Source organism: Orcinus orca, chromosome 19 (assembly GCF_937001465.1).
Source record: "Orcinus orca chromosome 19, mOrcOrc1.1, whole genome shotgun sequence".
Taxonomy (NCBI): domain Eukaryota; kingdom Metazoa; phylum Chordata; class Mammalia; order Artiodactyla; family Delphinidae; genus Orcinus; species Orcinus orca.
In genome coordinates, this window is record NC_064577.1 from 11,669,970 (window position 1) to 11,780,096 (window position 110,127).

The 110,127-nt window shown below is 54.0% G+C and overlaps 10 protein-coding genes and 1 long non-coding RNA gene across 30 annotated transcripts; 3 read left to right on the forward strand and 8 right to left on the reverse strand.

Annotated features, from left to right (window-relative positions):
• Positions 1–4,742: 4,742 nt before the first annotated feature.
• Positions 4,743–31,330, reverse strand: DLG4 (discs large MAGUK scaffold protein 4). Of its 6 annotated transcripts, none has more exons than XM_004266939.3 (20): positions 30,843–31,330; positions 23,306–23,371; positions 19,941–19,994; positions 19,744–19,794; positions 19,416–19,540; positions 19,148–19,317; positions 18,910–19,046; positions 18,616–18,760; positions 15,008–15,303; positions 14,794–14,896; positions 14,548–14,662; positions 13,022–13,198; positions 12,701–12,737; positions 12,580–12,607; positions 12,400–12,447; positions 12,217–12,318; positions 11,730–11,902; positions 10,734–10,843; positions 9,895–9,986; positions 4,743–9,720 (listed from the first exon to the last, which is right to left on the reverse strand). In XM_004266939.3, the coding sequence occupies exons 1-20, from the start codon at positions 30,870–30,872 to the stop codon at positions 9,614–9,616; spliced, it is 2,166 nt and encodes a 721-aa protein (XP_004266987.1). In that variant the 5' UTR covers positions 30,873–31,330; the 3' UTR covers positions 4,743–9,613. The 6 variants fall into 6 exon arrangements, with proteins under 6 accessions (XP_004266987.1, XP_012387505.1, XP_049557400.1 ...); XM_012532051.3 differs by having other exon boundaries at positions 23,207–23,371; positions 30,843–31,325; XM_049701443.1 differs by having other exon boundaries at positions 19,744–19,802; positions 19,940–19,994; positions 23,207–23,371; positions 30,843–31,325.
• Positions 31,331–34,340: 3,010 nt separating this feature from the next.
• ACADVL (acyl-CoA dehydrogenase very long chain) lies at positions 34,341–39,742 on the forward strand. 2 transcript variants are annotated; one of them, XM_004266942.4, is made up of 20 exons: positions 34,341–34,535; positions 34,611–34,686; positions 34,959–35,024; positions 35,109–35,181; positions 35,286–35,350; positions 35,456–35,590; positions 35,983–36,127; positions 36,391–36,520; positions 36,610–36,735; positions 37,074–37,272; positions 37,544–37,648; positions 38,088–38,174; positions 38,260–38,322; positions 38,414–38,515; positions 38,595–38,692; positions 38,780–38,852; positions 38,948–39,020; positions 39,107–39,179; positions 39,278–39,353; positions 39,436–39,742. In XM_004266942.4, exons 1-20 carry the CDS (start codon positions 34,474–34,476, stop codon positions 39,574–39,576), a joined length of 1,968 nt encoding a protein of 655 aa, XP_004266990.1. In that variant the 5' UTR covers positions 34,341–34,473; the 3' UTR covers positions 39,577–39,742. The 2 variants fall into 2 exon arrangements, with proteins under 2 accessions (XP_004266990.1, XP_012387507.1); XM_012532053.3 differs by having other exon boundaries at positions 34,346–34,520.
• Positions 39,743–39,816: 74 nt separating this feature from the next.
• On the reverse strand, positions 39,817–47,947 carry DVL2 (dishevelled segment polarity protein 2). 9 transcript variants are annotated; one of them, XM_033423036.1, is made up of 15 exons: positions 47,470–47,947; positions 45,232–45,301; positions 44,633–44,778; positions 44,393–44,502; positions 44,133–44,268; positions 43,936–44,026; positions 43,716–43,785; positions 43,471–43,610; positions 43,308–43,384; positions 42,499–42,566; positions 42,183–42,311; positions 41,962–42,093; positions 41,657–41,836; positions 41,000–41,218; positions 39,817–40,853 (listed from the first exon to the last, which is right to left on the reverse strand). In XM_033423036.1, the coding sequence occupies exons 1-15, from the start codon at positions 47,661–47,663 to the stop codon at positions 40,405–40,407; spliced, it is 2,211 nt and encodes a 736-aa protein (XP_033278927.1). In that variant the 5' UTR covers positions 47,664–47,947; the 3' UTR covers positions 39,817–40,404. The 9 variants fall into 9 exon arrangements, with proteins under 9 accessions (XP_033278927.1, XP_033278925.1, XP_033278926.1 ...); XM_033423034.2 differs by having other exon boundaries at positions 42,499–42,611; positions 43,716–43,771; positions 43,936–44,049; positions 47,470–47,918; XM_033423035.2 differs by having other exon boundaries at positions 42,499–42,611; positions 47,470–47,916.
• Positions 47,948–48,422: 475 nt separating this feature from the next.
• On the reverse strand, positions 48,423–52,836 carry PHF23 (PHD finger protein 23). Of its 2 annotated transcripts, none has more exons than XM_004266935.2 (5): positions 52,592–52,836; positions 50,972–51,003; positions 50,722–50,814; positions 49,339–50,176; positions 48,423–49,234 (listed from the first exon to the last, which is right to left on the reverse strand). In XM_004266935.2, exons 1-5 carry the CDS (start codon positions 52,623–52,625, stop codon positions 49,020–49,022), a joined length of 1,212 nt encoding a protein of 403 aa, XP_004266983.1. In that variant the 5' UTR covers positions 52,626–52,836; the 3' UTR covers positions 48,423–49,019. The 2 variants fall into 2 exon arrangements, with proteins under 2 accessions (XP_004266983.1, XP_033278940.1); XM_033423049.2 differs by lacking the exon at positions 52,592–52,836 and adding an exon at positions 51,566–51,597.
• An 878-nt stretch (positions 52,837–53,714) lies between these two features.
• GABARAP (GABA type A receptor-associated protein) lies at positions 53,715–55,756 on the reverse strand. Its single transcript, XM_004266934.3, has 4 exons — positions 55,537–55,756; positions 54,912–54,990; positions 54,656–54,774; positions 53,715–54,210 (listed from the first exon to the last, which is right to left on the reverse strand). Exons 1-4 carry the CDS (start codon positions 55,624–55,626, stop codon positions 54,145–54,147), a joined length of 354 nt encoding a protein of 117 aa, XP_004266982.1. The 5' UTR covers positions 55,627–55,756; the 3' UTR covers positions 53,715–54,144.
• A 1,054-nt stretch (positions 55,757–56,810) lies between these two features.
• Positions 56,811–63,360, reverse strand: CTDNEP1 (CTD nuclear envelope phosphatase 1). The gene is made up of 8 exons (XM_004266933.4): positions 62,526–63,360; positions 59,831–59,897; positions 59,618–59,736; positions 59,346–59,417; positions 58,599–58,715; positions 58,259–58,370; positions 57,755–57,839; positions 56,811–57,460 (listed from the first exon to the last, which is right to left on the reverse strand). Exons 1-8 carry the CDS (start codon positions 62,625–62,627, stop codon positions 57,400–57,402), a joined length of 735 nt encoding a protein of 244 aa, XP_004266981.1. The 5' UTR covers positions 62,628–63,360; the 3' UTR covers positions 56,811–57,399.
• A 421-nt stretch (positions 63,361–63,781) lies between these two features.
• Positions 63,782–69,105, forward strand: ELP5 (elongator acetyltransferase complex subunit 5). Of its 3 annotated transcripts, XR_007473262.1 has the most exons (9): positions 63,786–63,923; positions 64,076–64,136; positions 64,223–64,303; positions 65,875–66,095; positions 67,211–67,392; positions 67,747–67,842; positions 67,988–68,088; positions 68,193–68,265; positions 68,735–69,105. XR_007473262.1 is itself a non-coding variant. In XM_033422611.2 (8 exons), exons 1-8 carry the CDS (start codon positions 63,878–63,880, stop codon positions 68,847–68,849), a joined length of 903 nt encoding a protein of 300 aa, XP_033278502.2. In that variant the 5' UTR covers positions 63,782–63,877; the 3' UTR covers positions 68,850–69,105. The 3 variants fall into 3 exon arrangements, 2 of the variants coding, with proteins under 2 accessions (XP_033278502.2, XP_049557404.1); XM_033422611.2 differs by lacking the exon at positions 68,193–68,265 and having other exon boundaries at positions 63,782–63,923; XM_049701447.1 differs by lacking the exons at positions 67,747–67,842; positions 68,193–68,265 and having other exon boundaries at positions 63,790–63,923.
• Positions 69,106–69,363: 258 nt separating this feature from the next.
• CLDN7 (claudin 7) lies at positions 69,364–72,249 on the reverse strand. The gene is made up of 4 exons (XM_004266932.4): positions 71,091–72,249; positions 70,042–70,206; positions 69,835–69,919; positions 69,364–69,750 (listed from the first exon to the last, which is right to left on the reverse strand). The coding sequence occupies exons 1-4, from the start codon at positions 71,311–71,313 to the stop codon at positions 69,588–69,590; spliced, it is 636 nt and encodes a 211-aa protein (XP_004266980.1). The 5' UTR covers positions 71,314–72,249; the 3' UTR covers positions 69,364–69,587.
• A 4,224-nt stretch (positions 72,250–76,473) lies between these two features.
• LOC125962056 (uncharacterized) lies at positions 76,474–84,258 on the reverse strand. Of its 2 annotated transcripts, none has more exons than XR_007473374.1 (3): positions 83,959–84,258; positions 82,075–82,346; positions 76,474–79,824 (listed from the first exon to the last, which is right to left on the reverse strand). It is a non-coding gene; the product is annotated as an uncharacterized LOC125962056 (long non-coding RNA). The 2 variants fall into 2 exon arrangements; XR_007473373.1 differs by having other exon boundaries at positions 82,075–82,282; positions 83,959–84,228.
• Positions 84,259–84,327: 69 nt separating this feature from the next.
• Positions 84,328–90,054, forward strand: SLC2A4 (solute carrier family 2 member 4). Of its 2 annotated transcripts, none has more exons than XM_049701780.1 (11): positions 84,328–84,561; positions 85,844–85,960; positions 86,069–86,241; positions 86,328–86,452; positions 86,566–86,681; positions 86,772–86,934; positions 87,021–87,208; positions 87,380–87,484; positions 87,633–87,734; positions 88,224–88,427; positions 89,260–90,054. In XM_049701780.1, the coding sequence occupies exons 1-11, from the start codon at positions 84,529–84,531 to the stop codon at positions 89,530–89,532; spliced, it is 1,599 nt and encodes a 532-aa protein (XP_049557737.1). In that variant the 5' UTR covers positions 84,328–84,528; the 3' UTR covers positions 89,533–90,054. The 2 variants fall into 2 exon arrangements, with proteins under 2 accessions (XP_049557737.1, XP_004266979.1); XM_004266931.3 differs by having other exon boundaries at positions 84,330–84,561; positions 88,957–90,054.
• A 464-nt stretch (positions 90,055–90,518) lies between these two features.
• Positions 90,519–96,669, reverse strand: YBX2 (Y-box binding protein 2). The gene is made up of 9 exons (XM_004266930.3): positions 96,235–96,669; positions 95,515–95,578; positions 94,062–94,095; positions 93,112–93,201; positions 92,204–92,488; positions 91,946–92,049; positions 91,499–91,676; positions 90,998–91,082; positions 90,519–90,900 (listed from the first exon to the last, which is right to left on the reverse strand). The coding sequence occupies exons 1-8, from the start codon at positions 96,509–96,511 to the stop codon at positions 91,032–91,034; spliced, it is 1,083 nt and encodes a 360-aa protein (XP_004266978.1). The 5' UTR covers positions 96,512–96,669; the 3' UTR covers positions 90,519–90,900; positions 90,998–91,031.
• Positions 96,670–110,127: the final 13,458 nt, after the last annotated feature.

A 110,127-nucleotide genomic window follows, 5' to 3' on the forward strand; every position in this document is an offset into this window, starting at 1 on the left:
GGCGGTGCGGGAGAGGCAGGAGGACAGGCTTTTCCCACTCAGCCGGGATTGGTGCCAAAAAACCTCCAGTAATGCCTGTGTGCTTTTCCTTCATTACCTCCTCTCATTAGCCCCCCGAGCACATCCCTATTCGATTCGCAGATGAGAAAACCGAGACCCTGAAATGGTAAGACCTTACCCAGAGTCACACTGCAAGGAACAGCAGAGGGAGGGCTGGGATGTGGGCAGCCGGACTCCAGGACCTGTGTGCTGCCCCCAGAACCAGGGTCCCGTCCCGTCACCATAGCTGGGCCCCGGGGTCCCAGAAATGCTAAAAGTGGTCCCTCACAGCCCCAGGGAGAGTTCAGGGAGTGTTGTGTTCAGAGGAGTGTCTGGATTGGAATTATGCTAAATTAGAAATTGGGCAATGTTAAAGACGTTAATAAGTCTCACTTTAGGACCAAATGTGAAGTCACGGGAATCCTAGGTTACAGTTATTTCAGTGAGAAAACTAGACCTGAATTAGGAGAGTTTACATTACATGAGATATTCAGGAACACGTCCCTTGCGTAAAATAAGAAGCCCTGGCTCCATCTCCTTTATCCGTGTCTTGAAAAGCCCCACGTTGTTTGCATGCACTGGGACTGTGGCCAGTAATTTTGGTGACTGTTGGGCTGTTAATTTGGCCTTCTCTGATATTATCGCTTACGATCCGGTTTATTCAGGCAAACAAACCTACGATGTTTCGGTCAGAATAACGGTCACCCTTACAGGAGTGGTGATTGGAAGGGAGCTTCTGGGCGATGGAAATGTTCTACTTCTTGAACTGGATGCCAGTGGCAAGGCTGTGTTCAGTTTGTAAAACTGCTGAAAGCTGTACACTTAAGATCTGTGCATTCTTCTGTTTGCATCTTATACAGGAATAAGATGTTTCTGCAAGCTGGTTCTACCCTATAACCATATTCCCAATCCCATTGCTTAGGGAGCAGTACTTGGACCAGTGCCGAAAAATACGCCAAAGCCAACAAGTTTAGGGTGAGAGTCAGAGGTGATAAAACACTGTGAAGAAAGCCAGACAAACACCACGATACACCGGGTGGCTGACTTACAAGCCACCTGTACGATACCAGAGATAATCCTGAGAAACTAAAAAGTAGCTAAAAACAAAACAACACATGGCGGTAGATATATGCACCCTGAGAACTCTTTCCATTTATCCCTTTAAGAATATATACCTTGGGATTTCCCTGGCGGTCCAGTGGTTAGGACTCCGCACTTCCACAGCAGGGGTCCTGGGTTCGATCCCTGGTCAGGGAACCCACAAGCTGCGCAGCGAGGCCAAAAAACAAAAAAGAATGTATACCTTGAATTATGCAAGGTCTTCAGGGACACAGCCTCGCGTATTCATTTTCTATTGCAGAGTAACAATGCAACCCAAACCTAGTGGCTTGAAATGACACCGATTTATTAGCTCATAGCTCCGTAGGGCAGAAGTCCAAGCTGGCTTCTCTGCTCAGGGTCTGACAAAGCTGAGATTAAGGTGCTGGCAGGACTGTATTCATTTTTGGAGGCAAAGGAGAAGAATCTGCTCCCAAGCTCCTTCAGGTTGATGACAGAACCCAGTTCCTTGCAGCCGTAGGATTGAGGTCCCCATCTCCTTGCTGGCTGTCGTCTGGGGGCCACCCTCTGTTCCTCGAGGCCACCTGCCTTCCTCATCGCATGGCCCCTCCATCTGCAAAGTCAGCAACAGTGCCTGGAATCTTCCTCAAGGTGCAGATCTCTCTGACTCCCCCTGTGCTTTCAAAGGGGCTCCTGGGATTCGATTAGACCCACCTGGAGAATCTTCCTGTGCTAAGGTCAGCTGTGTACATGACATACACAACAACTTAAGAACAGGAGTCAGAAGTGATGAGACGCTATGAAGAAAGCCAGAGAAACAACATGACACACCGGGTTGACAAGCCAGCCCCCTGTACAGTGTGTATGGCCATAGGTAAGGGTCACTCCCCATAACATAACAATTGTGAGAGAGATATCTCAGCATGTCCGCAGGTGCTGGGGAGGACAGTATGGAATCTTGGGGGCCACTTTTAGAACTCTGCCTCTTCATGCAAAGCGATGCTGTCCCCTCTGAGTACACTTCACCTTGGGATATGGAGCACGTGCAGAGAGCAATTCAGAGAGGCCAGGCTCCAAACCTGGGAATCCCACCACCAGACTCCCTAGGGGAGGTCTGTGACGCTGGCCTGAAAGAACAGGAAGGATTTTTATCAGCTGTAATAAGCAAGTGACCCTGGAAAGAGTGGGAGAAATGTCCAGAGTTGTAGCTTGGGCCACCCTGAGGAGGGCCTTCAGTCTCAGGGTGAGGCATCTTGAATGTCATTCAGAAGCACAGAGGTCTCCAAACTGGGGGAGCATGTGCCCCAGGGGTATCACAAGATCATTCATTAAGAAGGTGGCAAGAGGTGGCAAGGAATGCTTCCCAGAACTTCTGCTGCCAGTGTCCTTGTCCCCACGGTGAGCCACGGCCATCCCCCCTCTGCAGGAAACCCTCCAACACTAGCAGGTCTCAAGATTCTGCCCTCCAAGAAAATCTTGCCATGATTGGATAGGACCCCCAGATAAATATTCCAACCTTCAACCTGTTCACTTTTACATCCCTGAAAATGAATCACCATTGGAACAAAAGTTAAGAGAATTAAGACAAGAAACACAAGAACGGAACCAACAGTTCTGGGCAAACCAGAATTTGACTTTTCTAAAGGCTTTGAGATGGGCCACTTCTCAGGAAATCCACATCCAGACTTCTCCAGAGCACTGAGAGCTGTGTCCCAGCCAAGGAAAAACAAAAAGACGAAGAAAGGGAGTTCTGATAGCTGTCTTCTTTTAGGAAAAAGAAGAATTTATTGACTCAAGACTAAAAGCCAAAGGCCTGGAACTGAGAGCTGAATCAGGTCAAAAAGCAACATTGAATGCAGAAGAAATGGCTGACTTTTTTTTTTTTTTTTTTGCGGTACGCGGGCCTCTCACTGCTGTGGCCTCTCCCGTTGTGGAGCACAGGCTCCGGACGCGCGGGCTCAGCAGCCATGACTCACGGGCCCAGCCGCTCCGCGGTATGTGGGATCCTCCTGGACCGGGACACGAACCCGTGTCCCCCGCACCGGCAGGCGGACTCCCAACCACTGCGCCGCCAGGGAAGCCCGAAATGGCTGACTTTTACAAGGAATTTTTAAGTAAACATTTTCGGAAGCACATGTATTGTAACAGGGACTGGTACAAGCGTAATTTTGCCATCAGCTTCTTCATGGGAAAAGTGGCCCTGGAGAGGATTTGGAACAAGCTTAGACTGAAATAAAAGAAGACCAGCAATGAGGAGCCCACCCTGACCCGCCCACCCTGAACCACCCACCGGTGTCTGAGTTTCCACGAGAAGCAGCTGCTTATAGGAGCTCATTTTACAAGGGCTCTAAAACCTGTGAGTGCAGGGCAGGCTGGGAGGACGCGGGTCCTGATGCGCTGTGGCCCATGCGGCTCCATCCTGACTGTGGATTCCAGGCTGGCTCTTGGTCACGGAAGTGATGTTAAATAAAACCCAAGCACTGTGGGGAAAAAAAAAAAAAAGAGGGTGTGGCAAGAAAACATTAGAACTTTATTTAGGGAATCCCCTGGAGGTCCAGTGGTTAGGACTCTGGGCTTTCACTGCTGAGGGCTCGGGTTCAATCCCTGGTGGGGAGCTAAAGTCCCTCGAGCTGTGTGGCGTGGCAAAAAAAAAACAAAACCAAAAAACAAAACCAAACACTTTATATATATTTTTATCCCTTTTCTTTAGATTTCTACTTGGGGATGTGTTTTGTCATGTGCATAATAGACTTGTACAGTGGTCAATGTGTGTTAGTGATCTACTGCTGTAAAATGATCGCTCCAAAACTGAGCAATTTAAAGCGAAGAACAGTTATCATCTCACTCAGTTTCTGAGGGTCAGGAATCTGGGTGCAGCTTAGCGGGTTAGATCTGGCTCAGAGTCTCTCATGAGAGTGCAGTCAGGATGTATATCCATGCTACAGTCATTTGAAGACCTGACTGAGACTGGAGGATCAGCTTCCAAGATGACTCACTCCCAAGACTGGCAAGTTAGTGCTGGCTGTTGGCAGGAGGTCTCAGCTTCTCACCACACGGGCCCCTCCACAGGGCTGCTTGAGTGTCCTTGCAACATGGCAGCTGGCTTCCCCCAGAGCTAATGATCGGAGAGCACCAGGTGGACGCTGCAATTTCTTTTATGACCTAGCCTCAGAAGTAACACTTCATCGTCTCCGCAGCATCCTAGTGGCTCCCCAGTGTGGAAAGGAACCACACGAGAGTGTGCATTCCAGGGGGTGAGAATAATCAGAGTCCATCTTGAAGGCTGGCTGCCACAAGATGTATAGAATTATTCGATGAGTGCATGTGCACTGGGGACACACAACCAAAAACACCGTACTGATGTTGGCACCTGAACAGCCAAGTTAAAGACTGACTACAGGGGCCCGTGAAGAGTTGCAGGCAGGGCAGTGGTGAGGTCAGAGCTGTAAGCTGAACAATGGCCTGGCCTCGGGGTGGGTGCTGGGTCAAAGGTGGGTCCCTGAGAGGCAGGGGGCTCTGTCAGGAGGCTGCTGAGTTGGTCTCAGTAAGAAAGTGTGAGGCTTGAGGCCAGAGAGGGAAGGTCACAGGGGCAGAACGTTGCAGAAGAATGGAGCTGACCTGGTGGCTGCTGAACACAGAGCGAAGGGGGGGATGGGGGCAAGGGCAGCAGTGCACCTGACCAGGGTCCACAAGGCTCCTGGAGACCACAGAGACTTCTGGTTACACTGAAGGCAGGGTCTTGGGTGCTGCCCCGTGATGAGACCACAGTGGAAAGAAAGCAGACCAGGACGGAGTCCCCCACTGTGGGGGAAGCAGAAGAAAGAGCCCCAGGAAGTGGGGGTGACCTTCAGGGCCAGCTCTGGGGACTCCAAGTGCCAGATTAAAGACGGTCAAGGAGAAAGGGGTCTGGGCCTCCTATCGGAGTGAGTCAGGAAGAGGGAAGTGCTTTTCTGGCAGGTGGAGGCGGGGCCTGGGCAGTTGGGGGACGGAGAAGGGGCTGGTGGGGAGAGGGACGCTGAGAAGGAAGGATGCCGACGGCCAGAGGTCCCCAAGAAGGATGTTAAGGGGGTAGAAAACTAGAGAAGCAGAAAGAACCTAAAGGCTGCTATCAGCCAGATCTGAGTTCACCTTATCTAGGAAGTGGGTTTAATGCCCATCTCAGAGTTACGTCAAGGTTAAATAAGATGATGAGTGGAAAGCCCTTAGAACAGTACCCGGCACGTACCAAGTGCTCTGTGCATGCTACCTATCTTTATTCTTATTATTATCACTAGCAGCACAGCCAAGAGTTGAGTTACCTCCAGGGCCTCTGCATAAGGGGAAAGGGGGAAGGCTGGTCAGGATAGCAGAGGAGGTCTCTCCCCAAATCCCAGAGGGTGGTGAGCAACTTCCCCGGGGCAGAACTGGGGCCCTGGGGTGTTGTCTGAGTTAAGACAGCCCCCTCCCCTTCTATGGAGGAGACCTGTGTCCTGAGCCCACACCTGCTCACACTTCTCTCTCAGAGCGCTTTTGACCTCGTGTTTGGAGTGGGCCCCAGACCCAGAGGGTTGGGATTCCACCTCGTGCCTCTCAGCACCCTGTGGGCTGCAGAGTTGTGTGCCCAGCAGACCCAGCAGAAGAGGTGACAACAAATGGGCAGAGGGGCACAGAGAAGGCTCTGTGCTGACTTTCCAAAGAGGGTGACCAGTGGTTCCCCAAATCTAGCCGAGGCTGACTTGGGCTTGGGTGGAGATGAGACAGGGGAGGTTAGGGGGCTGCAGTAGGGCTGGAGGGCTCAGCGCCAGAAGCAGCAGCAGAGAAAGAGGGGGCTCTGAGCAGGAAGCGGGGGAGCCACTGTACACAAGTTTCAGATGTGAACTGATAAACCGACCCAGGGGCTTCAACATCCCCTCCCTGGTGCTGGGCGAGAACTCGCCTGTGTGGAGGGGCCGCAGCGCCCCGTCTCCCATAGGCACGCCCCGTCTCCCATAGGCACGCCCCATCCTGGCTCTGTCCTCCCCAACCCCACTGTCTTTTGTGCTGGGACAGCCAGGATCCTGTGACCCAGGACCCTCTCTCCTCTTTCCTACTTTTAGAGGGTGAAAATTTTAGAAAATTGTAAAACTCCAAAGGTTTCCAAGTTTTATTTAACTTTCAAGTTTACCCAGTAACAGAGAACAGATCAAGAGGCCAAGAGCAATAACCATTACCAGATTCTAACATGTGCCAGGCAGTGTAACAATGGCTTTACGTGTTTTTTCCCTTTATTCCTCACAAGAATCCAACAAAGTAGTTACTATTCCCATTTAACAGCCAGGGAAACAGGGTCAGAGGCGTTAAGCCCTTTGGCCAGTTACAGTGACACCACGCCTCTCATCTTGACCTACGACCACCTCCTCCCTGGCTCTCTACTGCCCCCGACCATACCTCCTTCACCAGGACCCACGGCAGCCAGCCGCTGCCCTCTTACAGCCCTCCCGCAGGACTTCTCCTGGTATTTATAAAATCCGCCTGAAGGCCTCAGGCCTTGCTGACTCCTCTGACCCATATCCTACTTCTCTCCCTCCCCTGACCCTGCTCCACTCTGTGACCTCTTTCTGTCCACCAACATTACAAACTTCTTCCTACCTTGCATCCTGTCTCTACCTGACACACTCCCCCACCCCATGCTTCATCACAGTTCAGGTCTCAACTCAAACGTCGCTCCAAGAAGAAGCCGCCCTGACCGCCCTGTCTAGACTAGCAAGGACACACACCCAGTGGTCACTTTCTTTCCTCAATAGCACCGTCATTATCGTAAACTCCCTGCATTCCTTTACTTGCTACTCTCTGTCCCCACTGGGTAGGCCCCCCAAGTTCCCCGAGGGCAGGGACACTGTGTTCCCAGCATTTCAAACACTGTCACCAAGGAAGATCCAAATTAGTATTTGTTGGAAAAAACAGAGGGGGGTGAAGAGGAGCCAGCCTTTTGAAAAATAATAAATTTAAAAATAAATAAAAGCGGGAAAAAAAAAAAAAGAGGATCAGGCTTTGAACTCCAGTCTGTGTGGGAACCCAGCGCGCCTACCACTCAAGCACATGTGGTCTCCCTAAAGGGACAGGAAAGAGCTCTTTATAGATTTGGAAGAATACATCCCAAACTGCTAACATGCTTCCCTCTGAGGAGTATGTGGAATGAGATGGGAAGGAACTTTTTTTTAACCACGCGTATTTCTATATTTATTTGCAGTTTTGTAAGGTATGTGTATTAGTGTTGTAACCTAAAACATAACGCATGCACAACTAGGGGATTTTACCCCTTCTCAGTGAACTCTCCTTAACCCCCTAGATGCAGACGGGTTACCTGCACACGCCTTCCTCAGCTCACAGCTTTCTCCCTTCAGCCAATGGCAGAGAATGTGAGCACAGCCTCAAACCATTTGCTCCTACGCAGAATCAAGCTAAAAGAAGGGTTATTGGAAAAGGCGGTGCTTCTCCATCCAGCAAGACATCAGAATCACCTGCGACGTTTCCTGAAAGGCAGACACACACCCCCCCAGTCCCACCCCCAGGACTGGCCTCTGCTGGATTGAGTGCTGCTCAAAAACCAGCAGGGCGCTCCAGAGAGGACCCCTGCTTAAGGGCCACACCTCTGGGGATCTCCACCTCTAGCCTTGGATCTGGTCAGGCCAGGGCAGCACCCCCCAACGCTGCCCCCCAACACTGCCCCTGGGGGTTGGTCTTTTCCATCCAACTCTCACATCTGGCAGCGGTGGCTACAAAATTGCCCTTTTGCACAGTTCAGGACTTAACCACCCCACCTCAGCCTTCCTCCCTGGGGTCCCTGAATGAGAGATAGAAAGAGGTAGGTGGGATCCCCCAGCTGGTGTCAGCAATGGCTCATCTATGCTGCAGTTGAGGCTGGTGTGAGGGGAGCCTGTCAAGCATATGAACAGTGGCAGACGGGAAGCTGAGAACGAGTATCTACAGAGCAGCATCTGAGAAACTTCAGTTAGGATTTAGAGCCCAGGAAAACCTGACTCCCTAAAAGAGCCAGAAGTTTTTCTCCTTCATAACATACACAACATACATGTATATGTATATATGTATGTATGTAATGGACCATTTCCCTTTTTGCCCTGTCTACCAGGAAGCTCAGAAATCATATTTACCCTCATAGCTAATACATCTGTTTCTCCTGTTTTTACCTTTGGTATCACATTCTATTTTCCTACCCTTATTATTTGCAAAACTGCTTCAAATATTTCCTATAGAGATGGGGCAGACATAAAGAAATCCAATGAATATTCACACAGCATTTCTTATCAGCAAACCTCTCTGAAGGTCACTGCCAGAGCCCAGCTCTGTCCACGGCTCCAAACATGAATGAAGTGTCCTCTCTATTTTCTTTAGAGACCATTGTGCTGCCCGACAGGACTGAGACAGCCCAGGGGAGTGGTCAGGGCTGGGCTACATTTGCAAGTCCTCTTTCTGGGTCTGTCAGTGACCTTGGACCGAGCTCCAGCCCCGCCCCACCCCACCCCCAGGCCCATTCTTCATTAACGACCCTGAAGCCTTGATTTGCAGGTTCCAACAAGGCCCGTTTCAGGCCACTCTATCCTGTGGGGTGGGGAGTGCAGGGGGGGGGGAAGAAGGATCTGACCTTACCAGACCCATCCCTATGCTCCCACCCGGTCTCCCCCCTCACCCGGCGCCCAAATAACCAGGCCACACACCAGGTTTCAAGTATCTGTCTCTTCCTTTCACTCTCTCAAAAGAAAAAATAAATAAATTGCAGAAGGCGGCAGCATTTCCAGTCTTCCCCTGGTTCCCAGACACCCTACCCCCAACCCTGCCCCCCCCCCACATTCCCGCTCCCTAGACCCATCCCTCCCCATTCCCCCAAAAAAAAATCCCAGAAAAAAAAAAAAAAAAAGCCACAGTTAGACCTTCCACTCATGCAAACCGGCAAAGAAAAAAGGTGGGGGGCATGTAGAAAGCAGGGGGCTCACAGTGGAGTCCCCCTACTTATCCCCCCAAAAACCACCTTTGAGAAGAAAAAAAATGGAAAAAAATAAATGAGAAATCAAGGGACAGGGGGAGTTATGATGGGGGCAGGGATGACCCCAGACCCTGCCTCGGGAGAGCGCGGAGGCCTGTAGCCCTGCATCCCTGCAGCGGGGTGCTCCTTGACGGGGGCCCTGACTTCCGCAATGTGTGTGGGAGAAGATGGGGGAAGGCAGGTGGCCCCTGGTGGGTCTGTGTGTGCGTTGGGGGCAGGCAGGGGCGAGGGGTCCTAAGGAGCTAGGGCTCGGGATCAGGAGCCCAGGGCTCCCCCCCAGACCCCAGGTTCCTGGGGTTCAGGAGTCCAGTTCTGGGGTGCGGGGATACATGCAGAGGAGTGTCCCCCCTCCAATGGGCTGGATCCAGTTAGAAAGGAAATAAATAAGAAGGGGTGGGAGGGAGGCTGGAGGTGCGAAGGGCGTGGGCAATTCAGTCCAGACCAAGGGCCTGGGCGATGGAGGCGGGGCGAGTCCAGGCCAAGCCAGGGCAGGAATCAGAGTCTCTCTCGGGCTGGGACCCAGATGTAGGGGCCTGAGAGGTCCTCGATGACGCGCTTCACCTTGTGGTAGATCTCCTCAAAGCTGTCTCCCTCCACGATGGCTGGGGGTAGGGGGGGAGCAGGGAGTCAGGCCCAGAGGGGCACCTTTTTCTAATTCTCCTATCCACGTGCCGCGGGGCTGCACCCACCCAAAGGGGACACCTCTCTCTAAACCACCCACCCAGTGGGGGCCCCCTCTTTGAATCTGAACCAAAGGTGCCTTGTGTGCACCTCACCTGAGAAGCACTCTGTGAATTCCTGCTCCAGCTTGGTGGCTCTGTCGAAGGCTTTGCGGGCTTGCTCCTCTGTGATCCGCTTATTAATCTCTCTGTGGACAGTGAGAGACACACAGACCTGAGGGTGGGTCCTGCCCCACCTTTTATCTCCTCCATCCAGAGCTGTGAGGTCGCAACCAGTATTTTCTCATCTGGAGCACGAAGCAAAAAATACAATTCCTGGGCTTCCCTGGTGGCGCAGTGGTTGAGAGTCTGCCTGCCGATGCAGGCGACACGGGTTCCTGCCCCGGTCCGGGAAGATCCCAAATGACGCGGAGCAGCTAGGCCCGTGAGCCATGGCCGCTGAGCCTGCGCGTCCGCAACGGGAGAGGCCACAACAGTGAGAGGCCCGCGTACCGCAAAAAACAAACAAACAAACAAAAAAACAATTCCCAATAACCTCTGGGGCCACAGACGGGCCCCCTCCCCATGACCCACCCCAGCCGGGTGTGGCCACTCCAGGGACCTCTCCAGAGCCTCAGCCTTCCAGCCGGCAGCCCCAGTGAAGGGATTAAGACCCTAACTCCCGACAGCCCCGAAGCCCTGGCTCGGCCTAGAAGGTGTGTACCCCCAGGGGTTGCTGGGAGTTGTAGTCCTGCCTAGCCCGGGGCAGGAGAAAAGGAAAGAGGCCTGGGAGTCCCGGTATCCTCTGGGTTCCAGCTCTAGGTGCAGATTTCCCTCAAGGGCTGCCGGAGCTGCTGTCTAGGGTTCTGAGGGAACAGTTCAACACAGAGGCCTTCTGAGGCCCAGAGCCACAGGTGTGGGCGAGCAGAGGGGAAGCCCCCCGGGACCATACTCACAGCACATTCTCCAGGGAGCGGGGGCGGATGAAGATGGCGATAGGGTGCAGGTGGGCCGCCTGCAGCCGCCGCACGGCATTGGCCGAGACATCGAGGATGCAGTGCTTCCCCTGGGGGCGGGCAGGGGGGGCGGAGGCGGACCAGCAGGTGGCGGAAAGGACACAGGTGCCAGGACAGGACACAGTTCATGGGAAGGTAGGGAACGGGGGATTGACCGAAAGGGAAATGACATGGATGTCGAAAGACACGCGGACAGAGAGAGTTGAGGCAGGAAAGGTATGGATAGACAGAATGAAAGAGAGAAAAAGGCGAGGGGCAGACGGAGGGCAAGGGAGGGGTCAGCACAGGAGGGAGGGAGTGGGGGGAAGGAGGGAGGTGTGAGGAACCAAAAGATGGGGCAGAGCAAGGCGGGGAGGGGGGGGTCGCGAGAAGCAAAGAAAAAGGAGAAAGGAAGTAGGATAGAGGGAGGAGGGAGGGGAGGAAGTAGGATAGAGAGAGGAGGGAGGGGAGGACGGACAGAGGACAGACAGATGGAAGGAATAAGGAGAGACAGATGGGAGGGAGGAGAGGCAGATGGAGAAAGGAGCCATGGAGGGAGAGGGCAGGGTGGGGGCAGCAGGGAGAAGGTGGGGGCAGAGGAGTGGGAGGGGAGAGGGGAGAGGGCCAAAGGGGAGCCGGCAGAAGGGAGGGACCGAGTGGGGGGAGGCCGAGCCACCAAGGGCAAGGCCGCAGGAAGAGAGGTGAAATGGGGCAAGGAGGAGGGCAGGGGAGGAGAGGGGACAGATGGCAGAGCAGAGTTTGGGGTCAGGGACCAAGGGAGGGAGGGAGGCAGGGAGAGCGGGGCACCAGAGAGCAGGCGGGCAGAGTTGCCCAAGAGGAGCAGGAGGTGGAGAAGCGGAGTGGAGACCCAGCAGGGAAGAGACAGAGAGAGAGCGCGTTAGAGAGCTAAAGGAAGGCCACGGGGGGCGGGCAGGAGGACGGCGCCGCGGCTCCTACCTGCTCGGCCACCTCGCGCACGGACTGGACGCTGGTTCCATACAGGTGGCTGTTGTACTGGCCGGCCTCAATGAACTTGTGCGCCTGGATGTCCTTCTCCATTTTCTCCCGGGATGACACGAAGTGGTAATCCCGGCCATCTATCTCATACTCCCGCTTGGGCCGTGTCGTATCTGCCAGGAAGTCACCCCACCACCCAAAGATCTAACCACCATCCCTCTAGCTTAAACCCTGCCTACAGCGACCCCCCCACCCCCGCAGAGTGCCCAGCCAGTCCTTCAGGGAAGGGGGCAGCTGGGGAGACTTCCTCAGCAACCCCGGGTCCTGCAAGTCCCCGGCCTGGAAAGGTCACCATGGAACATGAGGGTGGCTGAGAAGCACCCTTCTCTGAGAACCCGTATGTCCGGCTGCATCCCAATGCCCGGAAGCGGCTCTGCCTGTGTGACCGCTTGGGCCCCCCTACCCATTCCAAGGCCCCGGCACTCACGGGGAACACAGGATCCAAACTTGTCGGGGAACTCGGAGAGGAGATCATCATTGGCACGGTCCTTGGTGGGCCCGAGGATGATGATGGGGCGAGCGTAGTGCACTGAGGAGAGAGTGCGGGGTCAGGTGGGGAGCAGAGCAGGGAGCAGGGGTGGCTGGGCCAGGTCGCACAGCCAGACCTCACCTTCCATCTGTGTCACCGTCTCGTAGCTCAGGACCGAGTCTTCTCGACCTAGTGGGAGGCAGGGCGTCGGCAAGGGGGCTCTGATGCAGGGGACCTGGGGCCCTGTGCTGCCGTCCTGAGGACTCAAGCGAGGCTCAGGGCCCCTCTCACCTCAGGTCTTCCCAAACTGACCCTACGTACCCTGTGATCCAGAGCTGGAGCCCCAATCCTAGGAAGAAAGAGCAGGCCATGCGATTGGTCAAGAGTCCAGGCCCACGAGCCCCCCACTCTTCCACCCAAGCTCACAGCCTCCTCTACCTACCTTGGCCTTTAACCTTGACCACTCCCGTCGCTCAACCCTGTGGGATACATGGAGGGATGGTGGGGGGGCGTGTAGGGAAATGCCCATGAGGAGCCTGATGGCCTCACCCCGGGCCAGCTGAGAACCCCATCTCTCAGCAGCCCCTGGGCCCCGTGCTCCTAAATGAGGCGTTTGCCAGAAGTGCTCATGTGAGTCATGGTGCTGCTGGGAAGGCCCAGCAGACGGATTCCCAAGGAGTCAGTAGGCAGACCCATGTCCTCCCTACTGGCTGCCCAGCCTGGGGACCTTGGGAGCGTCAGTGCCTGGGGCAGAAAGGCTCACCGCCGTTTGCTGGGGATAAAGCCGATGTCATCAGTCTCGCTGTCAGAGTGGACCCGCCGCGCCTGCCACCACTCCTCGTCACTGGCGTCGATGACATGCAGCACATCCCCAAAGCGGAAGCTCAGAGCCTGGCTCAGGAAGCCACAGTCCTTGGTCTTGTCGTAGTCAAACAGGGCCCTGGAGGGCAGGCGGCCTTTGGTCAGAGCCTGGTGAGGACTCCGTCCCCCAGGACCCAACCTGGAGGTTCTGCCCCGGGGTCTAGAGACAAGCACAGGTGCCGTGGATTCTGAGAAACCCTAGAACTGTGTGGGGACCAAAAGCTCTACCGAAACTCATGATCACCATAACTATGAACTGTCATTCAGTCCACACTGTGTCAGGGATCAGACAGGCTACGGATTCAGTGCAATTTCTAGAGTAAGATCTAGAACGGCACCCTCCCAAGAAAGCAGTTGCAGTATGCACACACGTCACAGTCACAGGGGCAACGTGGACCCGAACTCATAAGGGAAAGAAAAAAAGATGACTCTCTGCAAACTTTGGTTACCCTCAGCAGTATGAAACTCCTGTAAGTCATAACCCCTGAGGTCAGGACAAGGGAAGGAATGACCGCAGAGATAGCAGAGATGTTGAGCAGATCACTGGGGCTAGAAAGATGGGAAGGGACCCCAGGATTGCCCGGCATCACCTGGGAGTCAGAACTGACCAGCCCTGGGAGCCAGCTGAAGCCTGCAGGGAGGAAAGGGCCAGACGAGGCTCCGGTTTGAGCCGGGCATCTGGGCGGATGGAGGTGCCATTCAGGGAGAGAGAACACTGACTGGGTGGGACAGACAGCACGAGCGCACGGGAGAAAGAGGTGAGCTCACAGTTTGGGACATGTTGCGTGTGAATGCCTGTGGGACATCCCCATGGACGTGTCCAGAAAGCAGATGGCCAGAACTGCAGGTCTAGACCTCGAGGAAGAGGTCAGGCCAGAGCTGACAGCTCTGAGCGACATCTGCAGAGCGAGTGGCAGGTGAGGCCATGGGAGTGGACGGGCCCCCAAAGGGAGAGAAGGGAAAAAGCATCAGACACAGCGCCTAGGCCTGCGGAGAACGAGAAAGAGGAGCCAATGGGAGAAGGAGCCCCAAGAAGGTAGCAAAACGCCACCGGAGAGATGGGGACAGACTGGAGAGAGCGGTGGTCCACCTCCCCTAGACTGCGTTGTCCCACGGGGCTGGGCAGGCTGCAGCAATATATTCCAAAAGCCGAGAGGCCCCCTGCTCTGCCAGGTGTTACCCTTTGAGTTACCAGATTGTGGGACAGCTGGGGGTACCAGGGCAGGTGCCAGGGTGACCGGGGCTAGTGGCAGTAGGGATCACAGGGACTACTTCACAATGCTAACCTGTGCGGGAATGCCAGCTGAGCGTCGCCAGCTGAGTGTCGGCCGGCAGGGGTGGGGGGGGGGCAGCAGGGTTGAGGGGGAAAGCTGGCTGGGGGACGAGGGGCACAGGAGGACTTGGAGCCCAGCCCGGGAAGCGTCCGACCTGATGTAGAAACCCCTTTTGGGATTGCTTCGCAGGGAGGCAGTCCCTGAGCCCAGGCTGCTGTTCATGAGCTGTTCCCGAAGGTCGTGGATCTTGGCCTCGAACCGGCTGTACTCTGAGGAAGGACAAGAAGGTTCCTGAGCTCGGGCCCCATCCTACCGCCACCCTCCCTCGGCCCCTGCTAAAGCCAGGAGCCGAGGAGACAGAGAGCTGAGCCCACGAGAAGGCGCGCTGCAGGCCCGATACCTTCCGGTTTATACTGAGCGATGATCGTGACTGTCTGACCCGCGTTCTTCAGGGCAATGGCAGCCTGCTCATGGCTGGCGTTGCGGAGGTCAACACCATTGACCTAGAGAGAGCAGGAGAGGCTGAGTCACTGGAGATGCAGGCCAGGCTCCAGCCCACAGGGCTCTGCCCTCAGGGGAGGGGGTGGTCCGGGCAAGGGCTGGCCTTCCCTCACCGAGAGGATCTGGTCCCCCTTCCGCAGCTCCCCACTGAGGTCCGCAGGGCCCCCGGCCAGGATGAAGGAGATGAAGATGCCTTCACCGTCCTCGCCACCCACGATGTTGAAGCCCAGGCCCGTGGATCCCCGGTGGATCACGATCCGCCTCGGTTCTCGGGGGATGTCTTCCTCCCCGAGCAGGTCCTTGGCCACTGGGGAGTAGCGCCGAGGGGAGGTGGGGGTCATGGCTGTGGGGTAGTCAGTGCCCAGGTAGCTGCTATGACTGATCTCGTTGTCCAGGTGCTGGGAATAGGCTGGGGGAAGACGTGGGCGAAAGGATGAGATGGAAGTACATGGAAGAAGACAGCGCCCACCACCCCACCTCCTCCCTAGGGAATCAGCAGAGCCAGACTCAGGGAAAGGGGAAGTTACTGTGCCAGAGAAACAAGGCTGGGGTGGTAAAGGGGGCGTCAGGTCACAGCAATGTCAGGGGCAGGAATTCACAGGTGACGTAGAGGTTGGTGCTCCTAGGGGACAGTGGATCTTAAGGGTACGTGACCTCGGTATGGCAGGGATCACGGAGCCAAGGAGAATATTAATACCAGGCTTTGGGGTTTTTCGTTTGGTTGTAACATCTCTCAAATCCCTTCATCTATGAAATTCCTCTCCCTTCCCCCCCCCCCCTTGGCCATTCATTTGTTGAAAAAACTAGGGCATTGTCTAGCAGAATTTCCCACATTCTACTAGGGAAATTCTAACAGGTAAATCACTGCTTGCATCCCTGTCCCTGGGGTGTTAACCTGCGCCTCTGCCCTGTATTTCCTGTACACTGGTCATCCGCAAAGAGACTCAAGTTCACTTTTTGGCAAGAATATTTCATAGGTGGTGCTGCGTGCTTTCTGCATTATGACAGGATGCAATAATGTCCGGTTGCCTTTTCTTAGGTAAGACAAATCGGTAGGTTCAGGGATTGTCAACCTGATCCATACATTGTAAAGCCCCCCATCAGGCTTTCACCTAAGAGTTTTAGCAGCCACTGATGATCGCTGCCTGGTCCTCAGAGTTCACTGGGGACAGCAAAATAGCGCTGATAGTCTATGTTTGTTGTTTTTTTGTTGAGGGAGGAACATTTATGAGTTAGAATTCGTCTGTAAAAGAGAACGTTCCTGGGCTTCCCTGGTGGCGCAGTGGTTAAGAATCCGCCTGCCAATGCAGGGGACACAGGTTCGAGCCCTGGTCTGGGAACATCCCACATGCCACGGAGCAACTAAGCCCGTGCGCCACAACTACTGAACCTGCGCTCTAAAGCCCGCGAGCCACAACTACGCAGCCTGCATGCCACAACTACTGAAGCCCGTGTGCCTAGAGCCTGTGCTCTGCAACAAAGAGAAGCCACCACAACGAGAAGCCCGCGCACCGCAAATAGTAGCCCCCGCTCGTTGCAACTAGAGAAAGCCCGCGCGCAGCAACGAAGACCCAATGCAGCCCAAAAATAAATAAATAAATAGATTCAAAAAAAAAAAAAAAAGAACGTTCCCATATCAACCATTTGGTTACTCTGAGGTGCAGTTTGTACAGGAAGGGAGAATAAATGCTTGACTCTTTCCCTTTGTTTGCCAGTTTTCAGAATGGATGAGTTCCCTAGCATCCTCTAAAGGTACGCAATTGTTTTGAAGTATCATTATAATCCTGTAGATTTTAACATATCTAATGAGTTTTGGTTGAATGGCCAGTTTCAACTTCTGTGTCTCTGACACGACCCTTTCGTATCTTCCTTGCTTTCTAGTATGAAAGATGTTACATGCTCATCTTGCACATTTCTTGCTTAAGATTTGGAATTGGAAAAAAAAAAAAAAAAAAAGATTTGGAATTGGCCCTTTCTCCAAGGAGCCAAGGTTCCTTTTGGTAGGTTGTGGTGTTTAGAAACAAGACCATGTGATTTTAATATGGTCTCACAGTATGATTTCAGATTTGGACGGAGCAGTCACATCTCGTTATTCTTTTCCAAAAATTTCTTAGCTATTCTCCCAAATGTATTTTTCCAGTTGGGGGTAGGGGGGACATTAAAATTCTGATGAGGACGCATAAAATGTAGAGATTAACTTGGAGAAGATTGAGATATTTAGCATATTATGTTTTTTGCGTCAGGAAGCACGATGTGACTCTCCAATTTTTCAGTCTTCTTTTATGTCCTTCAGTAAAGTTTCATCATTTTTTTCATGTAAATCTTACACACTTCTTGTCAAGCTTATTTTTCTACGAATTTTATAGAGCTTTTCTCCTATGGCAAAAGGGATCTTTTTACCCATTACATTTTATGGCCACTTTCTTAACCCTACATATTATTTCTAAGTTCTTAAGTTAATTCACTTAGATTTTAATCTAGATGGACAAAAGTATAATTTACAAATAAGGATAAGTTTGTTTCTCCCCTTTCAAATGTAAGTAACATCTATTCATTCTTTTTCTCTTGCTACACTGCCTGAAGGCTCTAAAGCAGTGATTCTCAGCAGGGGAATTTCGCCTCCCAGGGGACATTTGGCAGTGTCTCAGGACATTCTTGGTTGTTCTCACTGGTGGGGAGGGGTACCATTTCATCTGATAGACAGAGGCCAGGGCTGCTGTTAAACATCCTACAGGGCACAGAACAACCCCCTACAACAAAGAATGTCAACAGTCCCAACACTGAGAAACTCCGCTCTAAAGCAATGTGGAATAACAGTAGCAGAAGAGGCATCCTTGCCTAGTTCCTAACTTAACGTACACACTGCTAGGATTTTATCATTAGAATGTGTTCATTGTTAGTTTTTGATAGCTATTCTTCAATCACGTTAAGGAAAATTCTTCTGTTCCTAGTATACTAAGTTTCCCTCCAAAAATAGGATGATGGATTTCATCAAATGCCTTTTCCACATCTATTTGAAATGAACTTACTCTTTTTCTCCCTTAACTTTTTAATACAATAAATCATACTGAGAGGTTTCATAATATGAACCACCTTTAATTCCCTGAAACAAACCCTATTTTGTGACAATGTTATTCCCTTAATACGCTCTGCTGTGTTTGTTGTGCAACTATGTCATTAGATACTTTTACATCTCTGTTCAGAAGCAAAATTGGCCTATACTTTCCTTCTTCTTCCTCCTTTTTTTTTTTTTTTTTGCCACACCACACGGCTTGCAGGATCTTAGTTCTGCCACCAGGGATTGAAGCCAGGCCATGGCAGTGAAAGCCCAGAATCCTAACCATTAGGTCACCAGGGAACTCCCTACTTTCCTTCTTTTATATAATCTTTGTGACCATTTTCAAATGCCCTCATAAAATGAAATGTGAGACATTTTATCTTTTCTTATATTCAAAAAGAGCATAAGAATTATCTACTCCATGAAGATTTGATAAAATTAGCCATAAAACCACCTGGGCCTTGTGCCCTCTGCGGGAGGAACTATTGACTATCTTTTCTAGTTCTTTGATGGTGACCGATTTTCCATCTATTCTCCAACCACAGGAAGTGACAGAGGTTGTGGCCAGTTCAGGGGAAATATCTGAAGAGGAATGGTCACCAGGGATGTCATGGGGTGACTGAGATGGGGCATGGGCAGCTCTGGGTTTTGGAGGGCTCTCACAGGTTGTGATGTCTGGGGGAGCATAGCTGTCACTCAGGTAGGCATTGCTGGGCTTGGCCACCTTTAGGTAGACAACATCATATGTGTTCTTCAGGGCTGCCACGGCATCCTCATGCATGACGTCCTCCAGCCCCACACTGTTGACCTAGGGTCAAGGGAAGCAGAGCTCAGACAGAACCAGAAACATCCTCAAGACGGATGCACTGAGGGTGAGCCGATGAGGAAGCCTGGGCCTGCTCAGGACCAGGAGGCAAGACCTAAGTGTGGGCTAGAAAAGTGATGGGGGGTCCTCACCGCCAGGATCTTGTCTCCAATCTGCAACCTCCCATCCTTGTGGGCAGCACCCCCTTCGATAATCTTGGTTACATAGATGCTATTATCTCCGGGGATGTGCTGGTTCCCTACACCTCCAGCAATGCTGAAGCCAAGACCTAGATGGAGGGGAAGGCAGAGGTGGGTGCCCAGGTACCTGGGGAGCAGGCCTTGGGGCAGCGGACAGTGGGATGGGGGTGGAGACATAACAGGTTACTACCTTTAGGCCCCTTGATGAGCTTGATCTCCATGAGCTTCTCAGCCGGGGGCTTCCGGCGCATGACGTAGAGGCGGACGATGGAGCCTGCCTCTTTGAGGGCCTCCACCGCGGCTGAGTGGGTCACCTCCCGCACGTCCACTTCATTTACAAACAAGATGCTATCGTTGACCCTGAGGGCAGCAAAGTGGGCCTGAGCCAGGAGCTTCCTGCTGCCCTGGCCCTCCCTTTCCAGGGAATCAGCATCCTAACCCCTGTCTCTTCTCCCCACCTGAGACGGCCATCCTGGGCAGCAGCCCCACCAGGAATGATCTTGGTGATGAAAATGGATGGGTCGTCACCGATGTGTGGGTTATCAGTGCCACCTGCGATGCTGAAGCCCAGACCTGAGTTACCCTGGGCAGAAGGAGGGGAAGAGGGTCAGCTCCCCTCACCACCCGCTCTAGACAGGGCAAGGGGGTAGGAGAGTGGGTCGGGGAGTTGTGACCAGAGCAGGAAGGGACAGGGTTAAGAGGCTGGCCACAGAGAACAAACGGGCACAGAGAGAAGCACAGACAGGGAGCGAGGGGGGAGGACCTTGGAGGGAGGAGCCTGCTCACCCTTTCCAGTGTGATCTCCTCGTATTCCATTTCCCCCTCTGTCCCGTTCACCTGCAACTCCAGCACGGGCCAGAAACACAAGAGCAGTGAGACAGACTTCCTACCTGAGAACCTGGCCCTACCCTGGCTGCTGGGACCCAGGCCCTCCCTGTCTCCCTCCTCTCTTCTGTAATGGCCACAAAATCTAAACAACTCACATATCCCGGGGCTTCTAGGGTATCTGTGTTGACAATCACAGGGGGAGAATTGGCCTGTGAGGGGAAAAAGGAGACGAAAAGCTGCCTGAACCTTGGCTCAAGAGGGAGCCGGTAACCAAGAGTCCCACCGGCCTGGCTACCTTCTCAGTCTCTTAACCCAGCCCACTCTGCTACCCTTGACTCCCTGAAGGACCCAGCCTCAGTCCGTGTTACATACACACACACACACACATACACATGCTGGACCCAATTCTGCCCAGCCCAGGCCCCCTGCATGTGGAAGGAGGTGTCTGAGAAGGAGGAAGGGAGAGACAGCCAGATAGGGGAGCAGCAGATGGTAAAGGGTTGGCTGGAGGGGCGCCTTGGGGGGGGGAAGCGTCTCACCGGATGTAACACCACAGAGTGTTACATGCCTTATGCGCTACACACAGACACCACAGGACTTATGTCCACTGGGTCCTGCTCTCCCTTCCTGCCCCCATCCCTGTCCCTATCCGCCCACATACACCCAGATACCTTCATAACCCTCCCTCAGATTTGCCCCTCATTTTCACACACATTTGCCCTAAACCCTGGGCCCCAGGAATCCAGGGTTCCCCCAGATGCAGGCCCCACCCTCCCTCTCGCCCACCCACCATTAAATCTACTCCTTCCTCTAGGGACCCTGTTGCCTAGCAACGGTATCTAAGCCCAGCCAAGGCCTGGGGAGACCCACCTCCTGGAGGCCCCGTCGCCAGGACAACAGGAGGGGGAGATGGGGCGTGGCCTAAGGACAACCAGATTCCCAAAGGCAGAAGGGATCCTCTAGCCCCGCCTTTCCTGACCTGGGCCCCGCCCCCTCCCCCCCACCGCCGCGTTAGCCCGGCAGAAATAAGTCCAGGCTGAGGAGGATTGAGGGCGCAGCGCACCCTGAATAACTTCCTTTCCTCCCTCCCGTACGCCCCTCACCCTATGCAGTGCAAAGAACATCAGGAAAGGGGAGTGGTGAAAGACATCCGGGTCCTATCCTCTCATCTATTCTCCGCCCGCCCACCACTTCATCCGGGAAAGGGTTAAAGTGGGGTGTGCCCAGGTCCCTGACGTCAGTCGCCTCGACGCAGCAGGGTCTCTAGATTACAGGGCGGAGCCCGCTTTAGGCCGGTCCTAGGGGCTTCCCCAATTGCCTGGGCAACCGAAGCCACGTTTCCATGGCAATGGGGGAAGGCGGCCAAAAGCCTCCTTCCGGGGTCCCCAACCTATCTCCTCCTTAAACAAGTATTTATTTGGAGCCTACCAAGCGCGCGGCACTCATCACGGATTCCCCAGACTCCTCGCTCTCTCCTTCCAAAGGGGTCCCTCCTCTCTCCTACTGCTATTTGTCCATACTACACATTTTCAAGCTCTATAGTTGATTTCATATCCATAAATCTATTAACACCATCCTCCGACCCTTCAAATCTCAGCAGATGCTAACTGTCCAACCAATAGCCACTGACTGCCCAACTCTCATCCGCACGTCCATCCTCTATCCCACAGCCTATCCTCAATCGCCATCCCCATCCTTATCCTAGAATTTCCTTTCCCAGGCCCCATCTTGTATCCGCAACTACCTTCATCTGTGTCCCTCTCTCTACCCCACCCGATAACCTCCATCTACATCTCTGCCCCACCCTTCAATTCGCATCTTCCATTCTCCATCCGCTTCCCTGTCCACTTCCCTGTCCGCATCCTCCCATCCGGGCCCATCCCTTATCAGTCTCCTGCTCTTATCCTCCACCTTAATTTCTGATCCCCCAGAGAGATCAGCACCACCCTCCCTTAGTTCATCCTCAAACCCTCAAGATTCTATGACCAAATCACAATCCTTCATTCTCAATCCATTCCCCCTCTCCTCTGAAAATTGAGGCTTCTCCTGTCCCCCAGCTCAGGCCTTGTCGTGGGACCTCCCTCCCACACTCATGGCCTCCAGCACTCTCTCCTTCCACTTCCCTCTGCTTCCTGGGCTCAGATTCCAAATCTCCCTAGTTCTGTACTAACTACCACCTTCTCTCCTCTTCTCCTTCCCCAGGGACTTAATGGCCCCATCTTGGGGGAAAAAAAGCATCTCTAGTCTTCTTCACTCCTTGCAGCCCCCAGAGTTTCACAGGAATCCTCTGCACCATCTCCTCATCTCCAGAGCCTTCCTTTCCTTCCTCTCAATCAGCTCGACCTGCTGCCCTGATTTCACAGTCTCATCCTTGTCTGTCTCCTGGCCCAGGACCTCTTACCCTTCTGTTGCCTCTCCACTTTGCTACCTGCCTGAGGACAGTCTTTTTCTCCCTCTCCAATTCCTCTCCTACCACATCCTTCTCACCCCAGAACCTACTGCTGCCCCCTCTCTGCCTCCTCATCTCTAGGCTCAGAAACCTCCTCACCATCTTCTTGGTGAAATGTCAACAACCCCCCCTTCCAGGGCATCCCACAAGATCCTAGAATCTCACCCCTGACCCCACAGTGTTCCCGTGAATCTCCCTGCTAGCCTGGTACACTCCATCCTCCCCAGCCTGTGCCCCCGGAAGAGGAGATTGAGGGGGAAGAAGTTGGGAGCCAGCTGCCGAGGCAGAAGGCTGATCAGGCCGCAGAGGGCCTGAGCTGGGGATCAGGGAGAGGGAGAGAGTGCGTGGGAGGAAGAGAGAGACAGCATCTAGAACCAGCCCGCCAGCCAACAGGGAGGGAAAGGCAGCGAGGGGGGTGGCGCACAGGAGGGGTGCAAAGGCCGGGGCAGGGGATGGAGGCAGAAAGGCCCGGGCGACTAGTCTCAGGCCAGACAGATGGAAAGGGCTGGAGAGCCAGGCCCAGAGGCCGGAAGTGGGGGGGAGGAGGCAGCGAAGGGACAAGAGCAAATGAGGGCAGCGCTCTGGCCGCAGAAAATGGAAATGGAGATGGAGGGTGTGAAGGAATGAAGAGGGCTGGGGCGCGAGAGCATCCTGGGGGATGCACACATCTCAACACACGTGCGCACAGACACGCAGACACACACACACACACGCACACGCACACACACACACTCCTGGCTGTAAGCCCTACACCCACTCCCAATTGCCTGGCCTCTCTTTCTCCTCTTTGGTAATCAGGTGTTTCCAACGCCCCAAATGCCCCCTCCCTCCCCCGGCCCCAGGAGCCCAAGCCCAGCTCCCCAGCCCCGGCCTCCCCCCACCTACGGCTCACGCCCTACCGGGCCTTGGGGGATGTTGTAGCTCCGAGCCTCCGAGGGCCGCACTGGGGAGGGGGCCGCCTGAGTCTCCTACCTTGAGGGGGGAGAAGTGGGCGTGGCCCACGACCCCTTGGACGGCCTCGAGGTGGGACAAGTTCCTCTCCGCCACGTGCACCAGCTCGGGGGCGTTTACCTGGTTGGGGAGGTGGGCCGGGCTGTGCTCCAGAGGGGGCGTGTCTTCATCTTGGTAGCGGTATTTCTGGGGACGGGGACGGAGGCGTCACAGGGGCCGGCCCAGCGCCTCGGGCTCCAGGCTGCCCGCCCCGGCGCGCCTCCTCTTCTCCCCCCCCCCGCCCCCCCTGCCCCCCCCCGCCAGTGCAGTGCGGAAGGCCCTGGGGCCTGGCCAGCTCCTCCCCCTCCCTGTCCTCCAGCCCATTGGCTCCCCTCTCTCCACCTCCCCACATCCCCCTCTCCCGCCAGGGCCTCGGCACCTCTCCTCTCTTCCCAAAGCCCTGCCCCATCCCCCAACTCCTTCAACTCCCAGCCTAGGACCCCCGCCTTCTTCTACCCAGTACACTCCCTCCTCTGGCTTCCGTTTCCTCAACCCTCTCCCAGAGCTCCAGCCCCTCTGACACGTGCACCCCCGTTCTCTACATCCATCCCCAGCGTCCTTGCCTTTCCTCATCAGCTTCCCCCCATTTCCTCTTTACCTCAATCCCACTGCCTCCTTCCAGTTGCTTCTCCCACTCTGTACCCCACCCCACCCTCCTTGCCTCAGTCTCCCCACTGCAGCCTCTACCCCTGGAGTGAGTGGCTCTCCAGCACCTTGCAGGCCCCAGGCAGAGACCACAGTCAAGCCCTTCGACTAGCCGGTACTTGGCGTCAGCCCCCCTGGCAGGACACAGCTAAACCCGGCCAGCTGGCCTCGCTGGTTCCCAGGTCATCGGCAAAGGGGCCCCAGGAGCCTACCCCGCCTCTACAAACGCCTACAGCCCAGGCAGCTAATCGGATATACTAGAAGGAGAAGGGGGAGAAAGGGGGAGGAACAGAGACAGTAGGGCTCAGAAGGGGGGCAGGAATGGGTGTCAGCTTCCAGGTTTGCTGACTGCGGGAGGGGGTAGAGCCTCAGAATGAATTCCTGGTCTCCCTCCGGCCTCTTGGAGTGAGAGACCCAACCTGACCCCTGACTCCCTTCCTAACTAACCACGTGCCATCTCAAGGGCCTCCCATACTACCTTAATAGGGACATCAGTAAATGAGATTAACTGGGGACCAGAGAGAGGAAAAGGGCAGCTGGAGATAGTGAAGGGCAGTGCCCCTGCCTGGGTCCTCCCACATCTGCCTCTGCTCTCATAGAAGCAAATCCTCCCCAAAACCAGAATCCATGGCGGAGGGGGAGCTGCCATATGCAGGGCTCCCTCAGAGACTGGAGAAGACAGAATACACTCCCCAGTACACGTGGGTGAAAAGAGAAGGCAAGATTTCCCTCTCAAAAAAAGTATCTGAGAAACTGAGAGGACCCCAACATTTGGAGACCAACAGTTACAAGGTCAAACTGGAGGAAACTTATCAAGGTCAATGCCTGATGCTACAGTATGACTGAAAATTCTGAGGATGAGGAACCAAGGCTGAGGATGTAATCCAACTTTGGCTGTGGTTAAGGATGAAGTAAGAGAATAGGAAGAAGAAGATGGTACATGGAGATTCTCAAACCCAGGACACACCTTGATACATTTGAAGAGCCTTAAAGAAGGAAAACATGGGGCTCATCAAGGTACACTCTGTTTTCTGGCCTTGGAGAGAGACTTGACTTGGAGACAGTCTCGGAGAGAGAATCCCAAGCTCCCTCCAGGTTTCCATATCATGAACACCAAAAGTGGAGAAGGGAAGCTAGGGGAAGTATAAGCTAAATAATCCTCCTCAAAGCTGGGCCCTCCTGGATAACAGAATTCGATGAAATGAAAGAGGTTGTCATTCCACACCCTGAAAAGGTGGTCTTCAGCCTGGACAGTGCGAGATCTGAGGGACAGAGCCCCAGAACTGGAGGGGCCAGGGAGAAAGGGAGGAGGCAGCTGTGCCTCCGCTTCACAAGGCCCCCAATTCCCTGCATGATACATGAGGCAGGGCCAAGGGTTGCAGCTTCAAGTTTTGGAGTCAGGGGAAGGGTTTGAGCCCAATGCCCCTCCATCTTTATTTACCCCACCTCACACAGAAAATTCCCGAATCTCGATGAAGAACTATCAGGGTGCTGGAAGTTTGCAAAGGGACATTTCATTGTTTATTCTAGATAGGAGATGAAAGTAAATTTGTAGCACAGTGAGACTGCAGACACCTCTCCCTGCCTCATCCCCATGGGGAGCAGGGGTGTCTAGGACTGAGGAAAAGGCTCCTCCTGATTGGGAGACAAGGTGAGGGAGATGGGGAACAAGGAAAGGGTACCAAAGTTCCCAGAGTGTGGCTGGAGGAGGTTAGGGCCTGTGCTCAGTCCCTGGACATTTTCTAAGAAAATGTAGTAAGGAAAAACCTCTGGAGAGGTGGGGCTGGGAGAGAGTCATTCGGAAACTGCAAACTGGTAGGTGGGGGTCGGGGTCAGCACCTCTCATCCCAGATGACAGGACAACTAAAGCAGGACAGGCAAGAAAGGAGGATCCCCTCTTTTACCCTACAGGGACTCAGGGCCGCCGCGGGGCGACAGCTCCAGTGCTATTGGGATCAAGTCTGAACCCCCAATATATTAAGGCATAGGACAAATCAAAAGGCTGGGGGTGCTGTTGTTCTTTCCCCCTTGGCTCCCTCCTCACCGGAGCCCCAGTTACAAGAATGACCTGGAACCCAGCCTTGTACCCCCAGAATAGAGGGGTGTGAGTGAAAGTGGATGATCATAGGAGGGGCGACCCACTGTGCCTGTCCGCGAGACACTGCAACCCAGAGACCCCGCCAAGCAGAAGGAAGAGCGACAGCACTTGAAGCTTGCACCCTGAGATTTGGGGGGTCCGGGAAGAGGGGAGCGGGGCCGGAGCCCGTACCGCGGCACGTACCACGCAGAGACACATGGAGGCGAATCTGTTCCGAGCCGACATGGAGAAGGGGAGGGGGACTGAGGGGAAGGGGTGGGTGGGAGAGCAAGGGTCCCAGGGTTGGGGGAGGGGGAGGGGCAGAGGGGCGGGGGCTGCGGCGGCCGCGGCAACTGGAGGCTGCAGCCTGGGGGGTGGGGGGTGAAACGGCGCCTGCGCAGTGCGGGAGAGCGTCACGATGGGAGAGAAGGGGTGAGGGGAGACCCTCTTAGCCATCAACTTCCCTGGTTCCAGCTGTTTCTCTGTGCACTTCACTTTCCACAGTATATTCCTATTCCTTTACAAATAGACTCACTCCTAAAATTTACCAATTTATCGCTCTGGTTCTCTGGGACCCCTCATTCTATCTAATCTCCCACCCCTAAAATCACCAGGTCCTAACTATTACAAAACCTCACTGGACTCTCAGGGTGCAGGGAAGGAAGCAGCTCTTCTCCCTTATTTCAGAAGGACCCCCAAGGGATCTAAACTGCCTCCCACAGTCCCCTCCCCCCAACCTCCCCAAAGATTGTTAATGTAGACAACATCCCCACAGATGCCAAGACACCTCCTATTCTAACCAGCGGGAAAGCCCCACATGACAGCCAGACAACGCTTTCCAAGAGTTGAAGGACCACAGATCCTGTTGTGCCCTCAAATTAATCTACCCTTTAAATCATCCCTATTAAAATTATATCTATTCCCCCAATCCACTGACAGAGACCTTGAAATTAGTGCAACTATTACCCTTGCTCTAATGTAAACACCCAAATAAGCAGTCCTCAAATTTGTTTGGGGTCCCCTGTCCAAATCCTTGAACCTAATGAGATACTCATGAGTTTCTAATATACCGTTCCCCAATACCACCAAATCCCATTTCAGGGAATACGTAATGTAATTTAAAGCTGACCTTCTAAATTCAATCGAAACCTCTTCAATTTATTACCAAACCTTTAAATTAAGAGATGTTTCCCTATTCCTTTTCTTTCCCCCTTAAATGCATACATTACTCCCTTTTCTGGCTGCCCTCCCCTACATCTCAACATTCCCCCCACCATGATTCTGAATTTAACTTTGTTGGAAGATTACTCCCAAATATATCTATCTCCCCCACACCCAAGTCTCAAAAAATTTTTACCAAAATAAGATCTGGCCTGCAACTTGCAGTGACCCACAAATCTCCCATAACACCCCAAAATGACTGCCTCAGATGTCTTGCATTTGTCCCAAACTGAACCTGAAAGCATCTCTTCCAAATATTCTCCCATTGAACGCCCACCTTTCCAACTCTTAAAGCCCAGTGAGCAGTCCCCTAAAATCTGCTTCTCTTGGCTTTTCTAAAATGCCTACATATGGTAGAGAGGACGGACTTCCCTAGAACCTGACCCATGCCCCCTCTCTCCCCGTTGGTTGGAATCTGTTAGATGCGCCCCCGAGATGACCCCCAAGGTCCTAGTTTCATATCTGGATAGAATGCTTGGATCCAGGAGCCAGTGCGGAAAGGGCTGAACTCGAAATTCCTTCTAGAAAAGAAAATGCACAGGCCCTAGTTCTCCACCAGTGGGCGCTGTGGCCCATTAAGACCCTCCCCCATCCCCCATTTCCTTTTTCCCTCCATTTTCCGTTTCCCCGTTGCCTGGCAACGCAGCAATCCAGGACTTTGCTGTCGCCTAGCAACCGTCTCCCTGGAACATAGAGCTGAGGTAGGAGGTTTTGCTCTGATGGAATCCGAACAGGCCTCCATCTTAGGAAAACTGAGACGTCAGATCGCCCAACCCCCGGATTCTCCTTTCCAAAGACCCCCGCGCCCCGCAGTTTCTTAGACAACAAGCCCCTCAAACCCTGTCTCCTTTCGGCACATGGGACCACGTCACGCCCCTGCCGGGTCAGCCCCGCCCTCATTTCGGGCCGGTTACCCAGCCTAAGGCCCCGCCCCTTTCGTTGCCCGCCACCCTTGGTAGAGTAAGCCAGACCCCGCCCACCTGCCTCCAGGAGACCGCGCCTCCGTCCACTTCCCGCCCATTCGCTCCCCCGGCCTCGCCCACACTGCCCCTCCGCCACGCCCCAGTCGGCCAATGAATGAGGCCGTTGGCCACACTGCCCCGCCCCCGGCATCTTAGCTTTGCCCAATAAGGACCACCCGGAGGGTTTAACCGCTTCGCCTCCGGGACTCTGGCCAAATACCCCTGGTCTTTCCCCACTTTCCCCCCTCCCCCACTTGTTCTGCTCCGCCCCCCGCCCCCCTCGCCCGGCCCTCAAGTCCGCCACGCAACTTCAGTCGTCGCCGGTTACCATGGCAACGGCGGCAGCAGCGCGGGGAGAAGGGGGAGGGACGGGGGCGGAGTGGGAGAAAGAGATGCTCAGAGACAAGAGATACACGCAGAGAGCTAGGCACAGAGTAAGACTAAGTGACAGCTATAAAGGCACAGTTAGCACAAAGCACAGGACCTGGCACATTGTAGGTATTCAATAAATGATCCTTAAATTACTGCGGCAGAAGTCTAAATATAGGCAATGAAAGATGGAGGACTCAGACGGAGCCGGGAAGCTCAACGACCGCAAAGCATGAGCACCGTCTACCCCACCCAGCATTTTGGGGGGGGAAAAGTGCCATGTGCCCCCTGCTGGCTCCTCCTAAGCTAACCCTCCGCTGCCCTGGATAGAGATGAACCACAACTCCCAACAGCCCCACGGGCAGCAACTCGCCAACACCGACAGATCTTGCGCCTCAAGGCCTTATGGGACTTCGAGTCCCCGCCATCCCGAGACTGACAAGTTTTCCGGCCAAGGAACGTGGCAAGCCTGGGTCTCCACACCTCTGTAAAACCACAAAATGCATGATCCTCTCTGCGCAAGACTCCTTCCTTCGGGGATGCTCAACCCTGGGCTCCATCGAAGAAGCAGGATTCTTGAAGGGAAATGAATAAACCCATCCTCCCAGAATAGCTGCCACTGCAGGCAAACCCCTCACCCTTGCTCGTGTATGTGTGTTCACATGTTGGAAGCAGAGCCCACACATTCCAACTGGCTTTCTGTGTACACCTGCACATAAGGGACCATAGCCAGGGAGCCTAAGGCTAAGAGGCAGGCTAAGGGCAGGAGACAGGAGGAACTGAGAATCAGACAGACATTAAAGGAGAGCAGGCCAGAGAAACTGAGGCACAAAAATCCACTGAAACTACAGGGATGGGAGGAAGAGGCAGTATGGGAGAAAGCCCAAAGCCCACAAAATGGGGGATAAGCAAGTAGCCCTGGAGAGGCGGTGGGGGCTTGGACTTAAAGGTCCCCAGCCCCCAGTCTCCTCCATCCATGCTCACACATGCATGACGCATGTGTAGATGCATGTGTATATACATATATGAGTTTGTGGCAAAGAACATGTGTGTCCTCAGCTCCCTCCCCTGAGAATCTGCAGTTCCCACTAAATATAACCCCCTCCCCAGCCTGTGACTCACCCAGACCCCGCCTCCCGGCCCCCACTTCCTGTCCCACCCCCCAACCCCCAGCTGCCTGCCACCCGCCCAAGCCTCCCTCCACACACCAGGCATCCAGCTTTCCAGTCCCAGAGTCTTACAGCCAAGACCTAGGTATTCTGCATCCCACCAGAAGCTTGCTAGTGCTCCCCATCCAAGATCTCCTGCACTTGCCAGGCTCCAACCACAGGGACACCCTTGTACAGATCTTCACTGCTGCCAGCCCGGCCTTTCTCCTACACCTTCTCACCCCAGTAACCTTAGATCCAGGTGTCTTCCCCCACCTTGATCCCAAGTGTCAGGGGTAACAGGAACATTCCCCTCCATCTGCTCTTCTCCCTCCTTCTCAACCAGGGGTAGATTCAGTGTGGGAGGAAACGGGGATGTTGGGCACCTTCCTGGGCCACCCCCAAATTTTGCACCACGCACCTGGTGCCCCTCCTCAAATCCCCTCTCCCCAAACCTCTCATCCTCGTCCTCAGGAGCTGGCAACCTCAGCTGCTGCAACCTTCTACCTCCCAAGGGAATACCCCAAATCCTAACCTCACCTGGTCCATTCCCTCAGGTGATCCTATGTCAGGCCCCAGCTCTCTGACAACTCCCAAGTATCCCCATTCCACATGATCGAACCCTAAATTGACAGTTCCCTCAAATTGAGAGCGCCCCCAAATGTATCAGCCATGAGACGCTTCTTTTATAGCCTGAAGGCCCACCCCTTCCCTGCCAGCTGACACCCCCAGACCAGTCAGGTACTCACAACCAGTAACCTTCTACCCTCAAGCCAGGAGCCCTGTGAAATTGGGCAAGGCACCTGGAAGCCAGCTTGTCCTCCAAGAGGGAAGAGGTCCCCCCCGCCATGCAGTCCACCTTCTAACATACAGCAAGCAGGACTCCCATGTGAGCCAGGCTTCTCCTTAAATAAGTCTCCCTCAAACATCATTGGTGAACCTCAAAATCCACCAGATCCCGCAAGTCACAGAATACCCCCAATTTTCCATTTCCCTCAAAGGGCTCACTCCAGGGGGCACCTGTGGCCAAACCCAGCATTTTCTCAGATGTGAACCCCCAAACTAAATTATGACCCCCGCAGATACATCTTCTGATGCTCTCACCCCAGGGCCCCCAGCCGCGGATTAGGCCTGACTAACCCCTCCCCACGAACTCATACCCTCCCCCCAGTTTATAGGTCCCCCCTCATGCTTACCTTGGTTGTCACTATACAGAGACAGTCCATGTTGGGGGGCCTGGCCGCGGCGGCGGGTAAGGGGCTCTGACTTCATCGGAGTTTCGTTCCTCCCCTCCGTGGGTTCTCACCCCTCCCCCCTCCGCACCCCACTTTTGCAGGGGGGGCCAGGATGGGGGGAGGGGTGAGAGGGGAAAGAGGGGGTTGGAGAAGGGAAGGGTAGGGGAGCGTGGGAGGGAGGGGAAGGGGGCCCTAAAAAAGGGTCCCCAATGGAGGGGAGGGGGCTTAGGGAGCACACCCCGATTCTCAGGAGGGGCGGGGGCACCGGGGGCTGGCAGCCCCGGAGTTCGGGGGCTGGGGCATGAGCTGAGGTGGGGGAGGGGAACTGGATTTCGGGGAGCCCCGGGGTAGGGGGGGGTCTTGCCTAACGGCCAGGGGCTAGGGGCCGTGGCGGGGGAGTGGGGTGGGGGGGGTCGGAGGCGGCAGCGGCCGAGGGAGCCGTGGAGCCGAGGAGGGAAGGGGAGAGAGGAGGAGAGAGGAAGCAGGGGGAGGGAGGGAGGGAGGGAGCGAGGAGCGAGAAGGGGGGGGGGTGCCTTGGCAGAGTTAACTGCTTCCGCGCTGGCAGGAACCCGGATAATGGGAAAGGAGAAGGAAGCAGGAGCCCAGAGGCCCTGAGGCAAACATGGAGTCTCGGCCAGCCACCAGCGATGACAGCAGAGGCAGTGAGGAGGGAGTTCATTTCTCAGACGAGGAGGCACACACAGATGGGCTGGGAGCACCCGGGGTTGTTGAGATACTGGAGAAAGGCCATGGTAGGGGGTAGGGAGTGAGGGAGGGGCTGGCAGGAGGGAATCCCTGGGGGCCTGATTCTCCCTCAGGATTCACAGGAGGAAGCCTGAAAAGTGACTGCGTCCTAGACTCTTTAGTGCGTGAAACTGGGGCAGGTAAAGAAGAGTGGGAAGCAAGAGGGCGAAGGGGCTACAGGGCGGGAAAGAGTGCATTCTCCTTGCCCCTGACTCAGGATGTTGTCCCCAGGGCCCCCAAGTCTCAGGTTCATATTCGCAGTACTTTGGTCCCCCTCCAGCCCTGCCTGCTCCCTCGGGAAGTCAGGCCCCCACCCTCACCCCTTTACCTGACTCTCTGAGATGGAAGCCTCGTAATAGTCCAGGATGTCTGTCACAGGAACAGAGCTGAGTTAGCTCTCCCCCCACCCCCCACCCCATCCCCCCGCCTCCCTGGCTGCCCCTGCCATCACCTCTCCTCCACCTGCCTGGTAAGGACAGAGGAACTCCTCTAGCCAAGGCTGGTGGACTGGATGCTGACGGATGACCCCTGCCCGGGGCTCCTGCTTGTACCAAATGATCTCCAGGCTCCGAACCAGCCCCCAAGTTCAGTAATTGCCCTCACAGGCACAGGCCAGCCCTTTCCACAACCGCCCCCCAGAAAACTGGGGCGACTCACCCAGCAAGGCCTGGAAGAGGTCACTGTGCAGCACCGTGAGGAGAGGGGGTGCCCATCGCAATAGTGGGGGGGCCAGGAGCCAGAGGGCTGACCTGGGAGCTGGTGGAATGCAAGTGAGGGGGGATTGGGACAAGGACGAGATTGAGGGACCAACACACTCACCTCCTCTTCCCCAGCCTTTGCCCTCTCACCCCAGACTCTCTGGAAAGGTCCAGGGAGAAGGACCCCTGGGTCCCAGCCCCCCACCAGTCCCCAGGCCTCTCCTTCACAAGGACTCCTGTTTTTCACCTCTTGGTCCTGGTCCCTCAGACATCTCTCTCTTCTCTCACTTTAATCTCTCTAATCCACCGGATCAGAGCTGAGCTGTCTTCTCCCCACCCAGCCTGAGCTGTCAGGTAAAGTTGGCAGGCTTGAGCCGCCCACCATTCCATTCTTCCCAGGTCCCCAGGCACCACCGCCACCACCACCTTCCCCCTCACACGCTGGCCCCTCTCCCCAAAGCCAGGCATGACCGCAACATTTTCCTGAGGCCCGGGGAAGAGGGCCACCCCAAGGGGCTCTGCTCTCACAGCTCAAAAGGAGGGGAAGCTGTCACTCTCTCCTCCTGGGGCCTGTCCCCAGTGAGAATGGCAAAAAGAGGGGCTGGGACTTCTTGACCCAGAGTAGACGTGTGTGTGTGTGTGTGTGTGTGTGTGTGTGTGTGTGAAGGGGACGGGACATGAGAATTCCTACAGTTCCTCTCAGGACTGGGAAGAATCCATCTGCCCAGAGGTCCAGAGGTCTGCCCTGAGCACATGGTCTCAGGAAGGAACAAGAGAGGGTGCAGAGAGATGTTCAGGAAGGTTTCAGAGACCCTAAGGGGGAGGCAGCAAACCTCGGGGTCCTTCCTACTGTGAAAATTTTGGTGTTTCCAGAGTTAGTGACAACTCTGTCGTCTCAGGATAATATGCCTGAGCCATTCACACTCACTTTGAGTCACCCACCCCACTATTTTTTTTAATTGAATTAAATTTATTTATTTTTTTATACAACAGGTTCTTACTAGTTATCTATTTTATACACATCAGTGTATACATGTCAATCCCAATCTCCCAATTCATCCCGCCACCAACACCCCCGTCCCCCACCCCTTTCCCCCCTTGGTGTCCATATGTTTGTTCTCTACATTTGTGTCTCTATTTCTGCGTTGCAAACGGTTCATCTGTACCATTTTTCTAGATTCCACATATATGTGTTAATTTACGATATTTGTTTTTCTCTTTCTGACTTACTTCACTCTGTAAAACAGTCTCTAGATCCATCCATGTCTCTACAAGTGACCCAATTTTGTTCCTTTTTATGGCTGAGTAATATTCCATTGTATATATGTACCATATCTTCTTTATCCATTTGTCTGTTGATGGGCATTTAGGTTGTTTCCATGACCTGGCTATTGTAAATAGTGCTGCAATGAACGTGGGGGTGCATGTGTCTTTTTCAATTATGGTTTTCTCAGGGTATATGCCCAGTAGTGGGATTGCTGGGTCATAGGGTAGTTCTATTTTTAGATTTTTAAGGAAACTTCATACTGTTCTCCATAGTGGCTGTATCAATTTACATTCCCACCAATAGTGCAAGAGGGTTCCCTTTTCTCCACACCCTCTCCAGCATTTGTTGTTTGTAGATTTTCTGATGATGCCCATTCTAACCGCACCCCACTATTTCCCTCTGTTTTGTGTTGGTGGAGACGGATTTCACGAGGAACCCCAAAGAGTCCTCTTTCCATGCCTCTGCCTCTGGCATCTATCTTACGTTTATGTCTTCCCACCTCTCCCTTCTAATTCCACCTGGGAAGTCCTCCCTTCAGTCTACCCTCCATCCCTCTGGCTGCAGCCGCCTAAGTTCCTCAGTCTTCCGTCTCAGCCTATCTTATCACCCCTTCTGAGGGCTACACTCCAGTTCGGACAGGCGAGATGAAGGAGTTTGGGGGAGACAAGGGACGTTTGGAAATGACCCTAGGTCAACCAGAATGCAGGGGTTCGGTGGCGCTCCGGAACTACAGCCCCCAGCATGCCCCAGCGGCCGGAAACCCCGCCCACCGCCTCCCGGTGCATTGTGGAGGATGAGGCAAGGCTGGAGGACCAGACTTTGGCTAACCCGGCGAGAGCGCTAAGTCAACGCTCAGGGTAGCAGCGGTCGGAGCGGTTCGGTGATGCAGGCGGCGAGGATGGCGCCGAGCATGGGGCGGCAGCTGCTGAGGTTGGGGAGCGGGAGGTGTGTGTATGACAGGGGGTAAGGGGGCAGTGGGCTCGGACACCGGGCCAGGACTGAACCCCCTACTCCCCACAGCTCGCGGTCCAGTGCGCTCCTTGGGCAGCCCCGGCCCGGCCTCGCCTGGCGACCCTATGCCAGTGGGGCCGCCCAGGTAAGTGACGGCCACCTTCGAGGGTATGAGAGCGGGAAGCCGCCTCGGCTCCCACCTCCCCGCCGCCGGCAGGGGTCTCCCTCTTGGTCCCAGTCACCTGCCGATCGCCCTGGCGCCGAAAGTAGGGGAAAGGGCAGACCAGGGTGCCCTGAAGATGAAACTAGGGGAAAGGTGGCGGATGCGCCCTCCCCTGGCACCCAGCTCTTCCCCTTTGCTTTCCTTGGTACTTTGGAATCCCCTTCCCCGGCCTCACTAACCATCCCTTTCCCCAGGCGGCTGTGGAGAAGTCCGATTCTCTCTCTTCTGAGGCTTCGACCAGGGAAAACCGGGCCAAGCCGGTATGTGGCTCGAGCCCGGGAGGAGCTAAGCCAGGGACAGACCCACCCCACACTGCTCCCTGAAACTCCCTTCTCCCTGTGCAGGAATCTAAGTCCTTTGCTGTGGGGATGTTCAAAGGCCAGCTCACCACTGATCAGGTGTTCCCGTACCCCTCTGGTAAGGAAACGGATAGGCGGAGCTGGATAGGGATGGGGCGTCTTCCCCTGACCGCCTCGCCTGGCCTGACTTGCCCGTCCCTCTTGCCACTCCAACCCCTGCAGTGCTCAACGAGGACCAGACACAGTTTCTTAAAGAGCTGGTGGGGCCTGTGTCCCGATTCTTTGAGGTGAGCAATGCCAGCCTGAGGAATAGAGCTTGGTCCCTGTTGGGGTGGGAAAGAGGATAAGGAGCTTAACAGGAGCCTGGATATGAGATCCTGTGCCTTCCCCAGGAGGTGAACGATCCTGCCAAGAATGACATGCTGGAGCAAGTGGAAGAGACCACTATGCAGGGTCTCAAGGAGCTGGGGGCCTTTGGTCTGCAAGTGCCCAGTGAACTGGGTGGTGTGGGTCTCTGCAACACCCAGGTGAGGGAGCTCCCTCGGTCACCTCCAGTGTCCCAGTCTACACCTCACCCCTGGAGCTAAGGTCTCTACCAAGAGCTGCCCTGGGGGCCTGTGGGATGTTGACTGTTACCACCAAACTACTTGCAGTTCCCAAGGGCCATGGACCTCACCCAGGGTCCCAAGTCCTAATGAATCGCTAAGGTGGGGACTGCCTGAGGGTAGTGTAGGGAACCAACCTCCCACCGAGACCTGGAACAGACCTGCCAGTGTCCTTCTGCCGTGGCCCCACTTGCTCTGCCCACTCTCTCTGCAGGGATGCCCAGGTCGGGCTCTGCCCTGCTGCCCACGCTTTCCTGCTAAGGGCAGGTCCCCACGTAGCCAGTTACAGCCCCAGATGCCTGTTTCCCCTCCAGTATGCCCGCTTGGTGGAGATCGTGGGCATGCATGACCTCGGCCTGGCCATCGTCCTGGGGGCCCATCAGAGCATCGGTTTCAAAGGCATCCTGCTCTTCGGCACAAAGGCCCAGAAAGAAAAATACCTCCCCAAACTGGCATCTGGTGAGGCAGCCCTAGGAGACCCAGAGATCGGGAGTGTGCTGGGCCTGGCACAAATTAGGCTGCGTGGTACTTAGATCACCACACAGCTGGGTGTGTTGGCTGGGGGAGATTCTGGGTAGACATCACAGTGTGCCGGTGGGGAAATACGAAGACACTGAATATCGCCAGAAGCGTTAAGGGGGAATACCTGTGTGGGCGGGTGGGCACTAAAGGGCCTTTCCTGCCCATCAGAACCCAGTGTAAAGGAGCTTTCTCTCCAACAGGGGAGACTATTGCTGCTTTCTGTCTAACTGAGCCCTCAAGTGGATCAGATGCAGCCTCTATCCGAACCTCAGCTGTGCCTAGCCCCTGTGGAAGATACTATACCCTCAGTGGAAGCAAGATTTGGATCAGGCACTCTTCTCCCACTTTTCCCTCCTCTCCACCTCTGCCCACGTCCAGGCCCCGCTGCTCCCTCCTGACTGCCTCTCACTTTTCCACAGTAATGGAGGCCTAGCGGATATCTTCACGGTCTTTGCCAAGACACCAGTTAAAGACACAGCCACGGGGGCCATGAAGGAGAAGATCACAGCTTTTGTGGTGGAGAGGAGCTTTGGAGGTGTCACCAAGTGAGTGGGCTGGGGAGAAAGAGGTAGAGCCAGGGAGAGGGCAGTACTGAGTTCCAGGGCAGATGGCTGTCACAGGTCACTCTGGGGATGGGTGCAAAAGCCAGAGCATTTGGACGGCATGGCATGTTCCTTTTAGGCCTAGTATGCATGCAACTGACCTAAAGTTTGGCTTCAGCAACCACTGAGCCCATCACACGACAGCGGGATAGAGCCAGGCCTCCTCAGCCCTCTGGGCATGCCAGGGACTGCTGCCTGCGCCTCCTACAGGCTGGCTCATAATGAATGAATGGCTCACCCACACACACCCAGTGGCAACTTCTCCACCCTGTCTGTCACAGCGGGCCCCCTGAGAAGAAGATGGGCATCAAGGCCTCAAACACGGCAGAGGTGCACTTTGACGGAGTACAGGTGCCGTCAGAGAACGTACTGGGTGAGGTGGGGGGCGGCTTCAAGGTCGCCATGCACATTCTCAACAACGGAAGGTTTGGCATGGCCGCGGCCATGGCAGGCACCATGAAGGGCATCATTGCTAAGGCGGTGAGTACCCTGCCTGAGTCCCTAGCTAGCCTGAATCTAAGCCTAAGTCACACTGTCTCCCTTTCCATGTGTCCCTGGTCTCTTGCAAGCCCTCCCTCCACCAGAGGCCCCTCCTCTGCCAACAGCTCCAGACTTGATAGCTTAGGTCTCCACCCAGCCTGGACTGAACTCTTGGCTGTGGCCAAAGCCCACCCATCCCAGTGCAGCCCAGCCCCTCTCCCGGAAAGAGGAGACTAGAGAACCACAGTGGGACACACGTGCCCTCTTCCAGGTGGATCATGCTGCTAATCGTACCCAGTTTGGGGAAAAAATTCACAACTTTGGGATGATCCAGGAGAAGCTGGCCCGGATGGCTATGCTGCAATATGTGACTGAGGTGAGGGCCACCCCCCTCCCCAGAGCCCTGAGGCCTTCTTCCCGGTTGGGTCAGACTACAACCCCCAGCAGCACCTGGGGCAGTGGGTCTCCAGCTTTACACCAATGCCCTAGGGGATGCGGGGAGGCATAGTCAGCTCAGCTTCCGCAGGATGGAGAGAGCCATGCTGTTCTGCCGAGGTGCTTCCAGAGGTCCCTGAAATTTGGTCTACCCCACCCCACCCTTACTCCTTCTTCACCCCTTTCAAGAAGTCAAATGCCTGCAAGCCCCTGACGAACTGACCAGGGAACCAAATATTTGGACATGCCTGACACACGGCATTGGAAGGTGAAGGCGAGGGCCACAGGGCGCCAGGGCAGACCCAGTCTTGTAGATGTGGGTGATCAGGTCGAGTCTGATGCAGCCCTTTTCCATTTCCCTTCCCGTGTCCCAACCTCAGTCCATGGCGTACATGGTGAGCGCCAACATGGACCAGGGATCCACAGACTTCCAGATAGAGGCTGCCATCAGCAAGATCTTTGGCTCGGTGAGGTCCCAGGCGTGGGGGGAGGGAGAGCCCGGTTTGGGAGCTTGGCTCCAAACCCAATTTTGGGTGTTTTCTTTGTCCCTAGGAGGCAGCCTGGAAGGTGACAGATGAGTGCATCCAAATCATGGGGGGCATGGGCTTCATGAAGGTACAGAACACTTCTCTGCCCAGGCCAGCGGGCCAGGAGGAGGAGGCGGCACGTCCAGCATGGGTGTATGATCTGTCTTCCCCTGTGGCAGGAGCCTGGGGTAGAGCGTGTGCTCCGAGATCTTCGCATCTTCCGGATCTTTGAAGGGACGAATGACATTCTCCGGCTGTTCGTGGCTCTGCAGGGCTGTATGGTAAGAGGGAGGAGAAATGGGGGGAGGAGCTGGGCAGGACAGCGGAGTCCTGACTATTGGACCCTCCCTCCCCCCACAGGACAAAGGAAAGGAACTCTCGGGGCTTGGCAATGCTCTAAAGAATCCTTTTGGGAATGTTGGCCTCCTGCTGGGAGAGGCAAGCAAACAGCTGAGGCGGTAAGCTTAGGGGCCAGGGCAGGGCGGGGTGGGGCGGGGTAGGGCAGGGTATGGCAACTAACCAGTCACCCTTCCCCTTTCTCTAAGGCGGGCAGGGCTGGGCAGTGGCCTGAGTCTCAGCGGCACCATCCACCAGGAACTGAGTCGGAGCAGTGAGCTGGTGAGTAAGTGGTCAAGGTGGGGGGACAGTCTGCGTCGAAGACTGACAGGGCTGGGCCCCACTCTGAGCCCCGGGCACCTTCCCCATCTCTTTAGGCAGTGCAGGCTCTGGAGCAGTTTGCTGCAGTGGTGGAGACCAAGCTGATAAAACACAAGAAGGAGATTGTCAGTGAGTGAGCTCTACCCCATTCCCGCCCCCCACTTTCCTTTCCCTCCGACTAACCACCCCCCAACCGCATCCCATCTACCTGACAGACGAACAGTTTCTGCTGCAGCGTCTGGCAGACAGTGCCATTGACCTCTATGCCATGGTGGTGGTTCTGTCCAGGTGAGGAGGCAGTGGGGGAGGCCTGAGCTGCAATGGGGGCACTGGGGGTCCTGGGCCAGGCTCACAGCCCAGATTGGTTTCCTCCTACTTCCCCCCAGGGCCTCAAGGGCCCTGAGTGAGGGCCACCCCACAGCCCAGCATGAGAAAATGCTCTGTGACAGCTGGTGTACTGAGGTGAGATCCAGGGCTACCAAGTATGGGGGGCGGCAGGGGGGCCCTCGAGGCACAGGCCTGACCCCTCCTTCCCCCTCCCCAGGCTGCAGCCCGGATCCGGGAGAACATGGCTGCTCTGCAGTCTGACCCCCAGCAGCAGGAACTCTTCCGTAACTTCAAAAGCATCTCCAAGGCCTTGGTGGAGCGGGGGGGCGTGGTCACCAGCAACCCCCTTGGCTTCTGAATACTCCCAGCTAGGGCCTGGCCCAGAATATGCCTTCTCCCAAGCCCAAGCCCAGGCCCCTTCTGTGCTGATCCTGGTTCTGCCTTGAAGGGGGCCTCGGCCCAGGACGGTGCCTACTCTCAGAGGGAGTGCTTACCGCCTCACAAATAAAGTCTCTAACAAGTCATGCTCTGCTGCCGTACCGCTGTCCTTTCCCTTGCTGCCTGCCTCCCTCCCAAAGAAAGGAGCCAGAGGCATGGGGAGTTTGCCCCTATTGCTTTATTTGGTGTTTTATACAAGTGACTAAAATAAATAGAGTAACAAAAGCAGCTACACAACCCCCAAATACCCCAGCTTTCTTTGACTGCTGTCTAGGGGAACCAACCCCCTTCCACTTCCCAGGGTACCACCGACTGACCACCCTCCCACCCTGTGCAGGACAGAGCTGACTGGGCAAATGGAGTAGGAGATCACATTTTGGGGTTAGAAGAAGGGGCCCAGGAGACAGGGATTCTTCATACAAAAGAGAAAACGTCTAGTAAAAAAATAGTCCCAAAAATGTAAAAAAAGTCTATTTTAACCCCCCCAAAAAGGCTTATAAAAAACAATAAAGCTAAAAATAACCAAAGGTCCCTTGTTGACCCCTGAGGGAAGGGGGAGGAACCAGGCACTGCTGGAAAGAGTCACAGTGGCAACAACCTCACAGCAGGCAGCAGCCCACAGGACAGGCTGAGTCCAGGCACCAGAGGAGTAATGAGCACGTGACTGACGAGACACCCAATCACAGGACAGGAGCACCAAGCACTGACAGGCCAAGGTTGGAGATCCAACATGGCCCCACCACGCGCTCTACATAACATCCACAAAGAACTCACTGGGGTTGCCCATGGCCATGTGGAAGCTTTGGCGGCTGGCCGTCAGCTCTGGGGGCACGGAGCCCAGGTCTCTGACTGGAGGGGCCCCTGGAGGCTGCACTGCTGGAGGGACAGGGGGCGGGGGAGGGGGCATCATGACCACCATCATGGGGTTATACGGGAGTGCCATGCCAGGAGGCGGGCCATAGGGATGGAGCCCTGGGTGGGCTCGGAGATTGGGAGCACCTCCTGATGAGCTCCTGGATGGGGGAGGGCCCCCATCACCAGTCCCACCAGGTTCCCCACCCCGCCGAAGGCTGCCGCCCCGGCTGGAAGGCTCAGACTCACTGCCGCTGCCAGACTTGGACTCAGGGGCCCGCTCCTCAGGCCTCCCTGTGCGCCCCACCCCCCCATCGCTTCGTGTCGACCCACTGCTCCGGCTCCCTGTGGGGGGAGAGGGGATGGGAGCAACTGAGCCCCAGCCCAGGGTCCCTTGGCCTCCCCAGTCCCCGCTCCAGCCTCTGCTCCCTGGCTTCACCTTGGTGCCCACGTCCAGGCCCCAGCTGTATGGGGATCTGGCGGTGACTTACCCTCACTGTGCTGGCTGCTGGCACTGCCTCCGCCGTAGGTGTAGGACGAGAGCTCATGGTAGGGTGGGGGCTGGGGACTGTATGGATGCGGGGCTGGGTACTGGTAGGAGAAGGTGGGCAGCAGGGGCCAGGGCGTGGCCCCGGGCAAGGGAGCCAAGGTGTCCTGGTCCGAAGCGCCACTGGAGCCATCGTTGTCATTCAGAGACAGGTTGATTAGGTCTGGAAGGCAAGAGAAAGACCCAGAATCACTGCTTTAAGAAGCCAGCACCCCAAGACATCGAATGAAGAGGAACTGGGAACCGTTTCCCCACAACCATCCATGATGGGGGTTAAAACGAAGGCCTCGGACAGGAAATGTCCCACCGGCCACAGCCATCAGGGCAGGAACTCGGCCAGGGCCACCACTAGTCCCACGTGCTTCTATGTGACTCAGGAAAAGCCGCCCTCCCCACCAGCAGACACAACCCTGCACGTGACGCACAGCTCGTCCGGCAGAACACCGGGGGACGTCAGCCCCCACGCGTGTCACCAGCCAGCGCAGGGCCCAGCGCAGGACGCACGCTGCTCAGCGTCCACGGTGGCCCTTAGGCCTGGGGTTGGAGAGGCAGGACAAGGCGGCCAGATCCGCTCTCCCTGGGCTGGGACAGGGGCACTCACAACTCTCACAGCCGCCACTGAGGTCTCCAAAGACATAATAGCACTGCTCAGAGAAGGTGATCTTGTTTACAGTGTGCCGGATGAGGCCCGCCTTGAGCAGCCCACTGGCATACTTTCGGGCCTCCCGCCGCTCAGGAAAGCCCTCCACGTGATGGTAGAGCCAGTCAACCACGTCCGAGCCTGGATCGCCCAGGGCAAAGAAAGGCCTCAGGTTCTCCTCCCCAGCTCCTGCCTCACCCCTGCCTGGACCACTCCCAGCTGTGGCCTCCTCCTCCCCACACCACCTGCCCAGAGCCCAGCCGTACCCAGAAAGGCGTTAGGGATGGTGATCTTGAGCCACATGCGGTCCCGAACTTCCAGTCCAGACTCTGGAGCTGCCATGGCCTTGGTCACAGATGCCATGTCTGTATGGATGGAGAGGCCCCGGCCCTCACAGCCTGACAAAGGAGAAACAGAGGAGCGGTGGATTCACACCACACTGGGTGGTCTTCCAGGGAGGCTGGATGAGGTGGGCCTGGGGGCTCACCATCCGGAAGAGAGGACCCAGATGTGATGGTGCTCATGGACGAAGAGCCTGGATAGGCTGGGAAGGTGCCAGTCAGCGCAGCAGAGTGTGAGACCCAGGCAGCAGGGTCAATCGGCTGGATGGGCTCATCTGGGAGAGCGAAGGCCACCAAGATGGTCACTTCCCAGTCCCAGAGAGCCAGCCCTGTCCCTCCCCGAATCAGACTCCTGTCCCAGCCCCACCTTGACCCTCACCCACCCACTCCCTGTAGCCTGGAGGCCAAGGGTATCCACACCCGCCCTGTCCTCCCAGCTACAGGTCCCTGAGCATCACTCACTTCGGGGGAGAGTGAAATAGGCCTGGGGAGAGGGATCCCAGCACTTGGCTACAGTCAGCACGATGGGGCTGTGAGGAAGAGGAGGCCAGTCAGGCTGGGGTGAGGGGAGAGGCCTGAGGAGTGGGGAAGCCTGGAATGAGAATAGGTGAGGGACAAAAAAAGGAAAAGAAAAAAGGAGCACAGACATGGCTGGGCCAGAGAAGGTAATGGTGGAAGGCTCCACAATGCGGGTGACTCACCAACACGGGTAACTCTTAAAAACACACTGCTGAGTAATTCAAGTGAGTATACGCCGCATGGTCCCATTCAGAGCAAGTCCGAAAACAGGTAAAACTAAACTGTGTTGTTCAAAAACACGTGTATGGCCGGTGAAACAACGACCAAGCAAACCATCGTGGTGATGACCAAAGCATCAGCAGAGTGGTTACCTCTGGGGGAGTGAGGAGGGAGGGAGTGGGAAGGGACACTGTGAGGGGCTCTCCCCGGGTCAGAAAGCTTCTAGGTCATGATCTAGGCGGTGGCGACGCAAACACCCACTCACTCCAGACTCACTTGTTACGCGTTCTTGCTCTACATATTTTTTTTGGGCAGCGCCGTGCGGTATGCGGGATCTTAGTTCCCTGACCAAGGACCGAACCCTCGCCCCCTGCAGTGGAAGCGCGGAGTCCCAACCACTGGACCGCCAGGGAAGTCCCATATTACGTACTTTCTGATGAGCGTTATGTTTTACCACTTTTTAAAATAATAAAACGAAAGGTGAAAAGGCAAAGAAAGAGAACCAAGGACCTGAGACCAGCTCGAAGGCTCACCCCGGCTTGTGCACGATGTCCCTCAGCACCCGCACCGCATCATCGTTGCTCATGTTCTCAAAGTTCATGTCGTTCACCTGGCAGGAGGGGCGGTGGGTCAAAGGTGGGGGAGAGGGGCTGAGGGCCCCGGCCTGGGTCAGCGGGTGGCCCCGCCCCAGCTCACCTGCAAAAGCATGTCCCCGGGCTCAATGCGCCCATCAGCCGCCACAGCCCCACCCTTCATGATGGAGCCGATGTAGATGCCTCCATCTCCCCGCTCGTTGCTCTGACCCACGATGGAGATGCCCAGGAAGTTGTACTTCTCTGTGGAGGGAGGCCAGGTGACGAGAGGAAGGCCCAGCCTCATGCCTCCCAGGGACCCTGGAGACCAGGTCCTCCCAGCCCCTAGGGCCCGGGCGCCCTCCATACCCATGTTGAGCGTGACTGTGATGATGTTGAGAGACATGGTGGAATCGGTGACGCTGCTGAAGGATGAGGCCTGTGGTGGGTAAAGGGGAAGGAGCCGGACTGCCTCCAACAAGCCGGGACAAGCCCCAGGATTCTCCCTGTCTGGGCCTTGTACCCCCGAAACCAAGGCCCGTGCCCCCAGCTCCCCCGAGGTCCAGCTGCCCCACAAGAAGCCCCTCACCCTCTCCAGGCGGGGTGGCCGCTGTTTCCTCCGCCGCCGGTGGCGCTTGAGGAGGCGGGAGGCGCTGCTCTGCTCCGTGGAGCTGCTGAACCTGCCGGGAGGTCGGGCGGGGAGCTGGCCGGGCGGTGGTCGCGGGGCCAAAGGAGAGGACGGGGTGGCGGTGGGGGGGCACCCCGGGGAGGCCTACGGAGCCCCACCTGCTCATGGTGTCCTCCTCGTCCGAGTCCCCCAGGCTGGTGCTCTCCAGCTCACTGGTCATGAGGGTGGAGGAGCTCTCGTACCCTGCCAGGTGGCGCTCCAGCCTCGAGGGGCCGCTGGGCCGGTGGCCCCCCGCTGAGGGAGAACAGGAACCTCAGGAACCAGGACTCGGGCTCCTCACCCTTGTCAGGGCTTTGGGTCGGAGCCGACCCCTCCCCAACTCCCAGTCTAGCCGGCCTCCAGGCCTGGCCCCCCTCACCGCCGCGCTCACTGCTGTCTCGCCTGCGAGGTCGCTCCCGCCTCAGAGACACCACTGACTCTGTTTCTGTCTCGGGCTCCAGATTTTCCCGGCTGCTAGACACGTTAGGGCTAGATGGGCAGAGAGGGTTTCCCACCTGCGTCAGTGGGACAAGGCTCCTAATCGTCGGCTTCCCCTCCCAAGGGGCTTGGATTCCTTCCTCACCTCCCTCCCCTGGACTCAAGAATCCCAAGGACTCACTGGAAGGATGGAGGCCTGGAGTCTCCAATGCCACTGGTCCTCTCTGGTGGCAGAGGGGGTACAGGTGGCGGTGGAGGCACCGGGTCTGTCCGAGGCTCGTGGGCTGGGGGGGCCATCTCAGGTTGGGGGTTATCTGATGACACTAACTAGAAGGATGCAAGTGATTTGAAAAGAACAACAACAAAAGAAAACGGCTCAATGAGGAATATGAGAGGCACATGAGATGAGAGTAAGAGAAAAGAGTAGAAAAGGGGACGGCGCCTGAGAGAGCCCGGAGAAAAGCACAAAAAAAGCGGCAGCAAGCATTAGAGGCTCCAGAAGGAGAAGGCTGAGGAGCTCCAGCTGGCTGGCTCTCCAAAAGGTAAGGAGGATGGGAGTTCCCTGGCAGTACAGCGGTTAGGACTCGGCGCTCTCACCGGCAGGCCCAGGTTCAATCCCTGTCGGGAAGGCCACACAGGGCATGGCCAAAAACAAACAAAGAAACAAACAGGTAAGGAGGCAAAGAGCCAGAGCTTCCGGCAACTGCGAGGGGGCGGGCACAGGCTGAGGCTTGGAGGAGTTTGGCAATGCCAGAGGGACTCTCCGGCAGGGCCCCTTACCCAGGATACCACCCTTCCGTTGAAGCAGGGAAGGCGAGCATTGTCATCTGAAATCTCTTCCTTCACCACCCTGCCGAGACACAAGGTAAAGGTCAGTGAGACTGGACTGGCTTCCCCCATTCCCACCCGCATTCGAAGTTTCTCCCAATCTTCATCCAGCTCAAGGATGTGGCTTTTCTCCAACGTTGTCCGAGTCCCCTTCTCTGACGCTGTAACACTTACACCTAAGAAATCACCAAACTCAATTCCCTTTTCTTATTTCTCCTTCTCTCCCCAGCTCACCCTCAGGGGCTCAGCGCTGTTCCAGAGATTTCCTAGAGTCTGATTCAAACCTCTCAGTCCAATTTCAAAGGCTTCCCGTAAGGTTGCCCCAGCTGCCCCAAATATCTAACCTTAGGAGCTTGCAGGCAGCCTCCCTCCAACTTTCACCGTATTCCTCACACAACTTCCCTCAAAGGCTTTGGTCCTCATCTACATCTCTACTTTTATGCTTTCCTTAATTTTCTCTAACTCACTTTCAGAGAGATGTCCAAATGTGCTGTCTTCCCTCTAGATAAAAATACCCATTAGACCAAAGAATAGTACTTCCTCACTAGACTGAGCTCCCAAGCAGAGGTGAAGCCCAGATCCCCATTCTCCTGTGCCTCACCTGGCACAAACTCTGCACTAAGCAATCTGCTCCTCCTGACAGACCCTAAAGCCCAGTCCTGGGGGTCACCTCTCCCATGGGTTCCTTCAACGGACCTTCTTTTCAATCACCAAGTGAAATCATCAGTGCCTGTTTTGTTCAACACCATGTCCCCGGCCACAGACCAAAGTACCTGACACTTCGTAAGCATTAACAAATACCTGCTGGCTAAACTAATAAACGTATAAACTATGACACACTCTGCCCTGAACAGACTCTCACACACACTCACCCCCAAATTGGGATATCTGGTCGGATTAACCCTTTAGCCTAATATGGTTCTAAGAATGTGGATATATGTCAACTCAATCCCACCTATCATCAATGTGACAACACAACCCAGTCACTACCAATCTGTCTCAGCATAACGTTGTATTCTTCACAACATAATCCAGTCTCAGCATAGTCCAGCCTTCCAAGTGATTCTATCCTGTATTATCATAACCTAGTTTAAGAATTAGACTCAATGCTAATAAGGGCGATGACCACACACCAAGAACGTACCATGCACCTGTACTAAGCATTTTACTCTGGTTAACTCCATTTCACAGATGAAATCAAGGCACGAAAGTTGAATAAACTACCCCAGATTATAGTGCTGACAAATAGAACATTGAAATCCAAGGTAACCCCCAAGACAGTACCACCTTCCCAACGTCCAACAGTATTTCTAGGTAGAGCCCAGTCTGTTCAGCTTTCCTATAACCCAGGCTATCCCAGCCTGATCCAGCCTCCCTTCAAGAGCTGAGACTGAGGACCAAGAGAGCACAGTCCCAAAGACTATAAACACAAAAGGGCCTACTCTGCATTATTTAAAGTCCCGGTCTTGCCCAGACTGTCCCAAATTACCCCAGGGTAGCCCAATCTATTCTACCACGTGCAGCTGTCTACACCAATATAGACTAGAATATCCCAATACAGCTGACTGTACCAGCTGTATTGGTACAGACCCCGTCAGCCCCGTCTGCCCTTGTATTGAGTGTCCCAATAAAAACTAGGCCCCCAGAGAAACTAAGATCAATCAATAGAACCCGCTGGAGACCAGAATGGCATCCCAACAGAACACTCTGCGTTAGTACGGACTAGACTGTCCCCAAACTATCCTGTCTGCCTTAGTATAGGACAGAACATCCCAAGCCTGCCCAGTATAGCCCAATCTACATCAGCAGAGTCCACAATATCCCTACATAGCCTGTGTGCTACAGGACTACTCACAATGTAGTTACCAGCGGAGAGATCAATCTACCTCAGCACAGACCAGAACACCCAAAAATAAACCAGTGTGCCCCACTCTATTCCAGTATAGCCTAATCTTCTATAATCTGGTTTAGTATATCCCAGTCTCTCCTCCTACAGTTCCGCACGCCTCAATCTGTCTAAGCATAACCTTGTCCGTCCTGGGATAGCCAATCTACACGAGCATAGTAAAGATGTGCTCCACTATAGCCCAGAAAATCCCAGCATGTCCCAAAGCAGACCAGTGACCCTCAAAATTACCCAACCCACAAAAGCACAGCCCCCGTCGTTCCTAGTCTAGGCCTCGCGCTCACCCGAAATCCTGATCCATAGACTTGAAAAAGTACTTAGCGCCCGCGGGCCGCTGCAAGACGCTCTTGAAATCGCCGAGGGTGATGCGCTCGGCGGGGACGGGGATCTTCACCAGGTAGGGAGTCTCTTCTTCATCCAGGTGGTAAATCACCTTCGTCTCCCCGACACCACCGCCCCCAGCGCCGCTGCCCGCCATGGTCTCGCCCGCGCGCTCCCGGGCTCCGCCGCCCACCCAGAGGGGCTGATCGCCCCCGCCGCGCCTGCGCACTCCCACGAACCGACGCGCGAGCAACGCGACCGACCCAGCGTAAGAAAGGTGCAAAAGGGAAAAAGACAAGGCTCAGCGGGGTGACGGTGTGGTGGGGGGGGCGGTGGGGACGGGCCGTGGGGCGCGACCCAAAGCCGCGGGCTCCGGCGCCGCAGCCGCCGCAGACGTCGCGAGGGCTCTCCAGCGCCCCGCCCACCTCTCCCCATGTCACGTGACTAGAACTAGCCCACCCCCGCTCTGCCCGTAACGCCCCACCACGTGACCCTCACTGGTCACGTGACTCTCAGCTCCGCCTAGCGCCCTCGTCACATTATTGCCACTTTCAGCAACGGTCTCCCAACCCTCTACGGCTCCGCCCCCAAGTGTGTCCCCACCCGCCTCCTCCAACTACCCCGGCTCGGCTGGCCTCTGCCCTCAGGGGGCACCCCGCTTTACCCCCTGAGGGAGAGAGCGTCAAGCAACTATATGATCCGCTGGAGCGTGCAAGTGGGAGGTGAGGGTGGGAATTGGGGGGGGTCCTTGACTGGGGGGTGAGGTGGGGCAAAGCCAATCGAGGTCCTAGGGTTGGTGGAAAAGGCGCAGCGCCAGGCCATTTTCAGCTTGGACTTTTAAGAGAGGTGAGTTTCAGCTCCACCTCCAGCCAGCTTTTCCAAAGCCTCCCTCCCAAGCAGGACAGTCAGTGAGGGCTATAAACACAGAAGAGCCCACTCTGCTTTATTTACAACACGAAGGCTGTCTGTACAAACAGCTGGCCAATATTATTAAAAACAAAAGAGGTGAGTGAGAACATCGTCACCTTTCTGTTTTCCTTCCTCCCTCGGCCAAGCTCTGGTTGGTACTCCACCTCTGAGCTGCCATACTCAAAAGGTGAAATCCAAAATTAAAAATACAACCGGTGTAGAATAAATGGGGAGTGAGATAAAAGAAAAAATGAGGGAGGGGAGTGCTATATTTACACTAGAGTTTTATAGACAACCGTCCCACTCCATCCCAATTCCAACCCTGGCCCAGGAAGTGAGCGGTGGCAGGTCCAAGGGACAGAGCTTAAGTGTCTAGGGACCCAGACAGCTTCCCACCCCCAACTGCAATAGGTCCGAGTTCAAGTCCACAAGATGGGAAGGAAGGGTAGGATAGGAACATCACTCATTTCCAAACCAGCCTCCCTTGGGAATTTCTGCCTTGAAGTGGGACAACATCCCAGCTCCGGGGGACAGGCTGATGACCCTGAGGCTCAGTTCCCAAGTCATGTTGCCATTCGAAGTTCCAGCCTAGAGATGGCATATGTCAGGGCTCTCCAGATTTCGGAGGCCCCGCTAACCGCCGGGCCTCTGGCCGCAGTTCCTTGCATTTCTGGCAGTAAAAGAAATCAGGGACATTGGTCTTCTTAATCTTAGCACAGGAGAGGTGGATCCACGTTCCACACAGGCTGCACTCAATCATGGGCCGGCCTGCAAAGGGCTTTCGGCAGTAACACGTGATCAGATCCCATGAGTCATCACCTGGGGAAAAGAAGGTTTGTTTGGTGTTCTGCTGGAGCTCTTAGATCCACAATACCCCCAAACCCACCAACCCAGCTACCCCTGGGCAGCCCCAAACTTCTCACCTGATTCTACCATGATGTCCTCATCCATGACCCGCATCTCGCCTTCACTGGAGCTGGCATCTCCATCTTGGCTTGTTTCAGTGCTGCCCACGTCCTTGCTTTCACTGTCAGTGGGAGGGACTCCTTCAGGGTGCACTGTGGCAGGGGGCCTAGGAGCCTCAGGAGGTGTTGGCAGCACAGGGGCTGGGGCTTCCCCTCCTACCACTGCTGCCATCTCTTCCTCCTCCTCTTCTTCCTCTTCTTCCTCCTCCTCTTCAGAGTCTGTATCGCTGGGGGGTGCCCGGGGAGGCCCAGGAGGTGGGAGTCTATCCCCCCGCTCTGCCTTTTTCAACTTCCGCTTCTTGCTCTTCTTGATTCGAGACCTCTTTTCACCATCCCCAGGGGCTGGCCGAGGCCTCCGAAGCACCCCAAAGCCTGTCCCCCCTCCTGGCCCCAACTTTCGGTTCTTTCGGTCCTTCTTTCGAGGAGGCTGGGAGAGATCCCCCTGGGAAAGGGGCACTGGGGTGAGAGCAGCAGGGGGCCGGGAGGCATGTGTCAGGGATGTGGGGGACAGTGGAGATGCCATTTTGGGCCCATCTAGATCAAAGAGAGAGTCCTTGAGTTTCATCTTCTCAAGCAGGGTGGCACTATCAGGGGCCTGCAGACGAGGGAAAGTGGACCTTGGGGGTCCTGGCTGGGTGGGACCTGCTTGAGCTGCCCTTCTCTTGGATGACTTTGCTTTCTTAACAAAGGTCTGGATGGTTCTGAGATCTGAGGGGGCTGAGTCCCAGCCATCGCTGTCTGCCGCACTCTCACCTCGCAATGGAGAGCTGGAGCCGGAGGCTGGCCAGTCATTTTCCTTAAAGGGGAGAAGAGACCAGGATCAGCAAGGGGCCCAGGGTCATCTCAGCCCCTATACACACCCAACTTAAAAGACCAAAATATCTGGCCAAAACCACTAAATCTTACTGTATTCAGAAAACTTATCCCCATCCCAATTCCCATCAGCATCTCCTCTTGAACACTTCCATGTTACCCCTGACCTCAAATTCTAACCATCTCCCCAATGCCCACTGCCTTCACAACACAGCATCCCCCAGACCAGAGCCATTTTTCTCTAGCTCTTTCTGAACAGCCTCATTTGTTACCATTTTCAGTTCCTAAAGTTTTTATCCAAAAGCACCTTCCATTTAGAGCACCCCAAAACCATTCACTGCACTCAAACCACCTATTAGTCCCACCCCCACTCCAGATACTAGTTTTCCCACCAAATTTCCATTTCCCTAGTCTTACATATAATTTCTAGGCTTTGCCTACAACGTAACACAGTCTCATAATCTCAAGAGCCCCTCCCTCTACAGCCCTAGGACACCACCCTCCAGTCAGTTGTCCTCCTGTCCCTACCTCCTTGCTAGGGGGGATGTAACCAGCATAGGCCAAAACAAAACTGCAGAATTTGTTGAAATCCTCAATTGTTCTCCGTCGTTTCTCTGGTGGCTGAAAGGAAAAAAATATGTAGCACACAGAGTTTACGAGGGACATTCCCAAAAGCATAGTCCCTGGAGTGAGAAATCTGGAAAAAGTGGGAGAGGGAGAGAGAAGGAGCAGGAGATCCTGCGGTAATACTGGGCTGCAAAAGAATGGGAAACCTCACCTGAGTCTCTGGCTTAAGGGTCGGAGGTGGATCTGTGAAAGCAATAAAAGCTGAGTCAAGGCACTAGGAAAGAGTCGGTGTAAGACCCCACCTCTCAACCTCCGAGGTCCCAAGTGAACCCCCTCCTCTCCCAGGTCCCTCAGCCAGGCGAGCAGGCCCCCAGCGGTGCTGGACCCGCCGCTGCTCCCCCTTCCGCCCCGCGAGGGGCGGAGCCTGGGCGCGGCGCCCTCTCAGGCCTCGCTATAGCGCTCCCCTTCCCCCCACCGGAGGCTTGGCGCTCCGCCCCCCCCCACCCCCAACTCACGGTTTCTCTAGACTCCGGGTTCCTCGGCTCTCTCGGCGCCCCACCCGCCATACCGCTCCCCGGACCGAGCCCGGGCTGCCGCCTGCCCCTGTCCTTCACACGCGCCCAGTGCCCGGAATTCCCACCCCGCCGCGCTCTACCGCCCCGGGCCCTCCGCGACCGCACACGCCGCCCGCCGGCCCCCAGGGTCTAGGATGACCACGCCGAACCGCTCCCCGCCCTCCGGCCCCTTCTACTCGAGCACGAGGCCCGGCGCGCCCCTCACCCCCACCAAACACACACGGGCTCACACATCCAACGCCACTTCGCGGCCGGGACAGACCTGAGAGCTCTCACCCGGACGCGGCCCCACCTGCCCCCCCTTACCGCGCTCCCCACAATTTCGCCGTCCCCCCGCCCCCATCCGGGGCTTTGGCCCCTCCCCGTCTCGAGCTCCTCGGGCTCCCCGCCGGGCCCCGGGCCCAGTTCCGAGCTCTCTCCGGCCGCCGCCCCCCCCCTGCCCCCGGACTCGCCAGCAAGTCACTAGGCTACGGACCCCTAAACTCGAGCCCCCCCCAACCAGCTACTCTCTTCCTCCCCAGCAACCCCCGCTGCTGCCGCCGCTGCCCCCCTCACCCTCCGCAACTCCCAGGCTCTAACCCTCGCCGACCGACCAACCCCCCCTCCCCCCGGCGCAACTCGCCGGCCTTAAACCCCCACCCCGCCCCACCGCCCCCAAAACTAGCCAGCTCTCGTCGCTTCCCGGCTCCCTCTCCCCACAACCACCCCCCGCATAGGTCTCTCTATCGCAGACAATACCCAGACCCTCTCTTCTCCCCACAACTATCTGCCCACCCCTCCAACAATCACCGGGCTAGCTCCGGCGGCAACTACCGGGAGCTCCGGCACCACCGCCACAAACTCCCCCACCTCGGCGAACTACCGAGCTCCTCACTCAATCCTTTTCTACATCCTTCCTCCCCAACAACTCTCCGGCCCCCAAATTCCCCCGACCTCTCAGTTCTAGGGCCCCAACCTGCCGGAGGCCCTTTCGGCCCCTAACCCCCGAAGCTGTGGGTTTCCAGCTCCCGCTCCCCCATCCCACCCCACCCGCCCTACACACACACAGCGCCTGATCTCCAACTACCCCCAGCCCAGTCTCCCACTCCTCTTTCTCCAACGTCTCTCAACTCGTCACTCTCCCACCTCCAGGGGCAGGCCCCCGACCCCTTCCCCGCCCTCCCCCGCTGGGCTCCGGGGCTCGACCTCCAAGTTTGCCAATAGATTCCTCGCCCGCCCCCCGCCGGCTAAGCGCTCTGTACCGGTCGAGAGCTCACCTTCGGGACTGGGCTCCGCCATGGCTTCCAGCATCGCCCCCTCCCCTCCTCCCGGTCCGGCGCCCCCCTCCCCTGAGCCGGGGATCCCGGTGCCGCCTCCGGTGCTCGGTGCTCCTACTGCCTCGCTCCACGGAGGTGTCTGCTTCGACTCGGTTGTGACTCGAGTCCGCTAGCCGCTGCCGCCACCTCCCTCTACCACTGCCTCCCGCACTCCCGGACCGGGCCCCCTCCCCCCGCGCCGCCGGCCGCCTGCTCCCTCCTCCTTCTCTCCTCCCTCCCTCCTCCTCTCTCCCCCCTCCCTTCGCGGGCGCTAACGCGCAATGCATCAAGGGGATTATAGTCCGTCCGGGGGCAGCAAAAAGGACACTGCATAACCCTCCGGAACTTCAGTTCCCAGCAAGCCACGGATTGGCGCAGGCGCACTAAACCGCTCTCCTCCCCCGGGGAGTGGCGGGGAGATTGGGAGCAGAGGGGAGAGGGGAAGAGTGCGCTCAGGCTCCTGGGAAATGTAGGCTGGGCGGGGCTAAGAAAGAAGGGGATGAAGGGAAAGAAGGGATTAGAACTTTCGGCCACCATACTGCCTCATTCTGCGGCTTCTTTCTACCCACGGGGGACCGCCCCACTTCCGGCCAGACAGAGACAAGGCTGCTGGGAGATGAAGTTCTCCCGGTGATAATGGCTCCCTCCTCCCCGTGTTCTCCCTCTCCTGCATTACACTCCACTGGATCCCTCACGCCGGCAAAGTCTGTCTAAGCAACATGCATCTGAGGACAGAGTCCTTTTACTAGCTCCCACACTCGAAAATCTCCTTCACCCAAAAGATTATGACAAACTTGGATGGTTTATCTAAAGCAGGTGCTTTCAAACTTCCACAGAAACCCACAGTAAAAAAATTTTTTTATAACCTCAGGACCCAATCCATACACACGTATATAAAACTGAACTTTCATGAAATGATACTCAGTATTCCATCCATCACAACAAAAGCACACTTTTTATGCACAAGGAAAAGCCCAACATAAAAACAAACCAAAATATACTACTATCCCTCCAACCTCCTCTTTCCCCACCACTGACGAGGGAGAACAAAAGGGGGAGGGGAGCAACACAAAGAAAAATCCAGTTCAGTTTGGTGGTTTTCTCTTTATTGATGTGCCTCCTACCTTCCCCCCACAATTTCAGTCCCTTCCATCTACCCCCAAAAAAGAAGGTGGTGAAAAGAAGGGATTGTTGGGGTTCTGAGCCCCTTGGGCAGTTAGAAAGGGAAAAGAAACCAAAACAATCACCAGATGTGACACAGATTGACAGTCAAGAAGTCTAAAGCAGAATGGGAAAGGTGGTAAAGGGGAAGAATGGAGAAAGAGTGGGTACTAGAGGCCATCTCCCACATTAACTCTTGTGTTTAAAGGGGCTGGAAGAGAGTCTCAAACATTAGGAAGTGCGGGTCCTGAAAAAGGGAGGTGGTGTTTCACCCTCAAGGAGGAGCAGGTCAAGGAAGGGGGGCCACCTCTCTCTTTGTAGAATGGGACCCCCCCACCTTAGGGACAGCAGCTTCACAGACCATAGACACTTTCGTCACTGTAGGCAATGTATAGAAAGAAGTCTTCTTCATGGTGTTCCTGGGGTGAAAGCAGAAAGTAACAGTGTTCAGGCAACTGGGCCTTAGTTACTTGAACCACCCACCACCGGGGCAGATTCTTCCAAAACCATTCTTTTTGACTCTCCCTCTCACTTGCTCCAGGCCCTAGATGTTGAACAGTATTATTCTAGCCAACAGTCTTGGGCAAAAAGACCTCAAACTGTTCTCTGCTGCCTTGGAACAGGGAGGGGCCTGGGGAGAGTCTGCATCACAACAGTTGCTCCAGCTCACTATTCTCTCTTCTTTCTACTCCCATGGCCCTGTCCAAATCCCCAACCCAGGACTATGTGGAAATTTTAAGAGCAAATATAAAATTGAGAGCTAAGTAAGCCAGTTTGGTCCAAGAATTGCTGACTTAAAACTTTTTCCCTCTCAAGTGCTTCCAACTCCTCTCCAAAGCCTCCACTACTTCCCAGGCACCATACCTGGTATAGCTGACCCATCGTGGCACTGGTGGGTGGAATGACATTGTTGACAAAGAAAAACAAGGCATCCTCAGCTCGGAGATGAATTCGCTTCCGGATCAAGAAGTAGAACTGACCAACTGCCAAAGATACAAGGCCTGATAAAGTCAGAGATCACAAATGCCCTCAAAAGAACACCTTCTATGTGGAGCCTCCTCCCACAGAGACTGCGCTCCCACCCCCAGGAAGCAAACCCGGTATTGGGTCAGATTCCCACCTGTAAGATCAGAAGGCACCAGATATTTCTTTTTGTCCAGGTCTCCTATCCGAGCTTTGGGAGCCTTTTCTACTATCACCTGTTAAAGAGAAGGTTAAAATTAGGAGACATTAGGTACATAGCCCGACAGCTCCACCTGTCAAGAACTCAAACAACAACATTCCTAGCACCCACACCTACCCCAGACTCATTTCTCTTTGTCTCTGAACACGCGGCGCAGCCCTGAGTAGGGATTCTGACCCCACTGACTCAAATTCACCTAAACATCCAGGATCCCTAAACAGGGCGTCATAACAAACCGTTATTTTAATCGTAAGGGGATGACCTATCTGGGCCGACTACAGCTTCAATTTCAAAAACCCCATGTGAAGCTCAGACTGTCAAACGCCCAACAGCTTCCCACATGAATCTCAAGGTCTGTCTCTCGCGTCTACATCCTCTCACCCCCAGCTCTACCGCTACCCCACTCCTTTCACCTCCGGTCCCAGGGACAGCAGTTTCGGTCTCGTTCCCAACCCCGCCACAGCCGGCAGCCTGAGGCCCGCGCTGCGGGTCCCGGACTCAAGCCCGGGCTGTGGCGTCAGCGCCAGCGCCCCGCGCCCTCGGCCCTGGCTACTGTCCTCACCGGGACCCGGTCCGGGTATTTCTTTCGGATCTTCTCGCCCTCAGAGCGGCGCTTCTCGAACGGATGCTCCTCTTTATACACGAACTTCATCCTCCCGGGAACCGGGCTGGACCGGGCTGGGCTGAGGGAACCCGGGGGGGGCCGGGATGGGGGGCGGTGGCGACGGCGGCGACGCGCGGGCGGATTCGGCGGAGCGATCCCGGGACTTGGGCCACTTCCCTATTCACCAACCCCGCCCCCGACCAGCAGGAGCCTCCCCGCCTGCTATGTTACGCCGCTAGCGCAACGGCCCTAACGCCACTAGCGTAGCACCACCTACTGACCGCCACCCCCACGCCGTCAGTGCAATAGCTTTGGAATCAACTTGGAGGCTACGCAGGCGGCGTAGGAAAGACTGTTGGCTTTTGCTATCGTCGAAAATAACTGAAAACCCATTTTCCGAGTTCCCCCCAGGAAGGTAATGATGAAAATGGCTGGAAGATGGTAACCGTAATTTGAGACTTGGCTCTCCAAAAGTTCTTTTCGGAAATAACGTACAGGAAAAAGGGCAGATAATTACAAGGAGAGCTATTCACGAAACGTGTTGGTACGTTGAAGGCGGCCGTTGACACCAAAACAAAGTAGTACCCAAGCGGAGGAAGTGGTCTCCGGAAATAGAGGGCAAAAACGAAACGTATGTTTGGAGAGACGCACGGAACGCTTAGGTTCCAGGGGTGAGTGGACCAATAGGGACTAGAGAGGAGGTCCGAAAAGTAAGGACTACGTCAGCGCGGAAGAATACTGCACTGTCTGTACCCGAGAATCATGTGATCTCGGAGAAGGGCGGGGCGTCACGTGGCGGGTGCGAGGAAGTAGAGCCGGCTTAGGCTTCGGGGAGGAAAGCGCTGGGGAGGTGGAGCCCCGGTGCTCGGCCTGCCCGCCGGTGGCGTGGAGCACCCCCCCTCCTCCCGCCCCATGCCGCTCAGGGGCAGCGTCTGCTTAGCTTGTTCACGTCAACCCCCTAGACGAAATGCTGGCTTTGCCGGCGCCCAGGTCTCTCCTTTCGTATTTCTCCGTCCTACCGCACTGAAGCTCACGTTCCCTCAGGACACACAGTTGTCCTTTCACTCCCCGACAAGGGCGCCCATCCTGTCACTAAGTCCTTTCCCTTCCCACCAGGGAAAGCTAACACCACCATTCCCCCTACCCCTCGGGTCTACAGCAGCCTCTTTTCCTTCTGCCTAGGGACCCCTCCCTTCATTTCCCAAAACCCCAGAGAAGGACCTAGGGCAGCCTTGGTTTTAAAGTTATAATGCATGGTTTAAAAGAGAGAAAAGAAAAAAAAAGAGAGAAAGCTGGTTACAGGTCTGAGGGAATCTAGGAAGAAGGGAAAATAGAAAGTAAGGGAGGGGACAAGTTTGGGGAAAATCCAGTGGCCCAAAATCCCAGTTTCCCACCCACAACCCAGCCCTTGGAGTGAAGAATTAGATCAGTTTTGTACAAGAGTTTTTAAAAAAACAAATCACAACAAAGCTGGCTTGGCTTCTCTTTGAGCCTCCCGGATTACCGAATGTCTGTCTCCCACTCTGGCCAGTCCTGTCTCTCCACCAGACACTGTTGCGGCTCTCCTAGGCCTCCGCTTATGTCCCAGTCTGGGGTTTCCAGGGAGTGCGAACACGAAGTTAAGAGTGAGGCTGCTTGAGAATCTGGCCCTTGTGTCCATCCAGACTCCATATGGAGTGCAGGGCTCCCAGGGCAGAGAGGGGTGGGAGGGGCAGACCCTGCCCAGGCAGTCCTCACCAGTGGACAGGGCACCAGACGGCATCCCGAGGGCTCACCCTCCCTTTCCCCCCCACCCCAACTCAGGTGGAGGGGGAGCAGCTGTCACCAGAGCCTATGTTGGTGAAGGTTTCGGCTCAGCACAGAACGAACATCAGCGGTGAACCTGGGACAACAATAACTTGCATTGGTAGAGTCCTTATGTTGATATCCTCACACTAGTGTAAGGCAGCCTCACGGAAGACGTGGGGTGGAAAGGATCACCGTTTTCACATGAGACAGGTTCAGTTTGCCCAAAACCCAAAGGCTAAAAGTGATGAGTTTTAAAAAGACCTTGTTCAAAAGTAATATTCTTAAGGGAAAAGAGATAAGTAAAGTAAAACAGGACAAACTTTTATTCCTTCTTGGGATCCCCCACCCGCTTCTCTCCTCAGAAATCTAAGTGTCTAGCTTCCCTTACCTGAGGGCATCCAGCATCGGAAGCAGGTTGAGAAGGGCGGTATCGCTGGGGTCACTGAACCAGGATTTGATGGGGATGGCATTGTCTAGAGTGGGTGAAAAGGCACATGAGAAGAAACAAAGGATTCAAGAGAGATAGGGTGTTTTTCCTTTTATTTGGGGGTGGGTTTCATTACTTTAAAATATATATCCCCCCCGCAAACTAAATAACCTAAGTAAAACCTCCTTGATTTATTCTTCAAAATAAAATAAAATTTTAATCACCGTATTTCATACTAGGGCGAGGCTTCTAGTCAAACTTACTGCCTTGTGTGTACCTGAAGCAATTTGGTATGAGAAATCTGATTTATGAAATGGATATGGCGGGGCGGGGAACATCTCATTTAAAAGAGAAACAACTTGCATCCTGACCTACTGTAAACCAGGGAATCCCAGCTCCATGCATTCAAAATACCTACTCAGAACCACTTCCTAGTCCTGCCAGACTCACCACCGTCCCCTGTACCTGGATGGCTCCTGTAAGCCCCTGGGGAGTTATCCAGGATCACAATGCTGGAGAGGTCACTGTGGACCACAGAGAGGTCCTTGATGTAGCTGCCCAATTCCAAAGTGCAGTGCTGGAAGGCAGGGTGAGCTGGTCATCAAAAGGAGACTCGCCCTCTGTGATTGCTCCCCCAATCCCAACAATGCCCACAGGCAGCCAGTTCTCACAAAAGGGATTATACAGTATGCCTCCCCCACACCCTCAGAAGGTTCCATTCCAGGGCAGTTGCCTTAAACTCAGGTCCCTCCCTGATGGCCTGCCTCCCAAGCCTCACTCTTAGACCTGGACGCTAGCCCCTTACCTGTCTGTAGTATCTCCTCTTGAGAATGCTTCTGCTATTATCCAGTTTATCTGCCACAGCAGAGCCGTAAATTTCCATGCTTGCTGTGAACACCACCAGCTCGTACCACTGGCTCACCTGAAAGAGATTGGAGAAGAGGAAGGTGTCAGAAGAGATGATCATTCAGACATATAGATCCCTTTTACTAAGACTCTAGCAGAGTCCTTCAGGACTTCCAACAACACTGAATGTCTCTGAGGACACAAAATTCTGAAACTGTCCTCAAACTCAAGAGTCTTAGGCACCATACACCCTTAAGATTCACAGATGCAAGAACAAAAGAGTGGGAAGGGGCTTCCCTGGTGGCGCAGTGGTTGAGAGTCCGCCTGCTGATGCAGGGGACGCAGGTTCGTGCCCCGGTCCGGGAGGATCCCACATGCCGCGGAGCGGCTAGGCCTGTGGGCCATGGCCGCTGGGCCTGCGCGTCCGGAGCCTGTGCTCCGCAACAAGAGAGGCCGCAGCAGTGAGAGGCCCGCGTACCGCAAAAAAAAAAAGAGCGGGAAGGCTGTGGAAGAATAGAATTGCATCAGCAAAACAAATGAACCCAAACTATCGAAAGCCATTCTCTGAGCATCCTACAACCTCCCCTCTCCAAAACTGCCCTTACCCATTTCTCCTGATCCCTTACTTCCTCCAAATCCTCTAAATTCCCTGAGCCCTAAAACCATTGCTTCATCACAGAGCTGCCTTCAGCTTCTGCAAACTCACCACTTCCAAGAAGAAATCCACATGGGGCCTCTTATGTACAAAAAACCGGACGGGATGTTTGTCTATTACCACCTGTAGAAGAACACAGCAGGGCTGGGAGAAGTCCTGAGCACCACAACACAGGCCTAAAGGATACCCCCCACCCTCCCACTGCCTGCTTCCCTCCTTCAGGCTGCCAGAGGACACAGCCAGGGATGAGATGCTCTGGGACTGGCAAAGAATTGAGCAGAATAACAGACGTAACCATTCCATCACTTCCCAGCCCCACACACCTTGAGAATGAAGTCAGGAGGCGTTCCAGGCCGGACTGTAGGCCTCAGGACCCCATCGTGATGGGAGTGAATAAGTGTCTCATCCAGGTCCAGCACCAGGATCTTCCTCTTCACCTGGCCTGAACCACAACAGGAAGGGGTAACACCAACCAACCTCCAGCCAAGACCTTGAACCCTACCTCAGCTAGGGTTCCTCCCAGTCAGCATACTCACTTAGCCGATTCCGGGACACAGGAGATAAGGGAAGGATGTCATATCGAACAGTTTGGTACTGAATTACCTAGGAATAGCAAGAGAGAGGTTTAGAACCCTTGACAAGGAAATCTTCCCCACTAGTAATAGGAAGCACGTGTTGAACATTTACCATACACTGGGCATAGTGTAATTTAGGGTTGTTTCTTTAATTCTCAGAACAACCCTAATAATAACAATATCATCTACATCTTAAGGACAAAGAAACCAAGGCTTGGAGAAGTTAAATACTTTGCCTAACACCCCACAGCTAGGAATTGTCTTATTTAGCAGTTTGCCCCTCCAGTTAGAATGAAAGCAAGGATTTTGTCTCAATCGTGGCTGTATTCCTAGAACACTATAGCAGGGGTGGTCACTTACATTAGAATCAATGAAATGGTGGAGGCAGGATTGTACCTGTGCAGTCTGATCCAAGAACGCGCCCTCTTAACCATGATGTTATCCTGCTACATGGAACAAAGAAATGCGTGGCCCTCCCCACCTCCACCTCAAGAATTCTCTGTGACACCTCTCATCACCTCCTGTTGGGAGCTGAGGGCCTCAGATTCCTTAGTGGACAGGGCGTAGGAGTCAGGAGGGGAGGTCCTTGGGTCACTAAGGGGAACAGAGAATGAGGGAATCCAGGGGTTGTCAGGTCAGCTAAGTTCCTCTGGCTGGGGGCCACCAGGCCTATTTTAACCAGCCACCTGTCCATTTCTGTCTCTACTAGCCAAGTCACAAGTTGTAGAGAACCTCAGCCCTCTGAACAGCCTCCTTATCCTGGTACCCAGGGCAAGGCAGAGAACACTGGAAAGCCCCACTCACCAGGCAGACCGATAGAGTATCAAGAAGGCCAGAGTGAAGTAAGGGCTGTGAGTGGGAGGTGAGGAAGGGACAAGGACATCACCATCTCGGCCTTCCAGCTTCTCCAAGCCTTCTCTAGAGGCTCCTGTTTCCAGCACTCAAATCTCTCCCATGCAAAGCTTGGCAATTCCCTCCTCTGCTCTTTTCTTCTAAGCACAGTCCGTCCCTAGGCCCCAAGCCTCACGAACCAGGCTCTCCACGTGCAAACCAAAGGGCTCTCTCCCCCTAATCCCAAGGCATGTGCCCTTCTTTTCTCTCGGGGCTGCGATGAGGGCTGCAACAGCTCGGGTGTCCTGCCCTGCTATCTCGGGTTGCACATGCGGGGCATGTAGGGAATGCTCTAAGCATCTGCCAGAAAGGGGGTGGGGGGAGAAACCAGATTGGAAAGGAAGGAAGGGAAGACAAAAGGCTGTGGGGTCAGTGCTGCCCAGAGGAGAGCAATTTTGCAAGGAACCAGTCTCTGCATGGGCTGGAGCCCATCCCTGCACCCAGAACAGAAAACTGCTATGTTAGGGGAAGAAGGGGAGATGCTCGGAGCAAGGCCAGGAAGAGAGGACAGCAGCTAACACGTAAGGAAAATCCCAGGAGCTAGTCCCCCACACATCTCCGTATCTCTGACCCGATTCTTCTTGGCTCCTAACCCTTATCTCAGGGAAACAGCCCTGCCTACAACCATGACCACCCTGAAACAATCCTCACCCTAAACCCTAAATCAGGAAGTGGAAGGAGTGGAGTAGTAAAGGAGACCCTGAATCCAAGGCCATTCCCCAAATCAGTAAGTCAACCACCACTACCACTCAGGGCTTTCTGGAAGTTCCTTGACCTAGGCAGCCCCTACCTGGTTTTATTCCTTCATGTTTTATTGAGGTATGCCAGAGTACAGACTGGAGACCCTCTGCACCCCAGCTCACTGAATCCTCCCCAGACTCCTTCAGAGGATTCTCCCCCGTGATGGTGAGAACACAGAGCACATTAAATGATGTTAGCCTAAGGAGGTTTGACCTTGGAGAAAAGCTATGGGGGAGGAAACCCAGAGATACACTCCCCACAGTATCCCTCACAATGCTGGGGTCTCCTGGAGAAACAATCTGAGAAGCGTGCCCTCAGATTCAAACCTTAAACTGACAAGCACCGTCTTCTGATAGGGACACCCAAACTTTAATGTGCTCCCTTCCACAACTAAAAATGCCAATGATAAATGCATCTTTTTTAATCTCAAAGACTTAATAAACCCAAATATTCACACTCACACTATGAAATGAGTTTTCAGGACCTTTTTGGAAGAGTTCCCTTAATTTGAACTGCAGGGGTTTCTCCTTCACACCCAGGGCTTTTCCCACGTTCCCATCCTTGTTGGTGACATACGCCCCCCACCCACCCCCACCCCTGGCACATAAGCCTGTCTCTCCCTTGTTATGAGACCAAACACACACAGAGGTTCCAAATAATAGGAGGGTCTTTCACAAGCCCACATCAACAGACCTGCTGCCATCAAACAGGTGTTCCCCGCCCCTCGGCTTCTTTAGCAACAACTCTAGCTTTCTTAAAGGGCACCCCACCCATCACCCTAGCCCCCAAGAGTTGCCAAATCCTTTTCCCATCTAGCCCCCCTCCACCATCTCGGTTCTACTACAAGGGTCTTCCTCTTCCCCGTCCCACCCCATGCCCAGCGACGGGTGCTCTAATTCTCTAGCGATAAAAGCTGCCACCGGGGCTCAGTCTCTAGGCCCAAACAGAGGCCCGAGACTTTCCAAAAACCCTCGAGCACCGCTGACAGAGGTCCCCACCACCACCAGCGCCCACCCAGGCTCACCGTGCGGATCTGCCTCCGCAAAAGGTAAATGAAGAAGCTCCAGAGCTTGGCGGCGAAGGCCACGAACGTGCGCAGCCCCAGCAGACACTGCGTCCGCATCATCCCGATGACCCCGGCACCGCCGGCCCCGGGGCCCCCGCGGCCCAGCTCCGCCAGCCCCCCGGGGGCAGCCCCCCGCCACCGGGAGGGGGAACGGGGGCCCCGAGTGGCAGGAGAGGCTGCAGAGAGGGGCACGGAGCGGGCGGCTCAGAAAGCCACCCACGACGAGGGGAAAGCCCAGCGGAACGGGGAGCTGGGGGACAGGCGTGGGCAGCCCGCGGGGGCCCACATGGGCGGGGAGTGGCACCGACGAATTCGCGGAGGTTGCGGGCCGAGACAGGTCGGGCTACGATGGGGTCCTCCGAGACCAGGAGGGAAGGGGATGGAGAATTGGGGGAGGGGGCTGTGGGGGAGGGGGCTAGGGAGAAGGGAGGGAGGGAGAAGGAAGGGGGAGGGGAAGGGGGAAGCGGAGGGTGGCCCGCTGCGCAGGCGCGCTAGGGGGCTGCCCGCGGGAAAGGGGCGGGCGGGGGCAGCGGCGGGCGCAGGGCCGCGGTGGCGGCGAACGGACCGGCTGAGCCAAGGAGTCGGGAAGGAGGGGAGGGGGAGCCGAAGGGCGCGGATGGCTGGACTGGAGCGGCCTCCCCCTCCCCGAGGTCGGGGGTGCCTCAGCCGCTAGGAAGCGGGGTTGCAGCCTCTGCAGCTGGATTTCCCACTCTGACAGGCGCCATTTTACCGCCCATAGGCCTCCCTCCTTCTTTCTTCCCCCCTCCTCTTCCCCTCTGACACTACTTCCGGTGGTGACGTGTATTCGCTTCACCGGGGCTGAAGTTCCCCCTACTCTGTCTTCGGGGGTGGGGATAAGGAAAGTGGAGCGTGCTCCGAACAAGGCCCCAGTATCGCGCATGCGCGGAGGGTGGTGCTGGGGCGGGGCCTAGGGCAAAGCAGGCCCGCCTCGAATTGCATGGGCGGGGCGGAGTGACGTCACTTGCGCCAGAGGCTCCGACAGTCGGGCGGGCTTGCGCGGCCACTTGCCCCTCCCACAGACAACTGCCCCAACGGCTCTTCCCGCCCTAGTCACGGTAAAAATGTAGAGAGGGGCGTCGTCCCTGCGTTTGTGCACCAGGGCTCAGGAGGGGTCGATCCGCGTGAGCCTTCCTGGGATAGTGAACCTAAGCACCACTCACGCCAGGTTACGCCAGGTCTTAGTGGTGGGAGAGATCGTGGATGCCCCGCCCCTTCCATGTGGAGGGGCGAGGCAATGGGTAGTGACGCCATCAGAGGGCGTCCGAAGAGGGACGCGACGCATTTTGGAGATGCTGGAGTCGCTCTTGGCTCTTGGTGGCCTGGTGCTGCTGCGGGGTGAGGGTCACAGACACAGGAGCAGGGCCCAAGGGGCGGAAGTGGAGAGGAAGGGCCGTGGGTAAGAGGCCAGGGGTGGAGGCCGTTACCGGTTCGCGAATGCGAAAACCTCAGTGTTCTCAGGCTGTTTTTCCGTCCCTCGCTCTCCCCAGACTCCGTGGAGTGGGAGGGGCGCAGCCTCTTGAAGGCGCTTATCAAGAAATCTGCACTGTGGTGAGTATCCCGCAGTGTCTCGCTGTCCTACCCGAGAAGGGAGCCTGGGCCCCACTCTTTGACACTCCCCCTCATCTCTGCCTCAGTGGGGAGCAAGTCCACATCCTGGGCTGTGAAGTGAGCGAAGAAGAGTTTCGTGAAGGTTTTGACTCCAATATCAACAGCCGGTAAGTACAAATTGGAAGAGATTTAATTGAATTTGGGACCTCTGTTGCTGAGGAACTCACCTTCCAGCAACAGGGGCAAACCCGATATGTAGTAGCAGCTACTTATTCATCGAATGGATATGCGTTTTTCAAGAGGTAGGAATTAGTAAGAGGAATGATGAAGAGTAGTATCTGGAGAATCCAAAGCAGGGACCATAGAAGATGAGAGGAACAGAGTAATAAAAGGCCGACAGTACAGGTTAGCACTAGAGGCTGGACTGGAGAACAAGAATAAACGTGTGCTGCCTTTTGAGTTATTCAGAATCTGGTGATCAACATGCATCAGCACTAACTGCAGGGTACATAGGGACTTGTCCTACAGGCAGAAGGAACAGTCTATGCAAAATTAGAGAGGTATGGAAGGCATACCTGTTCATGGGAGATGGAAGAGCTTCCTGAGGTCAGACAGAGAGAGGTACCTGGTAGTAAAAGGTCTTAACAGAGCACGAAAAGGAAAATTTGGGAGGAGAGTGATAACATCATACTTGTTAGAAAGACTCGTCCAGTGACCACAGTGTGGAGAATGGGTTAGGAGGGGGCAGCCAGGAGATAGGGATACCAGGTGGGAAGGCTGTTGCAGTAATGCAGGTTCACTCAGATGTATAAGTACCGGTTAAGAACTAGTTGTGAACCAGGAGCTGAGCTAGGCTAGAGCAGTGAATGAAGCCGACATGATTCCTGTTCCAGTGAATCTTAGAGAATAGCGGTAGGAGGCAACAGAGGCCTGGCTAAAGGCAGTGGCAGTAGGGATGGAGAGTTTAGGACAAATGTAAAAGGACTTTAGCAGGTAGAATTTCCAGGGCTTAACAGACTGATGTGGGGTAGAGGAAAGCAGCCAGATCAGGAGGTACCTGAATCCACCTATGTTGGGTGGTTAAGAAAGATTACTTCCTGGTCTGGTTAGCTAAGTGGATAATAACAGTTTACACCTGTCTGTTGAGCCCTAATTTTGTATCAGCTGTTATAGTAGAGGTGATGCTGTAAAGATGGCATTCACAAGAAAAGCAGAAGATAGAAAGGAGATGTCTGGGAACAAGTTCTACCACTGTAAAGCTTTCCCAGGATTTCTAGTCCATGCCAGTCTCTTTTCCTGAATCGCTATGTAATCTGTAGTTAGTACCTCAGGACTTGATTCTTGACCTTCTCTAAGCTGTCCTACAGGCAGGAACCATGTCTCAGGTCCTCTCTTTTCTCTTTATCCATTCAAGAATGATACACTTTAGGCATCATTTAGTACTGTGCTGTCAGGAGGTTGGTATTCCTATTTTATAAATGAAGAAACCGAGTCTTACAGAGGTGAAGTAACGTATCAGTTAGGTGACCTTGGACAGGTAGAACCAAGCTTGCAGCTCAGGGCTGCCTGATGCCAAAGTCTGTGCTCTCAATTACTGTATTCTACTTCTCAGTAAAAACTTTTCACTAATGTTTAGGATATTAGTGAAAATTGAGAAACAAGCCACAAAGATCAGAAGCTGAATTTGGAGATTAGGGGGAAGGGCAGTAGGATCATGCCTTTCCGTTTCCCTTTGCAGGCTGGTTTACCATGACCTCTTTAGAGACCCTCTCAACTGGTCAGAGACTGGGGAAACCCTTCCTGGGGGTCCCCTGGAAGCCTTGAGGGCCCTGTGCAGGAGGACAGATCCTGGCCCTGTCACTATTGCTCTCGATTCCCTCAGCTGGCTGCTGCTTCACCTTCCCTGCACCACACTCTGCCAGACTCTGCACACTCTGAGCCATCAGGACTCCTGCCATGGTGAGACTCTTCCTTCATTTCTTCCCACCATAAATTCCCCCTGCCAAGGGATGTGCCCCTTTCCACCCTAACAGGAAACATATCAGGGATCTCCAACTGGACTCTCTTCCATCTCTTTAGCCTTTATTCTAGTTCTTGGTTTCTTCATAATGCTATCTAATTACTCTCTTTTTTCTTTTCCAAGTTTTTTTTCCCCTCATTCATTCATTCAACAAACATACGCATACATACACTGTATCAGGTAGAGTTCTAGATAATGGAAAAATAAAGGCTAACTGTAGTCAGGTCCTTGCCTTCCAGGAGCTCAAAATTCCGTAAAGGTATAGACAAGTAAACCAGCAATTACTAGACAGTCTGATAAGGACCATGATGATAAAGGAACATGCACAGAGTACCTTAAGGAAGGAATGTCTTGAAGAGCAAGGGCCATTTTGTCCAGCTGGGGGCACTGGGACTAGCCCTAAAGTACAGTGGGTACTAGAATGGGCTTTAGAGTCAGATACCCAGCTCGGTATGCAGGTGCTTGGTCTCACAGTGCTTCTGTTTCCTCAGTAAAAGCCAAGGAAGGAGGGAGTTTATAGTATGAAGATGAACCACTTGGAATTGCTTTTTTTGTAGATCAGATATGATCAAATGTCAGCAATTTCATACAGTCCAACCTAAAAATGCAAGTATTTAGTGCGGTGCCTGACGCTTTGTAAATGCTGCTAAAAAGGGAGGGAAGGAAAGAGGGGATCTAAGGCACTGACTGGGATCTTGGCAAGTTCCTGACACTGCAGATGGTTCAGTGTGTAAGAGATGAGGCTGGAAAACAAGCGGAGAACAGATGCTGAAAGTGTGGATTCCATCCTGAAAGCCTTGAGGCGCTCCTGTGGAATGATGTCAGAGCAGTGCCTTGATTCGATGTGCATTGGAATAAGAAAGTGTTTCAAAGGTGAGGGCTGAAAGAGGTCAGAGCAGGGCAGTGACACTGGCCGAGGTCAGTCAGGATCCTGGCAGAGCTCTGAGGGAACGTGGCCCTCTCCTTCCTTTTTTCCTCTTCACTATTTGATCCCAGGCCTCCCCTGAATGCTCCCTACTGCCCTTCGTGCACCACCTTTCTTGTCCCTCTCCAGGTGACAGCTCCCCAGGAGAGCAGGTGCATGTGCTGGGCCTGCTGCATGAAGAGCTTCACGGCCCAGGCCCCTTGGGAGTGCTGAGCAGCCTTGCTCAGACCGAGGTGACCCTGAGCAGTGCGATGGGCCAGGCCTCAGCCCACATCCTCTATCGGAGGCCCCAACAGCGCCCGACCCACCAGGTCAGAAGCACAGGAGAACTGGAGGTTGGGGTCAGAGAGGAAGAGCAATAAAACGGCTGATGCGATGGAGCACTTCCCTAGGCTCTCGTGGTTTGAGCATTGCCCTCGTTGTATCTCCACAGCTGCCCTGTGAGGTAGATTGTTTTATTATCCCCATTCTGTAGCCTGGAAAGCTTGGATCCTGTGAGCTTAACCAATGAAAGACACTGCCTTCCAGGAGATGAAAAAGGAGAACAAGAGCTGGAAGTAGCCAGTTACATAAGTGGCTGGGAGCTGGGGCGGCAGGTCCTGGTTCTCTGGTTTGCTCAGTAAGACGAAAAAAACCTTCTTAATACTCTTCTTTCTTCTCCCCAGACTCAGTGGTTCTCCATCCTTCCTGACTTCAGCCTGGAGCTCCAAGGGGGGCCGCCCCTAGAGCCCCAGCCTTACCCAGATCCTCGTGTTCCCTCGGTATCTAAGAGAGCCAGGGCCGGAACAAGGGGATGCAGTTTGGAGTCTGGAAAAAGGAGAGAGGGGGATAAAGACTGCAGAGGTTGGGGGTGGGGTCGGGGATTTCAGTGATGGGGCAGAGTGGCAGCATCCTTTGTCTCTACAGATGGACCCCACGACTCATTTGACTTTTAACCTTCGCCTGTCCAAGAAAGAGAGAGAAGCCAAAGATAGCCTGACCCTGCCCTTCCAGTTCAGCTCAGAAAAGTAAGGTTGGGGCCTCAGTGCCCGGGTCCCTGAGCTGAGCCCAGCATCTGGGCCTAAGAGGTGGGGCAACAGCAGGTTGTTGATTAACCTCTTAGACTTTATAGGGGCTGAAGTCCACTTCCAGAGGCACGTCTGGGGAGGAGTTCTCTACCCACCCAAACCCCAGCAATGGCAAAGGTCCTTTATGTCTTTTTTCTCTCCGTTAGAGCCTTGGGTCCCAGCTCCACAGATATCCCTAGAGTAATCTGGGCCTGGGTTGAGCCAGACCAGACCCTGGGGAAGCGGCCCTGTCTCCAGGCAGTGGTGCTAAGACGATAGGAAGCTAGATGGGTATGGTAGAGGCAGGTTAATAAAGGCTTAGTAGATGCCTGTTGTCCTGTGCCCAGTGTGTGGGCAGGTGAAGCAAGACTTCGGCAGGATCCTTGCCCTCAAGCTGCTAAGAACTTAGGCTATTATGAGAGCGGTATAGGAGTATCTACCCTGTACCAGGTGGTGCTTCCGTGCTAACTAAACGAGGTCACACAAAGGGACTTAGACCAAGAAAACATGGAGGCCAAAGAGGGAGTCACTGTCAAGGAAAGAGGGTATCCAGACATGACCCATTACCCACCCTCACCAGCACCAATCTCCCTTTATGTCTTCTCAGACAGCAGGCGCTACTGTGCCCTGGGCTGGGCCAGGCTACCAGCCACATTTTCTATGAGCCAGATGCTTACGATGACCTGGACCAAGAAGACCCAGATGATGACCTAGATGTTTAACTGGCCAGGAGATGTGACTAGACTGTAATTGGAGGAAGAGGGAGACCTTGGACCCATAACCATCCTTCCATTGTTTGCATTGGCCTTAGCCTGTCTCTGCCCCATCTTTGTTCCTTGTGTCTGTGGAGGCCGTGCCCCGTGACCCATGAGCCAGGGAGCAGCTTCCAGTGAGGAGAGAAAGTGGAATGGGGGCATAAGGGAAGGTGACACCCCCCCCAAGCCTAATAAAATCTTAATTTTTAAATTAAAAACAAAAGCTCTTTGGTTGCTATTTAAGCAAGAGTTGCGAGTGGATAGGATTGGAGGCTGGGCGGGGATGAGGGAAGCCAAGAACATGAGTTGTTTAGAGTCAATAGTCAAAAGTGTCAGGGACTGCATGACTGAAATGGTAGAACTGGGACACCGTTGCACACCATTGGTGGTCAATAAATGTTTTTTTAACTGAAGTAGGTACACTTTAGGTTCTGCAAGGATCTGGGTTGGAAGAAAGCAGATGCCCCAAGGGAAAAAAGTCTACTTTCCAAAACATATTTTTATTACTGTACAAAAAGCACACCCTCCCCCTTTTTGTCTCCCTGCCACCCAACACCCCAGGGAACTGTACATGGTGTGCTGGGCTAGAGTGACCGCAGGCTTCTGCTTGGCACCCTGCCCACGGGTTGAGCTCTCTGCCCCAGGTCCTTTCAGATGTCTGGGGGCACCTCTAGGCTGCCAGGCTGGGGTAAGGGCATTCCCAGCTTACACGTACTCCTTGGCAGAGTTGGGCTTAGGGTAGGAGCGGGGTGCACGGTACCCAACTTTGCTCTCACTCCCAGGACAGGAGCAAGAGAGCAGTGCACCTCCCAGGAGGACCAGAGCGGACCCTGCCCAACCAATGAAGATGGCAGGACCAAACTCATACCTGTGGAGAGAGAATTGGGGTCAGAAACCCTGGCCTGCCTCTTCCGACCCCAGACCCCTTAGGAGGCAGGGCTCCCTTACTTACTTAACATTCATGGGGACCAACGGGTTGTAAAAGTCTGTGACAATCTGGTGGCCATACCAGGAGCAAGCTATCAAGGCAGCAAGACCTGGAGAAAGAATGAGGATTGGGATACTGTGAGCTCCCTGCAAACCAACACCGTGCCCACCCTTACCCCTCCAGGATGGGCAAGAAGAGAGTCCTTGGGCCCACCTTGGACTTGTTGCTCACCTGCCAAGATGAAAATGATGCCTCCGGCCATGGCTGTACGGGCCTTCTTCACTTTGTCGTCCCCCCCACAGTTTGTACACTTCATGCCCATCGTGGCCACAAACGTGGCCAGGAAGCCCAGCACCAGGGAGACCACCATTAGGGCTCGGGTGGCCTGCAAGGCCGCTGCAGGAAAGGGGGAAGGATGCTGTCCTTGATGGAAATGCCAGCGGCCCTCGGATGGCTCCAGCCTCTGAGTCGCCGGCTGCACCCACTCGCCGCAGGCCTGGGGCCCCCTCGACGCCCAAGTCCCGGGCCAGAGCGGGTGGATCCCGCCCCCTCCCGACTCCGCGGGCCTTCCCGCTCCGCCCCGCCCTCTCGGCTCTAGGATCCGCCCGGGGCGCCAGGGTTTCGACGAAACTGCCCCGGGGAGGGGAAAGGGTGAAAGGGTACATCGAAGAGGAACCGAGGTGGTGGCCTGAGCCCCGGAAGCGGTGGTCGGAGCCCCGACGCCGCCCTCAGATCCCGGCCCTCGTCCCAGCTCTGACCCCACTATCGAGGCCACGGTTTGTGGCTTCGGCTAATCTGCCGATAAGATTAGAAGCCGCAGGCGGCGCCCCAGGACTGACAGGGTGCACGACTCCTTGGCCCTCGGTTCGACCCCGCGGGCCCCAACCCAACTCCGAGGCCTCCAGCCCGCGCCGCCTTTTGTCAGAGAAAAGGGCGGGAGATGGCGGAGGCCGTGGCCTCCTCGGGGTGGGGGGAGGGGAAGGCCCCGCCCCGGCCCCAGGACTCGGCTTCCCGGGAGGTGCTTGGGCCGCCGGCCGCCAAGCCCGAAGACTAGGCCGGTCCGCAGGCGAAGAGGGGCGCAGCCGGCCCCGGAGGAGCGCACGTGCAGCCCCAGAATCTCGGCCCGCGGCGTCCCCAGCCCGACCGCTTCCGCTTCCTCCTCTCCGCCCGCCCTCGCCGGCAACCCAGGGCGTCGGGCCGTGTGGCCTGGGGCGGGGGCCCGCGCCCACCCCGCGACCTCGGCCCTGGACGCGTCCGCCCCGTCGGTCCCGCGGCCTTACCAGGCAGGGCGAGCACCGAGTCGTACATTTTGCAGCTCATCATGCCCGTGCTCTGCGTGACGCAGTCCATCCACAGCCCCTTGTACATGGCCTGGGCGGTGATGATGTTGTCGCCGGCATACGAGCTCACCTGCCACTGCGGGATGGCGGTGCACGCCACCAGGCCCACCCAGCCCAGTAGAGCCATGGAAAAGCCCAGCAGCTGCAGGCCCGAATTGGCCATTTCCTCCCTCAGAAAAGACGGGAGGCGCCGGGCTGGCGAGTTTTGTCCCCCAAAGAGGCAAAAAAGTTTTTGGCCGAGTGCTTGCAAATCTTGTCACCGAAGTAAACACAAATCTACCCCTCCGGCGGGGCGAGGATCTCACAGCAGAGGGAACAGGACTGGTGGCCGACAAAAGCAATCCGCGAAGACCCGGCAGTTCCCTTCGGCGCTCGGCGACCCTTCCCAAACAAAAGGTGGAGGGGCCGTGTGGGCGCGGTCCCGGGTGCTGGAAGTCCCCAGAGTATCCTGGGCTGTCGGCCCAAGGCTGCTGTGCGATGAGAGGCCGCTCAGCGGTGAGCGGGCAGGTGCGGGCGGACAGGTGCGGCGCACCTGAGTATATGTAGGTCGTCGGGGGCGCGCCCCCGCGGGCACCGGGAGCGCGAGGCGGGGAGGGACCGGAGGGGCGGCCGAGGATGACCTGACGTCACCGAAGGGACACTCACCTGAGCCGGAAGTTCTGGCCCCCACCCCTCCTGGCCCAGGTGAGGAGGAAGAAACCTGAGCACCAGGGTCACGCCCCTTCACTTGCCGGGCTTGGACCGCCGGAGGGGAGGAGGCGGAGTCTTCTCGGGAGTCCCAAGCTCCGAGTAAGCCCCTCTGGACCGGAGGTCCCTCGGGCACCAGGATGTCCCTTCCCCTCTCCCCGACAGGTGCTCTAAGAGCGCGCCGGAGCCGGAGTGGGGGGGGATGCCCCAGACCTGCCTTGGCTCCACCTTTCCCCCACGCAGGGACTCTCGGGTTCTACTCTGGGCGCTCTTTGTCCCGCCCTACTTTCGCCCCAACCCTCTGCTCTTTTTCTCTTTTCCTAGCCGATCCCACCTTCAAGGGCTCTGGCTCCAATCCTGCAGAACTCCCCACTTCAGCAGCCTTATTGGAGTCTCCACCGCCAAAGCCACCTACCTCCTAGCACCCACCCACCCCTCGCCGCTGTCGCCCTCCAACAGACACCCGGCTTCCAGGCATGGCGCCCCAACACCCCCCATCTCCTTGGCCCCTATTCCGATCCCTGCTTGACATGACTTAATGGCGGGGCCGTTGGCACCCCACCTCCCAGCGTTCACTATCCCATCCTGCCTCAAGGGTCCTTGTAGCAGAAGGAAGAAACCGCTGAGGCCAGAAGGCAGCAGAGGGTGGGAGCGAGGTAAAGCCAGGGTCAGAGTCTTGGCCACACCCATCATTCCGCTCCCTTGGAGTCTTTCCAACTTGTCCTCCACCTTTCCTTCCTCCTCCCCCAGCCCTGCACACATTTCTCTCCCTCATTCTGAGCCTGGACCTGACCCTTTATGTGCCCTCTCCCACCCTCTCACCATTCTGTCCTCCAGAACACCTGGCTCTAATGTAGCCTTTGATTCAGCCCTCAGATTGCCACCTCGCCCTCAGGTTTCTTCTCTCACTCTCCCCGAGCTATGTATGGCCCCATCCTTTCTCCACACATCTCCTCCAAGCACCCCCCGTTTATTCATTCCTCCCTCATCTGTTATCATCTCCCCTTCCTGTCTCTTCCGCTTCCTATTTTACTTCCTACTCTTTTGGTCTACCTTTGTGCCCTATCTCCAGCCCCCTTGGAGCCCAGCATCACCAAGTAGCCTTTCTTTGCATCTTCCTGAGTGCACATCGCTGCCACCGCCTTGTCCAGTTTCCTCCCAATCTTCCTCTCCAACCTCCTGACACCGCTCAGGCTCACACACCTTTCTTACTCTGTCTCTCATTTAATTTTTCTCTCTCCTTTTTTCACCTCAACTCTCTCACATTTCCCGTCTTTGCTCCTCCCTCTCAAACATTTCTCTGTAAGTCTTTCCTTCTTTTATTCAATAAAAATATTAAAGCGTCCTTCATGCTCAGCTAATTAACCTGCTTTTCTATAAAATGCAGACTTTAATGAACTCTTTTTTTTTTTTTTTTTGCGGTACGCGGGCCTCTCACTACCGTGGCCTCTCCCGTTGCGGAGCACAGGCTCCGGACACGCAGGCTCAGCGGCCATGGCTCACGGGCCCAGCCACTCCGCGGCATGTGGGATCTTCCCGGACCGAGGCACGAACCCGTGTCCCCTGCCTCGGCAGGCGGACTCTCAACCACTGCTCCACCAGGGAAGCCCTAATGAACTCTTTATTATTCATTTTAATTTTTCTACCTTTTGATTAATGGTGAGGTTCTTTTTTTTTTTTTTCAGGTGCTTTCCAGCTCAGAAATTCCATGTTTCTCATTACGTAAGTATATCCAGCTCCCCTCCAAGTTAAGAGCATCTCAGGCCAAGCCACCATCACCTCTTGCCTGGACACTGCAACTGCCTCCAAACCAATCTCCCTGCTTCCCTCCTGGTCCTTCTAAAATCTGTTCTCTGGAAGTGACTTTTTTTTCCCCAAATAAACTTAAATCTTGTCACTTCCTGTTTAAAATCCTTAAAACTTCCAATGGCACACTTTTGCTCCTATTGCTGCACTGGATTTGGCTAATAAATGCCACACTGTGGCTTACCAGACTGTGCATCAGCCACACTTCCTGAACTGTGCTATGTGCCTTCCCACAACAGTGCCTTTGCACTCTGTTCTCTATGCCTGGGTGCTCATCTCCATCTACCCCACCCAACCTCCCTCTACCTTGCTAACCGACTCATCCTTCAGCTCTCAGCTCAAATATTACTTCTCCTGGGAAGCCTGGCCTGACTACCCCATCCCAGGCTGAGTCAGATCACCTGCTGAATGCTCTCACCGCTACACGTACTTTACTTTCAAAGCTCTTATCATGGTTAGAAACTATTTACCTTGTGTGATTATTTACTCTATGTCAGTCTCCCCACTGTTAGGTTCCAAGAGGGCAGAGATGTGTCTGAATTTTATCACCAATAAATAGTTGATGAATGAATGATTAAATTGCAAATTAACAAGATTTTCATCCACTTGTTTGACAAGTAGAAATTTTCTGAGTCCCTATGTAATGTACCAGGCACCATGCTTGACACGGGGGCTACAGCTATAAACAAGAGGACACTGCAGACTTCCCTGGTGGTCCAGTGGTTAAGACTCCGCGCTTCCACTACAGGGGGCACGAGTTCAATCCCTCGTCAGGGAAGTTCTGAATGCCAGGCGGTGCAGCCAAAGAGAAGAAAAACAAAAAACAAGAGGACACTGCACTCAGGTAACTTAGATTCTAGAGGGAGGAGGCTGGCAATAAAGACATAAAAATGGTGCATGTTTTGAAGGCAATAAAATAGGGTAATGTGTTGGATGAGGTTGGGTCCACTCCAGAGTGAGGTCAGGGAGACCTTTCTAGGAAGGGACTGTTAAATAATGAGCCAGCCAGGGGAGAACCATATTATAGGTAGAGGGAACAGCAAGTGCTAAGACCCTGTGTCAATTGTCCCTTTGAGACTCGTTGTATTAACTTAAAGCAGGATCTCTCAACCTCGGCACTGTTAATACTTGGGGCCAGATAATTCTTTATTATGGGTGACTGTCCTGTGCATCATAGGATATTTAACAGCACCCTTTACTTCCACTGATTTGATGCCAGTAGAACCCTCCCCAACACCCCAGTGTGACAATCAAAAATGTCTCCAGAATAAACAACAAGGTCCTGCTGTATAGCACAGGGAACCATATTCAATAGCCTGTAATAAACCATAATGGAAAAAGAATGTGTGCTTTGCTGTACAGCAGAAATGAACACAACATTGTAAATCAACTACACTTCAATAAAGTAAAATTTTTAAAAATGTCTCCAGACATTGCCAGATGTCCCAGTGAGGGGATGAGCAAAATTGGTCCCCGTTAAGAACCACTGATTTAAAGTGTGACCCATCAGCATCACTGTGGATTTTTTGCTCTAGTAGCCTTCAAGTAAAGAGTTGGGTCCAAGGAGCAAGTGGATGGATGGTTGGAATTAATCAGGATTTGGATTTTGCTAAAAAGAGAGAGAAGGGGGAGTTCCCTGGTGGACTAGTGGTTAGGATTCTGGGCTTTCACTGGTGTAGCCTGGGTTCAATCCCTCGTCAGGGAACTGAGAATCCAAAATAAAAGAAAAAAAAAACACACACACAGAGAGAGAGAGAGAGGGGATTTTAAAGTATTTGCGTGAGAGTGATTATGTGCTAGATCATGGATATAAATTGGGTATAAAAGAGAGTAAACATAAAAAGGAGTCAGTGTCGGTGGATAGTGAAAAACTGATTGGGTCAATGATTTCAAGGTCTCCATGAAGTGAAAGGAGTAGGGATACGTGAGTAGATGACCCGGAAGGCTAGGAGGTGATCATAAGAGGTGCAAGGCTTGAATTCCAGAAACTGGAAGAGGGTGTTTTAGGAGATGACAGAGCCATGAGTAGGGGCCTGAGGGTGGGCTGAAGAGAAAGGTCACTGGAGAGGAGACTGAAGGCTGAGAGACTGTAAGTCGGTGGAGTACCCTGGTGGGCTTTGAAGTCAACAGCAATGATGATGAGAACATAGGTGTAAAGAGGAAGACGATGAGCCGGGTGCTAAAGTTGTCAGTGAATGCGGGTGAAGGATCAGGCTGGAAGACCCCAGCAACAATTAGAGGTAGTGGGCAATTTACTTCCAGAGATGAACGTCATAGGAGCAGAGGATTTCGAAGGATGAAGGAAGAATAATGGTCTAAAGTAGCATTGAGGATCAGTACTCCCAGCTCCAGACCCTGAGGTATATGAAGTAGGACCAAAAATAGGCCTTTATTAAAAGGGCTGCTGGGACTTCTCTGGCGGTCCAGTGGTTAAGATTCCGTGCTTCCACTGCAAGGGATGCAGGTTTGATCCCTGGTTGGGGAGCTAAGATCCCATGTGCCATGCAGCGTGGCAAAAAATAATTTAATTTAATTTAAAAAAAGGGCTGCCAGGGAAGTGTGTCCTCCAAGACAGCCAGGTTTCAGAAAGGAGCATTCAGAGAAGAGGCTGGCATATAAGGGTGATGACAGATGTTGAGTCCAGAAGTTACAGGGGAAGAATTTGAAAGATCAAATTTGGTTGGAATATTGGATCAGGTTAGGGGACCTACACCATATGAGGTAGGCAACCTGATGTGGAAACCCTACCAACTTGTTTATTTCTATGGGAAAATATGTTTTGAGTTCTGAAAAAAACTGATAAATAAGTGAACTCTGGAAACTTGCAATGTTATTTTAATATTATGTATTATAACTCAAAAACTCATTATTATACAGGTCACTGGTGATTATTTTACTGGTCAGACCAAGAAGTTATACACCCAAGGCAGTTAAAATATTCCAGGTTCCAATTCCACCCCATTCAGGAATTTATTCTTGGGCCTCAGTTGCCTCATCTATAAAATAGGAATGATAATATTTTGCCTGCTTGGGAAACAGGATGCTGGTCCAGATAATCTCCTATGACTCAGCCTGGAGTGCATTTTGAGATACAGATCTGGAGAAGGAGTGAAAAAGTGACCAACTCATTTTCTGAGGCTACGTTACTCTTGCCTCTGAAATCAGTTAAGGGTAATATAAGTATTATAGGCCCATTTCATTTATAAATACAGATGCAAACATCATTAATAAAATATTACTTAACCAAATGTTAAAAATGTTTTTAAAGAGTAATACATTACGGGCTTCCCTGGTAGCGCAGTGGTTGAGAGTCCGCCTGCCGATGCAGGGGATACGGGTTCGTGCCACAGTCCGGGAAGATCCCACATGCCACATAGCGGCTGGGTCCGTGGGCCATAGCCGCTGAGCCTGCGCGTCTGGAGCCTGTGCTCTGCAACGGGAGAGGCCACGACAGTGAGAGGCCCGTGTATCACAAAAAAACAAACAAAAAAACCACTCAGTTTGCATCACTGACAAAAATTATGAAGCATCTAGGAAACCAAGTATTCATAAGACCTCGGTGGAAGAAAAAATTTAATTCTACTAAAAAACAGAAGATGACTTGAATAAACAGAGAGATAGTCCATGCTCTTAAATGGGATGACTTAACATTATAAAGATATCACTTGTCCCCAGAATAACTTACAATTTGATATATTACCCATAAAAATTCATCTGGTGGTTGTTTTTTGTTTTGGGGGAGGGTTTTTGAAAGATCTTGATAAGTTTACCCTCAAATTTGTTTGGAGCAATAAGAAAAAGAACAAAAAAACACAAATGGTTAAGTTGACACTGAGAGGGAGGATTTCTCCAGTGGTCCAGTGGGTAGGACTCCACGCTCCCAAGTTCGATCCCTGCTCGGGGAACTAGATCCCACATGCACGCTGCAACTAAGAGTTCACGTGCCACAACTAAGAAGTGCACATGCCACAACTAAGGATCCCTCACTAAACATGCCACAATGAAGATCCCACGTGCTGCAACTAAGACCCAGCACAGCCTAAATAAATAAATTAATTAATTAAAAAAAAAGTTGACGCTGAGTGGTAAGAGTAACAAGAGGGATCTTGCCCTTCCAGAAATTTAAACTTGCTACAAAGCATCCAGCAACAATAACAGTATAGTATTAGTGCAAGGACAGATACACCAATGGAACAGAATACCAGAGACAGACACTTGTATATATCAGAATCGGACATGTGGTAAATGTGGCTCAATATGAGGAAAATAAATTGGATCCCTAACACCCAAAACAAGGATGAACTCTAGATGGATTCAAAAGAGCTAAATATCAAGAGTAAAACTATAAAGTTATGGAAGAAAAGGTGAATTTGTGATGCAGAGATGGAAAAGAACATATGCAAAATTTCAAAATCACAAACCCTAAAGGGAAAATTGGTCATTCTGATTACACCAAATTTAAGGATTTCTATCAAATGAAGTTCACCGAAGAAAAATTAATAGGCAGCCGATACAACAAGAGAAAATATTTGCAATGTCCAAATCTGACAAAGAACTGATATTATTTGTTTAAATGTCTTGCCCATCAACAAGAAAAATATTCCAAGAGAAAATGGGCAGAGAATACAAGGAGGGAATCTGCAGAATAAAGACGGTCAAAGTGCTAACAAGCGTTTAAAGGGATGCTCCAAGCCGTTAAGTAATCACAGAAAACTGCAGTAAGATATCACCTTTCACCTACTGAACTGACAAATATTAGAAATCGAAGCAAATTGTTATTTGATTAAAATCTCATATAGCCCATTCTGAATTTTAAAAGATTGACCATCTTAAGTGTTGGTGAGGGTGTGGAAGAACTGGAACTTTCAGACATTGCTGGTGGGAATGTGAAATGGGACAACCACTTTGGAAAACAGTTTGGCCGATTCATAAAAAATTACACACTACTGTCTGCTGCTAAGGTTTCCACTACAGATGCAAGAAAAAAGTGTCCTGGCACTTTCTGTCTGTCTGATTGTGGCAGCCCAGACTGAGTGGGGGAAATATAGGGAAAAATTGTTTGCAACTCAGAAATGACCTTGTGAGCAGTAAAAGCCTGGTTTACTCACACACACACAAAAAAAGTTACACACACACCTATCATATAATCCAGCCGTTCTACTCCTAGGTATTTTCCAAGAGAAATAAAAGCATACATGTCCTTACAAAGACTTGTATGTGAATGTTCCTGGCAGCTTTATTTGTAATGGCCCCAAACTGGAAATAACCCAGATATCCATCAACAGGAGAATGGATAATCAAACTAATTACTATTGATAATCAAATCAATGATATTTCCCAACAAAAATGAATGAACTCGTAATACACGCAACAACATACATGAATCTCAAAATAATTACAGTAAGTAAAAGAAACCCAGACAAAAAGAGTATGCTCTGTATGATTTCATTTGCATAAAATTCTAAAAAATGCAAACTGGCCCATAATGACCGAAATCAGATCAGTGGTTGCCTAGAGGCTGAAGAGACGAATTACAAAGAGGTACAAGGAAACACTGCGGGTGATGGATGTGTTCATTATTTTGATTCTGGGGAGAGTTTCATGGGTGTATACATATGTCAAAACTTATCAGATTATGGATGTTAACCTGACTTACTGTGGTAATTATTTTGCAATATATACAAATATAGAATCATTATGTTATACACCAGAAATTAATGTTACATGTCAGTTATACATCAATTAAAAAAATCTTTTGACTTACCAAATTGTACATTTTATTTCATAAAAAAAATTTTTTTCTTTTTTCTTTTTTTTGCTGTGTTGCATCTTCATTGCTGCGTGTGGGCTTTCTCTAGTTGTGGTGAGCAGGGGCTACTCTTTGTGGAGGTTCATGGGCTTCTCATTGCAGTTCGCAGGCTTCTCATTGCGGTGGCTTCTCTTGTTGTGGAACATGGGCTCCAGGCGTGCAGGCTTCAGTAGTTGTGGCTCGCAGCCTCAGTAGTTGTGGCGTACGGGCTTAGTTGCTCCGTGGCATGTGGGATCTTCCCAGACCAGGGCTCGAACCCGTGTCCCCTGCATTGGCAGGCGGATTCTTAACCACTGTGCCACCAAGGAAGTCCCCAAATTGTACATTTTAAATATGTGCAGTTTATTGTTTGTCGATTATATCTCAATAGAGCTGTTTTAAAAAAACAAAAACAATTAACTGTATTCAATTCTATTTTAAGCACGATGTGACTATTACATTATTCATCTTCATTAAAACCCTAAGATGTAGATACTATTATTATCTCACTTCTCATTTTACAGATGAGGTAAACAAGGCACAAAGAGCTTAGGTAACTTTCCCAACGGCTCGAAGTTAGTAAATATCAAAGCTGGGACTCAAACTTAGGCAGTTTGGGCTTTTAACTATGCATACCCTTAACTATCCTGCTCTGGGTGGATGCTGCCTGAGAGGGTGTGGTGGTAGTGGAACCCTCCCAAACTGCTGACGGAACTGGAGACTGTGATTGTCATTCTTACGAGCAAGCTGGTAGCTCTTAGTCAAATTAGGTGTAAGTATACCCTATGACTCAGCAATTCTGCTCGGTGGAGATAGATAGAAATAAAGACAAAGACCTAGGCAGAGGCAGAGACATATCCCCCATAAGGAGCCTTGTATGAAAATGTTCACTGCCACGTTATTTGTTGTGGTTGGGAAGTGGAGGTGACATGGGTGCTTATCAAGGGGATGACTGACATTGTGGAGTATAATGCAACAATAAATTATGCAATAAATAAATAATGCAATAGATTAATTATACAACAATAACTTTGATAATCATAGAACATGAAGGGGGTTTTTATTTTTTTGGCTGCGCCCTGCGGCTTGTGGGACCTTAGTTCCCTGACCAGGGATCGAACGCATGCCCCCTGCAATGGAAGCTCAGAGTCCTGACCACCAGACCGCCAGGGAATTCCCTGAATGGGTTTTTAAAACATAGTGCTTACTGAAAATAAGTAAGATCAGATTGAAATATGTAACCAGTTGCTATTTACATAAATTAAAAATGTGTGCACACAAAAAAAGTCATGTTTTGCAGGTGAGCATTAAATACATTGGAATGGTTGTCTTTTGAGGGAGGACAAATGAGAAATGGGTGTGGAAATAAAAGAGAATAACTTTTTAAATAAAAACAAGATAAGATAGAGATCAGTGAGGATAATGTACCAAGAACTGTGTCATTAATTCAATCCTCTGTACCTGAGACCCTCATATATTGACAAAAACAGTGACGGGACAAAGGGAGGAGATGGCATTGCTGGAGCTCAGGGGTCCAAGGTTTCCCTCCAGAAGCTGGAAGCAAAGTGGGCCTGTAGAGTAGGAGCTGGACGCAGAGAGAGGGAAGAAATATTCTGGCTTTCTCCTGCCCTCCAATCTCTTACCTACTGTGGGCTGCACCAGGCCAGAAGCAGTGAACACAGAAGCTTGAAAACAAAAGCCCACAGGGATCAACTCCCCATGACATAGGGCAGAGCTTAGGAAGGGCTACAACTGGTTCTGAGATCAAATGGGCCAAAGATTAATTTCTAGGCAAATCAACACACACAGACTCCAGTGTGAAGTACCCACTTGTGTCCTGTGTCTCTCTCCTTCCTTTTCCATCCTCTCTCAATCGACCTCTTTCTCCCACCGTCCCAGCCATTTTTCTTCCTCCCTCCCAACTGTCTCTCCTTATTCCTGTTGTCTCTTCTACTCCTCCATCACTCTCTCCATACACTTTACTCTACCTCCTGTATCTAGCTCCGATTTGCTTTCCTTGATTCCACTTTCTCTGGGGTTTAAACTCCTGGAAGCGTCAGAACACAGCATCTGAATGAGATCAGGAATGTGCCGTGCCCTGAGTGCCAGGACAGACCCCAGCCCTGCACTCCACCTGCTACACTGACTTATCATCTGCCCCCAATCTGTGCCTCCCCCCAACTCCCTTTTTTCCTCTTGGCACTCTTCTTGGCTTTTCCTCTCTCCCTGCCCTCCTCCCTTTGTGGTATTCCAGCATCCCTGGCTTTCCTTTTAACTTCCTGATTGGGCCCTCTCCGCTTCCATCAATCGCTTCTGCTCCTTTCTGCTCATAAATGGTTGGTTCTCCTCAACCAGCAGACCTTAGTTCTTCATCTACATCCCCTTGGTCAGATATGTGGAGCCATTCACCAAAGGTTTCCCCGCTTTGTGATTGCTCCCTAATCCGCATTCTTGGCCATCAGGAGCAGACCCTGATTCCATTCGTTCAACAAACATTTACTGAGTGCCCACCCCTAGGCTGGGTGCTGGGGATACAGAGGTAAACAAGATGCTCATCTGTCCTCAAGGTTAAGGTGCAGAGAAGAAACTATGACAATACACTATATTGGAGACACATGGACTTTTTTTAAAAAATAAATTTACTTATTTATTTTTGGCTGTGTTGGGTCTTCATTGCTGCACGCAGGCTTTCTCTAGTTGTGGCGAGCGGGAGCTTCTCTTGTTGCAGAGCATGGGCTCTAGGCGCGCGGGCTTCAGTAGTTGTGGCACGCGGGTCAGCAGTTGTGGCGCACAGGCTTAGTTGCTCCGCGGCATGTGGGATCTTCCGGACCAGGGCTCGAACACTTGTCCCCTGCATTGGCAGGCAGATTCTTAACCACTGTGCCACCAGGGAAGTCCTGGGGACACATGGATTTCTGGAGGAAAGCCAAGGAAGGTGTCACAGAGAGGGTGAGCTTTTTTTGGAGGATGAATAGGAGTCCTCTGGTACTGCAGACTGAAGGATTAGCATGGTAAAGGCACCAAGGAGTGAAACAGCACAGTGTGTTCTAGGTACAAGAAGTGGTTAAGGGGGCTTCCCTGGTGGCGCAGTGGTTGAGAGTTCGCCTGCCAATGCGGCGGACACGGGTTCGTGCCTCGGTCCGGGAAGATCCCACATGCCGCGGAGTGGCTGGGCCCGTGAGCCATGGCCGCTGAGCCTGCGCGTCCGGAGCCTGTGCTCCGCAACGGGAGGGGCCACAAAAGTGAGAGTCCCGCGTACCGCAAAAAAAAAAAAAAAAAAAAAAAAAAAAAGTAGTTAGGAATTGACTAAAACTCAAGGGAGAGGACAGAAAGTGAGGCAAAGATAGAAGAGGAAAGGCAGGAGGTTTTGTTCACTCTGAAAAGGGGTTTGAACTTGACAGTAGGCAACAAAGACTTCTGGGGGGAGCGTGAGTGAGAGGTTGGACTGTTTTGTGTGGTACTCTGCCCTCCCTGTTGGGGAAGAGGAGGAGCAGGGAGACCAGTCAGGGTGATGGTGGTCTGGACCAGAGTGGCAACAGTACAGGTGGAGAAAATCAGATGAATGTGAGAGTTTAGGAGGTCAAAACTCCAATGTTGATAACTAACTGGATAAAGGGGTGGGGGCGGGTGCAGGAGAGGAGAAATCAAGCATGACTTCCTCCTTCTGATAGAAGTGACAGGATGGCTAATAGGACCATTCACTGGGATGAGGAAGTTAGCAGGAGGAGCAGGTCTGGACACGCTTATCATGTGAGCTGCCCACCCACGCGGCAGCTGAACAGTTGGATCTGGAGCTCCAGAAAGAGGCCTGGGCTGGAAGTAATGGAAGCCTTAGAGAGGTAGAATGACGGGGACAGTGGGCCGGAGACCACCCTGGCCCGATCCGCTGCGGATCCGCGTTCTCCCTCCAGGTGGCACTAAAGCCCCGCGCTTCTGAGTCCCCTTTTCCCAGACGCGCGCTCTCTGTACTCCGAGTGTTCCGCTGCTCTGGGGACTCGCCACCCCTAGGTCGCGCCCTCCTCGCTGGGCAGGATTTAGCTGGGGATTCAAACCCAGAGCGACCTCTAGAAAGCGTGTCCTAGTCGTCCACGCGGCTAGCACATTTTTGGCGGCTCAGGGGCCTCAGGACTGGTGACGTGGTTGGTGTGACCACCTGTCCCTCGGGCCGCCTCCAGGAACCAACGTGGGGAACCGGTGTAGGGGCAGGGCCAGATAGACAGTGCCCAGAGCAGGGATGCATGGAAAGAGGACCACCAAGGCCAGACACCCGACCCGCTAGGAACGGAATTTCCTGTGCCCAAGGCCATCTCCGCGTGGGAAGCGTGTCGCGGATCCTTTAAGGCTCCGTCTCCCTGCCCTCCCCCGCCCGGGACCGGCCGGGACACCCGGGACCTGACATTTGGCGTCTCCCAATGTGGGAGCTAAAAATAACCACTGTGGGTTACTCCAGGCCATTGCTCCGCACCCACCCCGCGCGCCGGCTCGCGCAGTTTTGGGCCGCCCGAGTTCTCTCCCGGGCAAGTGTACCTGGCCCGTCCCTTCCTCTCGGACCCCGCCGTCCCGAGCCGCCGCTAAGGGCTTTGAAGTCGCTTCTTCAGCCCCGAACCTTGGCCGGGGGGCGGAGTCCTCACACTGAGGGGAACTTGGTCTCCAGGGGTCCCAGGACCCCCTTTTCAAAACTTCCGGGACGTAGGCCGGCGGGAACCCGCGGGGCGTGTCTCGCCCGGCTCGCTGACGGGCGTGGCCTCGCTGGCCTACCCTACAGCAGGTGCCAAACTCTCAGCCTCAGGGAGGGGCGTGGCCTTCTGGGGTGTGCGGGCTCCCGGCCAATGGGTGCTGTGAAAGGCGTGGCCCTGGGGAACCGCCGGGGCTGCTCTTCGGGTCTTTCCCCCGCCGGCCAGGCTCAGCCAGATCCCCGGGAGCTGCTCTCTGGCTCCTCGGCTTGTGGCTGTGGGTCCCGCCAGGCTCGCCCTCCGCACAAAGCTCCGCGACCCCCATCGCCCCCGCTCCCTCTGCCCGCCAAGGCTAGGGCCGCAGACCCCCAGTCGCCTCCCTCTCATCTACGGCAGCTCGTGCATCTCCAGTTCCTAAGACAAGATGCCGTCGGGCTTCCAACAGATCGGCTCCGAAGTAGGGTTTGGCATGCGGGGGCGGGACGCGGACACGGGTCCCGCTTTTCTCGGGCTGGGGTCGCGGTTGGGGTCAGCTAGGGGGCGGTCCTTGCGCAGACGCAGGGGGTGGGGGTGGGGGACTGGCTATTTATACCCGGGCTGGACAACCCGTGACGGTCGGATTCCAGTCCCTCCAAGAGGCAGAGTGCGTCTGGGGGATTATTCGGGGGCTAGGACAGCGGCTGGATTCTGCGAGTCCAGGGTTCGCCCCCTTCTCTAGTTGGCGGCGAGTTGCGCCGGGATCGTGGACACTCTGCCCTCAAGAAAGCAGGTCCAGGCGGGTCTTACCCTTCAGCAGCTGTCCGTCTGTCTCGGCTCGCCCGCAACTTTTCGAGGACCGGAGGTTCTCCGTAGGCCCACCCCCACCCCCACTCTTGTCAGTCCTCCAGGACGCTGAACTTTCCCTCGCCCCACGGTTGGTGGAGGGGTAGAGGGGAGTGTCAGCCCTTCCTCCCCCAGCTCAGGTTTCCGTTTGGAGACAGTCTGTGCCGCCAGCGATCAGCCACCACCGCTACCGCACCTCATACCACCTTCCCGCCCCCATCCCCTGGGCAAGGCTCTCCCAGGCAAAAGCCAGCATGGCCCCCTGCCCTTCGTCGCAGCTTAGAGGGGGAAGGGAGGCCGGGGCGGAGACAGAGAAGGCCATAGGCCAGGAGGAATGACCGCGATGTCCTTTTGGGAAATGGCTTTCTTGAGCCTGTTGGGGGCTTCCAGGAGCCCGCGGAGAGAACCCCCAGATGGGAGGGGAGAGGACAGAGGCTGATGACGATAATGCACTTGTCACTTTATAAAACCAGCACTGTTGGGGACACTGTTAACGTTTGATTTTGATTTTCACACTTTCACTGACAGGTAGGCAAATTAGGCAACATCACCCCTATCTCCCCAGTTCAGAGTGGGGCAGTGACTTACCCAAGGTCACACAAATCTGAACTCAGGTCTTTTAAGCCCAAGCCTGTCCCAAGGTCACAGAGGAATTGTGAGACCCAGGTCCTCAAACATTTCTCTGCCTACTGGACTCAAACATCAGTTTCTCCTCCATGCCCTGGTACTCTCGGGTTCTTCCTGCTCTTGTTTACGTTGAGATCTTCAAGCGACTCCTAATATGGCCCACTTTCCCTCGCCCAACATGTTGGATGGAACCCAGCATCTCAAGGCTCCTGCTGGGCCTGGGCCCCTTGAGGAAGGAAAGATGCCATGATTCCATGTGATATGCCTCCTCTCTGCTTCCGCCTGCCCAGGATGGGGAGCACCCCCAGCAACGAGTCACTGGGACCCTGGTCCTCGCCGTATTCTCCGCTGTGCTCGGCTCCCTGCAGTTTGGCTACAACATCGGGGTCATCAATGCCCCCCAGAAGGTGAGGGGCTACAGCCGGCAGAGTGGGGGGCCCAGACAAGGCAGGGGGTGTCAGGAGTGAGCAGAGAGGGAGGAGTCTGCAGGGAATAACTCCTGTGCTGTCCCCTAGGTGATTGAACAGAGCTACAATGAGACGTGGCTGGGGAGGCAGGGGCCTGAGGGACCTGGCTCCATCCCACCAGGCACCCTCACCATGCTCTGGGCTCTCTCCGTGGCCATCTTCTCTGTGGGCGGCATGATCTCCTCCTTCCTGATTGGAGTCATCTCTCAGTGGTTGGGAAGGTATGAGGCTGGAGGGCAAGGGAAAACAGGAAGGGAGCCAGAGTACCAATGCCCTAACTCTCACAGCCCCACTCTTTGCCTGCCAGGAAGAGGGCAATGCTGTTCAACAATGCCCTGGCAGTGCTAGGGGGCGCCCTCATGGGCCTGGCCAAGGCGGCTGCCTCCTACGAGTTGCTCATTCTTGGACGGTTCCTCATTGGCGCCTACTCAGGTACCCGCAGGCACTGTGGTCCCGCCCAGTGCCTTGCTCTCCTTCACTCTCCCTGGGCTTGGGGGTCAGAGTGGGCAGCTGCCCTCAGAAGCTCTCTCCTTCCCTCTGCCCAGGGCTGACGTCGGGGCTGGTGCCCATGTACGTGGGGGAGATCGCCCCCACTCACCTGCGGGGCGCCTTGGGGACACTCAACCAACTGGCCATCGTCACTGGCATCCTGATTGCCCAGGTGACTGGACCTGGCCTCACGGGAGGCTGGGAAGGGGGTTGGGGTGGGGCTCTGGGGACAGGCTGAACGGCTCCCACCCTTCTGCCACAGGTGCTGGGCTTGGAGTCCATACTGGGCACTGCTACCCTATGGCCACTACTCCTGGGCATCACTATGCTGCCTGCCCTCCTGCAGCTGGTCCTGCTGCCCTTCTGCCCAGAAAGCCCCCGCTACCTGTACATCATCCGGAACCTGGAGGGGCCCGCCAGAAAGAGTGAGCTCCCGCGCCGTCTTGCTGGTGCCTGTCCTCCTCCCAGGCCCCCTCCCTGCCCTCTCAGACCTGACCCTACTCACCTCCAGGTTTGAAGCGCCTGACAGGCTGGGCCGACGTGTCTGAAGAGCTGGCTGAGCTGAAGGAGGAGAAGCGGAAGCTGGAGCATGAGCGGCCACTGTCCCTGCTCCAGCTCCTGGGCAGCCACATCCACCGGCAACCCCTCGTCATTGCAATTGTGCTGCAGCTGAGCCAGCAGCTGTCGGGCATCAACGCAGTACGTATGCAGCAGCCTCCAGGAAGGGCAAGGGTCAGGGAAGAGCCTGAGAGGAGGGAAGAAGGGAGCAAGCCCCCTCCGTTAAAATTCAGGGTCAGTCCAGCTTGGAGTGGCTGCAAGGGAGGGAGGGACACATCCCTGCCATCCCCTTTTCTTCTCGCCCACCTCTAGGTTTTCTATTATTCAACCAGCATCTTCGAGACGGCGGGGGTAGGGCAACCAGCCTACGCCACCATCGGAGCCGGTGTGGTCAACACGGTCTTCACCTTGGTCTCGGTAACTACTTACCTCTGGAAGGGCCCCCACCATTGGTTTCACAACCCTGGGCTTCCTGGAGATCCAGCTCTTGGTTGGCCCCACCCACCTAACCCCTCCCACTTCCCAAGCCTTAAAGGCCCCTTGCAAGCCCTGACTCTCCCCTCAGGTGTTCTTGGTGGAACGGGCTGGGCGCCGGACCCTCCAACTCCTAGGCCTGGCAGGCATGTGTGGCTGTGCCATCTTGATGACCGTGGCTCTGCTTCTGCTGGTGAGGCCTAGGGAGAGGGAAGGGGACCCGTGGCCCAACCCAGGGGAACTGCCCCAAGGGGCTCTGTGGGCAGCCAGGGCCATGCCTCAACATACATGCCTTTGATCCTGAGGCCAGGCCGTATGCCAGGACCGTGCTACCGAGGGACCCAGGCTGTACTTCCTCCTCTGGGTGGAAGCTGTAGCACAATCCTGGCAGCCAGGGAGGAGAGCCCCTGTCAAGCCTCAGGACCAATAATTCCTAAGGACCCAGCTCTAGAACCAAGTGGGAATCCAGTCATAAGAGCTGGGAGACCACATGTTCCCTCTGCCCTGAATTGGCAAAGGGTGGCCAGCTGAATGTCAAATGCTCGAGGACCTATTCTAACCAAGGGTGGCCAGCCCCCCGTGAGCAGCTGGTAGGGGCAGATGCCAGTTTGCTGGGTTGAGGGCAAAGGAAGATCCAGAAAGACCTGACCTGAATTCTCCACCCTCCCTGCCTGGCCCCCAGGAGCGGGTTCCAGCCATGAGCTATGTCTCCATCGTGGCCATCTTTGGCTTTGTGGCCTTCTTTGAGATTGGCCCTGGCCCCATCCCCTGGTTCATCGTGGCCGAGCTCTTCAGCCAGGGACCCCGCCCAGCAGCCATGGCTGTGGCTGGTTTCTCCAACTGGACGTGCAACTTCATCATTGGCATGGGTTTCCAGTATGTTGCGGTAGGTCCCCTGCCCGGTCCCCATCTCCCACATGGTCAGCCAGAGGATGGCAACTCACACTCACAACTAGCCCAGTTGCTTTCCAGTCAGCATTTCCCCCTTTCCCCTGCCCATAGAGTGCTGGTCTGGGGGTCACTTTGGTGGACCACGTGGGTCCTGAAGACCACCTGTTCCACCAGAATCAAAGAAGGGAACTGACCTAGATTGGATAACAACAGAGGTTTCTTCAGAACAAACTAGTGGCATAACTTACTTAGACTAGGAGTAATATTACAAACTTCATATTAATACTGCAAATGGCCGGGAATCCACTCTGACTTCAGTGACTCAGGATGGTAAGAGAGGGAGAAACCAGGAGAGTTGGGGTTCAGAGAATTCTTTTCTCACTAAATTCTCCCGGTAATTTCCATTGCCCCGCAAAGGAGCCACCTGCTCTGTGCAGTATCCCTGTGAAGGCTTTCGTCCCTGGCTTGCCGGAGGCCACCCGTTCCCTCCCCTCTGTCAACACCTCTTTCTCCACTTGTCCCAGGATGCTATGGGTCCCTACGTCTTCCTTCTATTCGCGGTCCTCCTGCTTGGCTTCTTCATCTTCACCTTCTTAAAAGTGCCTGAAACCCGCGGCCGGACGTTTGACCAGATCTCAGCCGCCTTCCGCCGGACACCCTCTCTTTTAGAGCAGGAGGTGAAACCCAGCACAGAGCTTGAGTACTTAGGGCCAGATGAGAATGACTGAGGGGCCAAGCAGGGGCGGGAGAGCCAGTTCTTCAACCCGCCCAGAGACCCCCTCCTTTCCTCTGCAGCACTTTAACCCTCTCTTCCCCATTACTTCCAGGGTGGAGAAACCCCCTGCAGCCTGGTGGAATTGGGAAGCTGGAGGGAAGGGTGGTCTGAGCACCCCCCTCATTCCCCTCGTGTGACTCTTGGATTATTTGTGTTGTGGTTAGGCTGTGGCCGTGGGGTGGGCCATTCTCCCTTCTCATCCCCTCCTTCCTCTGTAGCCCACCCGCACCCCGCCCCAGCTCCAGGATACTTCCGCCCCGGCCAGAGTAGGGGGATTATAGGGAGGAGAGGCTCTAAGACTGACTTTCCGGTGGGCGTGAACTGAAGCCAAGAGCAGGACTGGAGAAGAGATATCCAGTTCCTGCCACCTTGGACTCCTCCCACTCTGGCACTTTCTCTGAATTCTTGCCACAGACTCTGGGTGAAAGGGGGGGGGTCTGTCTTGTCCCCTCCAGGGCAAAGGACGCACCCCTCCCAAGGTCTAACCTCACCTCTCTCACTGCAGGCTCAGTCCTCTTGCTCGGGCTTCTGGGGTGAGAGGGAACACACGTCCACATGTGGGGAGAGGAAGGGACAGCAGGCGCCTCTCTAGACTCAGGGTTCCGGGCCCCACCCCAGCTGCTCCCCAAGGCTGCCAGATGGGGGCCCCAGCTCTTTCCTCCTCTCCCATCCCGGGAGGGTGTTGTACCCAAAGGCTTTTGACCAACTAAGGGAAAGAGGGATTTGAAAGGCTGCCTGTGAACACTGGGCTGGGAGGAGCCTTCAGATATTTTTGTATATGTTTGGAAAAGAAGGGGCAGGGAGAAGAAACTGAAGGTCTGTTGTACTAAACGTATATATATATAGATCCGTATATAAAGTTACTGTATGAGATGAGCGTCCTGTCATGCGAAGACACTCCAGGATGGGCTGAGGCAGGGACCATAGCCACCCCAACCCCCATCTCCTCTCCATCCTGCCTCAGCTCGAGGCCGCAGAACCCTCTGGATGCTGTCACTCACTCACCCCCGCGCCCCCCGCCACCTCAAGAGTTGTAGTCACTGCTTTCCTTAACGGTAGTAAATGCTCGGTAAGGTGACGCTGCAGGTGCCAGACGCTGCTCTCGGCACTTCAGGAAACACTCATTCTGCCAGCGAGGCATTAGCCCCGTTTCACAGATGGGAAAAGTCAACTTCACAGGGATGAAGGCACTTCTGCAGAGCTGTACAGCTAGAAACGTGGGCACAGGATCTGAGCGCAGGCCCTGCCGCCGCCCCCTCTACAGTAAGTTACTAGCGAGGCTCTGAACAGAAAAGAGGCAGAGACCAAGACAACAGGAAAGCCTGTTTTTGTTTTTACTGGAGGCTCAGGTGGCACATGACGGTTCATAAAATGGCTTCAGAGGTAGGGGGTAGTGGGGAAACAAAAAATAAACTGGGAGGGGAAAGAAAAACAACCAGGAGGAGGTAAGAGCTGGCTGGTTCCTTCTCAGCCTGATTTAGGGGAGGGAGTTGGTGACTCTGAACTATAAGGATGGATCCCTTCCTTTAACTCTTGGTCAGGGAGAGAAAAAAAAGCCAAAGGCTGTTGCTTTGGCCCTCCTGAGTCTCCAGGAAAAAGGGGAAAAGCTGGTGTTTCGATGTCATGAATTGTGGGAAAGCGGGGAGGGAGGTGCTGGGTAGGATCCAGGTCAGTTGGAAAAACTGGCAGATACCTGAGAGGAAGAGAGACCGAAAAATCACGACCAGCAGCTTATCACCACCCAGCCCCATCCCCACCCTCTTGGTACCTGTCCTGGGCCTGCCACTCACCAGATGGTGGCTCTGGGTGTCCTTCGAGTTGGAATCACTCCGGTATGCCAGTTGGGGGGTCCCCACTGTTGATGGGGGCCGAGGTCTAGAGAGAACAAGGGTGGCCGACTGAGACCCTCTTGTCCTTTGGAGCCCCCAACTTCAACCTCCTCCCACCTTTTCTCTTCCCATTCCTCCCCCAGTTCACATCCACAGGCTGGTGCTGGGGCTCCCAGCAGAGCTGAGAGGGAGTCTGCAGGGGGTGACGTGGGCTCGACCGCCTCTGCTGGGGTTTCCTGGTGGGTTGGGGTGCCCGCCAGGCGTGGACCCAGCAGCACTGTCTCTTGGGTGTCAGGCTGTGTGAAACAGCGTGGGTGGGAGCAAGGCCAGGAGAAGGGGGACAAAGAGAGGGAAGGGAAAGGAAAAGAAGACAGAAGTGGGGGAAGAAGGGAGACAGGCAAGTTGGCCACAGCCTTTTCCTTTATTTTCCCCTGCCACACACGGACAGTCCAAGGTCCTCACCTCTGGGGCTGTGGGCCGCCCGGGTCCAGGGGGCTGCTGACGTCTCCGCTGGAAGTAGGGGCGGTTTCGTGAGCGCTGGGGCTCAGGCCGGGAACCGTCAGTGGGGCCTTGGCTGGGCTTGGTCTCGCCATCCCCACTTTCTGTGGTGGGCTGCTGGGGTGGCCTGGGGTGGAAAGGCCTGGGGAGAAAAGTAGGGACCCTGAAGGGATAGGAGCCCTGTGCGGACCACGTCCCTCCCTCCCAGGGCCACCCAGCAGAGGTGGACCAGGCTGCCTCTCCATCCCCACCCCACCCCAGCAGTGCCTGCTAACCCCTGGGCACCTCAGCAGTAATTGCTCAGCTACCCAGCCCTCATGACCACTGGCTTCAGGGCCATCCCCTTCCCATCCTCCTGTCCCCATACTGGCTGGCGAAGGGGAAGACAGAGCCCAGGACAGGGAGTCTTACCTTCGGTACCTGGGCCGGAATCTGGGTGGGGGTACCCGCTCATCTCCCTGCTGTTGGTCCCCCTCCAACGAGGCTCTCTCTTTGGGTTCTGCCCCATCAGTGCCCTGGGAACACACAAAGGCCCAGGTGAGCCGGGTGGCACCAGCTGTCCAGGCGTCTGCAGCTCTTCCCAGGCCACCATTCTGCTTCGTCTGGGGACTCTGGTCTCCAGCCTCACCAACTCTCGCAGCTGGTTCCCACGTTCCCAGTTCCCCTCACCTCTATGGGCGGCTGCTGGGTGGGGGGCCGAGGGCCTCGCACAAAGCGCCGTCGGTAGAAGAAGGGTGGTGGGCGCCGTCGTCTGGGCCGCTGCCCGGAGTCTTCAGCACGCTCCCCTTCGCTGCCTAGTTCTGTCCGGCCCGATGGAGCCTCTGCCACCATGGGTGGCGGGGCAGCTGGGCGGGGCCGGGGGATGAATCGGCGGAACCTACGTCGGTTGGGGGCATAGCGGCTGCCCTTCACTGGCACCCCACCGGGCCCAGTTACATTAGCAGCTTCTGCGCCCTGCGGGGGGAGGTGGGGAGGAATGGGTGAGAACCTGCTCCAAAAACCAGTGCGCAACCTTCCCAGTCTTGCCTGAATCATTGTCTTCCCATCCTTCCAGCTAAATGCCCCTTTCCAGCTTTCCTCCAGGTCCTATAACTTCTACTTCTTTCCACCCTCCCCAGAGAAAGAGTGGCAGGTGTTTGGACCCTTCTAGGAGGGACCACATCTGCAACTGGTCCTTTTGAAATAGCTGCCACTGGACCCTCTTGAGGTTTAGCCTGGAGGTGGGGTGGGGAGGGAGAAAGAGGGCTGGCAGTAGGTGTCTGTCTCCGGGAGGGCTGATTCTGAGAGGAGAATGTGGGCACGGGCCCCGCGTGGAGAACAGGCATGGGAGTATTTGGTGAACTACAAAGAAACCCAGATACTGCTGACTGGTGACAGCGACACGTTCTTTAGGACATCCCTTGGAGTGGCCAGAACGTTAAGGATGACAAGGTCTGCATGAGGACACAGTCCTGGTCCTACAGCCTGGGCTGCTCGGCCAGAGGAGGAGCTGGCCTGAGGAGGCCAGAGCCTCAGGGGACTTCCAGGCCACCCTCCCACGGCTTGGTGGGCTCTCCATCCCACCGCAGCCCTCGAACCTTCTCTCCTTCCACGACATCGAACTCCACAGTCTCCCCATCTCCAACGCTGCGCAGAAACTTCCTCGGGTTGTTTCTTTTAATAGCTGTCTGGTTAGGGAAAGGCCAGGAGAAAGGTGAGGACAGCCAGCCGGGAGTCTCTCGCGCCCCTGCTGGGTCCACCACCCAATTTCATTCTTTTCAAAATTTTATTGAATACTTGTGGGCTGGGGCTGGAGGGTGGAGCAAGGAGAAGGCAGTCAAAGTTTAGCGGGGGAAAAGCCACAAACTAGCGGCTTTCAAACAACTGTGCAGTTCACCATGGTCCCCAGAACACACTCCCTCCTCCCCCACCCCTCAAGGATTTCAAGAAGGGAGGCAAGAAACATGAACTCAAAAGCAAAACAAAAAGCTGAGAGAGTCTTAAGTTGCAAAGTGGGTAAAACGTACTGTGCTTCTTACCTCAATCCCACTGAGAGCGCTCTCCACCAAAGCAGTGGTTCTCAAACTGTGCGTGCATCACAAACACCTGGAGAGCTTGTAAAAACAGGCTGCTGGTCCCTCCCCCAAGCCTGATTGATTCGCTAGGACTGAGGTGGGCCTGAGAATTTGGATGTCAGGTGATGCTGCTGTTGCAGGGACCACACTTTGAGAACCACTGCACCCAAGTAGCGCAAGCCTGTGTCCTTTCCCTTGGACACCGCCTGTAATTCATTCTAAGGGTGTTCACAGGTCCCAGTAGGTAGTGAGCGTGCCATGCCCAGAGGGCAACAGGTACGTTTCTTACAGAGACAACCCAACACAAGTGGGGCCAATGCAGTTAATACAGGCACCTGAGGCGGGTGGATGGGGGAACTATTTCCGGGTAGGAGATGAAAGCTGGAGAAACATGATCTGTGCTGCTAAGGATAAGGGCAAAAGCCATCAAAGAGGGCGGGTTCCTCCCCTCAGAAAGTCAACCTAGCTCTTACCTGGTGAACAAAGACATCCTCCTTGGTGTCATTCCTGCAGGACAGGATGGGTTGTTAGGGGGTGACTTTGGTAAGGCGCTCACCTCCACTGAAGCCTCCCTAGCTGCCATTCCTAAGACTTGTGGCCCCATCCTCTCCACCTTCCACGGCAGCTTGGGGTGAAACAGGGCCCAGGGAGTGAGACAAGAGCCAGCGGGGGCCCCCTGAAGCTGGTATGAAGCAAATATCCCTAAAACCTCCATGAAAAACCTGGGCTTCACGAGGAAAGGGCTGTGGGGGGAGGCAAAGGCACCTTGAAGGAGCTGGGCCAGATTTCACCTGCTGAGCACTCCACCCTCTACCCCAGGGCACCTTAGAACCTGGTGGTGCTGGGTATAACTGTCCCCAGCCAACAACCCCTCTTCCCCAACCCACATCACGGGTGGAAAATTCCACTCGGTTTCCTTCCTTCTATAGTCAAGGGGGGAGAAAGTGGGGACGGGAGTTGAGGTGCAGAACACGTTTGAGGAGGGGAAAATGGGTCAAGAACTTGCTCCAAACAGCCACAAAACTGTGTTCTCAGCCTGGAGGTGAACCCCAGGCCCCCTCTCAACACACCAAGAAATCAAGGATGAGAGAGAACATTCGATCTGTCACGACCTTGCCTATCACCCCAGTTTATCCTAGCACCCCAATGGGGGAGGGGTGAGGTCTTCCCTCAGAACCTCCCAGGAGTCCTCATTTCCAGAATTAGAGAGGGACCCTTCCCTAGAACAAGTGTTCTAGCTTTAAAGCACTTAGATCTGCACAAAGGTCAGCCTGCTAAGAGGGAACTGGGACCTCCCAGGAGGTCTGGGCTCGGCAGGGTGCCTGGGCTGGGGAAGGCCCTCTGGGAGAGACCTGGCTCCGCTCAGAATCCGCCACTACGCCCCGCCCAGTGCGGGGGCGGGGGTGGGTGGGTGGGTGGGAGGGGCTGCGGAACTGAAGGAAAGCAGCAGCCTCGGGCTGTGCTGGCGCCTCCCTTCCCCAACCCCCACCGGACGCAGTCCCATCAGGTGGGGGATTGATTCAACGAGCTAACAGCTCCGTTAGGGAGATGAGTTATGAGAGTGCTAAGTGTGCTGCCCTAAACAGGAAATGAGTGAGGATTCCAGCCCGGAGGCACAGAGAGCAGGTACATTCTGCCACAAAGGCGGCGGCAAACTAAACCAGAAGGTGACCCAGACAGGCTTGGGAGGGTCAGAACCAGGTTTGCCAACTTCTTAGATCATTAACCCTCTGCTGCCCTTGAAGATGTGGAGGCGGCTTCGTCTTGGCCACATCTGTGCTGTGGTTAAAGACTTTCAATCAGCGTCAGCTGGACATTGCAACCATGTGCCTTGGTAGGGGTAGGGATGAAGCTGGAAAGGTGTCCAGTCCCACAGGCCAGTTTGGAAGGCACCCATTCCACCCCCTCCCTGGGTTCCTCAGATACCTGTTGATGAATCCGTAACCATTCCGCACGTTGAACCATTTGACAGTGCCCAGGACTTGGATTGCTGCCAGGCAGGGATGCAGTGGGGACAGTAAGATGGGGAAAGAGATGGAGTTCGACTCAGTTTTGAGACACTCCAAAATCTAGTCTACCTCCCTATTACCTATTAAGCTTAACTTCACGCCAACCAGGTTTCACCCAGTAGCTTCAAGGCATTCTTACCCCAGTTCCACTACGTAAATGGAAGCGCCCATACAGGGGGGCTCAGGCTTTCAAAACTTCCGATTCTAAGGCACCGTTCCTCACATCCTACAAATCAAGGCCCTTCACCTAGAACCGGGTACTCACCTGGTCCACGAACTTCCGCCCTCAGGTCATAACTGAGGGTCTCTCTAGCCCTCCCAGTGTAAGGGTCACTAGTGCACTTGCTTCCTGGTCCCAGAGATTTACCTAACACTAACTCGAGTCATCAAGGCCAAAAGTCTCCCGCCCCGGGGGCGTGGCCAGACCCTACCAGACTAACCACGCCCTCCCGCCCAAGAACTGCAGGATTTCCCACCAGGGGAACCCACTTCGGTCCGCTGGCCTCAGCCTAGGTAGTCCTTTGAGTCTCGAGCCAAACCGGCCTTCGGCTTTCCGGACCCCACCGGGGTCCACGATGCCCCTCCCCCAGCCCGCCGACCCCCTTAGAGCAGCCCTGGCGCGCGCCCCGCCCCTCACCCAGCACCGGCTTGTCCGCCTGACTCCGGGCCGGGGGCGCGGGGGTCCCCGAGGCCGCCGTCGCTGGGTTGCCAGGAGTGCGGGGGCCCGGCGCCGAGGGGGTCCCAGCAGCGGGGCCCGAGGAGGCTGCGGCTCCGACTCCGCCCGCCCCGCTGCCTGCTTTCTGCGACTCCCCTGCGGGCACCGGAACCACCACCGCTACCACCCCTGCCGCCGTCGCGGGCACCGTGGCCGCGGGGGCCGCTGTCGCCACCACTGCCGCCTCCGCCTCGCTCATCCCGCCGGGCCCAGTACCGGCCCCCGCCGCCACCTCCTCCTCCTCCGCCGCCACCGGCCCGGCCCCTCCCCCTGGCTCGCGAACCCACTGCCAGGCTTGGTCCTCGCGCCCCGAGCCTCGCCTGCACGCCGGCAGCGGGCCCTGAGCCGAGGCCAATCGGAGCCCGCAGCCGCGGCGCGCGCAGGCCCCGCCTCCCGGCCACAGGCCAATCCTAGCGAAGCTACCCCCCCAGGCCAGCACGCCGGCCCCGCCTCCTGAACTTGGCGAGGAGGCCGAGGCCCCCGCCCGCAGCCTTGTAAGTACACCTGGGCCCCTCCCCGTTGCCGTCACGTGACCCACCACAGCCCAACCCATTGGCCGACGGCCTCTTTCCCTTCCCCCCGCCCCTTTCCACCGGCCGCGGGAAATCAAACGGGCTGGTCGCGCCCCAACCGCCACCTGGCCTCTGCACGAAGGGCGGGGCGGGGCGGGGGGCGCAGCTCCAAGGTTGCCTCTGACGACCCGGGCGGGGGGCCTGAGCCCGCAGCCTCGGTCCCGGCTGTGAGCGGCACCGCTCGCTTCCACTCTCGAGGCCACGCTTGCCAGCACAGCGCCAGGTGTGGTTGCTTTCTCCCAGCCCGTCCGACCCTCTCCCTAGAGGATGACCCACACACCCTGGCCTGCGGGATCAGCCCGCGCGGCCAGCCAGACTTCCCCAGCTCACGGTTGCTCTCACAAGCCGAGGACTCTCACACTTTAGTTTGTTTTTGAGGTATAATTTACATACAGCAAAATGCACAACTCTTCGCTGAGTTTTGATAAACGTGTTCATCCATGTAATCAACACCTTAATCAAGGTGTTTTTCCCTCGCTCTGGGAGGTTCCCTCGAGCCCCTTCCGGGCAGGTCCAACCTCCGCACAAACCACCGCCGTTCTGATGTTTTCCACCCGAGATCAGTTTCAGGGTCCACAGTGCTGGGCGCTTTGGTCTCCGGCTAGGTGGGGCCTCCGTCTCCAGCTCCTCGCCCTCTCCCTGGCTGCTCCCTCCGCCTTCTTCCTTTTATCCAACTGGCCAGGCTCTTCGGACTCAAGGCAGTTTCGTCTGCCTCCATGTCTCTCAGGGTGACTTGGCTTCAAGTATCAGCTTACATTTCACTCCTCACTATCACTTCTTTACTTTTCTCATGGCATTTTTTGAAACATGAAATTGCTTATTTATACTATTCCTGCCCACTCCGAAACTCTTAAGCCGTGAACTCCACAGCAAAAACCGTGTAGTTATGCCTGACTCCTGGAACAGTGCCTGGCATAACACTGGCACGCAATATTGCTTGAGCAAATGAATGGTCCCCATTCCACAGATGAAAAAACTGAGGCCCTGTGCGAGGCTTGCCCCGGGTTTCTCGGGAGTCCAGGTGTCCGGCCCGGGAGACGCTCTCTCTCTCCCAGAAAGATGCGGCTCCAGAAGCCGCTCCCGCCGAGGGCCGTCTCCCCGACCCGGGCAGGACGCGTATTTTTAGCAGGGACAGCACGCCCCCGGGCAGCACACGTGCCCCCAGGCTCTGCCCGGCCCCACGTGCGCTTCCGCAGCCCCGAAGTCCCCCGCCAGGCCAGCGTCCGCTTTCCAGACGGCGGCCGCTGCCAATCCCGGTGCCGGCGCGCCCTCTGCCGGCCGCTTCGGGAGGCCGCCCGCCCCGGCTTCCTCTCTGTCCTTCCACCGCTACCCCGCTAGCCCCACCGCTCCCACCCTTTCGCAGTTGAAGATTCTGTTTCCCGGGGCATCGGGCACCAGAAAAAGAGAAAAGATGCGAAAACAACTAAATCAAGGCGAGGCCGTGAAGGATAAAGAAATGACCACCCTCTTTTAGACTATTAAGGACCAACTTACCTGTATCCAGCCCTGAGCTCAAGGAATTCGAGAAGCATGAGACCAAGGCTGGGGGGAGGCAAGCAAGGTAACTCACAGTGTGACCCCGGCAACCAAAGAATCGCGTGGAAGGTACAGAGGGAGCTCAGGTGTGGACTGGTTAACTGTAAGGTTAGAAGGTGAGAGAGAGGAAGCTAACAGAAAGGGTGAGCCCTATTTGTAGTAAAATTACAAATATGTCAGGAGATCAAGGGTGCTGCAGGAAAAGTACATTTGGCCGACAGCACCGAGACATGAAACAATACTTAGACATACAACAGTTACATACTCTCTATCCCCATGGATAAGAAGTAGCAGATGCCACAGAGATTTGCAATTAATATCCCTGTTCAGTTGAAGGGTTTGTGCATGTAATTTTCTGGTTATTTAATTTCATACACACACACACACACACACACACACACACACACACTCACACACACCCCACAAGGCATACGGGATCTTAGTTCTCCCACCAGGGATCGAACCCATGCCCCCTTCAGTGGAAGCCCAAATTCTTAACCACTGGACTGCCAAGGAAGTCCCTATTTAAATATTTTTAAGTACTATAGATAACAAGGGCTCCAGGCATTCTTGTGAAAAGCCTTCCTCCTCTTACTGTCCCTCTCTTTCTGTCATTTCCTGCCCACCTGCAATCTGGCCTATCTTGTTCACTGTTAAAAATAAATAAATAAATAAAACAAAACCCCTACCTCCTAACTCTTGCTCTACACCTCTCCATCAACTTAACACAAAACTTCCTGAAGAAAGTCTCTACTGTCTCTACTTCCTCATCTTTCTTTCACACCCCACCAACCCAAACGTGGTTTCTGTCCCCACAACTCCACTGAGATGGCTTCACCAATGGTCCACACCCTCTTCTTAACTGAGACATTTGGGGCCTGGTTTTGGGTTCTCTTTCAACTTCATCTGCAGAAGTGGTCCTGCCAAAGCTTCCACAGCTTCACCTTCCCCCATGCCCTGATACCTCTCCTTCTGTGGCTTGTTCTCCACCAGCCTCAATCTTTCCTGGACTGTCTTCTCCTGTCACCCCCCTTCTATAGGTAATTTTATCCATTCCCCTGGTTTTGGTGACCATCTGCTACTGATGGCTCTTAAACCCGTGTGTCTCCAGCCCTGAGTCTTTCCCACCTTCTAGCAGACTCTGAGCCAGACATCCTCTAGCCAATTGCTTCTCAGCCTTCTGAAACGTAAGTCCTCATCCAGGCTCCTCTTTTTCCCCCTCCCATGCTGAGGTATGTCGCCACTTACCCACAATCATTCCTTAGTGCCCATTCCTCCTTTGTAGAACAGTTTCCCCTGGATGCCCAGGCTCAGCACAGCAAAGGTGAAGATTTATGGTATCAAACTGAGATATGTGAAAGATTTACAAGATGCTGTTGCCTCGCTTTACCCTTAGTACCAAACACTACCAGCGACTTCCGCCTCTAACTTTCTCCTTGCTGCCCAAATCAAGGTCTATTGCTTCTTCTGTCTGCTAATACCTGCTCTCTTATTTCTCAGCTGCTACCAAGAGAGTGTTCCATACCTACAGCCCCTCCCTCTCTTGCCCCATTTGCTCTTTAGCTACTGTTAGCTTTGCCCTCTCCTTTTCCAGGTTCTGCTAGTACTCCGCCAAATCCTTGACCTTTTCTCTGCCCTCTACGTCCTGTCCTACCTACTATATCTGATATTACTTACTGCCTCCTTCTAGAAACCTCCTCCTTGTATTTTTTTAACCTAATTGCAGTAAGAGTCAATATTTATTGAGCACTAAGTATGTGCCACATGCTGTGTTAAACACTTTAAATGTCTTCAGTCATTTACTCCTTCCAGCAGCCCTGAGAAGTGGATACTAGTATAATTATCCCCATTTTCCAGATAACAAAACAGAGGAATAGTGAAGTTAAGCAACCATCCTAAAATCACACAGCTCTTGAACAAGCCAAGCTGAGAATCCAGTGCAGACCAGCCCAACTCCAGAGGCCATCTTCTTTCTTTTTAAATATTTACTTATTTATTTATTTTGGCTGCGCCGGGTCTTCGTTGTGGCACGCGGGATCTTCGTTGTGGCATGTGAACTCTTAGCTGCGGCATGTGGGATCTAGTTCCCTGACCAGGGATCGAACCCGGGCCCCCTGCGTTGGGAGCTCAGAGACTTAGCCACTGGACCACCAGGGATGTCCCCCAGAGCCCATCTTCTAAGTCGCCAACCTCCTTCCACTGTGCTGGGACTATACTTTCCTATCTTCCCCAACAATCCTTTGACCCCCACATTCCCTCTAGTACTTTCCATATGTCAGGCTTTTCCTTCGAAACTAATTTTTTTAATTTATTTTTTATTGAAGTATAGTTGAATTATGATGTTGTGTTAATTACTGCTGTACAGAAAAGTGACTTGTATACATTCTTTTTCATATTCTTTTCCATTATGGTTTATCACAGGATAGTGAATATAGTTCTTTGTGCTCTACAGTAGGACCTTGTTGTTTATCCATCCTATATATACCAGCCTTTGAAACTACATTTCTTAAAAGACTGTTTCCATCACCCAGGCTCTGCTTCTTCCCTTGGGAGGGGGGAGGGTCATGAGGAAAGACACTGACATCTGCTCTGTCACTTAGTTCAATGGACCCTTTTTTTGCCCTTGTTCCTCCACCTCTGTCTATGTGACAGATGTAACTGGAGACCATCTCCTTCTCAGACTTCTTCGTGGGCTCCTCAAGCTTTTATTTGCTAGAGTCCCCAGTTCTTCTGTTCTGACTCTGTCACCTTTGGGGAACTTGTCCACTTCCACTGCTTCAGCTATGACCTGTTACAGGTAGAATTGTGTCCCCCAAAATATACGTTGAAACCCCAACCCCTGGTACCTGTGAATGTGACCTTATTTGGAAATAAGGTCCTTGCAGATGAAATGAAATCAAGATGAAGTCATTGGGCTAGGCCCTAATCCATGTGACTGGTGTCCTTATAAGAGGAAACTACCACGTAAAGACAGACACATAGGGACAATGCCATGCGATGACAGAGCAGAGACGCCAGTGCTATAGCTGCAATCCAAGGAGTGCCTGGGCTACCAGAAGCTGCAAGAGGCAAGGAAGGATCCTCTTCTCAAGACTTGGAAGAGAGGGCAGCCCTGCCAACATCTTGATTTCAGACTTCTATCCTATAGAACTGTAAGAATAAGTTTCTGTAGTTTTCAGCACCAAGTCTGTGACACTTTGTTACAGCAGCCCTAGGAAACCAATAAACAACCCAAACACAGATGACTCCCCAGTCTATGCCGCTAGCCCAGACCACCCTCCCGAGCTCCAGATCTGTGATGCCCAGCTGCCAACTGGAACTCTCCAGGGTCCCCTGTCTCGGGAAAGGGCTCCAGTATATCTGGCTGTGGTGATATGCACTCTGCTGTGCTTACCTGTTTCATGCTCTCAGCATTTCTCACCTGCATCCTCCAAAATTGCCCCCCTCCCATCCACTTTTCACGAAGCACCCCACAAGCAAAATAGCCTCCCAGTCATTCTGTCCTAACCCTGCCTTTATTTTCACTGTAGTACTTTCAGTACCTGATAGTTTCTTGTTTTTAATGTATATAAGCCCGGGTTCTTGGCTGGCTTCTTCACTGCTGTATTCTAAGCATCTAAAACTGTACCTGGCATCTGGTAAGTGGCCAGTAAAGAGTTGACTGAATGAAAGAAGAAAGCCAGAAAGATCTTTCTAAAATGCTTTTTTTTCTCAGTACAGATCTGTCATCACAGAAAGTTCTAGCAGACAGCACTGTTACACAACGCTCTCTTTCAACCTCAACTTCCATGATACTAAATCCGTTCTCAAAGTTCCAGGGATTCCCTGTTTGAATTAACTTCACTGACATTTATTGAGTACCTTCCTCCGACCATGTGGTGGGGAAGGCAGGGTGGATGGAATGATCACCACAGCGCTCCTTAGCAACTCTGTGTGTCTTCTAAAAATAGTTCAGGTGGGGAATTCCCTGGCGCTCCAGTGCGTAGGACTCTGGACTTCCACTGCAGAGAGACTGGGTTCGATCCCTGGTCAGGGAACTAAGATCTCATAAGCCAGGCGGTGCAGCCAATAAATAAATAAATAAATACATAAACAAATAAAAATAGTTCAGGTGGTTTACAATAAAATATGCCTGTTCATTTATTTCCTCAACAAGCATTTAGTGAGCACTTTCTGTGCGCCAAGGTGCTATAAAAGGTGCTGGGAAGACACTTATTCGGTGGTGAATAAGACACTCCCTGCCCTCACACCACTTACAGTCTAGTAAAGGAGGTGATGAAATAAGTCAACAGATATACATGATAATAACAGATGTAATCAAAGCCATGAAGGAAATGCACAGATTGGTGTGGTGTGTAGAATAGGAGGCTGTAAGGGGATAATCTAGAATTAGGCCACCAGGAAGACACTGCTGGGAGGTGTGTCACAGTTTATGCTGTGACCTGAAGGATGAGAAGAAGACAGCCAAGTGTTGGGATTAGGGAAGAGAGTTCCAGGCACATGAAAAAAAAATTAATGCAAAGGCCCTGATGCAGAAGAGACATGAGCCTATCAGAGGAAAATGTTTAGTGAACAAGGTGGAGGATGAGATAGGCAGGGCCAGATTAGCCAACGCTTTGGAACCTGGATTTTATCCTAAGAGTGATGGGAAGTCTTTGAAGGGTTTTATTTTTATTTAAAATTTAAAATAAATTAATAATTTATTTGGCTGCGTTGGGTCTTCGTTGCGGTGCGCGGGCTTCTCATTGCAGTGGCTTCTCTTGTATCAGAGCACAGGCTCTAGGCATGTGGGCTTCAGTAGTGGCAGCACACAGGCTCAGTAGTTGTGGCTCACAGGCTGTAGAGCGCAGGCTTGGTAGTTGTGGCGCACAGACTTAGTTGCTCCGTGGCATGTGGGATCTTCCCAGACCAGGGCTCGAACCCCTGTCCCCTAGCACTGGCAGGCGGGTTCTTAACCACTGCGCCACCAGGGAAGTCCCCTTTCAAGGGTTTTAAAAGGGGGAATGAGTGATATGGTCTAATTTATTATTTTTTAATAAACTTTATTTTTTTAATTAAAAAAATTTGGGGGGGCCACACTGCATGGCTTGCGGGATCTTAGTTCCCTGACCAGGGGTCCAACCTGCGCCCTCGACAGTGAAAGCACCGAGTCCTAACCCCTGGACCACCAGGGAATTCCCAAAACTTTATTTTTTAAAGCAGTTTTAGATTCACAGCAAAATTAAGTGGATGATACAGAGATTTCTCATATACCCTCTGCACCCATGCATGCACAGCCTCCCCTACCTGACTTACATTTTAAAAATATTACTTGGCTGCTCTGGGGAAAATAAACTAGAGGGAGGCAGAGGTGATGGGGCCGCGGATTAGTGAGGATGGAGAGAAATGGACGCGTTTGAAGTACATTTTGGAAGTAGTGTCTGCAGGGCTTGATGGTGGACTGGATGTGGCGGTGAGAGAAAAGGAATCACGGAATCTAGGGTTTTAGCTTGAACGTGGGCAGATGCTGATGCTATTTATTTCCACGAGAAACCCTGGCAAGAGGAACATAGTCAGGGGCTTGGTTTGGGGCTTGTTTGAAACATCCAAGAAGAGCGCTCAGGCAGGCAGTTTGAGGGATGCGTCTGCGGCTCAGGAGAAAGTTGAGGCTGGAGCCCCGCGCAGATGGGAGTTACAGCCCTAGGTCAGGCTGAGCTCCCTATGAAGTAAGTGTTGAACTCTCTATTGTCACAGATGAGGAGATAGTCCCAGAGAGGCTAAGTGACTGGGCCAAAGTGATGTACCGAATTGAATCTCGGAGACAGAGTTTTGGGTGAAGTAGAAAAGAATAGCCTTATTGCTTTGCCAGGCAAAGGGGGACACAGCGGGCTCATGCCTCTCAGAATTGTGTGTCCCAACCCATGAGGAACTGGTGAGGAGTTTTTATAGCAATGGATCAAGTGTGGGGTTGCTGATAAGATTAGAGTGTGTGCAGGGCTTGCACTCCTTTCATCTTGTCTCAGGTGGTCTCCTAATTTTTTTTTTTTTGGCCTGGCATGTGGGATCTTAGTTCCCCGACCAGGGATTGAACCTGCGCCCTCTGCAGGAGTCTTAACCACTGGACCAGGGAAGTCCCTGCTTTCCTAATCCTGATTGACTTCTCTGGTTCCTTTAATGTTGCCTCAGGTGGTTTCTTGGCTGCCTCTCCCTTGTCTCTGTCTGCATCCTCTCCCTTCCCGAGGAGCAACTGTTTGAATCTGCCCTTTGGAACCCAGGGAAGGTCATGGAGGCTGGAATCTGTTCCCTACAAACAAGAAACAGGGGACAGAAAGGCTTCCATGCCCAGGAGCCCCACAGGGTCCTGCTCGGTTTCAAAAGCTACACAGTGTGAGTGGCCCAGGAGGGGGAAGGGCATGACTGTGTTGGGAGGTGCAGGAGGCCTGCGGAGGCTCTGGCGAGGAACAGCTGGGATGGGGAGGTTGGAACCTAAATCCCGCAGGCCTCGAATCCAGGCAAAAATCCTGTCCTGAATCCAGAGGTGCCTGAATGATGTCTAAAGCGCTTTACTGGGTTCTTCTCGGTGGAATTGACTCTTCTCAGAGGACTAACCCCTTTGGTGAGGATTTAGTCCTCCCTGGCAGGCTGCAGAAGACAGTGGGGGTAGTTTGGTCAGATCAAACTCTGACATTACAGCTCAGTCTGGGGAGCCCAAGCAGCCCCTAAGATGGGCTACGCAGATGAACTGCAGGGCAGACTTGAGGAACTTCCTCTTCAGGGTTGGCAGGAGGGGAGACTCCCTCCTCTCTAAACAGGCAGGAGATGGGCCTCAAGCCGGGGGAATCCTCTTTCTTTCTTTTTTAAATTAAATTTAATTAATTAATTAATTAAGGCTGCATCGGGTCTTAGTTGCGGCACGCGGGATATCCATTGAGGCATGCCGGATCTTTCATTGTGGCAAGCGGGCTTCTCTCTAGTTGTGGCGTGCGGGTTTTCTCTTCTCTAGCTGTGGCACGCGGGTTCCAGAGCGCGTGGGCTCTGTAGTTTGCGGCACGTGGGCTCCAGTTGAGGCGTGCGAGCTCAGTAGTTGTGGCGCGACGGCTTAGTTGCGCCTCTGGAATGTGAGATCTTATGTCCCAGACCAAGGATCCAACCCACGTCCCCTGCATCGCACGGCGGGGAAACTTCTTTCTTGTCCAACTTCCATCTCTAAAGCTGGTTTCCCCTTTGTGAAACTAGGAGTTCGTGAGTCCCACTCATCTCTGAGTTGCCCAGTCCCCTTTTCCTTCAAAGAACAAATTGGGGGCACCAGTGCCAAGAAGAGTCAGTTATTTTAAGCTGAACCGAGCATCGTAAAGACGAGGAGAGGTGAACACAGGAGAGAGAAGGGCATGCAGGTCTTGGACCTGTTTCCTGGCAGGTCAGGACAAGGTGGCTCTGATGTGTGCCCTGAGTAGACTCTTTAATCTCTAACTTCAACTCACATCTCACTGTTTTTGATTTCGTTTTGTTTTTGAGATATAATTGACATATAATATTATATTTGTTTCAGATGTGCAACATAGTGATTTGATATATGTATAGATTGCAAAATGATTATCACACTCTATCTAGTTAACATCCTTATCACACTATATCTAGTTATCATCCATTACCACACATAGTTACAATTTTTCCTTCTTCCTGTGATGAGAACTTTGAAGCTCTACTCTTAGCAACTTTCAAGTATACAATACAGTGTAATTAGGTATAGTCACCATGCTGTACATTACATCCTCAGGACTTTTTACTTTATAATTGGAAGTTTGTACCTTTGACCCCCTTCACCCATTTCACCCACCTGCCACATCTCACTGGTCTTTCTTTTCCATGCCACATGGCATGCAGGATCTTAGTTCCCCAACCAGGGATTGAATGCATGCCCCCTGCAGTGGAAGTCTTTTTTTTTTTTTCCTCCACATTCTCAACTTTATTTCCCATCCTAGTGATGGCTCCTCTGTACAGTGTAGGAAAGGGACCCCCACCAGGGGTGCGGAGAGACAGTGTAGGCCGGACTTGACCGTCAGTGAAGGTGACGAGGATGACCAGAGACTGGCAACCACACAACAGGAAGCCAGGGGTGGCCCTTCCAAGTCTCATCAAGGACCCAGAGTGGGTTTCACAGCCCCAAGGGCCTAACAGTACGATTCCCAGAAGCCAAGGTCCGCAAGCCATCAAGGAGTGCCCAAGGCCCCATTGAGGCCTAGAGGGCCAGGGTGTCTTCGATGAGCCTGCGCATGGTGTTGGTGACGGAGGAGCCCAGGGTATCGGCGATTTGGAAGGAGATCTTGTAGAGGTAGGGCTGCACGTCCGGCAAGCCTATGTCACACACGTTGTCCACCTCCGACTGTGAGGGCATCTTGGGCGTGTCCTCGTGCCGGTTCATCACCTCTACAATGTTGGTGATCTTCTTGCAGAACTTCTCACCCACCTTCTCCCGGCAGATCTGCCGCCCCCTGCAGTGGAAGTCTTAACTACTGAACCACCAGGAAGGTCCCCTCACTGGTGTTTTTTTTTTTTTTAATAAATTTATTTATTTATGGCTGTGTTGGGTCTTCATTGCTGTGCACGGGCTTTCTTTAGTTGTGGCGAGCGGGGGCTACTCTTTGTTGCAGTGAGCGGGCTTCTCATTGTGGCTTCTCTTGTTGCGGAGCACGGGCTCTAGGCGCACAGGCTTCAGTAGTTGTGGCACGTGGGCATAGTAGTTATGTCTCGTGGGCTCTAGAGCTCAGGCTCAGTAGTTGTGGTGCACGGGCTTAGTTGCTTTGCTGCATGTGGGATCTTCCCAGGCCAGGGCTCGAACCCGTGTCCCTGCATTGGCAGGCGGATTCTTAACCACTGCGCCACCAGGGAAGCCTCCCTCACTGGTCTTAAAACCCTCTTTCTTCTTGATTCCCGCTGAGCATCTGGCAGTTTCTCTCGGGCTCAGATTGCTGCCCCTCCTCATTCATTCACTCATTTATTTATTCATTCTATAAACATTCAGAGCTAGCCATGTGTCAGGTTCTGTGGTGGGTGTGGGGACTACCCTGCTCACACAGAGCTCAGCGTCTGGAGAGGGAGACAGACATATTGTCTGTAGGACAGGTGATGGGTAGGAGTGAGCACAGGGGCCATGAGCAGAGAAGATGCCATTCAAGTTAGCCTGGGAGTGTCAGGATGGCATGGGCTGGAGGTGAAGCCAGACCTCAGTGCTGAAGGCACACGAGAAATGGCCAGGTGGAGAGAGGGGAGGCAGGAATGGGATTTGGAGTGACCAAGTGACTGTGGGCCGGTGCACGGGCCCTGGACCCAGGATGCAGCAAGAGTAGTCCTGTTTGAGGATTGAGGCCCTAACCCGCCCCTTGGATCTTCCTTCTCTCAACACAGAGGCCATCTGCCCTTCAGTTCCTCTCTTACACCTTGAGATATTCTTTTTGGTTTTTTTGGCCTCGCGGCTTGCGTTCCCGACCAGGGATTGAACCCAGGGCTCCTGCAGTGGGAGTGCAGATTCCTAACCACTGCGCCGCCAGGGAATTCCCCTTTGAGGTGTTCTTTTCATGGGTCTAGACCAGCCAAGAAGGGTTGATACCCAGCTAATTTTGCTTTATCCCTTGCCCACCAAGTTCCCAGACCTTCCCTCACCCTGTTGAGGGCCGATCTTTCTCCAGGTTCCTCAGCTCGGGTGTCTCCCTGACAAAAGAACTGCCGGGCTTCCAGGCTGGGTTTGGCCCCTCTGGGTGCTCACTCAGCCCCCACGTGCCCTGCTGTCGGCCGCATGGCTCTGCTCTGCAGTTGCCCGGCTACCTTTTTTAAAAAATATATTTATTTATTTATTTGGTTGCACCAGGTCTTAGTTGCAGAAGGCGGGCTCCTTAGTTGTGGCATGCAAACTCTCAGTTGCGGCATGCATGTGGGATCTAGTTCCCTGACCAGGGATTGAACCTGGGCCCCCTGCATTGGGGGCACGGAATCGTAGCCACTGTGCCACCAGGGAAGTCCCCTGGCTACCTCTTCAGTCTGACCACAGGGCTTGGCCCAGAGCGAGCCTCAGTTTCTACCTGGAGAGTGAATGACTGAGCAAACGAATGATCTAATGCTCTAGAGTCATTTGCGATGGGCTCACTGAGTTTCCTTCTTCTGTGAGCTGGGTCCCTGTTCCGTCCTCAGACCTATTCCCTACTTGCTTGGTCCAGTTTCTAAGAAACTTTCTGGCTTCTCTCCCTAGCACCTGGGTTCTGCAAGGCCTCTGGGAATGGGGGGGTGGGGAGAACTCCTGGGCCTTTCCTCCAGGCCCAGAACCACTCCAGTCTCATTCTTCTCCATCTCCACCCTCTTTTTCTTAACTTCCACAGGAGCAAGGTCAAAATCACGGAAGATCCCTCAGGCATTTTCTCAGGGCTTCTCCTCCTACTCTCTTACCAACTGCTGTTCATAAACCCATCAGTCACTGGTGGTAGACAGGTACTGGCCTGAGCACACGGGCTAATGTTATACATTTGTTTATTATCTGATAATCTCCTCCTCCCAACTGTGGGGCAGGGACCATAGTGCTAATCTCACCACCCTTGTATCCCAAGTATCTGACACTTAATGGACTCAGTAAATATGAACTGAATGAATGGATGACTGAGTGAATGCACTCAAGGTTTCTCCGCTGATCCCAGCAGCTGAGTGCTGTAAGAGCGGGTCCAGGAACGTCCCGCCCCCTCACCCACACCTAAGCGTTACCCATTTGCTCATCCTCAAGCTTCACTTCGTCTGTTTGACTTTTTTTTAACTTTGTTTTGTTTTGGCCGCGCCACACGGCATGTGGGAGCTTAGTTCCTCCCTCCACCAGGAATCGAACCCACGCCCTCAACAGTGAAAGCGCAGAGTCCTAACTCCTGGACCGCCAGGGAATTCCCAACAACACATTTTTTTTTTCATCAATTTGGTAAGAGTTTATTTAGGTTTTCTATTTCTTTGATTTAATTTTGATAAATTGTATATATGTATACACATACATTATATATTTCAGGAAATTGTCCACTTAGACTGTTTACAAATGTATTAACAAAGAACAGTCTGAAGCACTTTGATTATGGAAAATGTCAAACATGCATAAGGAGAAAAAAGAGTATCATAAACCCATTTCCCATCCCCTAACTTTAGCTTTATCTATACCTCTCCCCACTTCTGCCTCTCATGTATTATTTTGAGACAAACTCCAGAGATATCATTTCACATGTAAATAGTTCCATATGTACTGTTAAAGACGACTTTAAAAAATAACCTCATATTAGCACACCAAACAAATGAATAATTTCCTAATATAAAATACCAGTGTTCAGACTTCTAATTGTCTCTTAATGTTCCCACCCTTTTGTAGTTTGTTTGAGTCCAAACTCACTCATTTGACTTACATTTTTTAATCTGTAGTTTCCCCTGCTGGTTTTCTTTTTCCCTTTGTAATTTATTTATTGAGGAAATGCTCATTTTTTTTTCTTTTGTTCAGCAAGTCTTCTTCATAGTTTGTCTTATAATGGTTTCTAATCTCAGCTATAGTTGATTTATGACCTTTTCCACTTCTAACATAGTTTATGTCTTTTTTTTCTAGGTCGATCTTGCCAGAGGTATGTCTATTGTTATTATTTTTTTAAAACAAAGGACCAGCTTTAGCTTTTCCAACAACACATTTTTAAAGTAACAGCTTTATCAAGATATTCATATA

Excerpts from the sequence above, each read along its gene's own strand:
- SLC2A4 (XM_049701780.1), top strand. The coding sequence starts at position 84,529 with ATGCCGTCGGGCTTCCAACAGATCGGCTCCGAA. Across the intron at positions 86,242-86,327 it reads ATCTCTCAGTGGTTGGGAAG|GAAGAGGGCAATGCTGTTCA; the intron begins GTATGAGGCTGG and ends TTTGCCTGCCAG. Across the intron at positions 87,209-87,379 it reads AGCTGTCGGGCATCAACGCA|GTTTTCTATTATTCAACCAG; the intron begins GTACGTATGCAG and ends GCCCACCTCTAG.
- GABARAP (XM_004266934.3), bottom strand. The coding sequence starts at position 55,626 with ATGAAGTTCGTGTATAAAGAGGAGCATCCGTTCGAGAAGCGCCGCTCT. Across the intron at positions 54,775-54,911 it reads GGTGCCTTCTGATCTTACAG|TTGGTCAGTTCTACTTCTTG; the intron begins GTGGGAATCTGA and ends TATCTTTGGCAG. Across the intron at positions 54,211-54,655 it reads CGATGGGTCAGCTATACCAG|GAACACCATGAAGAAGACTT; the intron begins GTATGGTGCCTG and ends CTTTCACCCCAG.
- CLDN7 (XM_004266932.4), bottom strand. The coding sequence starts at position 71,313 with ATGGCCAATTCGGGCCTGCAGCTGCTGGGCTTTTCCATGGCTCTACTG. Across the intron at positions 69,920-70,041 it reads CATCATTTTCATCTTGGCAG|GTCTTGCTGCCTTGATAGCT; the intron begins GTGAGCAACAAG and ends TTCTTTCTCCAG. Across the intron at positions 69,751-69,834 it reads TTGGTCCCCATGAATGTTAA|GTATGAGTTTGGTCCTGCCA; the intron begins GTAAGTAAGGGA and ends CTCTCTCCACAG.
- DLG4 (XM_049701443.1), bottom strand. The coding sequence starts at position 30,872 with ATGGACTGTCTCTGTATAGTGACAACCAAG. Across the intron at positions 19,995-23,206 it reads CCCACTTCTCCCCCCTCAAG|GCCAATTCTCCCCCTGTGAT; the intron begins GTAGGAGACTCA and ends TTCCCCTCACAG. Across the intron at positions 14,663-14,793 it reads CGCTCAGTATAAACCGGAAG|AGTACAGCCGGTTCGAGGCC; the intron begins GTATCGGGCCTG and ends GTCCTTCCTCAG.
- ELP5 (XM_033422611.2), top strand. The coding sequence starts at position 63,878 with ATGCTGGAGTCGCTCTTGGCTCTTGGTGGCCTGGTGCTGCTGCGGG. Across the intron at positions 64,137-64,222 it reads ATCAAGAAATCTGCACTGTG|TGGGGAGCAAGTCCACATCC; the intron begins GTGAGTATCCCG and ends TCTCTGCCTCAG. Across the intron at positions 66,096-67,210 it reads CCATCAGGACTCCTGCCATG|GTGACAGCTCCCCAGGAGAG; the intron begins GTGAGACTCTTC and ends GTCCCTCTCCAG.
- DVL2 (XM_033423031.2), bottom strand. The coding sequence starts at position 47,663 with ATGGCGGGCAGCGGCGCTGGGGGCGGTGGTGTCGGGGAGACGAAGGTG. Across the intron at positions 44,269-44,392 it reads AGACAGCAGTGAGCGCGGCG|CGGGGGGCCACCGGCCCAGC; the intron begins GTGAGGGGGGCC and ends GTTCTCCCTCAG. Across the intron at positions 41,219-41,656 it reads CAGTGGCGGCTGTGAGAGTT|ACCTAATCAACCTGTCTCTG; the intron begins GTGAGTGCCCCT and ends CTTGCCTTCCAG.
- YBX2 (XM_004266930.3), bottom strand. The coding sequence starts at position 96,511 with ATGAGCGAGGCGGAGGCGGCAGTGGTGGCGACAGCGGCCCCCGCGGCC. Across the intron at positions 93,202-94,061 it reads AGGATGTCTTTGTTCACCAG|ACAGCTATTAAAAGAAACAA; the intron begins GTAAGAGCTAGG and ends TTCCCTAACCAG. Across the intron at positions 91,083-91,498 it reads GGCGGCCCACAGCCCCAGAG|ACCTCGGCCCCCATCAACAG; the intron begins GTGAGGACCTTG and ends TGTTCTCTCTAG.
- PHF23 (XM_004266935.2), bottom strand. The coding sequence starts at position 52,625 with ATGCTGGAAGCCATGGCGGAGCCCAGTCCCGAAG. Across the intron at positions 50,177-50,721 it reads ACATCCCCCCTAGCAAGGAG|GAAAATGACTGGCCAGCCTC; the intron begins GTAGGGACAGGA and ends CTCCCCTTTAAG. Across the intron at positions 49,235-49,338 it reads GGACATCATGGTAGAATCAG|GTGATGACTCATGGGATCTG; the intron begins GTGAGAAGTTTG and ends TCTTTTCCCCAG.
- ACADVL (XM_004266942.4), top strand. The coding sequence starts at position 34,474 with ATGCAGGCGGCGAGGATGGCGCCGAGCATGGGGCGGCAGCTGCTGAGG. Across the intron at positions 35,591-35,982 it reads TGGGTCTCTGCAACACCCAG|TATGCCCGCTTGGTGGAGAT; the intron begins GTGAGGGAGCTC and ends TTTCCCCTCCAG. Across the intron at positions 36,521-36,609 it reads GGAAGCAAGATTTGGATCAG|TAATGGAGGCCTAGCGGATA; the intron begins GCACTCTTCTCC and ends ACTTTTCCACAG.
- CTDNEP1 (XM_004266933.4), bottom strand. The coding sequence starts at position 62,627 with ATGATGCGGACGCAGTGTCTGCTGGGGCTGCGCACGTTCGTGGCCTTC. Across the intron at positions 58,716-59,345 it reads TGGATTTCTTCTTGGAAGTG|GTGAGCCAGTGGTACGAGCT; the intron begins GTGAGTTTGCAG and ends AATCTCTTTCAG. Across the intron at positions 57,461-57,754 it reads CCGATGCTGGATGCCCTCAG|GTTCACCGCTGATGTTCGTT; the intron begins GTAAGGGAAGCT and ends TTGTTGTCCCAG.